General features: G+C 48.9%; 3 protein-coding genes across 11 annotated transcripts; all 3 read right to left on the reverse strand.

Moving 5' to 3' along the window:
* Window positions 1–531: 531 nt before the first annotated feature.
* CUEDC1 (CUE domain containing 1) lies at window positions 532–78617 on the reverse strand. Of its 4 annotated transcripts, none has more exons than XM_037037588.1 (11): window positions 78544–78617; window positions 20162–20799; window positions 15832–15955; window positions 10608–10735; window positions 9715–9907; window positions 8766–8849; window positions 6909–6980; window positions 5990–6083; window positions 5218–5276; window positions 4376–4446; window positions 532–2012 (listed from the first exon to the last, which is right to left on the reverse strand). In XM_037037588.1, exons 2-10 carry the CDS (start codon window positions 20516–20518, stop codon window positions 4379–4381), a joined length of 1179 nt encoding a protein of 392 aa, XP_036893483.1. In that variant the 5' UTR covers window positions 20519–20799; window positions 78544–78617; the 3' UTR covers window positions 532–2012; window positions 4376–4378. The 4 variants fall into 4 exon arrangements, with proteins under 4 accessions (XP_036893483.1, XP_036893456.1, XP_036893464.1 ...); XM_037037561.1 differs by having other exon boundaries at window positions 10608–10734; window positions 15828–15955; XM_037037569.1 differs by lacking the exon at window positions 532–2012 and adding an exon at window positions 3153–3260 and having other exon boundaries at window positions 10608–10734; window positions 15828–15955.
* A 13254-nt stretch (window positions 78618–91871) lies between these two features.
* Window positions 91872–107927, reverse strand: VEZF1 (vascular endothelial zinc finger 1). Of its 5 annotated transcripts, XM_037037630.1 has the most exons (7): window positions 107664–107927; window positions 104847–105067; window positions 102067–102761; window positions 101240–101303; window positions 99976–100177; window positions 98385–98522; window positions 91872–95197 (listed from the first exon to the last, which is right to left on the reverse strand). In XM_037037630.1, exons 2-7 carry the CDS (start codon window positions 104850–104852, stop codon window positions 94770–94772), a joined length of 1533 nt encoding a protein of 510 aa, XP_036893525.1. In that variant the 5' UTR covers window positions 104853–105067; window positions 107664–107927; the 3' UTR covers window positions 91872–94769. The 5 variants fall into 5 exon arrangements, with proteins under 5 accessions (XP_036893525.1, XP_036893496.1, XP_036893511.1 ...); XM_037037601.1 differs by lacking the exon at window positions 104847–105067 and having other exon boundaries at window positions 107664–107926; XM_037037616.1 differs by lacking the exon at window positions 104847–105067 and having other exon boundaries at window positions 99976–100159; window positions 107664–107921.
* A 15164-nt stretch (window positions 107928–123091) lies between these two features.
* Window positions 123092–127224, reverse strand: SRSF1 (serine and arginine rich splicing factor 1). Of its 2 annotated transcripts, none has more exons than XM_037037638.1 (4): window positions 126885–127224; window positions 126068–126252; window positions 125550–125722; window positions 123092–124792 (listed from the first exon to the last, which is right to left on the reverse strand). In XM_037037638.1, the coding sequence occupies exons 1-4, from the start codon at window positions 127076–127078 to the stop codon at window positions 124754–124756; spliced, it is 591 nt and encodes a 196-aa protein (XP_036893533.1). In that variant the 5' UTR covers window positions 127079–127224; the 3' UTR covers window positions 123092–124753. The 2 variants fall into 2 exon arrangements, with proteins under 2 accessions (XP_036893533.1, XP_036893526.1); XM_037037631.1 differs by lacking the exon at window positions 123092–124792 and adding an exon at window positions 125061–125356 and having other exon boundaries at window positions 126885–127219.
* Between the last annotated feature and the right edge of the window lie 15015 nt (window positions 127225–142239).

Consider the following 142239-nt stretch of genomic DNA (forward strand, 5'->3'; position numbering starts at 1 on the left):
AACTGCCCCGTCTGGAAAGGGCACCAGCATCCTCTCTCCGCAGTGAGTTTCCTGGGGCGGGAGGTAGCCCGGCCGAGCTGGAAAGCTGGAGAGCTGGGAAGCTGTCCGGGGAAAGCTAGAGATATTTGAACTGGAAGATGTCTGCAGGCCCTTTGAAGTCTGAGATTGAACACCCTTCCAGCGTCCACTCTGCCTTTTCTCCAGAGCTTTCTGTTTATTTAGGAAGGTGTCAAGCTGGAGCTTTTGCCAGAAGCTGGCTTTCCTATCAGTAAGCGATTTGCTTTCCCAGGGTAAACAGGAAGGCGACCTCGCAGAGCAAAGCCAGCAGGTCAGCAAAGAGGCAGCAGGTGTCACCTCGTAAGTGTGTTGCAGAGAAGTATGAGCCCTCTGGGCCTGACAGACACTGCGACTTAATGGGGGGTGGGGGTGGGAAGCGACGCAGGTGGCCCACGCAGTGACGCCGGGCTCCAGGGTCAAACCGTGCTGGGGCGGGAGAGAGAGGAGAGGGTTCAGCCCACGCTGCCGGCCACATCAGAGCACCAAGAGAACACCAAGTCTTTATTACAGGAATTCCTGTGAAACAGCCCCAAGAGAAAACCCACACAGAGAAGGGGTGGGGGGAAAGGAAGAAAAAGAAAAAAAAAAACACTTACAGCAACACACACACACACACACACTCACTGGGGGCTGGGGCTTCCCCGAGGTGCTCCGGATTCTAGAGCAGAGAGGAGCCGGGGCCACAACCAGGGGCAGCTCTCAGCCCCTCGGCGTCAGGCCGGGCTGTAGCGCGGGCTGAGGGCCACATCCCGGCCACTAGATGCAGTGGAGGGCGGGCGGCCCCTCCTGGGCAGGGCCGGCCCCGCGCGCTTCCAAACTTGGTCAAGCTGCTCGGGCGGAATGAGGTGCGCTGGCGGTGGCGCCTCCGCCTGCGGTCCTGAGCGCCCACCATGCCCTCATTTTCTCCGGGTGACTGGAGGCCACCGGAGGCCCTGCTAAGGCTTGGATCCTACTGCCAGCCCTGCGGGGGTTGGGCTGCTTCCACACTCGGTGGGTGGGGTGGCTGAAACCTCGGGCTGCCCAGGATTCCCGGGTCTCTGGAGAGGTCAGCGTGTTCCCATCCTGATGGTGGCACCAGGGAGCCAGGTGGTCTCCCTCCCATTGGCAGTGGTTGATGCCAGGTAAGGTTGGTAGAACCAGAGTTTTCATCCTCAGATCATTCACCTTCTCGCTCTTGGCAAGGGGCACCCAGCAAGCCCTCCTACCCCAGATGCGCCCACCCAGACTGACAACCTCTTCACCTGCTCCAGTCTACTCCTGCCTAACCAGAGTCCTCCAGCTCCGGGGTGGCCACCCTCCCCATCCCTGCTGGGGGCCGTGCCAGCCCCTAACAGAGGCACCGGGGCCTAGGCAGGGCAGTCGGCAGATACCCTCTTCCGTGTCCCATCACTCCTCCAGGGAGCCGAGTGGCTGCCCAGGGCGCTCTCACCTGGAGTTCTGTGCAGGGGCTGTCCCAGTGTGAGCGGCGCCCCCAGAAAGGCTGAGATGCAGAAGACAGTGGGAATAAAGGGCTCAAAGTGCCCAGGAGGGAGCAGGGGGTGGGACAGGGGATCAGGCATTCATTGTCCGTGGCCCAGAAGGCTGGGAAGAGTGAGAGGTAGAGGCTCCACCTTCAGGCCAAAGAGCCTCCAACCTTTGCCTGTTTCTGGATTTTTTTTTTCTTTAAAGAAGGGGTTTGGATCCTGCATTTCCATCATCGCCCAAAGAACAGCCAGGCTACAGAGGAGCCCTGGTTGGCCTGCGCACCCCCCTCCCCCAGATCCTTTCTCCAATCACAGCATGCAACTCCGAAGGTCTAAGTTCCATGGAGAGTGGCAGTGTCCGGGCTGGACGTTGGCCAGAGAATCACTGGGCCTCGCAGTCAGCACCATCTGTCCAGCTGCACTAGGCTCTTCGACGGGGGGCCGGTGCTGCTCTCTGGCCGCCTCAGATCGTCTCCAGCAAGGAGGAGCCATCTAGTGGGAGGGAACGGGAGGCAAGAGTGCTTTTCAATGAAGCATCACTGGTTCTTGGAGAGATGGTTTGAGGCAGAAGCTCCCAAGGACAAGGTCCCTCTCCTTCCTCCAGGGACTCTATGTCAACCTTGGAACTCCTCCTGGGATCACACACACACATACTCCAAGCTCCTAGACATAGTCCAACTTGCAGAACATCAGGGCCTCTGGCAGCTAGAGATGGAGAGGGCACTGCAGGTGTGGTGGAAGCCGCCACTCGGGAAGGGCTGAGGGGGAAGTGCCCGGCCCATTGTCATGCAGCGGTAGCTCCGACGAGCCAGACTAAGGGCACCTGTGGTGGCGGCAAAGTGAATTGGGGTCAGAATTTGGTGGGCCCCACGCCCAAACCAAAGGAGTTCATAAGCCTTCAGGACTCAGGAGACCCCCTCAGAGAACGAGGATGAATGGAAGTCGAGCGTTCTGGCGATGCAGTGGACAGAGCAGGGGCAGTGAAGAGACCAGTGGCTGCTGACTGGGTGACCAGAAGGAAAAAAGGAAGGAAGAGAAGTGAAATGGGGAAGTCAGGGGGAGAGAGTGGCCTTCGGGGAGTTATCTAGAGCTAGAAAGACGATTGTGGGCACGGCTGGGGTTGCGAAGCAGATTGGGCAGACAGACAGAGCTGGTATTGCTGATACTGTAAAAGAGGGCAGTGACCGGGGCCATGCTGTGGGAGCAAGATGATTTCAAGGGCAGAGCTACCAGGAGACCTGGGGTTGAGGAAATGGGAGGAGTAATGGGAGACCGAAAGGACCCTGAGAATAGAGCTGAGAGGAAGCAGGCCCAGGATTCTGGGGCCACAGGAGCCGAGGGAGGGCAGTTCCAAGAAAGACGATGGGCACGACGTGCGTAAGAGAGCACCAGAGGACACAGCACAGGACAAGGGGCTGAAAAGGGCAGGTGTCCACCCGGGGGTAGTGGGAGGGGCTGCTGGGCTGCCAGCCTTCGAGGAGCGAAGGGCAATGCCACTTGTTTTGCAAGTTGGGTGATTTATTTTTATTTTCAGAGGGAGGAGAAGGGAGAAAGAGAGGGAGAGAAACATCAATGTGTGGCTGCCTCTCGCCCACCCCAGGCAAGTGCCCTGATGGGAAATGGAACCAGCAACCTTTCTGTTTGCAGCCCGGCACTCAACCCACTCAGCCACACCAGTCAGGGCGCAAGTTGGGTGACTGTTATGATGGGGAAGAGGAGGATGTAGAATTGAGGAAGGAGCTGGAAAGGGGGAATCTGGAAGACTCAGGAGAGAAAGAAATGGTGGGCAAGGTCCTGGTGCGGGGGTGGCTTTGAATTAGACACGCTTTTCCCGGGGACCCACGGGAAGGAGACAGCAGCGACATCAAGTGCTTGGCCTTTCCGGTGGCTTTACATGTCCCTTCTGGAGAAGTGAGAAGTATGGGTGCGGCTCCACAAGTGAGAAAAGCCTAAGAGAACTAGCAGGTCTGAAAATGCGCCTCGGAGGACGGGGTGGGAAGGTGGGGCGTGAACTGGAGGCGACAAGAAGGTAGGCGCCACCCAGGCTGTGGGGAGAGGGCACTGGTCGGTGTTCCTGGCTGTGTCTTCTGTGCGCTGACAACCTCACCCTCACGACAGCTATCCTCAGGGCAGCAATACTTCTGCACAGCCTGAACCTGGGCCATGACTGCCACACCTTCAGCGCAAAAGAGTCTTGTAGCTGCTGGCCCCGGGGGATCAAAACAGCAGCAGGGGGAAGGGCAGGGAGGCAGCTTCCTGGTGGGGGGAAGGGCTGGAAGAGTGACAGGTGCTACTGAGTCCTGGAGGAGGTGTCGACACTGGGTGTTCTCCCCGAGGGGTGCACAGGAAGAGAGGGGGAAAGCAGCCTGAGGCCCGGGGCTCCAGCCAGAAACAGGGCAGCCCGGAGAGGGGCGGTGTCCTCACCTGGCTGCGTCGGATGCCAGGCACCCACCCCGAGCAGCCAGTGGGAGAGTTCTGTGTGAGGCCGCCCCCGATTTCCTTGCATGGTCCTCTCGGTGTGCCGTGTGTTGGGAACTGCTCTCTCCACTAGGCTGTAAACGAGTCGAGATCAACTAGTGTGGAGATCAAAGCTGAGTATTTTTTCCTGTTCCCAGCATCTGTCACCGGAGGAATGATTACCTTTCATCCAGTGAATACATAAGCAAGTAGAAGAAATGCAAAAGACTAGCTTTCAGGCAGAAGCCCACCACAATGAGGAGCACAGAAGTGCAGAGCCCGCACTGCCTGCTTTCCTGAGTCTGACGCCTCTGGACTCCTGGGAAGACACTTAAGATGTGGGCTGTGGCAGCCCTAGCCTTGGGCAGTCCCTGGGCAGTTGAGGCTCTAGGCCTTACCTCTTACTGTCCTTCCCTTAGGGCTTCCTCCACCTTGGGCACCTCCTGTCGCCTTCCCCGGAAGTCTTCATCTGAAAAGCAGAGGGAAGCCGCCTTATCCCCACCCAGCGGGTGCTTGCTGGGGCACGTTCCCAGACCAGGTAAGAGCACTCCCCCTGTTTTCTGGGGTGCATGCTGAGTCCTGGGGGAATGTGTGGGTCTGGTGAGAAGGCGGTGGGGCACAAAGCAGATTTGGACATCTGTCTGCTCGCCTGGCTCCCTCACTGAGCTCCAAGACCTTGGACAAGATTGTCCCTCAGTTTCCTCATTTATAAAGTGGGGCAGGGAAATTGGACTATCCAGATGACCTCCAAGGCCCTTCACACCCTTGTTTCTAGATGTTACCTGGCCACCAGTGGTCTCTCTCTCTCTGAAGCCCAGGGATCAGGGCTTGGCTGTGGGCCTAGTAGGGTCTGAGCCAGCATCTTCTGTCCCTGGGGCCTTTGGGAGGGGCTGTTGGAAGGCTGGAAAGCCTCTGGGCCCAGAGACTGAGCCTGCCCAGAGCTTGGTTCTCAAGTCGAAGCCTGTCTGTCCCTCACACCCCAAAGAATATTCCTGAGCAACAGCACCTGGCGCTTTGTGCTCCTGGTAGAGGTCTGAGTGGGGGTGTGGCTGGGGCTCCCATTCAGGGGTGGAAGGAAGGAAGAGGAAATATAGTTCAAGTGGGAGAACCCATTTCTTTGGGGCACCTGCCCACCAGTCCTCGATAGGTCACCAGGTTGGGTCTTGGGCCACTGATCACAGGCAAAGGAGAAGTCAAGCCCCGCCTCCACCCCCCCCCCCCCGCCCCCGCAGTGCCTTACCGTAGGCATGGCCCTCCACATCATCCAGGAGATTGGCTGTTGACGCAGCAGCCCCCAGCCTGCCCGGCCATTCAGGAAAACAGTCCCAGGGATGGGTGGGCACTGCCACAGCACCCCAGCTCTCTGCCCGGAGTCCTCCACCATCCACTCCCCGCTCAGGAGGCTTCCACCACACCAGCCCTGTCCCCGCAACCTCCCCAGTGCTTCCCCCAGGCTCCTTGGAGTCAGCTGAGCAGCCAAGCCCTGCGCCTCACCCAGCTCCCATCCTGGGAGTGGAGAAGCAACCTTCTCCCTGTTCCCTTTGGGCTGTTCAGCTTCTCATATCCTGGGCCTTGTTTGACAAGCAGGGATAGGAGCCTGGGTTAAAATGTGGGAAATCTTATCTTCACTTGAGGAATTGAAAGTGAGAGGGCAGGGCTGACATGCTTGAAATGAGGCGGAGAGAGCTGAGGACCAGTCAACTGGAGAAATCAGGAAAGGGCTGCCAATCTCAGGGGAAGAACCAAGTTCTCTCCCAAGATGGAGTTTGCTCCAGACAAAAGGTAAAAAAGCTGTAGGACAGCTTCTGAGCTTCCAGAAGGAAGGTGGGGGATGGGAGGGGCTGGCCTGTTTGTGGAAGCTGAGACTAGCACAGAGAGATAGGGCAGCAGGCTGGCGGGGGGCTTACGGAGAGGGTGGGGCCATACGCAGCCTCGGGAGCCCAGCCTGAAATCAGGGTCTCAGTGCCCTAAGAATCCACCCGCCCCACCCAGTGCCAGGCCAAAAAGGATATGACTGATGCTTCAACAAGTGTTTCCTCTTTGACTTCCTCATCTTGGTCTTCTCTGAGAAGGCCCTGGCCAGTTCAAACAGCTTCCTCTGAGTGGCTGGGAGCAGAGAGACCTGTGAGCCAGCAGCCAGATGACCAAGTGACTGCCCTCCAGGGCTGGGGGCAGATGGGCAGGGTGGCCCAGGAGCCCAGGGAGCTGGGGAAGTGATGCCCCAGGCGCGTGAGGCTGCCATCCTGGGATGGCCTGCAGGGGCAGCAGAGGCTACCAGTAGCTGGACCGGGGGCAGCTGGCAGCCCGAGATCTAGTACTCCTCCTCAGCTTGACAAACAGCAATGCATCTTGGCTTTCTCTCCCCCGACTACCCCCGCCCCTCGCCACCTCCAGAGTTGGTCTGGGATTTCCGTAACTAATCCCAGATTTTCCCTGAAATGGAGCCTGGAAGGATGGCAGCCTCATTCACACATGGTTGTGTGTCTGTGGGGCAGGGAGGGGAGGAGAGGGGCAGGGGAAGGCGAGTCTTGGCTGGCAGGGCTTTGTGGGAAGAGGTCACGAACCCCGAAGGCCTCCCACCTGCAGAAGGTGGGTTGAGCGAAGACCTCTCCCCACTCAGGCCCAGCTAAGCCCCCTCAAGCCACAGGGAATGTGAACACGAAAACTTTCTGGGGGAGGGGGGAACGAAGCACATTATTTTTCTGCAGACAGCTGGCTCAAGAGGATTTAAAACTTAATTTGTATCCAGACTCAGCGGCAAAGGGAAATGAGGCAAGAAGGCTAAGCGAGCCAGCCTGCGATTAAAATGTCACTTCGGTGCACTACGAGTCAGCTGCATTAAAAATTCCGAGGGGCTCCCTCCCTCCCATGAGGCCACAGGGCCTGTCCGGGAGGGAGAAGACCTGGGAGGGGGGCATGGGCTGGACTCACATTTGCCCATGTGTTTCAACTTGTCCCTGAATAAGGCATCTTCAGACACAGCAGGGTTGGCGTCACTGGTTCCTGGAAGGGGGAGACACCTCTGAGGGCCAGCTGGAGAGGGACAGTGGCTGCCCAAGGCCCCAGGGATGTGGGTGAGGGCTTCCCTGAAGGACAGGGGTTCAGCCCAACTCTGCTATTTGAGGAAGGAAACAAAGAGCAGGATGGACACTTGGGCTCTGAGGAGCACCTCCTTCCCCACCTGAGCGTTGCCTTCCCCCTCTGCAAGAAGAGGGACAGTGCCATGGTCTGCTGTGCATGTGGAGAAATGGCTCCCTTGGACTCCCAACCGCCTGCCTCTCTGACCAACCCCGTGTCTCTGAAGTCACGCTGGCAGCCTGAAACCAGCCACGGTAGGAGTTTTTTACACCATGCAGGTCACCATACACTGCCCACTTGGCCTTCCCCTGCACCCCAACTGGCAATTAAACATTCACCAGCATGTGGCTGGTCTGCCTGCACCCCACTGGGTGTGAGAACTAATGAGGTAACAGAAGAAGGATACCCCTGTCTCCTCCCCTCCAGGGTCAGCCCACTCTGTCACGCAGGCCCCCAGACATGGAGTCTCTGACTGGGGAGACGATGATGAGTGGGAATGAGAATGGGGCTGGTCCCAACGTCAGAGCCCAGTTGGCCAACCAGGGTCCCTCCCTTGCTCCGCACCCAGTTGGGTCTCTCGCTGCCCTTTTAAAGCCCCTGCTCTCTACCTTGCAACTCGGCTAATCCAAGTCACCTTGTTTGCTAAGTCCCCCATGAGCCATTCTGATCCATCTCAGCAGCCCTGGTGTCTATAGTTAATTCAGGATCAAGGACAGAGGCAGCCGTTAAAACCCTCGGATGCACATCTGGTGGGGCCTGAGCTCCCAGCCTGTTGCTTATGAATCGGTTCCACAGGATTTGCTTTTTGAAGCCAGGATCGATCGGCTGAGCTCCCGGTGCCTCGGTTCCCTGCCCCCACCCCACTGCACCTCGTAAGGTCTGCGGACTCCCTCTGAGGAGGGCAGCCTGCATGTAAGCGGAGGGCTATGGCTGGCGAGGGTTCACCATGCACATATATAGGCAAAGTCCAGGTGCTGAGTGTGGAACGGCCCCTCTCTGGGCCTCTTTGCCCCAGGTTCCCATCTTGACCTTCATCTGTGCATCCCCACAGGCTGCTGTCCACCCCTGGCCCTCCCTCCTCCAACCGCTTAAGGTTCCTGGGGGGAGCCGGCCCTTTTGAGGCAATTCTTGCTTCTTGCCACCTTTGGTTGTATGTGAAGCTCAAAATTTCTCCCTCCAGTATGAGAGCTGGGCCTGGCCCACAGCAGATGGTCCCCAACTACTGAACAGACGAATGCGTGACCCCTTCCCAGACTGATCCTACCTGTCGCCTCCCAATGCATTTGCTATAATCAGCAGCGTGTCCTCAGCTTTGCTGGTTTGCTCTATCCACTTCTTGGCTCTATCTCCGTAAGCTCCCCTCCCCCAGGGCAAAGACCAAGGCTTGTAAGTCTCTGCGTCCTTCTTGCCCCTCCTCCCCACCTGGGACGTTCTGTGGTGTGGCATGTCCGGTTCTTGCCCAAGTTCCAGACACCTTTGAGGGGTTCAGCCAGCCTGCCTGCCAGCCCCAGCAGTGGACTCCAGCAGCCGCTGGACTGTGAAAACTCAGGCTGCTAAGTGGAGGGGACATCTCATCCACAGTGAGTGCGGTAGGGGGACAGAACCCTCCCTGCCAGCCCACGTCCTCCCCTGAACTCCAAATATGCAAAGTGCGGCTGGGGTGGGAGTCCCTGTGCCCTCCATGTCTCTCTCCCAGGAAGGCAAGGTTACCTGGGGCAGGGGAGGGAAAGCCGAAGTCATTCCCCACGGCCGCGCTGCTGGACTTGGATTTCTGGGACTCGTATTTCAGTCGATCTGGAAAAGGACCACATTCCGATCAGGGAAGTTAGCACCTGGACAGAGACCTAGGCGGTGGTTGGAGCCCAAACCCCCAGACTCCCTCACAAGTACACACTACATAAGGGCACACACAACGTCTGCCAGCTGTCAAAGACCCGGCAGTATCCTAGAAACCGCTGCCCTGCCCAGCGCTGGGACAGCGAAACCTCAGGACCAGGAGGCCCCTGAGAGATCGTGCAGTCCAACTCCTTCACTTAAAATGCTCATAGACCCCCCGGCTCCGTTGCCTCAGCCCACCCTTCTCCCCAAACACCTCATTCTTCCCCTGTGACATGCTGTTAGTCACACAGGCTCTGTCACTATGACCCCCGCAGGACAGACCTCTCACACCCCTGTCTCTGCACTCCCCTCACAAACACACTCTCATCCTGAAGGGGAAAGGCAGCCAGGCTGGAGAGCAAGGTCCCCCGAGCCAAAGATAACGCAGATACCCCCAAAACTTGAGAAGCCCTGCTCTAACATCCTCCCCTGGGGGGGATCCTGCTTTGGCACCCATAGTCTGGTCGCTCTGTTCCCAGAGCTCCAAACACATCATGCCAAGGCCAGTGCCTGCACAGTGCAGGTGTGCGGATGGGAGGACAGGGCCTACGAGGGCACACCTCTCCTCTGCTGACCACAGAGGAGGGAAAGCGGGTAGCTGGTGACAGCTCCCCACCGGGCAAGGATTCTGGGGCTCCCACAAGGGTCATGAGGCCGGGCCCTGTCTCAACGTTTCGGATGCTACCCTTGGCCTCCAGCTCCCTGCCTCCCCTGAGCCCCAAGGCGGCCGTCAACATCAGCCACAGAGAGGCGGCCGCAGGGCCCCCACCCGGGGAACCACCTCTCTCCAGCGCCAGGAGGAAGTCTCTGTTGCGCTGTAGCTCCTTCATGAACTCCTCGTTCTGCAGGAAAAGCGCGATCCTCTCGTCCTCCAGGTACTGCTTCCACAGGCTCTCCTGGTCCCTCGTCCCAGGCCCAGCCGTAGGGGGCAGGCCTCCCTCTCTGCTCACGGGCTTGGAGCCCCCGGGGTTGCCCTGAGGAGGGGAGCGAGCACGTTGAATGCCTATTCATACGGGCGAATGTTGCACAGACATCCGTGCACATCTGGGTGCACACACCTGTCCTTTCCCAGGATCTTCCAGCCGCACCCTAGGGCCTGCACGCCCTTTCAGGGTCTAGTCACAGGCCTGACTCCACTGCATGGGCCAGAGTCCTCTCTGCCGAGGAAGCAGCAAGGACCAAAAAAGGACTTTTCCTCCCCCTTGGACCACTCCATCTCTATCTACAACCTGAATGGTCCCAAAAGTGATCTGCAAACTGCTCAGTAGCCTACGCTTGATTCCGACTCTCTCTGCACCAGCTGTGTTGGGGTGACACCCACTCCACCGGAGCCCCTCGGACATGCCAACCTCTAGGGAGAGGTGGCCTCTGGCCCCTTCCCAAGAGACGGAAGGGGGGTGCTCTGGTCCCCTGCTGTTGGCTGTCCCCATGACCACCTCCCTCACCCCTGGAGTGGCGGCTATAGTCAGAGTCTGCTGGGGGCTGTCACCTTCCCTGGGTGGAACAGGAAACCTCCAGGCCCAGACAGGAAATGAGGCTTTCATTCTCTCCCTGTAAACCCGGGGCAACAGAAATAGCTCAGCTGGGGCTGAAACGTCAGAAAGTGAAACTGGCTGGCCCGACCGTGTGGGCAGGCAGGGCCGCCACGAGGGCCGGCGGGGGCACCCCCTGTACCTGTACGCTGTCCAGCTGCTGGGGCAGGATGCGGAGAAAGTCGTCCGGGAGGTTGCCCAGCAGCGGTGGATTCCAGTTCCGGTAGTGCCTCTGGCTGGAGAGGGGCGCGGAGCCCAGCACATCGATGCTGGAGGGTGAGAGGTGACAACGAGGAAGGAAGAGTCAGGTCCAGACACAGGTGTCCTGGCCCATCACACCAGGACCCTGCGCAAAATGGCACACCGCTCCCCACGGCCTCTGCGGCTTCCTTCACAAGGCCCAGCGCTCTATGGCTTCTCAACCAGGCCTGGGCTGACCCCTGACCTCAGGCCCAGGCCTGGGTTCCTGCTGCTCTGAAGGTTCACTGCTCTCCGACCACAGTGCCTTCCAGGTCTCAGCCTGTGGAGCTCTCTGTTCTGGTGCTTGTGCTGGCCCTCGAGGGTTTAGATGGAGGTGTCTGTGAACATCCTCCAATGACAGCAGGTCATGGCCTTCTATGCTTCTACCACTGGCACCTGGCACAGTGTGAGTTTGTGGCTGCTGAGCAACAGGTGTGCTCCACGTGAACAGACAGATAAGCCACCAAGAGCCCAGCCACCTGAATGTCGGTGCACGGCGGCGGGGGCGGGGGGGGGGGCTTGGGGACCCCAGGGTCACTAGGGAGTAGAGCAAACCCCAGCTCCAGTTCTGGCACTGCCACAAGCCAGCAGCCTGGTGGAGGGGGACTGCTCCCTTCTGGGACTCACTTTACTCCTCTAGAAGCTGCCGCCTCCCTTCCAGAGCAGGCGGGAGCCCCTCACCAGACTGTTTGGAATGAGATCTGAAAAGGCACATTGAGACGGGGGAGCAGAAGGGTTCTTGTTCCAGGGTCCGCTCGGGGTGCTCTTCATGGGCAAGGGCCTGGCAGGAGGTCTGCGCCCTGGCAGAGGCCAGCTGCCAGGTGGGAAGGAGAGGAAGAAAGGCAGTAGCCTGTGCCCTCCCTGATCCCCAGGCTCCCGCCCCCGCCGCCCTGGGCCCCGAGGGCAGCCTGGGGCCCCGCCAGGCGCTCCCCACAGCTCCTTGGTGGCCAGCAGCGTGGCAACCGCAGGACACGTGTTCTGCTGGATCAGGGAAGTGACAGACACAGAAGGCAGCGCGGGCTGGGGCGGAGGGGGCCACTCTGGCTCTGGGGCCTGGCTTTGATTTGGTCTCCAGCTCCAGGAATCCCGAGGCCCCCTCCCTGGAGGGGAGCTTTTCCGGCTGGGCTGCCGCTGCCTGTGGAAATCACTTCCTTTCCTTTTCTATTCTGGGCGGGTGGCCGGGCGGGGGAATGAGGGAGGGCGGGGGCGGCAGCAGACGGGATAACAAGCTGCTAAGTGCGGGGTGGGAGCAGCACAGGCAGACCGGAGCCAAGGGGGAACCCCAGCGGGCCTCGCCCACCCCCTCGCTGCACAGATGCGGGGCTGGTCTGCAGACGAGTCTGCTTCACAGCCCTGGACTGATTCCTAGGCAGCTTCCTCTCTGCATCCCTCTGCCGCCTCCTGTCACTGTCGGAAGCTTCAATGTTCCCGAGGGCCTGAGAGGCAGCGGAGAGGATGTCCCACCGCCCAGGGATTTGAAGACCACCTTTGATCATTCCCAGCACATCCCCACCTTCTTCTGCAGGCTTCCCACCTTTCCTTTCCTTGGGCTTCACTGTCTTTAGCTGGGACATGGGTGCCCCTCCCAACTCGGCCACACCTGGAGTCCCCCAGGAAAACTGCAGAGGGGGAGCCCTGGGGTCACATTTGGCTCCTCTAGACATTTCACCGAGAACCCAAGACTGGAGGGTCATGGGGAGCAGTAGCCTGTCCTCAGCTGAGTCTCCTTGCTGCTGGGCCCGAGGCCCTGGAGGAAGGGCAGACCCAGCCCCCACGGGGCCCCTTTCCCTGGCACCAGAGGAGATGAGGTCAGCCTTCGCTATGAGAGACAGGGGGGCCCTGAGCCCAGGCAGCCCAGGCAACTTCATTGTGGTCAGAAAGGAATGTCAGAAATGAGCCGAGAGGCACATAAAAAACTTCCAAGGCTGTCATTTCAAGGGGAAAACAGCAGGTGGCCTGTGTGGAGAGGTGCCTCCGGGTTTCAGAGCCTGTCTTTTATTCACAAGCTGGAGGAAAGGACCAGCTGGGGGGAGGGGGAGGAGAGAGAAGGCTGGGGAGGCTCCCCTGGCCCTGAGCCTGCCCTTGGACCCCAAAGACCTCCTTGGCCTGCCCTTGGCCTGCCCTCAGACCTCCAGGTTTCCCCATGGAACAGCAGACCCCAGAAGGACACAGAGTCAAACCTTCTGGGCAGGGTTTTTGATGAAGCCTGGATGCTGAGGCCCAGATGGGTCAGCACCCACACACCCCCACCCCAGGGGACCCAGACCGCTCAGGCAGAGCTGGGCCCAGGGTCCTGGTATTCCAGGCACATGCCCCTGGCCTTCCCCGGCTTCCCTGCCCCAGCAGGACAAGCTCCCAAGCCCGGCCCCTCGCAGTCTCACAGTGACTCAGTGACTGTAGGTGACAGACATGTGCGGGGGGCCATTCTGCCCCCAACCTCCTACTCAAGTCTGACTTCCACCAGCAGCCAGAGGGAGAGTCTAATGCACGCACCTGAGCACGGCAACCTGAGCTTAAACTCGGTGGTTGCAGGATAAGGCACAGCCCCTCACAGGACCCACCAGCACCCCAAGACCTGCTGCCTCTTAAGCCTCAACCAGCCATCCCATACTCCCTAGAGTTCCCCCGATGGTCCCCTCCTTCCTGTCTCCAGGCCTCTGCACACACTGTTTCCTTTGCCTGGAATGCCCTTCTCTTCTCTGCTTCTCAAGGTTGCAGCTTGGACATCAGCTCCTCTAGGCAACCTTTGCTGCACCCCTGTCTCCCCCCCCACCGCCCCCCGTCTATTCCTCTCCCTTACTCTGATCTGTTTGGCAGGGTGGGGGGGGGCAAAGGGGAGGGAGTCGAGACAGCGCTGTATTCTTTGCTGCATCACACACCTGGTTCGCACCTACATTCCGCAGATGACTCAATAAATGCTGGAAATGGCCCTGGCTGGTATGACTCAGTGGACTGAGCACCACCAGCCTGAGAACTAAAGGGTTGCCCGTTGGATTCTCAGTTGGGGCACGTGCCTGGGTTGTGGGCCAGTTCCCAGCAGGGAACACACCAGAGGCAACCATACATTGATATTTCTTTCCCTCTCCCCTTCCCCTCTAAAGATAAATAAATAAAATCTTTAAAAAAAATTAATGTCCAGGATGGAGAGACTGGAAATGGCCTAGGCACAGGTCTGGGCCCAGCTGCGCCACCCCGGCGTTCTGGCACAAAGGGGCACAGGCTCAGAGGCTGGCCCTGCCTTTTCTGAGCACTGGCCTCTGAAGGAAGCCTCGCCACTCGACTGGGTGTCCCTGCTGAGGCAGGATTACCATTCCCATTTCACAGATGAGGCACACAAAGCTCTTACCCGATAAGTTGTAAGCCAAAGGCCACAAGCAAAGGCACCTGAAGATTCAGAGGCTAGCCAGCTGAAGAAGCGGGCAGAGAGAGCACTCTGCTTCTGGCCGAGGCCACAGCTCAAGTTCTCGTCCCTGTATCCATGCCGTTCCCTGTATCCATGCCCAGCCCAGTAAAGCCTCGACTTCTGGGTCAGAGACTTGTCCAAAGTCACAGGGTCAGAAGGAGAGCTCCTGAGTCTTGGTCTAGTGCTCAGGACCACGTGCCCCCAACTGGAGCTCCCATCATTGGGCAGCCCCACCCCTTCCGGGCCCGCTGCAGCTGAACACCCAGCCAGCGTAGGGGCAGGAGAGGACACAGCCAAGATGCCCACACCAGGTTTACACTGGGACCCCGTCTCTCACAGCCTCAGTTTTCCCTTCTGAAAAATGGGCAGAACCACTCTGCCTGACAGAAGCTGAATCATTTGCAAAAATATGTTACTTTAAAACTTTCTTAAAGTAAAAGAGAAATCATGTATCCCCATTGCAGGCTGAAAGTCATACCAAGGTCTCACCCAGACTCTCCTGCATACCCTGCCCCCCACCTCACTACAGCCTCCTCAGACCTCTGTGATGAAAGGAGCCGAGTATGCTCTTGTCCATCCCTCAAAACACTGCTCCCCGACCACCCACCCTGCCCCCATCCTCTTCTAGGCCTCTGTCTGCTCCCTGAGCGTCAACCACAGAGAATTTCCTCATCCTGGAGGTGACTGGACACGGCACTAGAGAGCAGAGGTTTGGGAGTTAAAATGACCTGGGTTCAAATCCCAGCTCTGGGGGCAGTTACGAAACCTCTCTTAGGCTCAGTCCCCTCATCTGTAAAACAGGGGTTACAACAGTGCCTACCTCAGAAGTTGCTAGAAAGTTTGACTGGTGTCCAGTGCTTTGTAAATGGTAGCTGTTTGTCTGTACCTGTACGGTAACAGAGTCCTCCACCATCTCTGAGGCTCCCATGATCCAGCAGAACAAGTCCCCTGCCCCATCCCTTCCCCCACCCTTCACCCCTCCAGGCCTCAGTCATTCCAAGGAACAGCAGCTTCAGGACAAAGAGACACCTGGGCTCCGGCAAGCCCTACCACAAACACGAGGCCCAGGAAAACAAGCACTTCAGAGACCCAGGGGACCCAGCTGGCAGCACGCTTAGTGTTAAATCTCCAAATTACAGAGTCCCTGACCTGGGAGAAGTCTCCAAGGACCAGCAGTCTATTCCCCTGCCTCCAGTTATTAAACAACCCCAGAAAAAGAGACATACTTGCTCCCATTACTTTATAAATTCCCCCCACATTCTTAGACCGGGCAGGGCAAATACATAGCCATCTCATCAATTACTGATGCCCGCCTGGGAGTGCTGTGTTGAGGAAGATCCTCAGGTTCTGTCTCAAAGGAGCAGGACAGAGCACAGCGATCAATCAGTAACGCTTGCCATGGGCGCGGGAGGGGAGCGTCAGTTCCCAGTCCACATGTTTGTCATTCCTGCTCTGCGTCCCCCTGGACTATTGGCTCCCAGAGAGCAGAGGCTGAGCTTGACTCGCGCCCCATGTCCCGTATGGTGTTCAGCATAGCACCTGGCCTAGAGTAGGGATTCAGTGAATGTTTGCTCTTGAACGTTCTCTTTGGTATCTAACTGAAATGTTCTTGCTACGATAGAAGCCTGTTCCTGCTGAGGGGTTCAGCCAAGATCCCCTCTGGGTTGGGACTCAGCCTCAACCTCCTGTTGCCCCCTTCCCCACTGCAGGGAGTCTCACCGGGGAGGTGGAGTGGGCGGGGCCAGCGGGTAAGGCCTGTCGAACACGTGCATGTGGTAGGCCGGTGGGGAGTACACAGGCGGGGGCTCTTCATCGGAGCTATCAGGTTCCAAAGTCCTTTCCAAGATCTATAGCGGGGAGGATAAAGAAAGAAATATTAACAACCCTTCCTCTTCCTTGAATTTGAATAACATTTTTGCAAAGTCCAGCGTGGGGGAGGATGTGTGCAGTCAGGGAACTCTGTTGCCCTGGCTGGTGGGAATGTAAAATGTTACAACCAGCATGTTGCAAAAACAGTCCGGCTTTATATACTGAAGGTACTAAACGCATGGCTACCCCTGACCCTCCAATTCCAATCCGCTCAACAGACAGGAAAGCGCGTGTGTCCACAGCACAAGGTTCACAGCAGCATTATCCACCCCAGTAAGGTTCAAAAGCAAGCCAAACACATGCCCGTGAGAGAAGTCAGAGTGGTGTGAACACTGTGAGGGTGGGGAGACCATGGAGGGGCAAGAGGGGGCCTCCAGGTCCCATTTACGGTCCTTATCTGGGTGCTTGAGAACATCGCTGAGCGGCTCACTTACGATTCATGGGCTCTTCTGGACACGTGTTATTGTCGATAACTAACTTCATCATTCACAGCCTCTCTCCAAGTACTTCCACATGGATTATCTCACCTTAACCTCACACAACGTAGCAAGGTCGGATATAGATTGCTACCCCATTTCACAGATGAGAAAACTGAGGCCCAGGCTGACTAAGTGACCTGGCAAAAGCCACATGGTGTTTTTAGAACTGAATCCCAACTTGGTCATGGTCTCCATAGCAAGGATCCCTCCTTCAGCCACGACGCCTGCACTCCTGGTATGGATTCTTGGGGTGGACAGGGGCAAGGGGGTGCCCGGGGTGCCTTTCCCTCTCAAACTCCTTACTTCATCCAGGCGCCAGAAAGAGGGACAGGGAGAGGGCAAGGGCGGGACAAAGGCCAGGGTTCCTGCTACATGGACTAACCTGGACCATTCCCTGAAGGTCCTCATGGGAGTCTGGGGCAGAAGGCAGCACAGCCAAGATCCCAGTTCACACAACCCCAACTGGCCTGTACCTTAGCCCCCCGCTCCCCTCTCCTCTCCTCCCCAGCTCTGTTCTCATCTCCTTGGAGTCCGAAGAACATGGGACGGGCTCCAAGGCCATCAGACTGCCCCAGAGTCCCCAGGCTGCACATTTTAACCTCAAGTAAATTTGCAGAACTCACTGCTAAACCGACTCCGCTCTGCCTCGGTAATCTGGGCTGGACCAGGCAACACCGGCCCATCCCTGCCCAAGCCCAGCCGTGCCCAGGCACTGGGAGTCTCTCGGGGACACCTGGCAGGTAGATGGGCAGGTGGTGAGTGAGCACTGAGTACACATGCACACCCACAGCCAGGCTCTGTGCACACACAGCCAGCCTGACCCAAGGAGGCCCCCACCTTGGAATGCACTAACGTTCTTTGTTTTGAGGCAGAAAGTATTTAAACAGATGCTTTTGCAGAAAAAGAAGAACGTTACTGTTCTGCAGGCCACTGCTCTGCCTGACTCAAATTTCCACAAGAAGTAAAACAGAGAAAGTGAGAGAGACCACCGAACTCCATTCCTGTCATGGGCGAACGTCTGGCTCTTGGCATAGGACAGCGGCTCGGCAATCACCTGGCACGCCCAGAGCCCGTGCCGCCACTGTCCCCCTGCCCACATTCCTTGTGCCCAGACCTCGCTCCTCTGAAGGACAGGGGGCCAGGAAGGGCCTGGAGGCCAACTTTTGGAGGCTGAGCCTCTCCTCCATCAGGGGCTGGCCTGGTCTGTCCCCACCGAGGTTGGTCTGCCTGAGATGGGTGAGGCAGGGAGAAATCAGTGGAAATTGTTCCTGGAAGGAAGCTGCTTGGGGTTTCCCATGGATGGCCTGGCAGCTGGCCCCCTGGACCGAGGAAGATCAGGCCCCCACAACTGCTCCAGGAGGATCCCCTCATTGCCCAGCTGCTCCTGCATCTCAAGGCAGTCCCCTGGGGCTTCAAGAACCAGACCTTTATCAGGGAAGCTCCTGGAGCAGAATGAAGGACCCCCAAAGAGGTGAGCACCAGGTCACCCCAGGAAAGCGGACCCCAGTCTCCAGGGATAGTCACCCCAGCCACATTTATGGCCTCCCTGGGTCTCTCTCCTCACAACCCCGCCAGCCACAATGAGTCTATTCTTCTGGCTCTAAAAGGTGTTGAAGTTTTCGGCTCTGTGGCCTCCTGGCTTAATTCAGTATGGGTGATGGATGCCTCCCAGGTGCTCCGATGGTCAGGATCTGGCCATTTGTCTGACAGAAGATGTTTCTCTGTGGCAAGGGTACCCCTCGGGCCAGCCAACCATCCATCACCCCCCAGAGAGGGGCTTTTTCCAGTCAGCAGTTATTGTCATTCCAGCTGCTGCTCATAAATTTTCCGAAGCACTTTCCGCTGGCTCAGGAACTGCCTGCCGATGGGCCCAGGCAGGGCTCCAAACGTGGGGGGTTGGGGAAAACAGCCCAGGAGGGGTGCTGAGAAGGGACTCAGTCTGGAAAGCAAGGTTCTTAGGAAAACAGAAGCACACCGAGTGCGGGCCTGTCCAGGGGACACCGAAGCCTCGAGGAGGCTCACTGGGCTGTGGGTGTGGTGGACACGGGAGGAAATAGCATCTTCCCCACTGGACCGTCAGAACAAATGGAACTGCAGAAGGGCCACAGCGTGCAGAGAACCTTCCTTCCGGCTCACGCTTGAAGGTGTATCTGCAGACACACACTCCCACATACGCTCACCCCTCTTTCTCACAAAGAAAACCTTGGTTTTCCGACGCTCCCTCCGCTCGCTCATCCAGGCAGGTCAGAGGAATGGTCTCCAGGGGGAAGAGACTGAAGAAAACTGTGCAAAGACAGTAGCAACATTTCGCCCTCTAACAATATTCCCTGAGTGCCTGCTATGTGCCAGGACCCTCCCAGGTGCTGCAGGTGACACGGGGATGAGCCAGATGTCATCACCCACAGAGTTCTCCGACCTGGAGAGAGAAACCCCAGGCAGCACTCAGGAAGGGGGAAGAGCAAGTGGGTGCTGCCCTGCAGCGTGACTCTGACTGATGGGCTGTGGGCTGAATAGGACCCCGAGGCCATATCTGGATCTAGGTTTTCTCATTGTAAACGAGGGTGATAATAACGCCACCTCGCAAAGTTGGGGGAGACTAGGAGAGACGATACATCGATACATCGAAAGCAGGAGGGGAGCACCTGGGACTCAAGGAAGAGCAAGGTTAAATCCTATCCGTTGAGTCCTTCAGTCCATGGCTGCATGTCCCAGGTGCCCCTGCAGACAGTGACCTTCCCACTGAAAGAACATGTGCCCGTCTGCACCCAGCGCTGCAGGTCCTGTAGAGACTTGGGGGGGGGGGGGGCCGGCGCGGCAAACGTACACTGAGCTCTTGGATGGGGCCAAAGAGAATTAGCCACACCCAGCAGGGAGGCCCTGACGCAGTGGGGTGGTCGCATCTCCCCAGTCCCGCTCCCTGGAGCGAGGAGAGGAGGGCTCGGGCATCACTCACTACCACCTCCATCGCGCCTGGGTCAGAAGATATCACTCCTCTTCTGTGGCTCCCTGTGCTCCTGGGACACAGCCCCACTCTCCTCGGCAACCTCCCGGTCCCCACGCATTCTGGGATCCTGCCAGATGGGCCAGCTCAGTTCCCCGGCAACTCATGCTCCATTTCACCTCTGAGCTGTTCCCTCTGCCTGCACACCTTTGCCCTCTTTTGGGTCTCAACTCGGCCATCCCCACATCTGGGAAGCCACGCCCTCCTCTCTCGCTTCCCTTTCTCCAGACAGAGCACTTACCACTCCCAGCGCACACAGTCATTGCCTGACTCTGGTCCCTATTCTCCACTGCACTGCGAACTCTGCGAGGGCAGAAACTTTCTCTGACTTGACCAACGTGGATACTCAGAGGTCCAAGGGTACCATTTCTTGAAAAATACAGACCAGAGGGCTCCAGCCTGGACTGACATTCACTGGGCTCATGGGTCCAGCTGTCTGCATTTTCACCCAGCTCCTCGATTCTGAGCACCCCTGACCCAGGGTCTAGTACCTTGCCTGGCATACCACTGAATAGGTGCTCGGTGCTTGTTGAATGACTGCATGATTTCTGCCCTTAAAACAAGGCGGCTGACTGACTTGGTGCAATTTCCCTACGAGAAATGAGGCTGCTTGCTAGTTAGAACCCAGGCAGGGGTATAACCCAAACCCTCTAAGGTTCAAACGGTGCTGGAGCTCCCCTACATTACCAGGGCCACGTCCCTACCTCCGGGGGGATGCTGTCCTCCGAGTCGGAGCTGTCTTCATAGATGCTGCCACCACCCCCGTCCAGGTTCATCTGCAGCAGTTGGTCGATGGTGGCGTCCACAGCCCCGCTGTTGGCGCGCAGCACGCACTCGATGATATCATAATCCATGTTGGGGAACATGGTCTTGAAGTCGTCCATGGCCTGGTTGAACTCAAGGCGGCGCACCTGCCGTGCAGGCCGGCTGTTGTTGAGCTCCTGCGAGGCGGCCGTGGCACTGCCCGCGGCTCCGCGCGCCCCGGCGGAGCCGCCCCCACCGCCACCTCCGCCCCCACCGCCACCTCCGCCACTGCTGCTCCTGCGGAACAGGCTGGTCATTTTGCCGAGCCGTTGAGTGAAGGTGCTGCCCTCTGGGGCCAAGTCCCTTCCTCCTGGGCCCTGCGCCGTGGCGCACGTGCTTGGCCGGGAAACTACTCCCGCGCCTTCCCTGGCCCCTGAGCAGCCAGGTGGGGACCGAATGGGCAGGGTCCCTGCGTCAGGAAACTAGGGCACGGGGCCACCGGCGGCCCTCAGGCAGCGACATCCGGACCTGGACCCTGGAACCAGCCGTCATCCACACCCCCGGGACATTCTGGGGCGGGCTCCAAAGATGGTCGCACCTGAAACAGAGGGGCACAGAGTCAAGAGCAGAATGCAACAAACTGTAGCTCGGGGTGATAACCCCCTTAGTGGGGTTAGGGAGACCCTTGCCACGCCCACAGGAGACCGCTGCCTTCCGCTTTCTCCAGCTGCAATAATGACACAGCCCCAGTTGCTCAGTAACACCGGAGGGCTATGCCAGTTGGCAAGGAAGGGCTTACTCTGTGCCGGGCCCCATCCTCAGTGCTCTGTGTTGGCTAACTCAAGTCACCACGCTGAGGCAGGCATTCATGTTCCCATTTCTGAGATGGGAAAACTGAGGCATGGACACTAAGAAAGCAGAGGAGCTAGGATTTGAACCCAGCACTCTGGCCTCTTAGGCCCTGCTCTCAACCACTACCCACACTGCCAGACACCCATGAGGATCTGAGTGGGGCAAGAGGGGTGTGGAGTGGTGATGTCCTGCCTCCCCATGCTCTACCCAGCCCTGCTTTCCTTATCTTCCCACACCAGGGCCCCACTGTCCTGGTTCCACATCACAGCGTCCAATCTGTGCAGACAGCTCCTCTAAACCTGTGACAGAGAACCATCCAGCCCCCCCAGACCCTGGCAGATAAACCACCGCCCTGGTCCCGTGTCTGCCAGTGCAGTCCCTCGAGAGTTGAACGTGCCTAAAATCATCAGGCTCTGACTTCCCCACACTTCTCCCAAGTTTTTACAGTGCTTTTGCTAATTGGAGAAACGTGGCAGCTTTATTTTAAGGGATTGTTCTATCGAAGGATATTCTTCAGTTTGATGAAACTTTAGGTGCAAACCTGCTTTTCCTTTTTTTAGGACTCGGGTCCTACTCTGAATAGCTGATACCAAAATGTTTGTGTGAGCAAATCAGTGTGACACTCTCCCTTAGCATGGTCTTGAGAGTCAGCGATGCAAGGAAGACGAGACCAGAGGGCTGGGGAAGGTTCCGCGTCCCTCCCTCACCCTGGGGTCAGCACCCCCGTCACGACTACTGATGTTCTTTGTCCCAACAGGTCGGTCACCTCACAGGTAAGATAAGACTTCATGCCTCCCAGAGCCACCATGCTGAGAGTCTAACCTCCACCTCCTTGGAAGGGCATGGAAATTGTCCAGAGCGCCTGTTCCAGGGCTTGCTGGGTGGGTGTCTGCCTAGTTCCAGGGAGGAGGGCTGGATTCAGGAATGGAAAACGAGAAGCACAGGGGCCCTATATGGCTCCCCCTCCCCGGGTTACAGCTCTGTGACGCCAGAGTTTTCTCCCACTTCTGGAGAAAACCAGTTAACATTCTTTCTTTTTTTAGATGATACCTTTTCTATACATATACTACCAAATATATAAATTTACTTTCCTGAAATGTGATCAAACCATAAATTCTACTTTGCAACTTGTATTTTCCACTTAATAATTTATTAGTCATCTGCCCATGTCAGGGCATGTTGATCTACTTCATCACTTTTTAAAAAATATTTTATTTATTTTTAGAGAGAGAGAGGAAGGAAAGAGAAAGAGTGGGAGAGAAACATCAATGTGTGGTTGCCTCTCATGTGCACCCGCTACTGGGGACCTGGCCCACAACCCAGGCATGTGCCCTGACTGGGAATCAAACAGGCAACCCTTTGGTTCACAGGCCCGCACTCAATCCACTGAGCTACACCAGCCAGGGCTACTTCATCACTTCTAATGCCCGCGTAGTATTCTGTTGACTGGGGGAGGGGTGGTTTATGTATTATTCAACCTCCTCCTCTCCATCACTTTCCAGAGGAGCAAGTCACAGCCCAGGGACACCCAGCCATTTCCTAAGGAGTCACAGAGGGAGGACCTCAAATGATCAGTCCCAGAGTTCTGTTATGAGAATGAACACAGGACAGTAGCGGAGGATGACCTGGCCTCCCACCGCTGCCTCTAGATACCAGGCCGCCCCACACACCTCGCTCCACCCCTAGCACACGGGACGTTGGAGGATGCACTCTGACTGCCGAATGAGTGCCCTCCACGACAGGGCTCCATCCTGGTGGCCGCCTCTGTCCTGGGCTCTGAAGCCTTCCCTGGGGCCTCTAACAAGGACGTCAGGGCCAGGAGACCCCGGAAACCAGTGCCCTGGGCTGTCACCTGCTGTCCTGACGTCATCACATTTGACACCCCTGCCTTAGAGAAAGAAGTCCAGGACCTCACCCACCCCTAGTGGAACGAAAAGGAAAATGATGGGGCCCCCACTGTCCCCATTAAGAATCCTCTGGACCTGCCCTCCTGGGCCTCACTGAGTGTCAGGCAGCCCCAGAGAGACATTCTCACAGGCCCACCACTAGCAGTCAGTGCACTGGTTCAGACCCAGGCTACAATTCCTGCTGTCTCTCACTCCCTGGCTGTGGCACCTCGCACAAGTCTCCTCTTCTCTCGGTGCCCCATGCCCTCCTCACCCAGGTTTCTGAGGCTTCAATGGGAGCTGAACAAGATAATCCTCAGCCCTGCGCCTGGAACACGGTTAGCTCTGTGATCGCTGTTGCCGCTGCCTCAGAAGGCTCTCGGAGAGCCAGGAGCAGTCAGTGCGCTGGCCACACTGCCACCCAAAGTAGATGAGGTGGGGCATTTTCAGGGCTGCTCCGCCCCCCCCCCTGCATCAGGATGTCAACCTCTGGAATTCCCTCCAGAAGGAGAAGCCGGTCCTCAGAGCCCCAGGGGAGGCTGGCTGGTGTGGACAGCTGCAGACAGGACAGGTTAAGACGCCTCATGCATTTCCTGCAAGTGCACAGCCTTGCAAAGGTATTTGGTGTGTGCCAAAACAGGTAAATGGCTGACAACTCTAAGCCAGCCCCACCCCCTGCTCCACGATGCGGATAAGAGACGAGACGCAAGACCAGGAGGGAGTTGCCCAAGGACGCAGAGCCAGCTGTGGCCAAGCCCAGACTTTTCCATCAAAGGGGGGCTCTGTGCGTGAGGAGAAAGTGGCTCAGACACAGTAATGGGAAACCAAGGGGAAAAGATCTGACGTGCAGAAATGCCATTTCCAAAGGGCTCTGCAAGGCCTCCCAGACTCCTAGCCAGGCTGCCTAAAATTAACACCAGGTGGGGCTGGAAGCCCCCCTCCCATCCCCCTGATTCTCAGAAGGCCATCCGCCTGCCCCTCTCAGGAAACTCAAGTGCAATCTGAGGCCAGGGCTGAGGTGAGGTATTGTGACTGGGAGAGACAGAAGGACTGTACTCAGGGTCAAGGTCATCTCTGTCCAGGCTGCCCTTTGCAGCCAGCACTGCCCAAATGAAAAGCCATTTAAACGCAGGGAAGAATTAAGGCAGGAGATTTAGGCTGATGAGCTGTGCTGGGTGCTTTCACATTTAATCCTTTTTACAACTCCAGAGATAGATCTCCATTGCATAGCTGTGGGGCCCAGGTCAGAGAAGTTAGGTAACTGGGGCAATGTCACACAGCCAGTGTATAGAGAGGCCAGAGTTAGGAACCCACTACCGAAAGTGCCTAGTCAGACTTGCAGGGCTAAGAGCCAAGGAGCCTCAGAAAGCCAGCCATGTGTGCCCCAGGCTTAAGAGCCGGGGCCCAGCCTGGCTGACATTCTAGCAGAGGAAATGTGACCCAGACGGCACTGAGGAAGGGAGGGGCGATGGGTGTCTCTTGGCTGTGCCCCAAAGCTGGCTCTGTGACCTTGGGGAAACCAATTCACCTCTCTGAACCTCAGGTGCTGGGCACTGGCAGGGAAGCAGATAACCCTCACTGGCTCCTGAAAAAGGAAGTGAGCTGAAGCCACTGAGCCCATTAGACACCTTGCAGGCTGACTCAAAGGTTCTCCTGAACTCACAGTTGTCGGTGACTCGGGGGCTGGAAAGCAGAAACCCCACACCTGTCCTCCCCCAGGCCCCAGGGAGCCAGGCCTTTCACTTCCCAGTACAGGAATCCAGGCCTGGCAGGTCGTGGCAAAGGGCCATGCTTCACTCCAAGCCTGAGTAGGCAGCCAAGGCCTGAGTCACTCCCTCCTGGCCAGGAGTGGAGGGCGAGCTGCCCCAGGGTTGTTCGTTTGACCTTGTCCAAAGTCATCCCGGCCAGTCTCCTGCAGGGCCAGTAGGGTCCACCAAGGGGAATGTGAGAGCCCTGGAGCCAGAGTCGTGGGTTCTACTCTGACTGAGCCTAATAAGATTATGTAACTTGGAGAAATTATTTCCCCTCTCTGAACCTTAGCTGCTTTGTTTGCAAAAATAGAGATAATACCTACCTGGCAGGGGTGTTGTGATAAAACGTAAAGGGGGCATGAGCACAGTAAGCACCCAGTGAGACAGGCTGGCCTGAGGTCACGCCAGCCTCGGGCCTTAGCCCTTGCCCTGGCCCACACTCACACCCTGAGCCCTGGTATCCCGTCTCCACCCTGAATGCCGGCGCCCAAACGCTCTGGCCTTGAGGCCTCTTGGAGCACACCATTCAACGCTGCCCTGAGCCCTGAGCCCTGCTGCCTCCACTCGGGTGTTCAGTTGCAGCTCCAGCAGAGCAGGCTGCCCACCGTCGTGGTTTCTTCCGCCCCAGCCTGCTCCTCCTGGCCTTCTCCACCTCCGTTCACGGCAACTGCAGGTAGTGCAGGCCAAACACTCGGGAGTGGTTCCTGAGTGCTCACATTCTCTTACCCCCGCCCCACCCCCACTCGGGCATCTGAAAGTGGATGGGTCTGCCGGAGGCCATCTGCGCCCCTACACCCCCTGGGCTTCCTTCTCTGAAAGTCCCCCAAGGGACAGGAACGAGGGACAGATAGGATCTAGTGATCCACCTGACATGGCTTTCATCACGGCCCACAGAGGGACTTGGTGACTCTTCTCTCAGAACTGGGCCCAGGCCAGTGCCACCACGCCAGGCCACCAGGTGGTGTCCCAGGGCACAGGCCATGGCCACTGCTAAGGAAGGGACCCACAGAGCCTTTTCTCTCTTGGAACCCAAGAACTTGCCCCGCCCCCACCCTTGGCCTGACTAAAAAGAAAGGAGCCACCCAACCTCCCCAGGGGTCTTAGAAACCAAGATTCCGGAGTTTCAAAATAGTCTGTTCCCAAGGTAGGACATACAAGGCACACATGCCATCGATTTCCACCCCGCGTCCTTGGCAGACATCACTAATCCATCCAGGTATTAATGTCCTCTGAGCTGTTTTATAGCAAAGGGCTCTGAGCAAGCCACCACCAAGTGGTTAGAACTGGCAAGAGAGACTCATCCTGCTCACCAGCCCCTTCGTTTCCCGTAGGAGAAGAGCAGGCCCCATCTAACTCTGTCTCATCAGAAATCCAGGCTGCAAATGCCAGCAGGGCCAGAATGAGGTCATATGACCCCGGGGACACTTGTGTAACCATGGTTAAGTTCTGGGGAAACCTCAAGTGGGTAATGGCGTCATTAACGGAGAGGCTGCTGGGCCTTTGCCCATGTGCCACCTCAGACGCCGTGGGAGTGGGGTACAGGGACATCTGCTGAGCTCCTTGGTTTCTGCGCTGGAGAGGCCCCAAAACGGGGAGAAAGGGACAGTGGGACAGAGACAGAGAGAGGCTCTCCGGGTCTGTGTGTGTCCATGTGTGTGTGTGAGTGTGTGTATGTGTGTGAGCGTCCAGTGGGGAGGAGGAGGGGACAGCCCTGACAGAGGCATCTTGTCCGCCTGCCCCTGCACAGGCTTGTTTTCTTCCCAAGCTATTAATGTCACTGCAGCTTCAAAAGCCGGGTGACCTTTAAATGCGGAGCCTCCTCCTCCTGCCCAAGGCGCGGAAATGGCTTAATGGGAACTCCACCAGCCACAGCTGCTGAGGCCGCCACAAAGCCACCCTCTTTCCCTAGGTGCCTGGAGCACCTGGGCAGCCACACCTGTGCCCACCTCCAGGGTGGGGCTGTGAGTCGGGAAGGGCAGAGCACCCTTGGCTACAGCATTTGGGGAAAGGAGGCCTGGCTGGACCTGAGAGGAGGGAGACAGGGACAGACAAGACTCAGCTCTGCCAGGCCCTGCTGTGTGATGTTGGATTAGCTATTGACCTCTCTGAGCCATCCCCCATCATTTAGTCTAAACTAAGGGACGGCGGCGAGGGGGCGGGGGGGAGGAGAAAATCTTCCTCCCCTGAAAAAAAATTCTTCAAAATTCTATAGAAGGAAAAAAGGGGAACACCCTGCTCAGGTGGCTCAGTTGGTTGGAGCGTCATCCCAGGAAGCAAAAGGATGCAGGTTCAATCCCAGGTTGGCGCATATAAGGGAGACAACCAATCAATGTTTCTCTCTCTCTTTCTTTTTATTTTTAAAGATTTTAGAATAAAATCTTTTTATTCTAAAGATTTTATTTTTAGAAAGAGGGGAAAGGAAGGAGAAAGAGAGAGAAACATGTGTGGTTGCCTCTCACATGCCCCCTACCAGGGACCTGGCCCACAACTCAGGGATGTGCCCTGACTGGGAATCGAACTGGTGACCCTTCGGTTTGCAGCCTGTGCTCAATCCACTGAGCCACACCAGCCAGGGAGTCTCTTACATCGACGTATCTCTCTCTCTCTCCCCCATATCCTCTCTCTCTAAAATCAGTAAACATATCCTTGGGCAAGGGTTAAAAAAAAACAGAAAAAGAAAAAAAAAGACATTTTCTCTCCTAATTTTTTTTCTCCCTTGCCCCAACTTCTGTGGCCAGCTCTGTAGCCCATGGGGGTAGTCTATAGCAAGAGGTGGCAAAGGAAGGTAATAAAATCCTTCAAATATGAAAGGACTGGCCCTGAAGCCTCAGTCTTAGGGACACCATCACTCACGTCTGTTCCCGGGGCCCGAATATCAGGCTTGGCTGCGTAAAAGGCACAATCAAGCATCCCAACTCTGCCTTCCAGTTGAAAAGACCCCATATGAAGCTCCTCAGGCCTGAGGACCATGTAGTTTGTTTGGCTCATCTTGGTAGCGAATGATGGTAATAATAATGATGATAATAATAATAATAATAACAATAACAACATAACCTACTTCCTGCTTCTTGATGTGCCAACCGCTATTCCAAGTGCATTCTGCATGTTACCTCTTTGCATCCTCCCTACAGCCCTGTGAGGTACTTATTACCACCATTTCCTCTTTACAGATAGAAAACGGAGGCACAGAAGAGTCGAGTAACTTAAGGTCACATAAGTTAAGTGCCAAGCTGACAACTGAGCCCAGAAGTCTGACTCCAGCCTCAGCATTCTTAATCTACGGGTTTGACCATCCCTCTGAGGTCCCTGGAGCGGAGTGGAGAACTGGGCACACGGCAAACACTCAGTAACTGTGAACTGAAGGGAGTCCCGAACTGGGCACAGTGGCCCCTGGAGAGGCCAGGGGAGTCTTCACACAAAGCCTCAGGAAGTAAGAACCCTGGTCATTTCCTTACAAATCTGTTTCCCACCCCACCAAGGTTATCAAGTTGTCGGGACTGTTTTCCACCTGCGCCTGAGACCTTGGGACCATTTCCATAACAATCCCTCGCTCCATTCACAAACACCACCAGCTCAGCCAAGACACTCAACCCGGATGCCTGGGAAGAGATCAAACCTCACTGCCTCACCCGGAAGCCCTAGGTCTGAGCAGGCCCTCTGGGCTAGCCCAGAGTGTGCATACCTGGTCTAACCTGGAGAAGGGGACCACTGGCAGCTCAGGTGCATGGCGGTGGGGCTGGGCTGGATCCAGGCAGGAGCTCATGCTGGCCCAGGTCCAGCCCCTTGGGAAAGGAGTCAGCTGCCCCTCCCCGGGCCTTTCCTTTAGGCAGTTAGGATGCATGCCCCCCTGCACAGGGGAGGCCTGCATGGTCTAGGGCTGAGCCCTGACTCTGGACAGCCCCAGGAGATGTCTCTGGGCCCCTGGGACAGGTGGTCAGTCGACAATCCCACGTTTAGTATTTATTGTAATTTAGCATCTGAGCATGCCCAGAGAACCCAGGCCAAGGAACTGAGATTAGGGATAGGCGCTCAGGGTGAGCAGGGGAGTGTCCTGGAAACAGAAGTCCCAGCTCCTGCTCCCTCCACACCACCACCCGCACTAACACATACTTCTTTGCTCCTGCCCACCAATCCTAATTCCATTTCCATGGAATTCAGATAATGTACGTAATGGAACACTGTACAACGGTAAACAAAAACGAGACATCTCAGTATGTCTCTATGCCCAAGACTCACTGCCAAGGGGAACGATGCAAGGCACAAACCCAAGTATAGTCCCTGCAGGCACACCTCCAAGCTACTTCGGGTTCGGTTCCAGACCGCTGTGATAAAGTGACTATCGTGATTAAGTGAGTGGTGATCTTTTTGCTGGTGGAGGGTCTTGCTTTCCATTTGTAAACAATGCAACATCCGTGAAGGGCAATAAAGCGACGCACAATGAAACAGACTCTGCCTGTGCACTACGGCGCATGCGGTATGTGTGTGTCTGTAGGTGTGCGGGGGGCAGGAGGTGAACGCTCTGAAAACGGCCATAAGAAGCCAGTAACACAGGCTGCTGCTGGGGAGCATTAGGTCGTGAGGGACAGATCAGGGAAACTTTTCTCTGTAAACCCTTGTATCTCTTTTAAATTTGTTTCATGTTTATTTATTAACTTTAAAAGAAAACCAGCAAATAACCTATAAAGAATATCAAAGTGACAGCCTTGCCAGTGGGGTTTTTTAAGTGCTCTTTTTGCATGATCTGCAATGGACATGAATTACTTTTTAACAGTAATTGTAGCAAATGTCTAGGAGCACGTGCTGTGTGGCATGTGCTTTCCAAGGACCTGGCAGGTATGATCTCATGACGGTCCCACAAGAAATGAACTGTTATACCCACTTCGCAGAATGGAAAACAGGCTCAGAGAATTTAAGTAACTCATGTAGGGTCACATAGTTAGGAACAGACAAAATTCGAATGCCAGAAGTCTCCCCCCAGACACCCATAGTCCACGCTCTTCCTAACCTCCACCTTATATTGTCTCTTTAATTAAAAAATAGAATAAAACAGCCCTGGCTGGTATAGCTCAGTGGATTGAGCACAGGCCTGTGAAGCAAAGGGTCGCTGGTTCGATTCCCAGTCAGGGCACATGCCTGGGTTGCAGGCCAGGTCCCCAGTGGGGGACCCATGAGAGGCAACCACACATTGATGTTTCTCGTCCACTCTTTCTCCTTCCCTTCCCCTCTCTCTAAAAATAAATAAATATTAAAAATAAAATAAAATAAAACCCCCCAAAACAAAAACCGAATGACTATAGAAAAATATCTTTAGAAAAAAGTGAACCATACAGCCTCCAGGGCTTTAAAACTTTCATAATCCTGAGAACCTCAACGCCATCCTTCCTGCCTGCCTATCACAGAAGGCCTCCTCCAGTCCTGGCCCAGTGGGAACCAGGCCCAGCTCCTCCTGCCCTGGCGCACCGCATCCTGCATCCTGCATCCCACATCCCTCCCCATCAGAGACCCATCCACTTCCGGCAGGGGCTGCCAGGGAGAATAAGGCCCAGTGGACAAGATGAGGGCTGGGGCCACAGCTCTTTCAGAGGTCAGACTACAGCATGGAGGGCTCACAGGGCAGAGCGGGGCTGGGTCTTGGCCAGGAAGCGCCTCGTGGAAGCGCCACGAGGCGCTTTTTTACTGAGGCGAGTAAAGCCTCATTTTTACTGAGGCTGAGTCTGGGGTAAGAGGCCACAGAGCATAGTGGTTAAGGTGGGGCCAAGCTCAGCTTACATCCTGAAGCCCACTCCTGGGGGTGTGGGGGTGGGGGGTGGGGGTTGGCGAGAGATCTTCGGCAAGTGAGCTGTCATCTGTAGAATGGGATCTGCACTCCTCAGAGGGCTCCTGCGGGGGAGCTCAAGTGATGGGCACACCCAGGCTCCACACCTGGGTGCAGGACCTAAGGCCACGTGTGGGCCCTAAGGCTACAGGGCCTGGGGTTACCTCCTGACTCCAGCCCTGCCCGAAGGGGGGCATGTGCAGCACAAAGGCCTCTCCTCAGGGGACTCCGGGACCGCAGGCTGCGGAGCTCTGGGGCTCCGGAGTGCAGCAGGGAGCTAGCCCAATTCTTGCCTCTACCCTGCCCCTAGAGAAGCTTCCCAGGGAAAGAGAACTGAAGCGACTGGAATATTCCACAGGCCCTGGGTTGCCCGGGCCTCCCACTCCTGCTGAGGCTGGAGCATAGGGGGTGGCCTGATAGGGCCTGACCCCTTAAGGGACAGGCTCCCCATGCCCTGGGCAGCAGGGGTACAGGTACAAGGCACACAGGCAGAGTAACCTCAGAAGTGCTGCCTGGGGCAACTGAGGAATGCAAGCCCACAGCTGGGAGCAGGGGCTTGGGGAGCGGGTGGTCAGGCCCGAGCTTCAAAACAGCAGGGGGTGCCCTGAGCAGCGCGGCTCAGTTGGTTGGGCATCATCCCGCAAAGCAAAACGTTGCAGGTGCAGTTCCCGGTCATAGGAGAGGAAACCAATTGACATTTCCCTCCCTCCCTTCCTCTCCTTCTAAAAATAAATAAATAAAGTCTTTAAACAAACTTAAAAAAATTAAAAAGAAAAAGGAGCAAGAGGCAGCTGCGGTTGGGAGGGCCATCACCCCCCACGCAGGTGGCCAGGACACCGTCAGAAATTCCACCCCAGAGAGAAGGTCCCAGAGGGCCCAGCCCAGACGGCCGATGAGGTTGTTTAGAGCCGCTTACCAGGCCGGCTTCTTCCTCCAACCACAGACCACAGACTGCTCCCTCCTCCTCGCCACTGCCCCTCTGCCCCTGCTCCACCTGTGCAGCAGCAAAGCTCCCCCTCCGCAGCCGCCGCAGAAGTACCCGGAGGCCAGCTGCCAGCCTCGGCTACCCACCTGAAGCCCTCCCTCATCCACATGGCCTCGCCTCTACATACCCACGCGCCCACACATGCCCTCTGGAGAGGCCGTGGTTAGGAAGGCAGGAAGGAACCGCATGTTCTCACTTCCAGGTGGTACATGTTGCCAGAGGTCACAGAACTCAAATAGACACAGAACCGGGATTTGAACCCCGCTCTCGAGACTCCCAGGCCAGTGCTCTCTCCCTGTGTGGGTGCACACACCTGCCCGCTCCAAACCAGCGCAGGGGCCTGTGGGTGTCTCATGCACCAGTTCACTCAAACCCATTTACATATACACAGTGCCACATGCTGGACTCAGGCCTTCAGTCACGGGACACAGGCACCCGCTTGAGATTTTTCCTGAACTCTCCCATCCAGCCCAGGCACTGAATCCACTTCTCTCTCTACCCAACTCTGAAGCCGTGTTTTTAAAATTACAGCCAGTCTCCTAAACCCACATTATTGTGCACTAACAGCACCCTCACCCTGCCCACAGCCCACCCTGCAAGCCACTCTCTTCTCTCTGCTGATGGCAGGGCCAGATGTGCCCGCGGATCCCTGTCTCTTCCCCCTCTTTGCCCAGAGTACTTTTCACAGCATCTGGTACAGCAACAGTGAGGTTGGGCTGAGCAGACCTGCAGCAAAACTGGCCAGAACTGGGAAGTGGCGCACCCCAGCCAAGGCATCGGCTTCCTGGTTGCCTGCAGGACCAGCTTGTGGAAGGGAGTGCAGGGAAGGGCCTCCAGCCCGCGGGACTGGGGCTGGTGGGCCTAGCCCTCCAGTCTGACAGTCACAGGGAGGGGGCAGGCGCTCCTAGGGGTCCCATAATCTGCCTTCTTTACCTCCAGGGGGCCTCAGTCTCCACCTCTAGAAAATGGAGAGATACAGTCCCTACCCAGACTGACCTTTCCCATCACTGAAACCTCTCTCCCAGGGATGCAGGGACATGGGTGGGGGTGGGAAGACGCATCAGGGTCAGAGATAGGCACCACTGCACTAGGTACAAACCATGGTGACGCCTCTGCTGAAGGAGGGGGCTGCGTCCCAGTCCCCCACAGCTGGAAGGCCCTGTGCCCTTCGTTTAGCTACAGAGCCAGAGCCCTTTTTTTCTGAAATGAAACCCTCAGCAGAAGCCTGCCCTCACCCCTTCCTCCAGCAATTATGTGTAATCAGAGAACCTGCCATTTACTAAGTGCCAGTCAGTGTTCCCGGTGCATGACATCAGTTAATGCTCAGGATAACCCAGTACTTAAGACTACTGCCTACTATCTTTATCCGAGCCATTTCACAGGTAGGGACACTGAGTTTTGTGTGACCTGGAGGTTGTCCAGGATTGTGCCACATCCAAAGTGCATGGCTGTGCAGGGCAGAGACCAGGACACCTGTCGAGTCTCCTGACACAGCAAGTACTTGCAAGTGTGCTAAAGCCTGGGTTTAGCCCCATATGCTCTCATCTCCCCACTGCTACCACACTGCTCTTCTGGAGATGAATGTGCACTTCCCTAGTAGTCTCAGAAGCAAATGCTCTTTGCACTGTAGCGCTGCACCTCAGAGGGTGGTGAGACTTCATCGGACTCCCCTCAACTGTTTGCTAAGAACACATGTTCTCCAGCCCACTATTAAATCAGAATCTCTGGGAGTGAGGCCTGGGAACCTGCATGTTACCAAGCTCCCAAGGTTTGTCTGACGCCCAGAAAAGTGTGAGGACCATTACCTTACAGGGCGAAGCAGTTCAGAGCCCTGGGTTCTGGTTTTAGCTCTATCACAAACCAGCCAACTGACCTTAGGCAAGTCATTTTTCCTCCTGGAGGCACCTCCAGGTGCCCATCCAAAAAAATGGGCAGGGAGCAGAGTACAATCTCCAAGACCCCGTTCACCCCTGATATCCTCTGGATCTGACCTGATCCCCAGATGGCCCGTAGCTGTATGAACTGAGATTCACGGACTATTCAGGACTGCCGCAGCCAATGCATGCTGTAGGCACACATTGAAAACGAGTTCCTAGCTGTTTGATTTAGGAAGATCTGCAAAAACACCTTGCCCCTGGCTGCAAGCCCTAAACAAATGCCTTTTGGATTACCCATGACACCTCCCTGCTCCCATGAATATCTATTTTCTCCATTCCAGACTGAGCCAGCCGAATTCTGTAAACATTGGGTCCCACACCTGAGCTTAGTCAACAGCCATCAAACAAAGGCACTGCCAAGTCACCCTACAAGCCCAAACTCATCCAGCTCTGTCACGGGGAAGCAGCAGCCTGGGACGCGTGGACCCTGTCCCTTCCACCCACCACAGAATGGGAGTGAGGGGCAGGTCAGAGAGAGGGTGTGGCCAAAACAGCTCCAGCCTAGAAAAAGGTTACTAGGTTATCCAGACTTAAAGAGTATGAGGTGACAGCATGGGAAGTACCCAGCAGTAAACACGACCTTCCAAAAGCAGCTAAACAGCCTTCATTTCCTTGGCTCCTTCATAGCACCATTAAAACATGCGTTCAGTCCTGGCTGGTGTAGCTCAGTGGATTGAGTGCAGACCTGTGAACCAAAAGGTTGCCAGTTCAATTCCCAGACAGGGCACATGCCTGAGTTGTGGGCCAGGTCCCCAGGAGGGACACATGAGAGGCAAAAAACTGACATATCTCTCACACATTGATGTTCTCTCCCTCTCTTTCTCCTTCCCTGCCCCTCCGCTCTCTCTAATAAATAAGTAAGTTTCAAAACATGTGTTTAGCTAGTGCTTAAGCATCGCTTGGTAGTGGCAAATATATGGCCCCCTCATCCTTTAAGCTCTATGAATCCTTGGGTCTGATAACCCATAGCCCATGGACCCGGGGTGAATTCTGATTTGTGCTACCTTTGTGTGTGGTCAACCTGTGGGTGCTCATGCCCATGCACAAAACAACCAAAGGGGAGGGCGGACAGTGGGAAACATCTGTGAATTGTACCCAGGGTCTGCTGGTCCCGGTTAAAGAATCCTGCAGTAGGTCGTTCTCTCACCGTGAGCATGCCGACTGCCCCAGGTGACTGTGTTTTATGTGTGTACAGCACTGCACAGTTCACAATGCTGGGGAACTGTCCACAAGCCCTTTCCATTCATTCAGCCGGGCTCCGGCCTGGGCACACGCCCCATTCAGCAGGGCGCTCACGCTGACACCGTGTGAAGATCATTACTATGTGGAACCCTCACAACAGAACTGCAAGGAAGGAAGTGCTCTTTTGCAATGAGGAAATTGAGGCACAGAGGAACTTAAATAACTTGCCCAAAGTCGCAGCCAGGAAGTGGTGGAGCCGGGATTCCACCCCAAAGCCCACACTCCCAACCACTCACCGCACTGTCACCCTGTTTACAGCGGCGAGCCTCTACAGCTCTGCCTGGGGCCAAGAGAGAAACCGAGGCTCCAGAGGGGCGGGGAACACAGGGGCAGCCTGGCAACGGTCCTGCCTCCAGGCAGCCTGGAGCAGGAGAGAAGCCGCTGTGTGAAGTAGGCCCAGCAGCAGGGAGATGGAAAAAATGTGGGTGCACCCAGCTGAGAGCTGGGCAGGCCAGTCCCACCACATGCCTCCTCAGCACCACAGCTGCCCCAGGCCAGGAGGAGACTGCTCCGGGCTGCCCCTCTCACCCCAGTAGGGCCTCCCTGTCCCAGTCTGGGCTCTGGTCAAGTTATGTTTCCATCCCAACCACATCGGCAACAGCCTGAGTGAGTCAAGGCCTGGCAGGAGGAAGTGGCCACACTTGAAAATCATTAACATGCGGGCTGAGTTTGGGGCCTTTGTTCCTGAGCACGGACTGCAGCGTTTCACTTTCAGGAAGGAGCTGGGAGGGTGGGGCGGGCTCAGAATTGCACAACCAAAGGCACCGGCTCAGACACTAGCAGGTCCCACTTGGAAATCATGGACATCAGCTTAAAGGGCCCCTGAGGGAAAACACCCGCAGATTCGTGGCCCTCACACCCAGGGGTCCACACAGAGAGAATGCCGGCCGGCCAAGCTCGCTCCAACTGCTTCTCAAGTCAGAGAGGCGGTCAGGCCAAGTCAGGGAAGCCAGGCAAGGGAAGGAAGCAGAAAGGCACCAGAGGAAGAGTGGGGAAAGCTCAGGCCCCGTACCACAAGCATGGTGGGAGCCCCAGGTCCCAGAGATGAATGACGCCCCATCTGGCTGGGAGGTGCAACCCCAGCTCTGGGAAGACTGCCTTCCTGCACGACCCCCCTTCTCAAAACACGGGGTCCCTCTCCCAATCACGTAGGTGTCACGTGTCCCCAGTGTCTCCCAGGTGCAGGCAAGAACAGCGAACAACGCTCACAGGCACCCCCTGCGGCCCAGAAACACTGTCCAGGGCAACGTATTTGAGGAACAGGTCAGTCATCAAGGAAAAAGTCTGTTTTTAAAAAATGTTTGATTCTTGAACAAGAATCAAACAGGCTTTGAGCTCGTCCCACAGGCCCTAGGAAGCATCCTGGGGGATGAGCCCTGCCCCACTCCCGGACTCACAGGGGTCAGTACCAGGCTAAGGTTTCACTCTGCCCCCTCCTGCTCCTCATTAGAGCTTAACCTCCAGGCCCTTGAGGAAATTGGGAGAAATGGGACTCTTGTCGTTTGTCAATTACAAAGTAAACAGCTCTCTGTGGGACTGACCTCTTTTGGGGGGGGGGCGTCTTCTCACAGTCTCAGACCCCCTCCTTTCCCCCTCCCCTAGGCGCAGTGCTGTATGAGGCAGCCTGCTTAGGGAAGCTGCTGCCCTTTCTGTCCATGTTGTGGGACCTCTGCCTGGAGGGGGCAGGCCACCCACCAGGTCCCACGCACCCCCCTCAAAGCCTCTCTGTCTGTAAAGGGCTTTCAGGGACAGGAAGCAATAAACAGAGTCAGGTGGCCAAGATGCAGCGGCTGATTATGCAGTTTGTGGATTTTCCAGGCCTCTGTGTACTCTCCCAGCAGCTGCCCGGGGCTCTGGGAAGAAAGGTGCTGGCGGCAGAAGACAGGCTGGTCTTTGGCTTGAAAGGTGGTCTTTTGACAGGACCAAGCTGGGTCTTTCCCAGCATACGTGAGGGGCCTGCAGGCCTCGATGGCTCCACACGTACCTTCTCAGAGCCTCAAAGAGAAGAGGAACCCCCGTAACCAGCCTACAACTTTCTCTCTCCAGCCCCTGCTCACCTCTCTACTCAGCTCTGAATTACTTCCCTACTTCCGAGGAGACTCCCAGAGGGGAGGGTGTGCCTGGCCAAGCTGCCAGCTTGCTCAGGCCAGGTGGGTGGCCCACCTTGACACAAAAGCCCACAGCTCAGCTTAGTTTAGCTGCCCTGGGAGTGGAGAGCAACCTGGGAAACGCTGAGCGTGGTAGGGAAGGTGCTGCTGGGCAGCCCGGCCTTCTCAGTGCCAAGCTTGGCTCACATTCCCCAAAGGGGCTGCAAGCGGGGGAAACAGTGGCCCACATGTGCAAAGCCGTGAATATACATTGCCCTGTCGCAGCAATAAAATAGGAACGTTCCTTCTTGTCCCTCAATAGCCAGTAACCAGTAAATAACACAGGGCACATCCATGAAATGGAAAGAAAAGGCATGCAGCTAAGACCTTGGCACGTAGAGCCCACCTGGAATGACGTGAAAAACCAAGCTGCAGAGCCACATGTACCCGGCAATTTGGTTCAATGTCCTTGTGTATTTGGATACGCACAGGAAGCGAGGACCTTTGCATGGAAACACCCCCAAATACGAAGCAGCATTTATCTAAGGAGTAGGGCTGCGGGCTGTTTACTCCCTGCACCCCCCGCATCCTTTGAAGTTTCTACAACAAACAGGCATTACAGTTCTGTAGCTTAAAATTAAGAATGAAAAAAAGAAGTTATGCTGCTGGTGGGGATGTGAGATGGTACAGCTGCCGTGGAAACGTCGGGTGGTTCCTCAAAAACGTTAAGCCTAGAATTAGCCCCTGATCCAGCAATTCCACGCCCGGATCTGTAGCCAGAAGAACTGAATGCCGGGCTTCAAACAGATACTTGTGCACTCACGCTCGTAGCAGCATTCCTGAACACAGCCCAAGCATCAGTCGACAGGTGAGCGGATAAGCCAAGTGTGGTATGGACCTGTGACAGAATATTATTCACCCATAAAAAGGGACTACAATTCTGGTATACGCTCCAGCATGGTAGAACCGTGAAAATGTGCTAAATGATACAAGTTGGACACAGAAGGACAGATGCTGCATGAGTCCACTTTTATAAAGCACCCACAACAGGCAAATTCATAGAGGGAGAAACTGGAAGAGAGGTGGGCAGGGGCTGAGGGGATGGGGGCACGGATGGGGGCCCGTTTTGTTTAACGGGCACAGGCTTTCGGTTTGGGATGATGGGCAAGTTCTAGAAATGGATAGGGGTGACAGCTGTACAACATTGTAAGTATAACAACGCTACTGACCTGCCATTTAAAAATGGTTCAAACAGTCAGTTTTGCGTTACAGCTATTTTATCACAATAAAAATAAAGGCAGAGGCGTCAGGCAGGACGAGGCCCTGGGCTGCAGGAAGGACTGTGAATCCCTGGGCAGAAGGGGGCACACAGGAAATCCTGCCCGCACAGAGCAGCTCTGTCCCCATCTGCATGGAGTGGGCCAGGGGACAATGGCATCCCTGTTGATGAGGACTGTTCACGTGGTCGGCAGAGTCACCCGGGCCACAAGGCTGGGGGCAGATGGAGGTGCAGGGATTCTTTCTGAGACATTCGGCATTGCTGGGCTATGATACGTTAGAACAGGTTAGTGCTAGGACCTGAGGTCTGCCCTGGAGAGCCCTGGGCAGGAGGGGATGGACGGTCTGCTTGTACTTCCGGGGGATAGGAAGGGAAGGTCAGGAGAGAGCAAGGGAGAATAAGCAGAGGTCCGCCCTAGAGGGTACCCTGGCAGGCAGAAATCTCACTCGTTCATCAATCACTCAATAAACATCACAGGGCACTCCCAGGTGCTAGGCAGTGGGAAAGTGGGGGTGGGGGGGAATAGGAGGACCCATTCGCCTTGTAAGTACCTGAGCGTACTTTCAGTCCCACCACCCACCTTGCTCAAAAAGAAATACACATATAAAGAGAAACCAAAAGCAGCGCCCGCCTCCACATTCTCACAGAAAGTAAATACCCCTCTTACTGAAGGCCAAGCATTTCCACCCAGAATAGGAAATACGATCAAAACTGCCAGCGTGGGCTGGCCTCCCTGGTAACTGGACCTTATCCACACAGGCGTGGCCTGTCCACCAGTTACCAGGCATCAACGGATACGCCAGGTTCTTTCTTCCCAAAGGAGAAGAGCAAAGGGAGGGGCGTGGGCACGCAGGGCTGACACCCCAGGTTTGGAGGCTGGGACCGCAGAACGCAGAGTTCTCGGGTCCATGGTCTCCTGAGTTCACCCTGCTTATCTCCAGTTGCACAAGGACGGAGGAGCTGTGGGGGGCGGGGGGGGCACACCTGTGGTTAGTAGCAGCTCTGCCTCACTGGAGATAAGACTGTGTAAACAGAAGGCTTCATTGTGAAAGGGCACCGCATCCAGGGCCTTCCTGGCACGTGCGATGTGTGATGTGTGTGTGTGTGTGTGTGTGCGCACACTGGCAAAGGAGGCGGGCAGCTCAGAAATGTCTCCACTCAGCATCCACTTAGGGCCTTTCACAGGGACCGACTCAGAGAACTGCACTGTCCACTAAGGCAGCTGCTAGTTACACGTGGCGATATATGTTGAAATTGTAGCGGGTGAAAAGTAAATCAATGTGCAACTCCGATCCTCAATCGCATCAACACATTTCAAGTGCTCAGCAGCCACCCAGGCTCACGGCCACCCCGCTGCCAGTCCATTTCCCACATCGAAGGAAACTCGAGCGCTGTTCCAGAGCCCAAAGGGGAGCCCCTCCTCCTGAACAGTATGGCGGTTGGAGGGCTTTATTACAATCATTTGGGGGGCTCCAAGGGCTGTGGACTCCAACCTGCAAAAGAGGAGCCCTTTTACGTCCTTCTGGGAAGGGTGGGTAAGCACAAAGACCCCTTCTCCGGGGCAGGCAGAGCTTGGGCGGGCACTAGGTCCTCCTCATCCACGGCCGAGGCTTTGGCCTGGTTCCTGTGAAACCTGACACACACCCCAGGCAGAAGAAGCAGAGGTCCTGTTAGGAGCCCAAGTTCTGGTTGCAACATGCGCAGGACTCAAGGTCCTCCCATGTGCTTTGCCAGGAAGAAGGGGCTGCTGAGCCTTGTCAGGGCTCATCCACTGTCCCCACTCCAGGGTGTGCCCCATGGTGGCCCTGGCACTGCTTCCTTGGGCCTCTCCAGAATGACAGGAAGGAGTCAGAGGAAAAGGGCAGCTGAGGCAGGGGTGTATGTAGGTGGTGGGGCAGGGGGTAGGATCTCAAGTGGGCAGTGATTATTAAAGAAAAAAACATCATTTCAAGGAACCTGACAGGTCAGTCTAAGGAAATGAATGGGAAGGGGTTCTGAGAATGCAAATGATGGCTCTGTGTTTGCACCGGAATCTCTGAACTGACTGGAGAGAGAAAAATTGGTCAAGCACCCCTGTAACACCCACCAACAAGGTGATATGAAATGGCTGAGACACCTTCACTCTTAGCAAATCTCCCAAAGAGTTTCCCCATTTGAGTCAAAGGGGGCATCACCATTCCTCTCTTTTAGTTGTCTCAGCTTAGCCCTGAAGGTCAACCAAAAGGAGGTATAAATCTGCAGTGTTTCCGGCCAACCCCAGATCCGGGGCTGGAGGCTGGGCAGGGAGTGAGCCGACTGCCCACCAGGTGCGGGAACGCTGGGAAACGCAAACGGAGGGGAGAAATGGGGAACCTGGGCTCTGGTCCTGCTCTGCCACAGGGAGCCAGTTCCTTTTTCCTTTTAACCTCTTTAGAGATAATAATAAAAAAGTAAAACAGATACAGAAAACTGCACAAAACAAATGTCAGTGTAATGAATGAATGTAATGAGTAAGCCAAACACCTTTGTAGCCACTCATGTCTGAAAACGGAATCCTGGCCGGCCACTCCAAAGCCCTCTCCACATGCCACCGGCTAATTTTTGTAGTCGTCACTCCCTTGCACTTTTTTTATCACTCAAATGTATATCCCTGGACACGACAGTCGATTTTCATCTACAGATTCTCCCTTTATCCCTTTTTTCCCTTATAATTTATGAGTTGAACAACCCAGGCCATTTGACTACAGACTTCCCAGCTGCCTGAAGTTCATAGGTTCCTTTTCTCTCGGACCCTCAGTTACTTCCTCTCAACCAGCGCTGTCCTGCCCAGGTTCTGGGGCTCCTGTGACAATAAAAGAGACAGCCTGGAAGCTCATCAGGAAACGCGTAGTTTTGTTAAGCAAAGAATGCAGGATGCAAACGCATATGTACGATGCGCTTTCAACCTCATGAAGAAAAAATGCAGAGGAAAAAGGAGGCGGGTGAACGTACGTACCAATAGTTGTACTGATGGAATTCTGTGTGCTGGCCTTTTTCCTTTCTTAAATTTTTCCATAATTGGCATATAACAGTGTGATAGGGGATAGGCCATTTTTAAACATTTTAAAGAAAACAGTGCTCTTAAAAGTGTGGCATGAGGTCAAATGTGCCACCAAGCTTGTCCACTCTCCCTTCACAGGACCCTCTGGCCTTGCTCCCCGTCCCCACGGCCGCCACCCATCCAGCTGACCCCCTCAGCACCCCAGGGCCTGCTTCTTTGGATGCCTCCTAGCTTGTCTCCCCATCTCCCTCCTGTCTCCCATCCGAGGTACCAGTGGACACTTAAAACAAGCCAGGTCATCTGCAGCGCCCCCCCCCCCCCCCCCCCNTGCGCTTTCAACCTCATGAAGAAAAAATGCAGAGGAAAAAGGAGGCGGGTGAACGTACGTACCAATAGTTGTACTGACGGTGGAATTCTGTGTGCTGGCCTTTTTCCTTTCTTAAATTTTTCCATAATTGGCATATAACAGTGTGATAGGGGATAGGCCATTTTTAAATATTTTAAAGAAAACAGTGCTCTTAAAAGTGTGGCATGAGGTCAAATGTGCCACCAAGCTTGTCCACTCTCCCTTCACAGGACCCTCTGGCCTTGCTCCCCCTCCCCACGGCCGCCACCCATCCAGCTGACCCCCTCAGCACCCCAGGGCCTGGTTCTTTGGATGCCTCCTAGCTTGTCTCCCCATCTCCCTCCTGTCTCCCATCCGAGGTACCAGTGGGCACTTAAAACAAGCCAGGTCATCTGCAGTGCCCCCCCCCCCCCCCCCCGTCTCTTGCAGAAGAATCAGACCCCTTTCTTTTCCTGCATCAGCGGTCACCACACTCCAGGAGCATCAGGGTGACTTGCAGGGCTCATCAGACACACATTGTGGGGCTCCACCCCCAAAGTTCCTAGCTCCCTAGGTCTGGGATGGGACCCCAACTTTTGCACATCCAGCTGGTTCTCGGGTGATGCTGATGCCTCTCATTCAGGGGCCACACCAGAACACCAACTCACACCGCTCCTCTGTCCCCCCGAGCCAGCCCCATCCAGCTTTCAAGACCGGGCTGAGTCCCTCCTCTCCATGAGGGGGTCTCTGGAAACCTCAGCTGGTGTTGATCTTTCTCTGCTCATCCAGACCACCTCTAGCACTGAAAGTGTTCTGGTGGTCTGAAAGAGGGGACAGGGCACTCAGCGCCTTCACGAGGGCCAATGCGGCACTTCACTGCCTTCTGTCTCCCTCCATCACACCAGGCCTTAAAGGCAGAGGCACGTGTCAGGGGCCCCACAGTACCCAGGGGGCATTCTGCATGTCCCAGGTGAACCGAATCGGCTTCTTCCGAGGGCATCCCAGTGATACCCACTCCTTCATTCATTGTCAGTCAGAACCACTTAGTGAGCATGTACTGTATGCCAGAATGCACATGATAAACATCTCTTTTCTTCACAGAGACTAAGAGTGAGTTACGCAGAAGCGTGCAGAAGGGACTCTGGGAGGGACCCTTCCAACTGCAGCCAAGCATGGCCCCCTCTCCAGCCCCAGAGACTGCTGCCTTGCATGTGCACACACGCACAACTTTGCTGAAGCTCAGGGGTCAGTGCCCGCCAGCAAGCACACTCAGTTGTGGTCACACCCTGGTGTAGCCATGGTGACAGCTTGGCTGCCAGTCGCAGACTTCATTGTTCCCAGGGAAGCCACCCTGTACTCGGGGACAGGATTTATGGGCAGATATTGTCAGAAGAACAGATGTCCAGGCAAGAAATCAGAGCAGCAGGAACAGTGGTTTCGACTGTGCAGGCCTGGACCCCCTGGAGGAAGACAAAAGACACCGCCTCCTCATGACTAGGCGGTGAGTGTGAGGAGCAGACCCCCTGCCCCATCCCTCAAACCTGTGGGGCTTTGAACACTCAGGCCTCTGCAGGACATTTGCAGCCAGCTTCTCTGGGACTCAGGGCCACTTTTACTTTTATGTGTCCCAGTTCCACTGTCCAAGCCGAAGAATAAGGTGATAGAGACCCCTTTAGGCAGAACACAAGGTGAGAAGAAAGAACACTCGTGCCAATTAAAAAAACTAAGCAATAATGCCACTCTGCAAAAGTAAAGGGAAGGAACTGCAAAGAGCCAGGTAGGGAAGACCCATCTGCTCCTGCTGGGGAAGCCCAAGAGGTGCACAGGCTCCCAGGAGCAGGGACCTCAGCTGGAGGACACAGCAGGGTCTCTGGGGTGCTTTGGAAAGACAAAGGCCCAGGGCCCCTCCTGAATCAGCATCCCTGGGGCACACGATCCCCATCCTCCAAGCCCAAGCAAGTGGAAGAGGTTCGAGTATTCTGGGTCACTCCCACTTAAGAGACACTACCCCAGCGGTGCGTAGCCAGTCACCATCTGAGAGGGGAGGAGGGTGAGGCAGTGGACACAGGGGCTGTAAAGTGCCACTGGTGCCCAGAGACCAGGTGGGGAGGGGAAGGGCGTCCACAGGGACGGTTCCATCCCGGAGGGCTCCTCCCTGTGTCCACCACCCCAGCACATCTCCCTGGGCCTGCACCCTAATGCCTTGGCCCCAGCAGCTGCTCCCTGACCGACGGTAGCTCTTTCTTTCAGGGTTCAGTCTTCAGACCTCCTCCTCCAGGAAGTCTTGCCAGATTCACTCCCTGGCTCACCGGCACATGGCCTCAGCCTGTTAGATTCTCACCCCTCCTGCACAACCAACATGGCAGCCCTAAGCACATAATATTACAATCACTAGGGTGCCAGTTAGTGGCCCCAGCGGACAGAACCCACCTGGAGGGCAGGGGTTTTATTTTATTTTATTTTTCATCCATTGAACTCTCTGTCCCCAACACCTCGCTCAGAGCCCAGCATAGAGGAAGCACAGAGCAGGTCAGTACTGTGTAGATTTATGCTGATCAGGAGAAAGGAAGAGGAGGAGATTTTAAACCAAACAGCTCCACCAGGCCACCTCTTCAGAACGCTAAGGGAATTACAGCAAACATTTTCCTAAGGGCCACAGAGTGAGACACGGGGAGGCAAGTGTGCCCACAGAGGCAGGGCTGGGCAAGGGCTGGGCAAGAGCCGGGCAGGTCGGCTCCACGGTCCTTGTGCTCGACCACTAGGCTCTGGTATCTGTGGTTCAAGGAGGGAAAGATTTTTTTAGTCTGGGAAAAAAGGCTACCTCTGAAGTCCTTGCTTTCTGTGGCTTTGGAGTCACAGCAGCTCCATCCTTTACCCTTGGGACAAAGCGCCAACCCAGGTGGCTGCCCACAGGGGCAAGAGCAGGTTGTCTCCGCCACAGGTTCCTCTCGCCGAGGTACCACAGACACTGATGCACCCATCTGGGAGAGCCAGGGAGTCTGTGGTCCCCGGGCAAGAATTCTTGGAGGCCAATCTAGAAAAAGGGACACGATAAATGCCCTCCAGGACGTTGGCTGAAAAGGCCTTTCACTTCCATGCCCAAGTCTCTTGGCCCGCTGGTTAGGGAGCAGCAGAGGGGTACAGCTCGCATCTCCCCCACCTGACCTCTCTGGGCCCAGGAACAGGCCAGTGAGGAGGATGTCCCTCCGGCCCAAGGGGCTTTACTAAGCAGAGGCTGTGAAGAAAAGCAGAGCCCTGGCTGGTGTAGCTCAGTGGATTGAGCACGGGTCTTCGAACTACATGATTGCGGTTCGATTCCCAGTCAGGGCACATGCCTGGGTTGTAGGCCAGCTCCCAGCGAGAGGACACATGAGAGGCAACCATACATTGATGTTTCTCTCTTTCTCTCCTTCCCTTCCTCTCTAAAGATAAATAAATAAAATTAAAAAAAAAAAGAAAAGCAGAAACCCAGAGTAGTGCAAAAGTAGGCAGGACATAAAATGTATTCTGAGTCAACTAGAGTAATTGAAAATGAGCCATATGCCAGGCGCTTGGCAAGGTACATCCCCACAGTCTTTATTTAATTTTCACACCAGCCAGTGAGGCAGCTACTCTTCTCCTCGTCTTACCATCAGGAAAGTTGGGCACTGTTCTGCTGGAAGCAGAGAAAGGGAGGAGGTAACCTCAAAGACTGGAAGTGTCTGGCCAAGGCGGAGGAGAGAGTTCAGGGCTTCTGAGTCAAGCCTTAAAGATAATTTGCTCTTTGTCCTCCTCCTTAAAGACAGACCAAACAAAACGGGATTTAGGTTGGATTCCAGAACAAACTTCTTGACTGTGAAGAGGCGTCACAGCGCTCACTTCCTGGGATAGATGCCCCGGAAAGGGCAGCTCCATCTACTGCCGGTTCTGCAGGCGGAAGACCAGACAACTTGACCTTTACCACCTCGAGAGCGTCACCTAACACGCGCTGAGGTCTCCTCCGGCAGCCCCGCTTCGGCTCTGGCTCCAGTCTCGAGGAAGGCTTTTAATGCAAAATCTGAGGCTAAACACATCCTTTGCTAAATTTAACAGGCAGATGGGCCCAGAGAGTTCAGATATCAAAATGAAGAGTTCAGATACTCAAATGAAGTGTGGAGTTCGTGGATTTAATCTATGAGGTTAACATGACTGCGTCAGAAGTTAGCAGGAGCGCGGTGTTGCTGAAAGTGTACTGTTTCCCTGCCGGATGACGCAGTGTTCGAGCCAGCAGCGACAGAGACGGCCCTGGGAAGGGCGGCAGGCAAACAGCCCAGGCAGAAAACTGCAGTCTGGGCTCGGGAAACCCCATCCTGCATGGGGCGCCCTTGCCCACTTGCTGCTGAAACACTGGGAGGCCAGTGAGGATGCAGGGAAGATCTGAGCTGCCCTGCACCAGAGCACAAGGCCAACACTTGTGCTCTGACCTGGAACAGAAGGCTCCCCAAATAGGCTGTGGTTAGCGTGGAATGTAAAACACCCAGGCAGAAGGTGGGGGGACCTGTGGGGGCCAGAGTATGGGTGAGATGCTTAGTCTAAAGAGAAGTTCCCGTTTCTGGCTGTTTCACTTCAAACCAGGCTTCGCTGGTCTGAATCAGACGCAGGACTGACTATGCATCGTAAAACAATCGCACGCCCGACAACTTGACCCATGCATTGACCCAGATGTGGGGTTTCCTTAAGGTAAAAGGAGCTGTGTTATCACTGAAGTTCAAAGCCTCTCACCTCCACAGGAGAAACCAAGGCCCGGAAAGGTTAAAGGCCTCACCCTCAAGGTCCCACCGAAAAATCAGAGCTGGAGCCCAGCTCTCCCACCCGGCGTCCCACCGCAGGTGGCCAGCAGTCACCCTAATGAGGAGAGCCCAGGGGGACGAAGAATGTCTACCAACCACTGCGCACTTTGCTCCATCTGATGGCCTCATGAGGCACACCAGGTGTGACCACATAGGGTAGGCCAGGCCAGGTGCCACACCACAGGGTCCCTGGCTGGAGCTGACCACAGCTCCCCACCCAGGGTGTTCCAGGCCACTCCATGGCCTCCTGTCAATCCCTGCACTGCCCCCACCTCCTCCTTTGATCCCCAAAAGGGGAGCGGGGCTGGAGAATAAAGAATAACCTTCACTGGGCATCGATTTGCCCAGAGCAAAGGCAACACAAAAGCTGCACCTGTTTCCATGGAGACGCGATTGGCTAAGCAGTGGAACAGGGAGAAACACAAGCCTGTCACCACCTTCCGGGCCAGAGTGATGGATGTTGTGGGCCAGAGGCCTGACAGGAAGACAGTGGGAAGATTAAAGGTAATCAGAAGATCTAGAAGCCTTACCAGGAGTCCTTTCAGTTAGTAGAAGGGGTGGCCCCCATTCTCAAGAAAGATCCTGAACGACAACAACAAAAAAATCCCAAAGAGAAATCCAAAGTGAGTGATTTATTCACCTTACAAATGGATTCGTTGCTTGACAAAGGGATTCCTTGAAACACCAAAACTTCTCAGAGCCTCAGAAGGCTTGTTTTGTTTCACTGTTTGCTCCTCGGAGACTGAGGAGGACAAGCCAGTAACTTCCAGTTGGCAGTTTGTAAGAGAAGACGACAAAATTCCTAAGGGGGAGGGAGGAGAGGTGGGGGCGAAACATCTGTTTATAAGACATCGGTTGGGAGCGCCCCACACGAAACTGAGACGGGGCGGCTTCAGAACAGAAGGGGGCCCGAGCAGAGCTCCTGGGTCCAGTTACACGGAGGGCACGGGGGCCTAGAGTATGCCGAGGAGGCTGGGTAGCCCCAGGTTTCCAACAGGCCCCCTAAAGCACGGCACTCTCAAAGCCATATGGTAGGAGCAAGCGTGGGGAGCAGCAGCGGGCAGCCCTCCTCCCTCCATGGCATCAAGAAGGCCAGAGGCTGGACACGCTCCTGGATGAAGGCCTGAGGAAACCGCCAGCAGCAGGCTCAGCAGACGGCTGGGGCTCAGGGGCGGTGACGGGAGCCTCCTGGCTTGTTCTCGCCATTCAACGAGGGACACGTATGAAGCGCCTCTCTGCACATGTTGTCATCCTGGGAACAATGCCACACACCTGCACGGCCCTGCCCTCGGGGAGTCTACCCAGGCCTGCACTCCACTCTGTCTTTTTCTGACTATAACTCCTACGGAGGACAAAAAACAAGTGTGACAACAACACTGGGCACTGCGCATGTCGTGTGGGTCAGACACTAAACAGTGACTGTCTCATGTATCCTCTCAACCACCCCCCTGAGAGAGAGAGACGATTCTCATCGCCACTTACCGACGGGGGAGACAGGCACGGAGAGGTAAGTCCTTTGCCCAAAGTCCAGCAGCTGGTACACAAACACAGCGGCCCAACCTCAAAGCCCATGGACACCGGGCTCCACGCCTGCCACGTCAGCCCACTTAACAGAGAGAGACGCGGAGGACGACGGAATGCAAACAACTTGCACTGAGAGGCTGGGGCCTGACTCTGAAGACCTGCTCTCCTGACCCACCCAAGGCGTTTTTGCCTTGGATGCCTCCCCTGGGAAGGCCAGCCAGCTTTCTTGGTGGGAACGTGAACTACTCTGTGGCCATGAAGTCGCGCTCCTGCTCTGGACTCTTTGTTCTGTAACAAGGAGGCATTATTACAGTGCGAGCCCCCACCATCCCACTGAGGAAGAGGAGCTGGGGAGACACATAGAGCATGCGTCCAAGGTGTCACCAGGGAGCCCACGGGAGAAACAGGCTCAGTGCTAGTTCTAGAAAAACATCCCCAAAGCTCCACAAGTTCTGGAGTGAGCCACGGCAAAAGTGAGCATCATCTCCTGGGGGTCTCGGGTTCAATGGTCTCCCCATCGGGGCACACGTGCGAAACCTGGGGGCTCCCTGGGGGGCGTCTGACACAGCTGGCTTTCAGGAACTGTTTCTAAAATCTCCACTTCCGGGTGAAGTCCTTCTTCAAACGGAGGTACTGGGAACCACCTGGCCTACGTGTTCTCCTTCCATAATGGGTCTCCCAAATCCTTCCCAAAGGAAAGGAAAGGAATCACCCCTCGCCATCCCAAATGCCCCCTCGTGATCTTCCCTGGGGCATAAAAGCCACCAAACAAAGAGACACCTGGAGAATGCAGCACTCCTGGGAGGAGGGCAGAGCCTTATCTATCTTATCTCCCCATCTGTTTATTTTAGGATTAAAGTAGGAAGTAAGGAAGCTGCCACAGGGACACCTGTTTAACTCATTTATTGGAATCCAAAAGAGGAGTTTGGCTTTTTCAGACCGAAAACATGATCTGGCTGACGGCTCTAACAATGAGGTCCAGCCTGGCCGACTGAGAGTGATGGCCGGCAACTCCCATAACCCCATGGGCTGAGTTTGACATCCTAAGGCTATGACAAATATATTCTAAGCAAGTATGTGACACGCAATAAGCCTGGATGTGCACTCGAGTTAAAGTTAGGATAAAAAATTTTATATGTGAGTTTTTAAATGTGTTAGGGAATAAATTTTTTTCAAAATCCTTTTAACAGGAATGGAAGCAAAAAAAGTTTGAAGTCTGTTAAGTCACTTCCCTGGGGCCACATTCCAAAGCAGTAACTTCCATGCCATCGACAGACCCACTGGGCCAGGGAGGCAGGAGGTTCTCAGGAGGAGGCGCCACGGTGCCCGTGACCAGCACTAGACCTGGAACCTGGGTGTAAGTGTGTTTCTGCTGCTTCTCAGCTGTGTGGGTCTGGTTAAGTCACCAAACTCTGTGAGCTTCAGTTTCCCCCCAAATAAATGAAAATAATACCATAGAAAGCATATTAAAAATCTCGAAGATGGCCCTGGCTGGTGTAGCTCAGTGGACTGAGCATGGACCTGTGAGGCTAAAGGGTCACTGGTTCAATTCCCAGTCAGGGCACATGCCTGGGTTGCAGCCCAGGTCCTCAGTTGGGGACACATGAAAAGCGACCACATACTGGTGTTTCTCTCCCTCTCTTTCTCCTTCCCTTCCCTTCTCTCTAAAAATAAATAAATAAAATCTTTTTTAGAAATCATGATGATGATGATGATGATATTAAATGAATAATGGAGAAGTGCATCACTGTAAACAGCCCCAAACAGTAAGTAGCTAACCAGCACGCGTCTTCTGTTGGGCTTGAACAACTTCATGGTAGTTTTTCTAGATGACGCTAATGCCTGATATTTATTGAGCACTCACTAGGTGCCAGGCACAGGTCTAAGTGCTTCACAGGCCCCCACTCACTTGTTCTCATGACAATCCTATGGGTGTGGTGTCATTCTTATCCCCGATTTATAAGGACAGAAAACTTACATGCCTGCCCAGCTCAGCTAGTAACAAAAAGCCCAGGGGTCTGTTTGATTCCTGGGTCTGTGCTCTAAACCCTTCCTCCTCCAAGGATGGCCTGCAACCAGCCGCATCTGCAGCACCTGGGACCTTCTTAGAAATGCAGGGTCATGGACCTGCCCGGGCAGCACAGTTGGTTAGAGCACTGTCCCCATACACCAAAGTCGTGGGTTTGATCCTTGGTCAGGGCACATGCAAGAATCTGCCAATGAATGCATAAATAAGTGGAACAACAAATGGATGTCTCTCTCTTTATCTCAAAAATCAATTCTTAAAAAAGGAAATGCAGGGTTCTAGGATCCATTTCAAACCTACTGACTCAGAGTCTGCATTTTCATTTATGGTGAGTTCTATGCACCTCCAAGCTGGGAGAGTCACTACTCCGACCCACCAGTCTGGCGGATTTACCACCCTGGTGTCATCTCGCTGAAGGGAACATTAGAATGTTTGCTTTCTCCTCACAAACACACAGCTGGCAATTAAAGCTAGCAAGATGGCTGGGGATTAGGATAACCCATCACTCACACACACACACACACAAAAAGCATTTCGTTAAAAGGCTGGGGAGATCCATATCAAACTGTCATCAGAGGTTCCCTCTGAGGAGTGGGATGGGATTGGGAGAGAAGGTAGTCAAACGGGCTTTCTATTTGTATTGCTTGAAATGTTTACTAGAAATAAAGTAGTTGTCTGTTGGTTGTGTAATTAAAAAGGAAAGCATGTTTTAAAATACAAGTGCAGGTCACTGGAAATTGACTGTGCATTATGAGCTGCATCTGTCCCAGGCTACTGAAGATCCGCAGCTCTGGGCCCTGCGAGGTCAGGTCAGGACAGGGAGTCAGCAGGGAAGTGTTGACCAAACAAAAAGAGCAAGAGCAAGAGCCCTGTGCCTGGAGGCAGAGACCCAGGTTGAAGCTCTGGCTCTAATCCTCTGAGAGACCTCAAGGCTCTCCCTTAGCAGGTGTGGCCTGTGTCTCCTCCGATGTAAAATGGGGGTCACTGTGCATTTCACTGTATGAAAGAGTGTATGACCCCCTTCCAGCCCCCCAGATTTGGTACAGGGCCTAATCATACAGTGAAATGTAGTAAAGGCCCCTATGAAGTGCAAGGTGCTGAGCAACGCACGGGCCAAGTGTTTTCTTAAAAAGAAAAGCGATGAAAAAAAGCAGTGAAACATTCACTCACTCATTCCATTCCCTAAGCACAGATAGTCCATGACTTTATAAGGAAGCTATACAGAGCAACCTGGATTTAGATTCTGCGAGCCTCAGTCTGACTTTCAAATCCTTATTCGAACTTAAAAGTTCAGTTTGGACGTGGTTCAAACAGGAGAAGAAAGGGCTATTTTTCTGTCTGGCCCATTTTCTCTGCGCTTGTCACCGGCTTTCTCTGCGGGCTCCCAGCTCCCTGGAGGTTCCTCTGCGCAGGGGCCTGTGGACTTCCTGTTTGGGCACAGCGGCTGCACTCTCCTGCGCTGTGACTCACGGGCAACCACCCCCAGCGGGCAACCACCCCCAGCATGGCCTCCCAGCAGCTCTCAGCGCAAAAGACTTGTGGTTCACCATTTGGCTCACATCTTGCCAGTGCCTTAGGTTTCCCCCGATTGTATCTTCCAGCTCGGATTTGCAGAACTGGAAAGAGCGGCAAGAGTCACCCTTCTCTCCTCTGGGGAGTGTGGGGCGTGGGTACAGAGTGATATAAAGTGACTTGCTCAAACTCATGTAGTTACTTCCAAATAAACAGGGCTGGGTCAGGTCTCTATGACCTTTGGAAATACGGCCTTTCCTTAAGATTCCTCTGTCATTCGTTTGCAACTTGTCTGTCAACTGACCTTGCCTTCTGTGTCTTCATTCTAGGACACAGAGGAACCCAAGGACTAAAAGCCACTGTGATTTCCGTCACGCTGAATGATCCTAAAACCACACAATCTGAAAGTATCCTTGAAACGGAGCCAGAAAAGAATCCCCTAAAAAAGTTTTAAAATTTGCAAAGACAGGCAGGTCGTTCTAAACATTATGAGCTTCAGTTACAGCAAAATAATGGTGAAAGTCGCCCCAGGGCAGACAGGTCCAGCCCCATTGCTTGCGGGTAAAATAGGGAAAGCCCTACCACCTGTCAGGCTTGGAAAGAAGATTTCAGAGAAGAACAAAGCCCTGCATGCAGAGTCAGAGCTCAGACAGCAACTGTTACCAACATGATCGTCCTCCCAAAGACAGGAGTCTAAATCTACGTTAAAATCACCTAGGAAAGTGTTTCCTTTGTCTGATGCTAATGCCCAGATTTATCCTCAGGGATTCTGATTCAGTGGTCTGGGGTGAGTCCTAAGAAATCAGTACTTTTTTTTCCGTTTAAGATACTGTTTTATTGGGATGAAATTCACATACCATATAATTCAGTCATTTAAAGTATATAATTCAGCCCTAGCTGGTATAGCTCAGTGGATTGAGCACAGGCCTGCCAACCAAATGGTCACTGGTTCAATCCCCAGTCAGGGCACATGCCTGGGTTGCAGGCCAGGTCCCCAGTAGGGGACGCATGAGAGGCAACCACACATCGATGTTTCTCTCCCTCTCTTTCTCCCTCTCTTCCCTTATCTCTAAAAATACATAAATAAAATCTTTTTTTAAAAAGTATATAATTCAATGGTTTTTAGTACATTCACAGATATGTGTGACCATCGCCACAATCAATTTTATAATATTTTCATGAAAGGAAGGAAGGAAGGAAAGGAGGGAGGGAGAAAGGAAGATCTATTAGCTATCACCCATCTTGCTGTGGTTTATCTTTTAAAATCCTACCAATTCTTTTTTTTTTTTCAATATTTTATTTTCAGAGAGAGGGGAAGGGAAGGGGAGAGAGAGAAATATCAATGTGTGGTTGCCTCTCATGTGTCCCCCACTGGGAACTGGCCCGCAACCCAGGCATGTGCCCTGACGGGGAATCGAACCGCGATCCTTTGCTTCACAGGCCCGTGCTCAATCCACTGAGCTACACCAGCCAGGGCAAAATCCTACCAATTCTTAATGTATGATATTTTTATCATGCTATCAGTGTTTTATCTTTCTAATTCTATTCACATGCTATGGTTCTTTTAACCTATAGAGATGGGAAATGATGCTGACAAATTTTTATACTACTGGATAAACACAGTTCAGGTATGAAGTTCTATTATATACAAGCCGGATGTGATTTATTAAATACTTTATTTCAGACTGCATCCACCTTCACGAGCAAACAGGTAAGGTGCCTACTGGGTGTCAGGCAGTGCTCAGGCACTCGGGATGATCAGGGACGAAGCAACGAACCTGCTCCTGCAGCTGCATTCTGCTCTGCATTCTGCTTTCTGCACACTGTCCCTGCCTGGCTGTGGTTTCAAGTATATTTTTAATAGCTCTCTAGGTGATTCTAATGTGAGCCTCTGGCTGAGAACTGTGCTCTAAATCAATGCTTCCCGTCCTGATGGGACGGGACACTTAGTTGGCTGGGCATCATCCCACAAAACAAAAGGTTGCCAGTTCGATTCCTGGTCAGGGCACATACCCAGGTTGTGGGTTCAGTGGCCAGTTGGGACAGGAGTAAGAGGCAACCGATCAATGTTTCTCTCTCACATCAATGTTTCTCTCCCTTTCTTTCTCCCTCTTTTCCCTTCTCTCTAAAAATAAATAAATAAAATCTTTAAATCAGTGCTTCTTGACCTTTAGCATGCATACAAGTCTCCTAAGGATCTTGCTAAAATCCAAGTTCTGACTCAGTAGGTTTGGTGTGAGGTCCGAGATCCTGCATTTTCAATTAGTTCCCAGGGGAGGAGGCCAGTGCAGCTGGTCCATGGCCTCAGGAGGAATGGCACCCATAACTCAAGGTTTTGGGGCCGATGTCTGGAAAGTTTATAAGATTCTTGTAAAGTCAGTCTCAAAGGCCAGCTCTGTCTGGCCAAGCTAGAGTCCACTGCCTCCTGGAAGCAGACAGCCAACGGTATGACCTCAGACCAGGGCACCAGGACCCAGAACCAAAGCCTATCCTCAGATGACTCTCTCTTTGGCTTCCTGTTGGCTTTCTGCATTCTAGCAAGAGCCTGCAGACAAGTGCAGCTACAAAGACTCACTAGCAAATTAATCACGACACCACACCCTGCATTCACAGGGAGCTGCCTTCTCAACAGCATCCAAGGGAAAAGCCAGAAGGAAAGGGCCCTAGTTACTTTCACTTGGATGAGCGGGGTGTAGGAGAACATGGCCTGACTTGGCAGGATGTCCCAGCCAGAAGGAGCTGCAAACAATAGCAACTCTCATCAGCCAGACTCCTGTGATCAGCCAAGCACGAAAGCTTCCTGCCTGGAGCTGGCTGGGTAAGTGCACAGTTGAAGGGACTCCAGGAAACACGAGCAGGGAAGGGGCTGGCGGGCAAGTCCCTTCTGGCTTCGAGATTGGTGCATTCTGTGACCCTGCACAATATCACGAAACAGCACTGACTGGGCACCGACTATGTACCAGGGAATTTTACGGAAATATTTTCATGGGATCCTCACAGCAACTTTGTAACCCAGGCAGTGATGCTTTTGTTGGATAGAAGAGAAAACTGAGGCTCAACACTTAAGTGACAAGAGAACTTACAGAGAACAGAGGCAGGACTGGAACCCGCACCCGGCCAACCCTTCCCGCTTCCTTACACGCTGCTCGAAATGCTCACAGGCCTCCACGTCCCCTCTCACCAGGACAGGAAAGAAAGGAAAGAGGACAGACATCAACAGAACTGAAAAAAGGCTTTGGGTCTCCAAGAAGAAAGGAAAATGCTGTTTATCATTATAGTAATTATTAATCATTATCGTCATTAGAAGTGTAAATTTTTTAAAAGATTTTGTTTATTTATCTTTAGAGGGGAAGGGAAGGAGAGAGGGAGAGAAATATCAATGTATGGTTGCCTCTCATGCGTCCCCGGCCGGGAACCGGGAACTGACCTGCAACCCAGGCATGTGCCCTGACTGGGAATCGAACCTCGGTCGTGTGGTTCACAGGCCCGCGCTCAATCCACTGAGCTACACCCGCCAGGGCTAAAAGTATAATTTTAAAGAGACACTGGGAGAAAAGCTTGCTGTCTCTCCTGACATTTAGAGTGGCTCAGCAAGGTGCTGGCCCCAGGCAGTTTCTAGCAGTCCAGGTCGCTGCAGTCCCCAGTCCCTCTGAGAGAGGGTGAATAGCACCTGCTGACTCCAGGTGAGTGGCTGGAGCGTNTGACCTGCAACCCAGGCATGTGCCCTGACTGGGAATCGAAACTCGGTCGTGTGGTTCACAGGCCCGCGCTCAATCCACTGAGCTACACCCGCCAGGGCTAAAGGTATAATTTTAAAGAGACACTGGGAGAAAAGCTTGCTGTCTCTCCTGACATTTAGAGTGGCTCAGCAAGGTGCTGGCCCCAGGCAGTTTCTAGCAGTCCAGGTCGCTGCAGTCCCCAGTCCCTCTGAGAGAGGGTGAATAGCACCTGCTGACTCCAGGTGAGTGGCTGGAGCATTGGTGAATACCCAGGAGTCTTTGGGTGAAGGCTCTGTCTGTGGGAGAGAATGACTCCAAAAACCCAACGCTCAAGGAAGGAGACCAAGCTGGGTCATGGCAGCACGTTCCTGGCACCTGGGTCAGCATGCCAGACCCAAGGCTGAAACTGAGATTCAACCAATGCATCAATGAGCCCTGAGGGCGAACCTGAACCTGAGCATCCCAATGGCTCACCCCTGCAGGAGCCACAAGAAGCTTCTTGAAGCAACCAAAGGCCACTCCAAATGAGCGTTGCACTCTCATTTGGAGAGTGAAGACACCACACCAAGAGCCCCAGACCTATAGCCCAGCCAGGTAAGGTAAGCAATGGTGGAGCCAATACCTCACTGGACGAAAGAGCAGACAGCCACTTAAAGTGGTTTAAAACCAAACCATTTCATTAAAAATGCTCATTAGGTAGCATTACATGAAACGCTATATACAAAAGGACATAATCAGTAAGAACACAGCTATGTTTTAAAAATCTGTGCACATAAAAAAAGGACAGAAGGAAATACAACCCAATGTTACCCGTGGCGATTTTTAAATGATCAGAATAATCACTTTGCGTTGGAAGTGAAGCATCTTCCTTTTTCTGCAATGAACATGTAAATTACACAGGGGCAAGAGGAACATGGAGACAAGACTCCGTGTGTGGGGCAGGTGGGGTGAGGACCTGCTCTGACAGCACACACCTCACCCCACACCAGGCAGCCCAGCCGAGATCAGAACAGACACAGCTACAATCCAGGGGCCTTAGGACAAGTAAGCCAATGGGGTACCCTTTCCAAAGGCCTGAAATTCTCCAGGGAACATAACAAAAAGCCCATTAGCCCTTAAAGTGCTCTTAAGGATTTGGGGGAAAGACGCCAAAGTGCAACTCTCTGCCTGGGGCAGGTGCTCTGCCCCAGGCAAAGAGACAGAAGACAGCTGCGACTATGGGGGCCGATATCCCTCTGAGACCCCAAGCAGATGAGGATTCCTGCTCACTATACCTCCCCCCACGCCCACACAAGGGATATAAAATAGACAAACGTCACCATATGGGGCTCAGGGGCCTCTTGGGAATGTCAGTGGGAGAGAGAATGGCAGGTCCCTAAGCCGTTTGCAAATATGAGTAAGGGGGGGCGGGCGTTTAAAGAGCAGGAACTGCACCAGCTGTCTCTAAAAGAAACTAATTGCTGGGGTTGCTCTGCCTGAACAAGACCTGGTACTGAGGCAAAGATCCTCCCAGGGGCCCAGCAGCCACCCAGCCACCTGTGCACGGCGGCTGGCCCAGAGGCTGCTGCAGGAATCCAGTTGGGACTAAAGGCCTGCCACCGCCCCTGGCTGGACAGGGAAGCCCAGGTCCACAAAGCAGCCTCCTGAGAAGTCTGCAGCATAAGGTCATGGGGCCTGTGCCCTGGGAGACTAGACTAGAAATTTCCTTCTCTGGAAATTCTAAAGGCCAGCCCTGGCTGGTGTAGCTCAGTGGATTGAGCTCGAGCCTGCGAACCAGAGGATGGTGGTTCGATTCCCAGTCAGGGCACACGCCTGGGTTGCAGGCCAGTTCCCAGCAGGGGATGCATGAGAGGCAACCACACATTGATATTTCTCTCCCTCTCTCTTTCCCTTCCCCTCTAAAGATAAATAAATAAAATCTTTTTAGAAAATTCTAAAGGCCAAAGCATCTGGAATAGTTCAACATTGAAAAGCAGAGAGTGATGTCCTCATTTCTTGAAGCTGGGGAGGGGGCCGAGTCAAATAAGAGACATTAAAAATGCAAGTTCTCAGGGGTCCCTCACTCAGGGCTCAGGGCAAGGAGCTCAAGTTCACCATCACTGACAGGGCAGGGCCCTCTTGGATGTCCTCCTGCTGCGAGCATCTCTGCTGAGACCCTGGGGAGAAGTGAAAAGGCCCACACCCAAGAAGCCAGGGAGGCAGGGTATCAGACGGGGTCTTGTGCCTGTTTGCCTGTTTTGCAGTTTCCTAGCTGGGGAGTTGGGGGCAAGTCCCTCACTCCCCTGAATGAGGTGCAACTGATACCCATCCCAGCTGCTGCATGAAAGACATTTGCAGAGAAAATGTATGGGATAGTCCCTCTAAAAACTATGCAACTCTAAACAAATGGAAGGTGTCATTATGATTAGTGGGGTGTCATTATGATTAGTAGGGTGTCATTATAAAGTGGGAGCACTTTTGCTTCCCTTTCATGACAACATTGCAAATGAGAAGCAAAATCAGACGAGCACATTAATTTTTTTCAGACCATTCACTGATCTGCTCTAAAACAGGATCGGAGAGGGCTGCCGAGGAAACACAGGAAACAGGGCTCAGAGGCTGCTACGGGCCACACGGGGCCTCGGGAACCAGCGGGAGCGGAATGGCTCAGGGAGAAAGGGGGGGAAAAAGGAGTAAACAAAACCAAAGAAACGGGGGAAGAAGTAAAAAGGTCAGAACGGAGATTCCTCCCTCCTGGGAATGAGCTTCATCCCTGAGAAAGAAGCCCAGATGAAAGGGAGGCGCAGCTGGGGGAAATAGGCTGTGAGAACAGAAGGACGATTGTTCCCCAGGACAGACCGGGCCCTGCACCGGAGCAGCCAGCCTGCACTGCTGCTTTGTGCCCTAATGTAATTAAGGGCCCAGTGGGGGCCAATGTTTGGAATCCTTTAACTCCTCGTCATTCTCACACAACAGCTGAGCCAGAGCGTGCAGGGGTAACTGCAGGCGGCTCTGGGTTTCTGAGCAGCTCAGCTAAAAGGGGGCATCACGGGGCAGGCCGGCCAGGGCAGCAGGAGGCGAAGCCCTCATTCAGGGCTCGTGAGGTACTTCCTCCTCCTCAGCACTGTCCCCAGGAGTTCCCTGGAGCCCTGCCACTGCCCTGACCCCAGTTAACACGCCCACTAATTGCCGAGGTTGCAGAGAATCTGAAAGCTGGAGGAGCAAAAGAGTCAGAGTTAATTAAGGAGAGCAAAAAAAGCCCACTTCTCAGTTTTTCATTTCCCTCCTCCCCACACGCTCTGCGCTCTGCATTGGGCATCTAGTTTCAGGGAAGCTCCAGAGGCAGGGATCTCCACACAGGGAGCCAAAACCAACAGCAAATGGAAATTATTGAGCAGGAGCAGCTGCAATTAGAGGGCTCCTAGGACCCTTGCTCCACAGCTCTCCAACCCTGCAAATTTCCCAGAGGTATGGTCAAGGGGTCCACTCCCCTCCCATCCAAAGGAAAGCCTCCCATTCCCAGAGGGCAATGGGACGTTCTGTAGGCTAAACCACAATAATGCAACATAAGCATCTGACCAATGTTACCCTGTCTAATCTCACAGCTACCCTTTGAGGTAGTTTACTATTCTTATCCCCACTTTACAGACAGGGAGACTGAGGCTTACATGCGACAAGTGGTTACCCAAGGTTAGCAAGCTAGCAAGTAGCAGACTGATTCCACCGTGGCCTGGCACCCTGACTCCAAAGCCTGTGCATTTAACCGTTACCATGCTGAGGGTCACTCAGATATTCCAGTACACCAGAAGCAAGCCTTAGGGAGCTTACTACCTAATAGGAGGTTCTTAGCCAAGGGTTCTTTGGGTTTGGATGAGACTCCTGGACCCTCCCTCCCCTGAGATCAAACGCACAATCGAAGGTGTTGGTGTGTGCATGCACTTCTCAGGTTGGAAGAGGGATGTCAAAGTTTTCTTTAGGTTATCCAAAAAGAGGCCTGGGACCCCAAAAGAGGTTAAGAACCATGGCCAACAGGGTTTGCCAAGTTGACTCTAGAACACAGAACTTCTGATTTGAGTCCTCTACTATCTCACTTCACCTCTTTGCTTTGAAGACCAGCCAAGAGGGCAGCCCAAACATCTCCAGAGAGGGAAGAAAGGCCGGTCAGAATTTGGCAACTTGGCACTGAAAACTCACCCAGCCTGCTTGGGAGAGGGAACTGGGAGACACACTGCGGGGGAGGGGAGGAAAAGGGTGACAGCTGGGCCCTACAGGATAAAAGGGATTTCCTACAAGGTGTTTATTATTTCTTTCCATCAACTTACAAACAATTTCCATCATGGTCCCAATTCGGATCCTGGATTTTGTTGGATCTACATAAAGGAAAATTCATTACCGGAAGCCCAAAACCACCAGAAATTAGCAGGGGGGGAATTTTCTATTCCAAATTAATTTGTTACAGTTTTAGGACCACTGACTGTCTTGAAAGGAAAGTATCCCTTAACTGAGGCCACTGCCCTCCTTTTCAGATGTTCTGAGACAGCAAACAATAGCAACACTGCTGCTGCTGCCCACTCGTGACAGCCAGCATCGGTGAGGGCGCACTCTGTGTGCTGGCTCTACGCTTTCCCCACATTTATCTCATTTAATCCTCACCTCAGCCCTAGGAGGCAGGGCCATTATCATCTCTGACTTCCAGAGGACAAAATTAAGGCTCAGAGAAGTTAAACAGCTGCCCAAGAACACACAGCAAGTAAGCAACAGAGCCAGGATTCAAGCCCAGGTTGACCTGACCTGAACAGACGGGGCTCTAGACCAGGGCCACTGAGAGTGAGACCACAGACTATCTGCACACTACTAGTTATGGGTCCTTTAAGTACAAGGAGAAAAAAAGTAAGGATTTAGAGGCATTTCTAGCTATTAGACATCGCGAGAGCCTCTGAGCACGTGACCATGGACTTCCTCTTCAAACGGGATGCACGCAGACCAGTCACTGTCGCCCTCGTGCAGACTGCTCGAGCTCACTGGGACCCCGTGTGAGAATGCGTGCCGGAATGAATGAAAACAACCACCTGTCTTCCACTTCGGGTAGTTTGAAAAGCGCTGCTCCGATGAATGCTGCAAAGGCAGGGGTGTGTAGGGCACCCACTCACACGAGGCCCCAGCATGTAAAGGTTTCCAGCACAGCGCTTCTCAGACCTGAATGTGCACACAAACCACCCGGGGATCATGTTAGAACACAGACTGCCTTCAGCCTGACACCCTCCATTTCTAACCCGGTGGGGCTGGTATGGCAGGTCCGGGACCCGACTTTGAGCAGCAAAGCTCTGATGACTGGACAGGCGCACTGGGGCCAGTGAGGCTGGTGCCCGAAACTCCGCTGGGCTCAGCGCACAGACAGCCCTTCCCACACACCTTTTCCCACTGCGGCCTGAGACCAGGATGCCCAAGGGCCCTTTCTGCCTGAGCTGAAGAAACTGAAAGCCTGTCAGTCCTAAGGGCTCGATAGAAGGCGGAGAAAAGCAGCTCAGGAGCATCTGCAAACATTCAGAGGAATCCACCTGTAACGGTACCCGAGGAGAGGTGCTCCGAGAAAACTGTTCCAGCTTGACCCTGCCCGTGCCGGACCACAGTGGGGTCTGAGACAGCGATGCCCCGAGAGGATCACTCCCCACATGTGTTGGGACAGCACACTTCACTTCTTAAGAGACGTGAGTGCCAAGACACCTAACTAAGAGCTGGAAACCTCTGAAGAAGGGGTGCAATGTGGGTCACTCCAGGAGGGCAAAAATGGCCCCTTGGTGGCCCCTCCTGCAGCCAAAAAGGACCATGAGCAGATTACCTCCAAAAGGGGACAGTCCCTACTTCCCCCAGGTAACCTTCAGGTTGCCTGTCCTGTTTCCTGGAAATTCTTGGCAGGAGAGGAGACCTCCCTCCTTATTAGCAATCTCAGTTTCTCCTAATTCAACTTTTCAGTACAAGGACTAAAGGACTGTGGACTCATTAAAGAGGCAAATATTGGTAAAAGCCCCAGATCTCCTTTTCATTCAGGGGGTTCACTCATCCATTCACATGGGGAGCAACAGCCACATGCCAGGCACCATCAGGAAGTGGGCATACAGCGTGGATTCAGAAGCCCAGGGCCCTCTTCCCCGCTTCCCTAAGAATCGGGGAATCCGTGACAGAAGGGGCCGCAGCGTGTTAACTAAAGCAAAGGGCACCACCTGCTCCCGGAGCCAAAGGGAAAGTGAGCTCACAAACCCACCGCCTGAGGAAAACTCGGCCTGCGGGTGGGACTGGGCATTTGAAGTTGCTGGCGCTAGATGGGGCTCCGGCACTTGACTCACACAAGGCGAAGAAAGGCCCGAGGGTCACTGACATACACAGCAACCAGTTAGAGGGGCTTGATGCCCCAACCAAAAATGTCTGCACGAGATGCCAGCCCAACTCCAGAGAGCATCAGGCTGAAAACCTCCTCTGGATCTCAGGTGGCTCCCACGAAACCTTCGCAAACACCACTCACACTCTCCTAGTTCCCAACTCTGCCGTGGGCTAGTTCCCTACCTGACAACCCCATCCAGCTCCTCTCCACCCAAACACGCCCTTTAATTCCCTCTCTCAGAATTAAAACCAACCTCCAGGCACTAAAAGAGGGTTTCTCAACCTCGGGCACTATCGACATTTGGCACCAGGTAATTCTCTGTTTGGGGGATAGTCCTGTCTATCGGAAAATGTGTAGCACCATCATCCCTGGCCTGTACCCACAAACGCCAGTAGCACCACCACCCCCAGCTGTGACAACCAGAAAGATCTCCAGACAGGACTGGTGTCTCCTGGGGGACGAAACCATATCCCAGGTGCACCTGAGAAACACCTGGGAAGCTTATGAAACTCACCCAGTGCCTGCGCCTCACCCACACACATTCTGGTTCTGGTCCCAACTCCACAAGTAAACAAGAATGCCTGTCACTTGAGAAGTCCTTAATGTTCTTTTAGGGTGCTGGCTGGGTCATCCAGAATCTCTCCAGAAGCACGATCTAGATCTTCTTTCTTTCCTCTCTCCACCAAGTTCTGGACAGTGCTCCTCGAGGCTCCTCCTATTTTATGCTAATCAGAAAACTTTGGGAAGTTATTGAGCCTCCTTCACCCCTACTTCAGATGAAGAAGCCACTGTAAGTAGCCCAAGTTCAACAGCATGCGACAAGGAAGAGTTTACAAACTTCCCGATTTCAAAGGGCAGGAGGGTGGTGACAGAAGAGACAGGGGACCATGAGAATCGAGGCACCTGATTTGGTTCTGGTGTCCAGCCTCTGAATGAGGAGGCCCCTTCAGGCTCGCTCTTGGGTGCAACTGCTGCATGGCCAGGGTGCCGGCTGCCTACTTTTAAGTTCACTGAGCCCCACCCCTCCTGACCAGAATGGAAGGCATGAGGCTGGGGGTCAGCAACCGTGGATGAACCCCAGTCTACCAGGCGGGACACAGCTGGTTTCCGGATGCGAGAATACATGCGCGCAGACCCGGAATCCGCTCCCTCCTGCCCCCGAAGTCCAGGATCTTTCCCCACACCTCCCTTGAGCATCCCCAGGAGGATCTGGAGAGTTGACCCAGAGGGGCCTGGCCAGCGTGAACAGATGGAGTCAGGTCTGGGTCCCGCCTCCCCTCTTCCCCACACCTGAGGCAGCCCCCACTTGCCACCTCTTCAGACAAAGACAAAGAGGAATGCAGTGTTAGTAACCCCTCTTCCCTAAGAACTGGAAATGCATTCACACTCACTCATTCAGTGACTGATATGGAGAGAATACCTTGTAAGTGACCTAAGAGCTTAGAGAGCAGACATGCATCCTTCCTGACCTTTCTACTTGAGTCAGAGAAAGACAAACGGAGGTGGGGGGTGGAGTTCAGGGACCCAGCTCCCTCCCTTGAAGACAGCAAAGGCTGTCAAGCTCTCACGTCAGCTTTCTTGCCACAATTCGCTGGCTAAAACATGAGAATGCACACGGACAATGAGGTTACACTACATTTAATGAATGATTTACAGTTTTTTCTGAGATTATACTTGTTTGATCTTCATTGCCAACAGGATGAGCCAGCCTTCATGGTCTGCTCCAGGTGGCCCTGGCTGGCCAGCTTGGTGAATCAGTCGAGGTGCCCAGTGGGACGGCGACTTTTTTCAAGCTTCCGCGTCCCTCCCTCAGTTACCCACACACACACACACTGTTGCCTAGAGACAAAACACATTCCTGATGCTTACGCTTCTTTTCATTCCCCAGAAGCTGGAGCTTTGGAAACAGGGCCTCCAGGAAACATGCCCGAAGCAGAAGCAGGGGTGAGGAGGAGAACCCGGAGCAACATTTCCCCACAACAGGCCCACCCCCTCCCGCCACGGCCCTCCCTTTTCTCCCCAGGGTTGAAAGCCCCAGCAGGCTGGCACTGAAGGGCTCCCACAAGGAACAAGGCCCCTTTTGAGAGCTGTGTTTACCCCAGCCCGGGGCTAGGGTTGCCATGGCCACCAGCCACCTTGGAAGCCCAGAGCGGGCCTCAGGCCAGGAACTAGCCCTGACCTCCTTCTAGGGGACACTACTGCCCCCCAACACCCCTCTCCTGAGCCCTGGCAACTGCTGGAAACGCTGATTTTCTTTTCTTTCTTTCCTATTTCATTTCCTTTATTTTAAACATTTATTTGTTGAATGTACTGGGCTGACATTAATAAAATGATAAAGGTTTCAGGTGTATAGTCTATAATACATCATCTCATCTGTACACTGTCTTGTTGGAAACACTGATGTTCATCAAGTACTCTCGCTGAAAACATAATCCTGGAGGGAATCAACGAGGATTAAAGCTCCTCCCAGAGCCATCCTCACAGGCTCCCCAGAGAAAGGCCAGCGACTTGACCTGCCTGCTGCCTGCTAAGGGCAGAGACCTGGGGGCCGGGCTGAGAGAGGTGGCTGGCCAGCGACACCAGCCTCCCCCTCGGCCCTGCCTCCTTGCCCCAACCCCTGCGGCTGCTAATGGCGATGACTTATTTATGTAATTCATTATCGCCGTGCCCAGGAGCCAGGCAGGGGCCCAGTGAGACCTGAGCAGCAGAGGGAGGGCAAGGTGCAGGACCAGGCCTGTGTCTCCCAGGCCCAGGAATTCAGCCCTCGCTGGCCCCTCACTCCTCCCTCGTCCTTTTCCCCAGGAGGAGCCAGAGGGAGCCGAGCCTCTAAATAATTCAGCCCTCAAATTGCTCTGTGGTCAGGAGGGTTCCTTCATTTATTTTTTAACTCTCCGGGCTCTGCAGTTTCACAGCAGGAAGCACTTGAATCCCAAACCTGGACCTGGCTTTCGAGCCAGGACTGAGGTGAAGGAGCCACTCAGCTTCTAAGTTTCTCCAGGCATCTGGAATTCAACAAATGGCTGGGCCCCAGCCACAGGGGCTGGGAAGCAGATGGGGCGGTGGGAGGAGGGGCCGTGGGCACCGGGGGCTGTGTCTGCACCGCACTGCGAGGTGCAGCCGGCAGCCTGCTAGGGGCTGGCCTCCCTGTCAGCAGTCTCCCCGACCTCCAGCTTCCGAGCCTCTCTCGGGCTTCCTCCTGCACCCCCTTCCCAACAACCACTATCCAGCTCTCATGTGTGCTCCAAGTCCGACAGGGCAGGGGCACAGTATCGCCGCACAGCTGTAGGGCCCTAGAACTGGCCAGCTTGGCCTTTTATTAGTAATCTGATTGTTAATTAGCTGCTATTAATTGAACACACATGCCATGTAATCCCCACAGTAACCATACGAGGTAGGACTGCGAATATCCTCATTTCACAAGTGCGTAAACCGAGACGAAAGGAAGTTAAGAAATACCCCCAGGCCATTCCGATAGCAGAGGAAGAACAAGAATTCAGGCCCAGCTGTCGAATTCCAGACCCCAGGCCTTCATCCCCACATTACACAGACACTGCAGATGTGCACACGCAGAATCTGCAAAGAGCAGACCTAAGCCCAGAGAGGCGAAGTAACTTGCCCATAGTCACACAGCCAGTTGGGGCGGCTGGTTGGACCAGTGCCATAATCAGGGCAAACATCTCTCCACATCCTGGTTTCAACTACAGAAGCACCCATATTTATCCAAGTGACAGCGGACTCCAGGGCTCCCTCTTTTACCATGTAATGGTCTAGCAGCCTGTAAACCTAGCTCGACCACTGGCCGTACCCTGGGCTAGTGCTGCCTGCTCCACCACCCTCCATCAAACAGCTGCCCTGCCTCCACCAAGAGTTTTCAATTCTCTCACAGAGCGTTACAATCTCTCCCACCTCCCTGTAGGAAAGTGCAACGACTTCCAAGATTCCTAAGAAGAAACCCCACACCACCATGCCAGCGTGCATTTATGCAGTTTTCTTACAGATATTATCTAACCAATGTGAGGTGAGCTTGAGTACCTTTTTGAGGATTGCCCCTGGCCCCATTCACAGGGGAAGGCCCCCCGAAGCCCTGGTGGTGCTATAGGCCGTGGCCTCCAGGCTATAGTGGATTGGGCCAATGGGAGACAGCTGACACAGATGGACCAATCAGATTCTTTCCCTGGGAATTTGAATCAAGGCTCTGAGATTCTGTTCTGTCCAGGATGAGGTGGGTGTCATTAGGAGCTGGCCGCCGTGACGTCTGGCGCACAGCTGTAACAGCGGTGGCACCCTGTGGCTCCAGGCCCTTGGGAGGTCAGTCACAGTTCCTGCCTTGGTTCTTCCATTCCCCTGTGGCTTCCCATAGCTCAGGCTGGTTTCTGTTACTTGCAGTCAGCAGAGCCAGAACTAAAAGATGGGCTGGATTTATTGTCCGCCTTTTATAGATGAGGAAAGAGGCTCACGGAGGCGAAGGGACTAAATGAGTGTCACATGACCAACATGTCATACAGGGGAGCTTCAGGCCCTGCCTGCTATGTGACTTTCCTTCAGTGCCGTCCCATGCCTGTTTCCCCAGATTAAAGGAAGTGACAGGTGTTCCCTTCGGGTAAGTGTGAAAACAGGCTGAGGATGAGTGATTAGCCAGAGACACTCCAGAGATGAAAGCCAGGGACGAGAAATACAAAATCCTCTCCTTGAAACCATCAAGACGGCCCTTTGCCGCTCCACACCTCCCAGTGTCCCGGCAGGCAGCTAGGTTGGAGTGCAGTGACTAGTTCCGGCCCACGAAACAGAGACGGAAGAAAGAGGTACCAGTTCCTCGCCGAGGCAGTCCAAAGCCAGGGGCTGCCTCCGTCTCCCTCGTCCCCTCCCGTGGTGTAACCTTGAAGACCTCATATTTCACAAGGCGCAGCTCCAGGGGGAAGAGGACGACCCTCGCCCACATGGGACTTCCCGTGAGCACAGAGTTAATCTAGACTGTGTCAAGCCCCTGGGATGTCCAGACCTGATTTATTAACACAGCGCAGTCCAGCCTCTCCTGGCTGAAGTGGACCAATGACTCACCCTGGGCCCTTCAGCACACTGCTCTGGTCTGCAGGATGCTACGTTTGTTCGTTTAACACCACTCGTTGAACAATATTTCTAGAGCACCAATGCCGGATGGTGTAATGCGTACCCCTTCCCTGTAAGACCCCTATCTGACGACACCCAGGCCCAACTTTGGGTCTAAAAGGAACAGTTGTATAGGCGCGAGAGCAGGACCTCCCACCCTGCCCCTGGCTACATTGAGCCTGCAGAAAAGGTAAGCTGCCAGGAGACAAAGACAGCTTGTCCCAGCCACTCTAGGGGGGTGGCAGCCAAGAGTGAATTCATACCAGGCTTTCACACCCTGGGCTCTACCGGCTCACCTCCTGCCAGCCTCATGGCCACACACAGTGTTTCCCTCACCCAGGGCCCAGAACAGAGGAGAGCGGGCGTCCAGCAGGAGTCATCAAGAGAGCAGGTGGTGGGTGGGCAGAAAACAGAAGTAGTGAAAGGCACAGCTCAGCTGACCTCACCCTTGTCTACAACACAAGTCTCTCCTCTGGGACTCATCCCCCTGCTTAATTTATTTTAGCCCCCAAGCTCCCAAGGACTGAGCTTTTCTCCCCTTACCCCACATAGTTAAGGACCAATCAGAGAAATCATCACCCTGTCAGGAACTACCATCGCACGCCACTCTCTTTTACACCAAACGCTAGATGCAAGTGAAGCTGGCAGGGTTGCCATGTACAGTTGGGTGGGCTGTTCCCTGCACAAGGTGCCCGTGCAAAGGGGACAGTGGGGCTGGAATCCGGCCTGTGTTCTGCTTACCCAGCTACATACCAGGGGAAGGGGTCCCTCCTAGTTCCCAAAAGCTGTCTGCTACAAGCCACAGCCATACAAGCACCAGAGCTGGGGGTCTTCCCCAGGAGTGACGAGGGGCTCTCCCATAAGGAGTGAAGTTTGGGGGTGGGTGAATGGAAATTCACTACACTAGTCTCTCTACTTTTGTGCCTATTTGAAAATTTCACAACAAAAGGTTAAAACAAAAAATGACCAAAACATCTCACCCAGGAAGTGGCTGTGTTATTCAGACAAGTTATAGGTGGTCCTCCAATAACATGGGCGTTTTGTTCAAGGTCATTTCGTTACAAGGTTGACGAGATGCTGGAGGAACTTACCTCTTGTTTATATCCACTGGTCTAGTTCTCTGTTATTTTGCCACAGTTCCAAGAACCTGTGGATGATGTTAAGTGAAGACTTACTGTACTTTACCCCTTAGCCCTCGGGCTCACCTCCCATATCTCAAAGGACCACAATTCCAGGCTCACAGTGTTGGTATAAAGACTCAATTAAATTAAGTGAAATGCTTGACACAGAGTCCGTCCTCTTACAAGTGGGAGCTGTTGACAGTAGCTGCTGCTGATGACTTGGGGCAGGAAGGAAACTGAGGCAGAAGCGGGGCACAGGGGCATTGCTGAGAAGAGCAAACGCCCTGAGAAATGTGTGCCAAGAAGCCAGCAAGAGTCTGAAAACACAGCCACCCTATTAACATGCCTACGTCAGGCTTCCAGGGGGCTGGTGAGATGGAGTTTTCTCGCCACCCCTTCCTCTGAGGAAACCTTAACATTTCTGAGGGGACCCCAGCCTCAGCTCGGAATCCAAATCAAGGTCCGCAGAAAGGTCGGAAAGAGGAGCTCAGAAAAGGATGTGCTCCCCAGCTTCCCGGCAAACTCAGAGAACAGAGCAACTGGTGGGTGGGGCTTGGTGGGCAGGAAGCCCTTGCTCCTGGAAGGCTCCTTTCCGGAGTCCCAGAAGAGAACCAGAGGTCCCCAAAATGTCCCAGGGGTCAAGCACCAGCCACAGGGAGGGCCCCTACCAACTTCACTGGTCGGAGCATGAGTAGCCAGCCATTCGCATCTCTGAAGGTCAAAGGCTACTTTTGAATTGTCTATTTTTTTGTAATACATTTTTGCATCAGTGTCTTCCAAATTATCACTGCTGTGTGTGAATTTCCCCAGGGGTTTGTTAGTAGAAAATGACACACTGCTATCCATTTTCCCTGAAGGTTCATGCCCCAAACCTCACAGGGATGGAGAGGGCTGAGGGTGGCGGTGGCAGCGACAGGAAGCTGGGACTCCTTCCCAAAGGCCCTGGAGGGACCTCACCCTGGGCTCCAGTCGCCAAGGGCCTGTGTGTCGGCCTGGACTCTGCCCCCGGGAGGCCGACGCCGGAGGCTTCTGGTTTCGGTCAAATGCCATCCCGCTCGCTCACTGTCTCCTTTCTTTTTTTCTTTTCCAGCATGAAAGCTAATAGGGTGATTCATTCTCTTATTAAGTCAAACTCATGAGAAAAAGGGAAGTTACCCAAGTTCCCAGTCCTCTCTCTGTTGAGCACAGGCCTCTGGTGGCTCATCCCCACGTGCCCTCCATAGAAATGCAACGACAGAAATTCCACTAGAAAAGCCCACCCTTCACCTCTCCTTTCATGTCCCAAGAATTCACTGCACTTGGTGCGTTTCTAAGTTTCTAAATCTGTCACAGCTGAGGGCTGCGTGGGGATTTAAAGACAGGCTTCCAGATAAAATGGGATGGGAGAGGAAAGAGACGCGTGGCCCTCGCAATGACTGATGTGCACACATGCAGATGTGCACAATGCTAGGCAACAGACAGAGCAGTCCCTCGCAGCAGACACAGCAAAAACCCTCCCAAGAAGACGTCCTTCTCTGTCCCCGCTGGCTCTCTTCAGTTGGTCCCAAACTTAGAAACAGCTGTTTCCCTAGAACTCCAAAAAAAGCTCTCATATGCTCCATCTCCTCATTCTTTCCAACACTGTGATCTGTACACTTAATCTACCTCCAGCCTCGGCTTCTCCTCCCTCAGCTTGAGTAAGAGGAGGAGCAGTCACAGAATAGGCAGCACAGTCTGCAACGTTGGAAACACCTCCCGTAAGCACCCCGTCCGGGCTCAGCAGCCTGGCTGTCTGAGTTTTCCAATCGCAGCTCCACCACTCATAGCTGTGTGGCCTCGGTGTCCTCATACGTAAAGTGTTGACACTATCTTTGTAGGTTTGAGTAAGTTAATACTCTCAAAATCCTTAGAAAGGTTCCTAGCATGCAGCATGCGTGTAATAAGTGCTAGTTATTATCATTAGACGTTCACCACCGTCCTGTGCGCAGGGGGTGATCATTACCAGCTCTGTTTAACTGATATGTTCAATAGCCACTTCTTACTATGCATATAATAATAGATTAAGCACAAGAAAAGTACAAATTAAGAAGTTGCGCCCTGGCTGGTGGAGTTCAGTAGATTGAGCTTGGGCTGTGAACCAGAAGGTTGCTGGTTCGATTCTCAGTCAGGGCACATGCCTGGGTTGCAGGCTGGGTCCCTGGTGGGGGGCACATGACAGTCAACCACACATTGATGTTTCTCTCCCTCTCTTTCTCCCTCCTTTCCCCTCTCTCTGAAAATTAATAAATGATTTTTTAAAAGAAAGGAGTTAAGTAATCTGTTCAGAATGACAGTCCACACATTTCTGAGCTGAGACAGGATCTCTGGTCTTTTATTTTAAATGTTTTTAAATTTATTGATGGGTTTTTAGAGAGAGGAAGGGAGACAGAGAGAAATATGAATTTGCTGTTCCATTTATTTATGCATGTATTGATTCTTGTATGTGCTCTGACCTGGGATCGAACCCACAATTTTGGTGTATTGGGATGATGCGCTAACCACCCGAGCTACCCAGCCGGGGCTTGGATCTCTGCTCTTGAACTCCAACATTGCACACACACAAATTTCACGCTTTAAAACTCCCCCTCCCTCAGGCAGGGACATTCGAGAAGTCCGGTGAATCGGTATCAAAAACAGATTTCAATTCTGTAACGCCCAAAGAGTGGCAGTATCTCAGCAGAGTGCTGCAGGGTTTGCCAAACAAAATTAATTTCCATTTGTTTTCAGGTCCCGTTTACAGGAGTGGGTGCCACCCACCCAAGGTGTCCAAAGTCCCCACGAGGCTAAGAATCACAGTGGCCTCCACAATGTTTCAGACTCAAAGGGCTCCCCCCAGGGGGCTCCTACTCCCTAGGCTGTCAACGATTTGCAAAAAAAAGGTCAGTGCAAACCGTTTGGGAGTGCATTATACAGGCACGGCCTAAGACATGTGGACTTCTGCCAGCCCATATTTTTTAAAAAACATGCACTGTCTTCACCCTTGATAAATAGCAGCCAGGCTACAGAAATATTTCCATTATATCCAAAAGCCTGCGTGCCACAACAACTCACTGAAGTGGATGTTTCCAATTCGAACAGAACTCCTCAATCAAAACATCTCAGATCACACCAGCCTTTCCAGCAGAGGTAACACGCTGAAAGTTCTAAACATTCAAAAAATGACATTTGTCGAAATAAATTATGTAAACACACATGACCTCTGATAGAGGGAACTAATAGATGGAATTAAGCTCACCGTCTAGCTCTATCATGAACATTCATTAGATTTCTACACAAGCACCTCTCGTAAATATTCTTCATGTATTTCAAGGCTGTGATGAAATCACCTCATGGCCACGCTGGAGAGAACTAGGAATAAAAAGAGTCTGGCACTGCAGCCCTGGCTGTCCCACTGACTAGCCATATGATGACCTGAAATGACAATAATAACAACGACATGGCAGCACTAATAATAACAGCAGCACTTAACATTTATTGAGGACTTAACAATACGCCAAACCTTGTGCTCAGGGCTTTGTAAGTATTGAATCCTCAGTAGCAACCACTAGGGACTATTATTCGTCCCACTGCGTGGGTCAGGGAAGTCAGACTCAGAGAGACTGAGTAATTTGCCCCAAGAACACAGCAGTGACCAGCAGACACTGGGTTTAGAGAAGGGTGGTCTGACTTGGTGTCTTAACCACATAGCATCGGTCTTTTCAAGGTGCTTAACAACCCGGGACCACAAATTCCTCTAGAGGCCATCTGGATGAGCTTCGAAATCCTCTCCAGCTTTAAGATTCAATGATTCTCTCTTTTAGAAATCAAATGAATTTACGACTGTGAGGAATAAAACTCAGAGATGCTCTCGCACTGCTGAAGTGGAATGCAATGTCTGTGTGTGCCCCACCCAGACCCAGTCGGCTGCTTTTCCAGGATAATGATGCCCTGTGAAACCACTGGACTCACCCCAGACCACTCCTGGAAAACGACAGCTTGAGGCTCTCACAGGATGCACCAAGTGCAAAGGTCTGCAAGTTCTCAACTATCATCAGCTCTCAAACTTTAATTGGACCTTTTTTCCCCCTTTAAGGAAAGTCAAATGCAAGAAAATACTGCACAGTAGGAGTGAGTATAGTTCTTGTGGCATACTTAATTAACCCTTTGCTTGCCTCTCAGGTCTACACCCACCCATGGAAAACCTACCTCATCCAGGTAATCTGTGTTTTATGGCTTCCCCCTGTTCTCCTAGGCCTGTAATTGCACAGGGCTTTGTCCCATGCACACCTGCTGATATCCTTATACATTCCCTCCCTCTCCACCCAGCCCAGTCTGCGGACACATGCTCAGTGGGCAGCCTTCCCGAGTCCACCTCTGATTGATCTTCTTCCTCTCCCTGCCCAGCACCGGAGTTCCCTGCCCGCCCACCAAGCCAGGAGTTGGCACAGCCAATGGTGAAACACTCTCCCAGCTCACCCGCCTCTCGCTCTCCACAGCTCACTCTCTCAGCTCCTGGTACAGCCTGAAACCAAATCAAATCTCAAATCTGAACGGAATGAAATCATCTCCTACGCCTGATCATCTGATGTGACCACAGAGAATCTTCTCCTCAAAAGAGCTCCAAACCCAGCTTGCTGGTCACCCAAAGAAACTGAGCTCTGCAGGCGCCCCCCAAGAACCCAATGCTTCCTTAACAGGGGTTGGCAGGGTTAGGGGAGAAAGCACGAGTCCGTGCCGTGGTGTTTTCTGCTGCTGCGTCCCTTTGCACAGGTCGATGTAAATGCCCCCCAGGAACTGCAGTTCACCTCCCGGTTTGTTAAACTCATTGTCCAGCATCAGTTCGTATTCGGCGCATGCTTAGTAAGATTCTCCTCTGAGAGCAGGTCTCGTTCTTTGCGAAGTGGCGCTCCACAGCCACGTTGCTGAGTGCAGCTTAGGTTGCTATCCCATGTTTTCCTCAATTTGAAAAATGCCACCTTTACTTCTGTGCAAGGAACAACAACAACAAAACTAAAACAAATAAGGCAAGTCAGCATAAATGAACATGAACGTCAGCCCATGACGATCCTTCAAAGAACTCGACATTCGGGGAGAGATCCTAAACTAGGTTTTGTTGGTTACCCTTGCCTGCAGCCCAACGTCGGGCGCCTTTCTCTGCTGCTGGGAGCTTGTTACATAATGATAATACTTTTGGCTGAAGCAAAACAGAATTGGAAGGCTAAACGTACACGCCCTACAAGTACTGGCGGGTAAAAGAGTAATAGCTTTTGGATTGTCTGCTCTTTTATTCTTCATTCAACAGAGGTTCCAGAGAGCCCCGTATAGGTGCCTGAAGCTCTTCTAGGTGTTGGGCCAGGAGGGTGAATGAGGTGGCCTGCTAGCCCCAACTGGGCACGCCATACTCAGGAGCATCTGAGTAGGAGCTGATGCTGTCTCTAGTTTCAACAGCCAGACCAATGGTCAACAGAGGCTGTCTACAGCCCTCTCCACAAGGCTTGGTTGGGCTCCATCCCCTAGGGTGCCAGGCACTCCCAGGAAGCATCATCCCCTCTGACAGGTTCAGTGCAGGCCAACCCTCTGTCCCTTCTTGGGCAGATAAGGTTTGGGGCTTGGCTCACTAATGAATGGGTGAGCCCCCTCAATGGGACTGGGCAATCTCCAGTCACTTCAATGGTAAAATGAGGGGTTAGGCCAGATATCAGCAACCTTCTAGCTTGAAAATTCCAGCTCCTTTCACCCTCCTATCACTGAGCTGACACAGACCTCTCTGGACGTTTATTTCATCCTCCTGTCTCCAGATGAAACCTTTAAACCACAAAGACAAGTTGAACTGGTTCCCATTTCTAAAGGCCTCTGGGGGAGGGCCATTCCCCTCCACTCCCATGAGTCACTTGCTCTCATATCCTCTCTGGAACCTTGTCCTCACACCTCAATGGAGTCCTTCCTCCACAGCTTGCATTTGTTTGCCTCTGGTTATCCTTCTACGTACGTAGACAAGAGTGAATCACTGTTCTGAGCAGTAACTCTAACGAGATTTTTATTTCTTCAGCATATTCACAGGAATTACAGGCAGTGACTATTAAAAACCACCAAGACATCAAGGAAGCCAACCACACTTCCCAGTTCCTGCCTTATCCAGAAAATGTGACCTTAGATTACACTCTGAGTTCAGAGTAGGAGAATAATGTCACTGCCCCCTGAGCAGATCAAAAGCCCTGGAAATAGCAGCCACTTTGACCCTCACTCAGCCCAAGTACCCCTCTTCCAGGAAGACTTCCCTGCTCCAACTCCTCACCCTCTCCTCAGTGCTCGCCTCACTGCAGCACTTGCCACAGTGACTCCTAGACCGTAAGCATCATGCAGGCAGAGGCCATGTCCCCATGACCTCTGCTCTCAGGGACAGGTTCCAATAGAGTGTCTGGCACTCGGCCAGGGACTCCCAGCAGACTGTGCTAGCCTGATCCCTCCAGACAAGGTCCCATGATGCCTGAACACTGACGGCCCTTCCGGCCGAGCACCAAACTCCCCCACACCCTCCACCCCCCAGCTCAGTAGGGGTCTCTCTGAGAATTTCTCTGAGGATGTAAACTCTGCAGCCCGGGCCTCTTGGGTTCAAACCCTGGCTCTGCTGCTTTCTAGCCATGTGATCTTGGGCAGGTTATTTCACCTCTTTAGGTCTCTTTGTTTCTTCACTGAAAAACAGAGGTAATAAATACCTCTTAGGGTCTCGTGAGGATGAAATGAGCTGACCCATGAGGAGCAGTTGGAACGGGGTCTGACCCATAGCATGTGCTCAGTGAGAGCTGGAGTTATTATTTCCCGGGCCTATGACATCACGGAACCCCCACCACCACCCCCCGCAGCTCCCACTCTTGTCTACACAGTGCCACACCCCTCCCCCACCTCCAGGACCCTTTGCCCTGTTCCTCCAGCACGCCGATGGCAGCAGCAACACAAAAAGCCATTCACCCCTCCTCACTGATTATGATCTTCTCCCCACCCCACCTCTACCAGCTTATAAGGCACATTCTCCAGAGAGAAGGGAGAAGGGCTGGTTCCCCAGCCGGGCTATAAATGCTGAGTCACTCTTTCCCCATATGCCTCTCTATCCATCACTCTTGACGTTTCAGGCTCCCCAGCGTCCCACTGCGCTGTCCCCTCTGCTCATAACTTAAGAGCGAGCCTCACCCCACCCCAACCCACCCCTACCCACCCCTCCAAAAGCCAGGCTGAGCCTCTACAGTTTTTACCAATGATTTTTCTTAACAAGGAGCTTCAGAACCTTCGCACCATGGGCAGAAAGAAAAATAACGGTGTCTGCTCCAAAAGTGTTTACTGATGGTTGCCAGACAAGAGGGGTTTGGAGGGGCTGGGTGGAAAAGGTGAAAGGATGATTGAAAAGTACAGATTGGCAGTTATAAACTAGTCGCAGGGATGTAAAGTGCAGCAAAGGGAACGCAGTCAGTAATATTGTAATAACCGTGTAGTGCCAGGTGGGTGCAGGATTTATCAGGGTGGTCGCTCCGTGAGTAACACAGATGTCTAACACTATGTTGTAGCTAAAATTAATGTAATATTGTATGTCAACTGCAACCGAAAAATAAATACAATCTAAAAAAAGAAATGCCTGCTCTCTGTGTGGCATACACGCTAGATCCCCTTTAACTCTCCCTAGAGCTGAGAAAACGAGGCACGAAGTCAAAGTAGGGAAGGAGGCGGGGTTCTAACCGGGGACAGGCAACCTCAGAGCCCAGACTCCACGCAGAGAAGCTTTGTCCCCATGGGTCCAGAGTGGCAGGTTTGCCTCCAGGGGTGGAGGTTCAGTCAATGGAACCGGAACTTTTGTCTCCCACTCATCATTCCTCAAAGACACATGGTGCCACCATAACGAAAATGAAAGGGTCCCATTTTATGAAGGGGGAGTTTACCTTTGCAGGCATTGCTGCCATATTTATCACTACAACCTGTGCTAAAGATAAGAGCAATGGCCCCATTCTGAGGAGTCCACCTATTGCTCTGACACATCGGGGGCACTTACTGGGAGGCTGGAAGCGGAGCGGGTCAGAGCAGCGCTGAGAAAGCAGACACAAACCGGTGTCCTAAGCTCACCAACCTGTGGCAGCCAGGGCACCAGCAGACAGACAAGTCCTGGCCACTGAGGAAATGTGAATCGCGAGTCACTGCCACAGTACCCGGACACCCCACTCAGACAACTTCCACATCACGAGGCGGCGATCGCTGGATCACAGCCTCTCCAAGGCCCTTTTTGGTTCATCCTTCCCATAAGTGTTAAGAGCCAACAAAACAGAGGCATTGCCTCCTTCGGGCCACCCAAATAGTCAGAGGCAATCCCTATCTGACTCCCAGCTTCCTGCATCCACGGCTCCAGAATACTCCTACCTGTGTTGCTTACTGCCAGGGTGGGAATAATCCACCAGAGTAAAGGGAGGAAGCTCTGAAGGAAGAAAAAACGTGAGCGCTCCTACATGCCAAACACTGTGCTTGCTATTTAAACAAGGAAAATCCCCCATGAGCTACCTCGGTCTGGAGGCCCTGGAGCCTAAGAAGGGCTTCTCATCACCAAGGCAAAGAAGTTGCAGATGGCAGACTCCACCAAAGGCTCTTTCAGATCCCTAGTGAGGGTAGATGTCACAAACACCTGAGCGGCAGCCAGGGCACAGTGAGCTTTGGCTGAGAAACAGAAGGCAGGCCAGGCCTCCTCGGATGTCCTGGGGATGGTGACGGCCATCTTCTCTGGCCCCCACTTGCCTTTTAAAGTCCAGAGGGATCTAAGGAACCTATAGCATGTAGACCCTGGTCTTGAACAGCTCTACCCCAAGACCTCCTCAGGAGGAGGTGCATCTTTCATGTTGAAACTTTCCACCAAAGTACCTTCTCCCTTCTTCCCCACCCAACAGTGACTGAAGCTCTTCAAGCACCTGGATCCCATACTCAGCTGAAACACCAGAATACCCATCCCTGACCTTATCCCCATATTTACCTCTAATTCAACAGCCCTGTGGCCCCAGCCCGGTGCTGGGCCTGAGCCTTCCCACCACAAAGATAGCAGAACAGCCCCTGGAGAAGTGTTCCCCTCCTGTCCCATCCTCTGGCTAACTGCAGGAGCCTGGAATCTAGTCCAGAGTTTACAGGTCTCTATGGCCACAAGCCCAAAGTGGCATCAGAAGGCCATGAGAAAAGACCTCCTGAGATGTCTAGTCTTCACACTCTGGGGTTACTCACTGACCAGCCACAAAAGAGGGAACTGTTCTGAATGGCTCAGGCTGGACCGCAGACTCTAGATCAGGGGTCTTTCTAGGGTCCCAGTTCCAAAGAGTACGGTAACCCTCTGATACTGCATACAGAACGTGTCCCTGCATTGTATGCATGTTTGGGGGGGTGGGGAGGAGTTAGAGTTTTCATCTGATTCTCAAAGGGATGCATGATCCCAACCCCTGGCCCCAAGTTCCCCCCAACTCACCTTATCATCTCTAGGCCCTCCCTAGCTCTCCAAGGTCTCTCTCCCATTCAAGGACGCATGGGGGCCTGAAGCACCACTACCGTTCCCTTGCCTCCTGCCCCTTCCACCGGCAGAAGGTGGACAGGGGCTTTCAAACCCAACCCTCCTCCACACAGCCTCCAGCTTCCTGGTGACCTGAACCAGGTTTCTCTCTCTGTTCTAGAGAAGCCACCCTCCATTCAAACTGAGGTCTCAACATCATCCACCGCCACCAGTGGAGAGGTCAGGATTTCACCCTTTATCGCACAGGGGCCAAATCTCCTGGTGAGATGACTTCCACCAGGAGACAACTCCTGGTGTCCCTGACCTCCTTCCACCACACCAAGCTATAGCTGACTCCGCCCAGGCTGTAAAGATGAGAGTGCTTGGCCAAGAAGAGTGATGAAAGGCCAGAACATCCTCCTGAGTCCTTTCTCTTGTGGCAGGATAACCGACAGGAGGGCTTGTTCCCCATGTCCCATCACCCAGAATCTTTGGTGATGCTCCTGCCTGAGGGTCAAGTGAGGAGTGACATTGTCTGTCTGTAGTTTGCGTCACCTCTAGTACAACTTATTTCGAAACTCCTAGTCATTCCCCTCACCCTCCACCCTGGGGGAGTGGGGTAGAAGAAAGAAAGAAAAGAAGAAAAGAAAAATCAAAACCTCTCTCCCCCTAAAATAAACTCCTCTCCAGGAATTTAATTTTAGTATAAATGTCTTGGAGCTAGAACTTCTTATAAGGTGGAAAGAAATGGGCAAGCCATTCCTAGGTGTAAGGCAACGATGCAAGGAGGAAATGAGGAGGAAAGAATGAATTAACGTAAAGGTCCCCCCACCCCCTAGAGCTTAGAGCCCCGGGCACAGACAGCGGGAGGGGCGAGGGAGCAGGGGCGGGGACAGCGCTTTCCGAACTTTCCCTAGCCAAGACGCCGGGAGATGCAGCTCCCAGGGGACCGGGTGGGACCAGGGCAGGCTGAGACCTGTGACTTCGGCGGGGGCAGGAAGCGAACCTCCCATCCTCCTAAAAGGAGCTCTGCCCAGCAAGCGCCCCAGCCAGCCGTCGCCAACCAGCTAGGGCCCCCAGGCCGGGCAAAGCGGGGAGGGGCGCCAACACAAAAGGGGGAGAGGCTGCATAAGGGACTCCGGGCGGCGCCCACGGTGGGAGGCCGCGCTACCCAGCCCGGCGCCGCCCGCCCGCGCCCACCCTTTAATCCTGCGCCTGGCTCCCAGTCCCCAGAAGCCCGCACGCCCCGCGCGCCCACGGCCGGGAACGAGGAGGGGTCTCGGGAGGGAAGCGAGCCCGGGACCCGCCGCACGCGGCTGGACTCCCGGGAAGCCGCGGCGGCAGCACCGGGAATCAAACTCGTGCCGGCCCGGCCCGCCCGGCGGTGCCTCGGCGATCGGTACCGAGAAGGTGGGGCCGCCGGGCCGGAGCCAGGATGGCGCGCCGGGCGGCCGACTGGGGCCGCGGCCGGGGACGAAAGGGAGGTCTTACCGAGTAGCCGCCACGCGCGTCCGCGCCCCGCGGGCCGGTGGGGCCGGCGGGCTGGGGGAGGGGCGGCGATCCCGCGGCGGCGGCGGGCCCGGCGCGGCGGCGCGGCTGGGGCGCGGGAGGCGGGGAAAGCGAGGCGAGGCCGGCTTCCTAGCGGCGGGCGCCTGGAAGTGCAGCCGTCCGCGCGCGCCTGCTGGCGGGGCCGCAAGTGGGGCCGCGCGGGGAGGAGCGGGGCTGCGGGCGGGGCGGGGGCCCGGCGGCGGCGCCCCCAGACCCTTGCGGACGCCGGACGCCTTTCGAGCAGGAAAGCAGCGCGGTGGCGGGGTTGGGAGGTCGCCGGATGAAGACAGGAAAATCCCAACCGCGTCGTCCCTCCCCGGCTGGCGGGCAGGAGGGCGTGAGCGAGGAGCCTCGGTATCCCGAGCAGAGCCGGGTGCCTGGCGTCTTGCCCTACGGGCTCGCAGAGCGGCGCTGGGACGGCGCACCTCGGAGAGAGCGGGGCTGGAAGACCTCGACTCCGAGGGGAACCGAAAAGCAGGGCTGCCCCGAGAAGGTTGGGAATGTGGACCCACATATGGGGCCTGGGACAGCCGAGGGGTGGGGGAGAGGCGGCCCCAGGGAGTTAGGACTCAGGAAAGGAAACAAAATAAAATGCCGCGGCCCGAGGAGATGGTAGGCAGGAGGTCAGGACGTCCCAGATTATTACCCATTCCCACCATCAGCTACCACCTGCCATCTCCCCGTCGCCTCCCCAGCACCCCTGGCCGTTTCGGCGGCTTCTGAGACCTGAGAAGATTTTCAAAAAAGAGTGTTCAATAAATGGAAAATCAACTTTGACTCTTCTTTTTCCACTGCTTTGGTTTAAAATGCCACTTTCGGGGAGGGTAGGATGGGGCAGGGGGCGATCACCAAGCACCTGCCCGGAAGAGGAGCTACATAGGGGATCTGAGGAGGATGAAGGCCAGAAGGCAGTTCCAGCCCTGCCTCCAGACCTCTTGCAAAGGAGTCTCCTGGATAAGCCTGCCTCGGGGACCCACTTGCTCACCTGGGCCCAAATCTCAGGGAGGAGCCCCTCTCCCCTCTGCTTCCGAGGACTTGCAGTCCCCTAGCTCTGCTGAGACAAATCGATGTGCTCAGCCACAAAGACATCTGATGGTGAAAACCACAAACCAAAGCACCCAGACACCATGTGTTTCCATCATTGACATGTCAAGAGTAAGTTCCTTAAGCAAACTGGGAACTTGGGATGGGGAGAAACCTCAGAACCACACCCCGGTTGGGGAGGCCCCACATTAGGCTAGCATGTTGAGTGGGTCCCAGACCCCTCAGGACATCGCCCCTCTCCCATCCCCTCTCTCCTGCTCCTTCACCTGTTGGTACATTTCACTGGGGGACGAGGGGATGGACACCCCCAGGAGGTGATCCCATCAACCCCAGATAAATATATTTAATCTGGAGACTGACCCATGCCTCCAATGCTAACTCCTGGCTCCCGTCCCAAAATTGCGACTGAGGGCTTGGGTTTCATCTTCCTTCCTGGTCGTCTAGATCACGTTTTCCTGTGTGTGTTCCCTCACACTTGCCCACAGGGCAGTCCATCAGCCTCTTTTCTGCTGACTTGCAAGACCTTCCCTGTCACCTTGGGATTTGGGGAGCCAGGAGAAAGCATCTGCGAACAGGGAGCTGTCCTTGTTTGTACTCCACTCTGAGTGCTCATTAAAGCATTTAATATATTATTAATATAGTTATCAAGTGAAATTAGGCACTGTAATGGAGGCTCTTCCTTAAAGAATTCCTTTCAGAGCTGTCTCCCCGGAAGTCTTCCTCTGGGCCCTTTCTGGCCTTTCTGACACCCGGGGAACCTCCCTAACGCCCACCACTGCCTCTGAGCTGAGAGTTCTCCAGGGTCCCAGGCCAGACCTCCCTCCTGCGCTCCAGCCCATCATGCACAGCTGCCCCCAGAGGCTCTCCACCTGCAGGCCCCTCAGACACCTCACCACACAGAGGCTAGAAGCAAACTCAAACTCAGAGTCCTTTTCCCCCCAAGCCTCCTCCTCATCCTCTGGTTTAGCAACTGGAAATCAGTCTTCATGTGCCTTCCCCTGAATTCTATTGGTTGTTAGGTTCTATTCGTTCCTCCTTCCCTTCACCCCCTTATTCCTCCAGCTTCTGCCCTGGTTCAGCACCCCACCCCCACCCCCAAGTGTCTCTGCCCATCTGGGAGAATGAAATGTCCCCTTTGCTTTCAAGCCCAACCCTCCTGACTGCTTCAGGAGACTGTCAGCTCTTCCCCCGCCTTCTCTGCTCAAACCCTACAAACACTACAGGATGCCCCCTTCTAAGAAACTCTACCCCAACTCTGCCCCGCCCTCAGGCCACTGCCCTAGTTCTCTCTTGCCCATTCATCTACTTCCTCTAAGAAACCACACATACTCTCTCGGCTTCTTCAATTCCCACTTAATCCTCCGTCTTCTACAATCTGGCTTCCCTCCCTGTCATGCCGGTGGCACCCAGTCTTTTCAACCCGTGGGCCCCCTCCCTCCTCTATTCCTTGGCCCCCTTGTAGCCCTGGATGAAGACAACACCTCCTTGGAATGACTCCTACCCCCACAGCTTGGCTTCCAACCCTCTTGGTTCCTGATTCCATTGCTTCAGCTCTGCCCGCCCAATGGGCTTCCTCAGGGTGAAGTCCTCTTGACTTTTCCATAAATCTCACAGTTCTCAGGATGCTCCCACAGAGGGAACAGAGGGGAGCGGGTACCAACCCCTGCATGCTCCACTTGCCTGCAGCATAACTTTGGGCCAGTTACCTAACTCTCTCTGTGCCTCACTTTCGTCTCCTGTATTTGGGGCTCACAGCAGTGGCCCCACCCCAAAAGCCTGTGGTGAAAACTAAACAAACCCACACATGTGAAGTGCCCAGAGCAGTGCCTGGCACATGAACTGTTCAGTAAGCGCTAGTATTGCTACTGATAACATTATGGCCTCTGCTGTCAGGTGGAGTGTTTTGAGGACTGATTCCTGCACGTGTTCCCTCCCCCTGGCTCCAGACTGGAATGCGTGACCGCCACTGGACAGGTTGTCCTACATTCACCTCCCCGTCAGCATGACAAGCCTGGAATCCATCATCTCCGCATCCTCCTTCTCGAGAAATCTCTGTCCGGGAGAAGTGCACCTCCCACTCACCCCCGCTATGACTTTCACATGGCACCACCCTTCTCTCCCACATTCAAACCCCTACGGAAACTCAGGGCTTTCTACAGCCTGAATTTCTCTGGACTCCGTTCTATCTCCATTCATTCCTGGTTCAGGCCACCAGGCCCCTGCCTTTCAATCCGTCCTCCTCAATGCCAGCAGCTTTTTCTAAAGCACAGACTGGAGATGCATGTCACCCTCCTGTTGAAAAATGGTTAACTCCCCACTGCTTGGAGAATGAAATTTTAAACAGTTTGGAGAGGCCCTTCCCAGCCCTCTCCTAACCTATGACCCAGCCCCTCTCCTCTCCTGTGCTCTCCCCACCTGCCCACCCCCAGGCTAGAACAGCTAAAGCCACTTGTCCTTCCCACTCAGTACAGGGGAAGCCGAGGAAAGCCTCTTGCTAAGCCTCTGGGCACATTAAGCACAAATAGCTGGAGCCGAATCTGCCTTGTCTCCCCCACATTCTGAGGACAAGGCTGATAGGGAGCTGCGGGGCTCAGGCTTGGAAAGAGTGGGTTCCAGCCAGATCACAGGGGAAAGAAGACATTTCCCTGCTGGGATTTCCCCAGCCCAGGACGAAAGCAGGGGTTCACACGGTGGGCAACAGAACAGTAACCAACCACGTTGTCCCAGTCCCCAGGGGACCTCTCCCCTCCTCCAACCACAACAGACAGCAACAAGACCCAAGATGGAAAAGAAAGTGGTGGAAACATCCAGATAATTTGGGTAATCCTCCCTCCATCTTCACCAATTTGACTAAGAAACTCAGAGGAAACTTTGAAAGAATTGGTGGTAGCCCATGGGGTTTGGAATGAAAACATGGGTGAAAGGTGGAGGCAGCAGTGCCCCCAGAAGTGAGCAAATGACCCCCTTTCTGGGAGAACAAGTAGAGGGCTGCCTGTGGGACTGCCAATCTCAATCCCAGTTTAGAGAGGGCTTTCGGGGGGGGGGCCCTCCGTCCCCCGCAGTGGGCCAGCACCAATGTCATGCCAGTGGCACTGTTTCTGGACCTTTCTTCCCTTCCATAACAAACTGCTCCCTCGCAGCCCCTTTGTCCATTCTGCCAGCCTGACTGCAGCACGTGGTATTGTAGCTCTGTGCCTTCCAGGGGGCCAGGGCCTGCCTTCTGTCTCAGTGGCTGAACGTCCCAGCCAGAGGTCTGGCAGGCCCAGGAGTGAGTAAATATTTGCAGAAGGGCTGACTTCTGGCAGGTGGGTGCGATCTGCCTGGTCTGCCCTCCCCACAACCATGTGTCTTCCCTGGTAACAGTTAGTGAGGCTCCAGGGGTCCTCCCCGAGGTGCAGAGGCTGCCAGCTCGTCCTGTACAAGGTGGTGAGGTGGAAAGGAAGCATAAATAAATGGAATTCCATGTAACCATAAAAATTGCTTTTAAAGAATATTTAATGCCTGTTAAATATGTTACAGGAAAGGGAGACTACAAACCAGTATATGCAATATGAGCCAATTTATTTTTATTCCGTTATAAACATAGAAGAAAATATACCAACATGTTAACAATTGTTAGATGAGAGTTTTATAGGTAACTTTTACTTTGTTATTAATATTTTCTCCAGATTTCCCAAATTTCTTTCATTGAACATGCATTCCTTTAATATATATATATTAAATACCCACTTTCAAGCTGGGTGACTTTGGGTGAGTTACTGAACCTCTCTGAGTTTCCATTTCCTCATCTCTAAAATGATGATAAAAACATCACCTTTCTCCTAATTACATAAAAAATAATAATGGTAAGTGATAAAGTTACTATTTAGCCTGTATTTAGCCTTCAAGATCAGTGTGATTGGAAGGAAGAAAGTCAAACACAGCTAACTTTCCTCCATAACGATGCATAACTTAGGCTATTTTACTCCAGTTCCACAACCATCCCCCAAGATGAGCAATGGGTACCCCTCTCCGTCCCCCAGGTCTAAGGGGAAGGGAGATGCAGAGCAGCCAGCAAGTAACACAAGCCAGAGTGTGACACTCGCTAAAATGAAGGTGTGAGCAGAGGGCTTTGGAGCTGCCCGAGGAAGGAGTGATTAATCTCATGGGGAAGGGGTCAGAGAGGGCATCTTTGAACAGCTGGCTTTTGAGCTGGGCATTGAGAGTTGAACCCCTTTAACTGGGGTTAAGGGCATTCATCTGGGCCACAGCACCAGCTAAGGCACATTGGGATGTGGGTGAACGCCCACGGTGGCCAGGGTGCAGGGGGGATGGCAACAGTGGGGGTGGGAGGTAGCGAGATGAGGCCAGAAAGCTGAGGGGACTGTGACAGTGATTGAATGGCCTGCAACACCAAACTAAGGAATCTATAGAGAAGGAGTGTGTTACAGGCTCCGACCTGAATTTCCAAACAGAATATCAACATTGACTTTGACTTTCCTGACAACACCAAGAGTTGAGGCAGTCAGGTCTTCCACTCCTGCACCTGACCAGCTCCTGGGAAAAGCCAGGCTGGATGGCATTCAGCATTTGCTACAAATAATTCACAGAGGCTTAGAGACTCAAATCCCATCTTGGATCAGCAGAGTTTAGTCCCTCCTAAACACCCTCTCAGCCTGATAAGTATAGTGTAGTGGCTAAGTACTGGTCAGACCAGGGGACATCTAAATCCCTGCTGTACCCACTTTCACGCTGGTTGACTTTGGGTGAGTTACTGAACCTCTCTGAGTTGCCATTTCCTCATCTCTAAAATGATGATAAAAACATCACCTTTCTCCTAATTAGATACAAAATAATAATAGTAAGTGATAAAGTGTCTTGAACACTGACAATGTACCTCTCCCTGTTTTAAGTACTTTTGCACATGTTATTTCATGTCATTTTCAGAAAAGCCTTAAGAGGCAAGCACTATTACCATTTCTCTTTTGCAGACGTGGAAACTGAGACACAGAGAGGTCACAAATCTTGCCCGTGTTCCAACAATAAGTGGTAGGAACAAGATGCCAACCCAGCCATGATGCCAGAGCCCACCACTTCATTACACCCCTGGAGATCACAATTACAGTAGCTACAAAAGCACATACACAGTGCTTACGATATGCCAGTTGAGGTTTACATTGTAAACTCCTTTACTCCTCAGTGGCCCTGTGGTAGGTACCACCACAGGCCCTGTCTACAAATTAGGAAACTGAGGCACAGAGAGAGTAAATAACTTGCTCAAGTGTCTTCGCAGAGTCCGGATAGGAGCTCAGGGTTTTTGGCTGCATTGCTGTTCCTCCTCATTCTAATACACTCAATAAGCTATGCTTCTTTTTTTTTAAGATTTTATTTATTTATTTTTAAATAAAGGAGGGAGGGAGAAAGACAGGGAGAGAAACATCAATGTGTGGTTGCCTCTTGGGCTCCCCACACTGGGGAGGAGCCTGGCCTGCAATTTAGGCATGTGCCCTGACTGGGAATCGAACCAGCGACCCTCTGCTTTGCAGTCCGGGGCTCAATCCACTGAGCCACACCAGCCAAGCCCAATGCCTCTTTTACTTATTGTCATTTTTATAATTCCAAGGAGGCCTACCTGTAGTTAATGTAGTCCAGATGTTCAGATCTGTTTCTTTTCAGGGATGAAGATCCATGGAGGGGGTTGGGGGTAGGGCAGGGTAGATATTCCTCAGTGGGACTTGGGGAGCAAGGGTACAGGTGGAGGAACCCGTGAGCTTACGGGTACTGGGTGGGTTCCTTCCTGCTTCGGGGGAAGGGAGGAGAGGAAGTTGGCATGACCTCATTGGTCTAGCCCCTGAGCAGGGCCCAGGGCACTATTGGAAATGGCAAAAACATCTTATTCTTTGGCAGAAGAATATCCCTGGGATTGCACCATAGCCAGTTCCAGGGTGGGGGTGGTGGGCAGAGGACCCTAGAGGATTGAGTGATGTCTCTGAGGGAGATTTCACATTCTTGGTGTGTCTTTAATAGAGAAAACAGAAACCTGTCCCTGAAGGGGGACCAGGAGACAAGAGAGACAAGAGGATGCTGAGGCCATGACAAGACTAGGTTCCCAGGGTCCAAACCCTCATCTCCAGGTATCACACTTGAGCCTGCATTTGGGGCTGGGTGGAGGTATGGTCAAGGCTCAGTTCAGCCTGATCCCTAGTCAGGGAAGTGTCACGTGACAGGCTGGTCAGAGTTGCCTCACAGCCAGTATCTTAATACAGAGGGGGGCCGGCTACCACTGCAGGGTGTTTCGCAGGAAGGCTGACCTGAGATTTAAAGGAGCTGGAAAACACAGTAATTCATTTATTTATGTATTCATGGATTATTACCTTCCTTCAATAGCTTATAATTTCTCATTAGCATGATTTCTTTTGATGCTTAGATTGTTCCAGACTTGGCCACTTGCTAGCCCCTGTGTTCTTTTGACACACTTTCATCTTCTTTGATACATTCCCACCCTTAATTTCGTATACAAAGAGACCTTTTCACTGTCATGGTAAAGATTGCATCAGACCTCCGATGCATGCTCAATCTATGGGGAAATTTTGATGAGTAGGATATTTGAGTAGTTTAAAGTGTTTCCCCACAGACTTCTTACTAGTTGCAAGGGGAATGGGGGCAGAAAAATTATACAATAGGGAAACTGGGCAACACCTAGACTGGGTGATCTAAATTAGCATCAGTTACAAGGGATAAGGAGAGATCCTGTGCCTCCAACTGCGATATCCTGCAAACACATGCCTCAGCAGTTTGCCAGCTGAGAATGCATAATCTCAGTTTAATCATGGAGAAACATCAAACACAAAATGAGGACTACTCTATTTTTTAAAGATGGGGGTCTGTACTTTTAATTTTTAAAAAGCCAGCTATGTGAATGTTTCAGGAGACCAAAGAGACTCGTCAACTAAATGCAATACTAGACCATGTAGTAGAGGGGAGAAAATGCTATCAAGGACATACTTAGATCAATTCACAAAATTAGGGTATGCATGGTAGATTAAGTAAAAGTGTTACTATCATACAAATGTAAATGTAGAAAGTTAAAAACAGGCCTGTGATTTAAGAACAGAATAGGTGAATTTGGATAAAGAGTATATACGTGTTTCTTGTATGATTTTCATTTTTTGCAACTTTTTGTGAGCTTGCAATTATTTCCAAATAAAAAGTTTTCCAAAAATATTCCGGGCTCATTTTGTGTTTTTTCCTGCTCAGAGCTTGCAATCAGCTTATTCTCCGGAGGATCCTCCAGAGCAGGAGTATTTAACCACACTGAAAAAATAAAATGAAATAAAGCATTCCTAGCATGTGAAAGAGTATGACCAAAGGCAGGGGAATGTGAAATGTAAGTGTAGATGATAGAAAGGACAGGTTCTAGCAAAAGTGGGTCTTCTGAAAGGCAACCGAGGATAAACTGTGGCCTCCCCCGGGGATGCAAAGCGCGGCCCCCAACAGCTTCCCGCAAGCCTCTTCCCATTCACTCGCACATCTGTGATTTGTGTGTAGGACACAATACGCGGACAGATTCGCCTGCTTCCTTTAGAGAGCCAACACTGTATTCGGGGGCACGTCAACTGTGGAAACCACAGAATTGAATTTTCTCTATTTACATAGAACGCGTACAAATACTGTTCAGAGTCTAGAAAGGGAAGCCGCATTGGCGGTGGAAACTCCAGCAGAATACTACCCTACCAATCAGAACTCAGGAGATATCAACCAATCACAGCTCGGCAGCGCTCTAGGGGCGGGGCCGACACGTCCAGAGTTACTGGTGTGCCTCCGCTCAGTGCCAGCCCAGCTCTGTCTCTAGACTACCTTGGGGAAAATTGCGGAGAGGAGGCCCGCAAAGTACACTAGATTAGGTTAAAGGGCCTCGGGCCTCGGATGCTAGGCCTGGTAGTAGTGATGCTAGGGTACCACAAGATGTTGACTGATCCAGCCCTGGCACAACCCACGTTTGCCACGCGCTCTGCGGAGCCCCTCTCTCAGGTGCTGGAGTCCAGGGTGCTGTCGGGAGAGCAAGTGGAGCTGATGAGAGCTGACTTCAGAGCAAGGCGGTCGGAGAAAGATGTCAGGCTTCTCTTCCCCCTTTCGGCCTGGGTAGGTGGTGGCGCTCCCTGTTCTCTTGGGAAGGCAGGAGATAAGGCCTGTGCCATTCTTGCAGCTAGCTCTAAGAACAAACGTTCTGACTGGATGGTGTGATTGAACAGCGAAGCAGTGCAGGTGCCTTTCTGGATATGGCGCATGGTGGGGGAATGAAGCTGGATGGAGCGACTTGTCTGAAGCAGGGTGCATCATTCCCAGACAGGCACATATTAGAGCACCTTTTTCCAGGTCTCCCAGGCTGGCCATTCTTCCCTGGGTCTAATCAGAACCCTTCCTGCCACATCTCTGGCCGGCTGCTTTTGAGATGTCTTCCATCTCACTCTCATTCCTGGGATACGGCTCTGGTTCCCACGCTGGACACCCATCTTCAAAATCTCAGTCTGAAGTGGGGAAGCCATGCAGGAAGGCATTGGGTTCCTTTGCAGCTCTTTGAGAGAATGGGGTTGGTGCCTGTGGGCCAAGTGACTCTGTCCTTACAGGAAATAGGAAGACCAGGTGGAGGTAGGGTACATTGCATCTGTGGCTCCTTTCTCCATAGTAGGCTCTGTACGAAGCACTTTATATGAATTAGATCCTCAAAAACTTTACTAGGTTGGAACTATCATCCTTATTTTACAGCCAAGGAAATAGGCCAGAGAGGTTATTTATCTTGCTCCAAGTGACCCAGCCTGGATTTACACCCAGGCCTGGTGGATTCCAAGCTTCTGCTCTTGATTACAACCCTGTCTCACAACACCTACTGGTTGGCTGGCCTTTCTCCCAGGTCCTGCTCTGCTTTGGGTCCTCTGGGGGCCTGGCTGACCTGTTGTTGCTATTTCTGGCCTTGGTGCTTGGTTCCTCCTTGTATTTCAGGGTTCTGGAAGGAAAGTCAGTAAAAACCACAGGCTGCCATGGCCCCATTCATTTGGAACCAGAGATTTAGAGGATGTGGCAAAACATTTGGAAATAGTATAGTCAAACTTAGGAACCAGCTTTCCTTCTGGGGGTGGCACTGGATTACCTCTACTGTATTTGTACACCGAGAAGGTATCAACTAACTGCCTAAGGTTACAGGGAAAGTTTCAGAGGGATCAACATTTATTTATTTATTTTTAAGGATTTTATTTATTTATTTTTAGAGAGAGGGGAAGGGAGGGAGGAAGAGAGGGAGAGAAACATCAAGGTGAGAGAGGAACATGGATCAGTTGCCTCTCACACACACCCTGACTGGGGACTGAATCTGCACCCAGGCATGTGCCCTGACCAGGAATTGAACTGGTGACCTTTTGCTTTGTGGGATGATGCTCCAACCAACTGAGCCACACTGGTCAGGGCGTAAAGGATCAACATTTAAGTTGGGCTTTGCGGGACATCTAGGGGTTCACAATGGAGAAAACATTGGAGGATTTCTTGTAGGGAGGCCATTCTAGGCACAGGAAACAGCATATACAGAGGTCCTGTTGTCTCCTTTCTCTTTCCCCAACTTGCCCCTTGACCCATTTGTCTCCCTCAGAGATCCTTGCCAGCCACACAGCTTCTGGGGTTCCCAACATGACAGGACATCCCTTGTGTTAGACAGGCCACCCTGGAGTCAGGGCCTACTTTCTCGGGATAAAGTTCTGAGAATCCAAGAGAGGGGAGCCTACTTCTCCAGCTGGAAGGGGCTCATGGGTCCCCACTGCAGGGGCCATTCTCTGATAACCACTTGAATCTTACCTGTTTCTTCAGCCACTGATTTTGTTCTTTTCCTGGCTAGAAAAAGAAGGACACATCTTTTCTCCTGCCCATTGACTGAAGCTGAAATAATTACAGCTGGATTGGACTAGCAGCCTAGAGTCCTCGGAGCAATCATGCCCAGCCCAGGGTGGATGCGTGGAGAGGGAAGGGCCTCGGCATGGGGTTACACCACAGGTAGCACAAGGACATTTTTTCCAAAACCTCTTCCTTTCCAGGGTCTCTTCCCGACTTCCAAGTTCCCCCTCCCCTCCTCCTCCTCCCTCCATAAACAAAGTTGATTTCTCTCTGACTCTTTACCTACCATTTACAAAGCTAGGAGCTTCTTGGCTCATGAGCAGGGGACCTTGGGGATCCGGGCTTCTTCAAGTCAGTTCTGAGTGGATTTAGACTGACACTGTAGGGACTGTGGTTTTGGTGGCCCCCAATTGTCCCTAAGACTGACAAAAGACTTGGCTTCCAGGCCCATCTCTCAGGCTGCCTCCCCTCGCTACGAGCAGCCTCTAGAAATGACACATCTGCTCCCGATGTTGGACCTGGGTACTCACTGCCAGACCCAGCTCCTGGACCACTCACTGGAAGGGCATGTCCCTTCCATTCCCTTGGTCTCCTCATCCTTTTCAGCTGCCATGACAAAGGAATAGCTACTTGCAGGAGAAAACGTGGTCCTCAAATGCCTATCTTTAGCCTAATAGTTCTTTCAGACTCTTTACAGATGCCTTTAGGAAAAAGTGATACCCAGGTAATGGCTGATGCAGGTAGACCTTGCCTTGAGAAAACTCCATGAACAGTGTGAATTTACCAAAACACCCCAGGGAATTCTTCCTGTGTGGTTGGCAGTTACATACGTCAGAAAGAATTGACTCCAATAAGAATAGTGATTTTCTCATTTATGCACTCTTCAAAGAGATATTTAGGTGTTGGGAGGGGAGTGGAATGCCGACATAAAGAAGATAATCGGGGATGAAGACATTTCTGAAAATATGATGCAAGTCAGTGGTGACAGAGAATCTGAAGTGAACATCCATTCCTTTACCATGATAAGGCAGTTTTTGTAAAGTGAAGTATACTTGACCCTCATGATCCAAGGCCAAGATCTGGGTCAAGTGCCTGTCTTGGGAAGAGGAAAGCTAACTCGCTAGCCCCTGAAGAGCTGGCCCAAGGAGAGGGTTAGATTACAGAGATCCAAAGCAAAGCCCCTGACCTTCCCTCCATTCCTTTCTTGGGAATTACGTGGGCTTTAGATTGCCCTGAAGTGGGCAGCCAAGAAAAGCTGGAGTCCAGATCGATGCAAAATCTGTTACTGTTCAGCCCTGAACCTGCCTGCCCCCGTACTTTTAGAGGACCCAGGGAGATTATCCAGTAATCTGCCAGGGTCAGAGCAGCTGTGGGGAAGATTTGTAGATCCAAATGGGGTCAGTCAAATGGTCTTCTTTCAGGCTACCAGTTCTTCAAGAAGGAAATGGAGAAAGTGCAGGACCGAGGGCCAGATTTATTATGGCAGGGAGGGGAAAGTGATTACCATCCCATGAACACAGTGGACTGTCTTTTAGCCCAATGATCTTTGAGGCTCAATGATCCACGATTTTTACAGAAAAAACCTCCACTATCCCATCTACATCCCAAACCCTGGTCTCTCCAGAGAGGACCAGACTACAGGGTCCTTTGAGAAGGGCAGGGGCACCTGGACAGCCAGGACTGAAAAGATTAACTAGCAACTCAGTGAAGTAACACATCTGTTCCCAGACAAAAGCAACACCAGGAACTCTTTTTCTCCAGCTGTTTTCACCGAGTCAATAGAGACCAAAGCAATTACCAAAAGTTTGGGAAGCCTCAATTCTGTGTAAAACAGATGTAGGTATCCACAGCTTTTTCATGAAATGAAGTGTCAGATGCATCTTGATTTGCTGTGTAGTGATACCCTCACTTGGGTACTTGTCATCTCTTAAGAGCCTTTGTCTTCATGACCTTCATATGTCTGTCAGTACTTAACGGTGCCTGATACAGGTGGTAATCAAATGAATCTAGTTGAATGTAAGTGGATTTGGAATCTGGCCTAAAGCCCCTTTCAAACAAAGAAACTGAGTTCTGGAGCATGAGAAGTTTTAAGCCCACCTCTTTTGGGTAGAACTGGGGGCTAAGCTTGTGGCCACTCCCAAGATCTGGCTTCCCGGGCTTTTATTCCAGCTGATTGGCAAGGGTACGTCTGAAGTCAGTCTGGTGCATCTCCTCCCTCCCATAGTATCTCAATACCAACCGGCCTGACAGTTCCTCCCTTGCTCTCCAGCCCAGCACCGACGTGTGCACCTGGAGAAGCAGTGCTTCAACAATCTCTTATTAGAGTGAGTTGGTGAAGCTTCTGAGGTATGAAGCAATCAATCATAACATTTGTGACCGGTTAACTTTAATTTGTCAAAATAAATCTGCAGTATTTTGCATGTTAGTAATACAGTGCTGGTATTGACAGGAAAAATCATCTGCTTACATAGAAACCTTCATTTAGGAGCACACCTTGGGAGGGAAATGAATACACAATGAAAGGCGAATGCAGGCCAAGCAGCAAGCCCTAGAGCATAACAGGCTGATGTCAGATTTGAGGGTTATCTAATACAACTGTTTAGCTGCTAATCTGATAAAGGGGTCGTTCTCATCCAGGTTACAACCGGAAGGAGAAAACAAAATCTCTGCTTTTTCGTAGAGCGGTGGCCGTTGTGCCTTCAACACTTGGTTGAATCAGTTCATCAGCATCAAAACTCAATTCCAGTTCCAAGACACAGGAGAGTTTCACCACACAACCTACTAGGTGGCCCCCTTCAGCGGTCCACCGCCACCCCCATCCTGCTAACTCTCTTCCTCCCAAAAGAAGACACAACGTGGCTTTATTATTGCAGACAAGCTTCTTAAGTGAATAAAGAATGCATACAAAATAGTATTTTAACTGAAGTCATACAATGAAGTCTCACTCCTGTTTATTATACAATGAGTTGATAAAACAATCATTTCTAGTATATATCTTTTTTTTTAAGAACTAATAGTTTCAGGGTTCTTACAACCACACTCTAGCCTAGGGCTACGGTCCACACCTGCCCCCACTGAGTACTGCTCCTTGGGCCACTGTGGAGGAGGCTGGGGCTGTCTGAATCACGGGTACGGTGATTACCAGCCTAGTCAGAGGTGACAGGTCCCAGCACGCAGAGCCAGAACCCAGTTCTGGGGCTGCATGCCAGGAAGTGTGGGCTTCCTCCAAACGTGGCCACCACCTGCCCAATCCAAGCCTCAGCAGGGACACACATGGGCCTTCCCTACATGAGTCCTTCCAGTAGTCCACACATAATGCTCTACATATTAAAAACAAACCATCTTTGTACTGTGGATAGGAACAGTTGTAACAAAGTCATAGCTACATATTTTTCTCTACATTTTGTTTATTGAGACAAACTAATTAAAAGGCACAAACATAGGGTATGTTTACATGGACATTATAACAAACATATACATTAAAAGTGTAGGAATGTGGTGCCTTCCTGCTAAACAGAAAGTTCCTAAGCTTTTATATATACAAAAGTTGTACAATTTAATGTCCTAAAGTACAAAAGATCATTTATAAAATTATTTTACACTAAGTACTATTTATTTCATTTTTTACTATGTAGTTCAACCCCCTCGAACTGTTTGTATAATGACACACAGATACCTATCCCTGATGTAGGAAGTCTGACTCAGATACAAGGTATTTTGATGCCTGAACTGACACAGTGGGGTATAAATGGAAGTCATCCAGTTTGATAGTCAGTCCTGCAAACATTCTGCAAGATTACCATAACTCATTTCCATTTCTCTTAACTGTAAGATTAGAGGAAAAAACCAAAAACATATTGTAACTAAAAAAAAAATAAATCACAGCATCTTGGTTTTAGTAACTATTTTTTAAAACACAATGCTTTAAAAACATTAATGTGTGGCATGATGGTGTAAAGGGTATCTGTTTCCCTAGCTTTTGGTTTCTACTTTATGTACAGAGATAAAATATCCTGCTAATAAAAAGCACATGTCTTAACGTGCACAATCATTGCTGGTTTCTTCAGGGAGAACAGACAAATCGCTGTCGCCCTGAAAACACCACAAAGCCGATACAAGTGTTTTCTCAAAGAAAAAAAAGTGATATCCATATTTACAAAGTTGAACAAATCTGCACAATACTTGATTATGAAAGGAGAAATGAAAAAATACACTCTGCTTGTTCTGAAGGGGCATACTACCTAGTTAGTGGTTAGAATAAAAACTGTATACAATTTAATATAAGACATAAACTCTAGTGAGCAACTAACTTATCTTTCCCTGTTGTAACATCAACAGGCTCTGATTGGGAGAGAGGGGCGTATCACATCCCAGTGCCTCCAGCGTCTTCCAATTTAAAGCAATAATTTTAAGTGTTCCAAAGCATTCCTTGGCTCCTGAACAGGAGTCCCATTAGCCTCCATTTGTTAGGAGTCTGCCTGTCCACACACTTGACTTCTCCTGTCAGTTGCAGCCTTTTCTTACCAAAACACAATTTATATATTTTGTTTTTTTAAATTTTTTAAAAAAGTCAACTACAGTGCTATATTCCATCAGGATTAATATGCTGAGCAATATTTACATCTCCAAATATCAGGTCACAATCCCTATTATATGTTGAAGTTAGAATGATAAATTATCATATGCTTTGCATATCAGAGCTGGTATCACCTTTCCCATAGGGAATTCTGCCTGAAATTAACATATTCCCAAAGGTAAAATGCATATTCTCTGAAATGCATTTTATTATGACAATGCATGTATTTCATAAAAACAATAAACACAGATAATTCTACACTAGCTCTCAATTTGTGGATTTAGAACTTCAGGTTAAAATCAGCCATCCACTTGTACTGAGAGAAGAGTTCTGCTAGTGTTCAGAATAAAATGATTTCTTGGGATTAGAAACTAATGCTGCTTTTTAAAATTTTGAAATGGGTTTTGCTTTTCATGATTGGTTTTAATTCTGGCATTTCATCTTACCAACTACTATCCTGTTTAAGCAATGGTGTAAGCTAAAAGGAATTTCTCATTAAACTAAAGTGGTCCAGTGATAAGTTACACACACACCCTACTTTGAACAATCCCAGCCAAATTGGAGAAAAATGCTACTACACTATTATTAACTAATGTAATAAAACCTCCCAATTTCATGGTTTACTTTTTGCTTCACTAAAAATTGCTGGTAAATATTTACTTTAACCCATATTTTGATTTTATAATACTGTTTACCAAGGTGGCGATGTAGGCAAAGCTTGGGGTAAGAAAGGCATGCTCTCTACAGGCCTCATTGCTATATTGAGAGGGGCGGCTAAAGTCATAGGTGTGGGCAGGTTCATTGGAGATGTGATTGTGACAGGGTGTGCTATATTCACTGGAGCAGTGACAGGAGTGGGCAGATTGACTGGGGTAGTGAGCGTTAAAGGAGAAGTCATGGATAGTGGACTGGTTATAGTTACAGGGTGCCCTATGTTCATTGGGCTGGTTATATTAACTGCACTTGAAACATTTACTGGGCTTCTCATGCTCATTGCAGCTGCCACTGTGACTGGGTTTGACATAGTCCCAGATGACACAGAGGATGTTATATTGAATGGAGTAGTGAGAGTCACAGGCGTCGTAGCAGCCGTGGAGGTTTGGCACAGGTTAGCAGCTTCTAAAATAAGAACACAAAAGGGCCTTTAGATTCTCAAAACAGTGAACAAAATTCACAAACAGCTTCTGCCTCGATCTCTTTTAATTAAAAAGAACAAACATTTCATGAATTAAATGAGTTTTCTATCAAACAGTCAACAGGAAGGGAGTATTCTGAGCATAAGACTGGAGACCAGGAATCCCAGCATGTGCAAATCTCTCTTCTGATGCTGTATCTCCCTCAAGGACTTAGGCAACTTACTTAGCCCTGGCACATTTGGTTTCAAGTTTAGATTTACTCATTTCCCTCACAGTGATACTGGGAAGATGACTTAATTTCTGCAAGACACTTTGGGGGTAGGGGGAGAGATCAAGAAGGGCTCAAGTATTCTCATTACCACTTCAGGCAGTTTCTCTGAGTTCTACAGAATTTCCTGGGAAGAGCCAACCATGGCAGGCCAGGCAACAAGAGCTTGTTTATTACAAAGAGCTGGGCTGATGGTCACACAGTAATAGATAATTTAAAAAATCTTGTCATAATAAGGTACCTTGTACCTAGCAGAGGGAAGTGAAGTGTGTATCTTCAATGCTTTATTTACTCTTTTTTAAATTTTGTTTATTTATTTTTAGAGAAGGGAAGGGAGGGAGAAAAGAGAGGGAGAGAAACATCAATGTGTGGTTGCCTCTCATGAACCCCCCACTGGGGATCTGGCCTGTAGCCCACATGGTTCGACTGGTAATCAAACCATGACCTATTGGTTCACAGGCTGGCACTCAATCCACTGAGCCACACCAGCCAGGGCTGTATTTACTCTTAAGCCTTCACAAACCTGCTAAGGTTTTTAAAATCCTAAAGTAGAGGTATTAAATAAGCAAGCTATTGTAATATTATTTATTTCAGTTTTAGAAAAATAATTTTTGTTAAATAATCCCAGTGTTTCTGGTTATGTGTCCCTAACTGTTTTAAGAAAGAAAAATGATCCCTCAGCAGGTTTATGTTCTGGTCCCACTACCATTTCCTCTATTTCTGATGCTACTACCACAGTCACCTAACTTTACGCCTAGAGTTACTTAACTACACATACTATACATACCACCAACCATACCAAGGAAGACTAACCAAACCAAGCCAGAAGACCTTGCAGTGAGTTGAGGGGACCCTGGGCCTTGTTATCCAGAAAAACCTTCTTAAAAGAAAACTTCCTTCGGAGGTGAGACCCCCCACCCCTCAACAAAATTCAGCACCACTTGCTGGTGTATCACCAAACACAAGTAAGAAGACCTATGGGTGGGCTGGCTGTGAGTTGACTGTCAAATTAAAAAAAGGATTTGAGGCTAAAGATGGAGGTCTGCACACTTTCCGTATGTGGGTCATATCACTTCAGGTAGACCCCTGGGTCAGTAAGAAGCCCTTCCCTGGTCATTGTGATGGAACTTTGGCATACTCCGTATTCCACATCAAAGATTCCCAAATCTGGCTAATGATCAAAACCATTTAGTGAGCTTTTTAAAAAATGGCTTCCCAGGAAATCCCATAGTGAGGGTTAGATGGAACCTGGAAAATGTACGTTTTTTAAAAAGCTGCAAAGATGATGACTTGATTGTCTTCCAAGTTTGGGAACTTATATTAAGCCCAATAATATTCAAAAGGAATATGCTGATTCAAATTTAGGCTTTCAGGTCAGGAGTCTCTTCTCCCCCAAAATGTGACATTGACTAATACGAATACAGAAGTTTCTAACATCAATTGGTCATTTCCAGAGAGATTCATGATACAAATGGGAATACAATAACATTTTGTTTCATGGAGGTCATGAACCAAACAATTGGGTCTTATTGTGCAAGCCAACTAAAACACAATACCAAATAGAAGAATGCAGAAAGGAACAGAATGACAGAAGTCAACTCACTTTTGAGATGATGGTGTCCAGTTTTCACCAAAGAAGTTTTCACTCTGCCATCCACCACCTCCCCACACCTTCCTCACTTTCAAAACATCTGACAGAGTCCTTTTCTGGGTCTTAAACTTTTCACTCTCACTCCTTCTCTAAGTCAAACATTCTTAATGGCATGTTTCCAACTTACTTTGCAATTATCACCACACACACACACACACACTTTTCTGCCCCTTCTCCCACCATTCTCCACCCACTTTCCTACCACAGTACATTTTATCAAAGTAACGACAAATCTTCACTCGGAAAACAGGAACAAGCAGCACCTGAGGAGGGCGAAAAGCCTATCTGGACCGCTGCATTCTTTCCCTCCAATGCCAGTAGACGTACGAAAAAGGATGCTATTCCTGTTATGTTTATTGAAGTATGGAGTGTTTACAAGGGATCTGAAGAAGGGAACAGCCACACCATGTGAAAGCAAAGGATGGAAGAAACTACACAGCAAAGGAATTACAGAGGAGCCTACATCCAGAAGCTTCCACACGAGTTTAAAATGAAACAGTAAGACATGGTAGGGGTAGGGGGAGAAAAAAAGAAATTTAGGAATCTGTTCTGTGGTTGATGTTATACTGACAAAATGATTTACTTGAAATGGCTGCACAATAGTCCAGAAGCCAAACCTACAACTATTAAGTTAAATAACTGTTGAAAACTGATACTCACTGATTCTTAGATACATGAGAGAAAAGCAGACCATTTTCAATGATAACAATATCTCTAAAAACTGAAGTATATACATGTTAAGCTAATGCAAGCCCCAGTGACAGACTGAGTGACATTAAGAGACCAAGAGAAAAGACATAGTATAATAAATATGTAATAAATAAAACAATACAGAAAGGACACTAAACAGCAGAAAATAGCACAGCTGTAAGAAAATGAATTTATATACACAAAAGGGTATTTCAGCCACCTCTAAAAGTGCTAATATATTAAGATGGAAAAAACGAGCCCCTAACGCACAGAGGTTCACATAAAAATGGATTCTGAGCATATATAGCAAAGAACCAAATTTGGCTCTAAATTTGTTAGAAAAAGTAAATCAAAAGAAAGAACTTAAAAAATACTAGTTAAAAAAATTCTATTTGGGGAAAAAAACAACAACAACTGTAACTGGAAGCTGGAAAGCGTCGTTGCCAACAACTTCTATTTCCCAGCGTGTAGCACTTCCATGCTTCCATAAAGCTGGATCCCCTAAACTGCAAATACTTCTCCAGCCATACCTGGAGCACCAGCACGCCTCCTCTTTCTTACCTTTCTTTCTTGCTTTGACAGCTTCTTCCCACAGTCTCAGTGTCTCTACCTGCTTCCCTGGCCAGCTTGTCACATGTTGCTGTTGCTGCTGCTGCTGCTGCTGCTTCTGGTTGCTGGTCTCATCATTCATGCACGCTGCTCCAAAGACAAACCAGAAACACTACATTTACCTGGAAAAAGTATGGCTATTTTTTCAAAAACTAAAACTTTGATACTTTGACTCTTTGTGCCTCTATGGTCTTTATCATTTGACTTAAGAGTTTTTACTACAATGCATCTTTTTTTTGCTGTTCATGTCTATATTGGTCAAAATGGATAAATTAATAAAATACTAGAGAGCTAGAGAAAACCAATATAAAAGAGAAAAGAATTCTTTGCTATATTAAAAAGCAAGCTTTAGAATGGACCTTGGGGAATATTAGCATGGACTAATTAATGCTCATTAGAATATCTAAAAATACTTGATTACTTGACCATAATGATGTACACTAAAAGTAAATTTTTATAAAGTTACAAAGAATAACATACTAGGTACTTACATCTATTTACAAATAAGCAAAAATGGATGAGATTAAAACACATTAAACATTATTTACTTCTGTCCGCCTATTTTGAAAATTTTATGTTTCTGCTGCATAAAATACATACATAATAGAATATATAAAGTAGTAGAATATGTAATAGACTAGAATTAGGAAAACACTTTATTCTGGTGGTTTGGGATATCTTAAAGAAAAAGCCTGGGTAAATGAAAATATTAAATTTCATTTGTAAGTCCCCGGAATATTCTATCTTCAACTCTGAATTTAAGGTAAGCAAAGAATTTCAATCCTAAAATGGATTTGATATCTTATTTCTCTATGGATAGATTTGGGTTTGAAAAGCAAATTAATTAACATTGCTTTCATCTTCAAGGTTATTAAGGACATATTAATAAAAACCAGGAGTTAGCAGACACTGATGCTTAAGAATCTTCCTACCATTAAATAAAAACAATTAAAATTGCCTGGATATGATGCAACTTCCTAATGTGGCTTTTGCTGCCACAATTCTAACACACTAGATCTTTCTATTCAAACCCCAAAGAAAGGACACACTGAAAAACAGCTATGGGGAAATTCTGCTCTACTAACATGGCCGTTATTAGACAAGCACAGGATTGAAAGCAAAATCAGTGCTGTTTGTACATATGCATATAGTACATTTCTTTTATTTATTTATGTATTTATTTTTTTAAAGATTTTATTTATTTATCTTTAGAGGGGAAGGGAAGGAGAGAAAGAGAGAAATATCAATGTATGGTTGCCTCTCATGAGTCCCCCTCTGGGAACTGGCCTGCAACCCAGGCATGTGCCCTGACTGGGAATTGAACCGTGATTGTGTGGTTTGCAGGCCCGCGCTCAATCCACTGAGCTACACCAGCCAGGGCTGAAGTACATTTCTAATAATAACACATACTCTCCCTTACTGCATGTTTGCAGACTTCAGTAACAGCAGGAAACATGTAAGATGAACAATGATAAACAGTAAAAATATCTTTAATACGTTATAAAAACAATGCAAAAGAAATACAATTTGCAGCTTCACTTACTTTTACTGATGCCTTGTTTACATGTATTACAGTTGATACTTTGGCTCTGCCCATGTGTCTTTAGGTGGCTGGTGATGTAGGCGGCGCTCAGGAGCTTCCCACAGATGTTGCAGGACACCTTGCCTTCGTGGCGCACCATGTGTGTCCGCAGTCTGTCTTTGGTGGCAAAGGCAGCAGTGCACGTCTGCATGAGGGAGGAAAACTTTTTTTAAATATAGACTATCCTGTTCTACTCATTTTAAAGTACGTTATATTCTAGGCATTACCCTACCCATTAACAGCAAGCCGATTGAGTTAGCTGAATTTTAATTGTATGTGTTACCCAGAATCATAATCATAATAAAACACTTGGTAAATTTTAGACCCTTACATTTTAAGGGAAGAAAAAATATCAACACAGGGTAGTGAGAAGATGGGAGCTTTAGAGTCAAACCTAGATTTAAATCCAGCTCCCCAGTTCACCAAACAGTGGAACACTGAGCCTATCTGAATTTGTCTCCTTATCTGTAAAATAATAATACCTACCTCACAAAACTACTGCTGGATTAAGAGCCTGACCCAAGGCCTCACACATAGAAGGCACTCACTCAAAATGACACTACCTTTCTTTGTCCAATTGGGGTTTTCTTAGAATTCAAAATTGACTCAATAAAATCAGTCATTAACAAATTTAACAAAAGGGAACACAAAAAGACAACCAGCAACAAATTAGAATTACTGATACCTAAAACAGTAACTTGATTTAGCAAGATTCTTACATCTTTTCATTATCACAATTATGCTAAATAAAATTGTTAACATGATAACATTTGTTAACAACTAGAAAATGCTCCAATTTGGCAATAGCTGACAAAAATCCAGTAAGTGATAACTTTTGCAAGAAAATTTGTATTTTCTTCTATTACAATTAATACAACTTAAACCATCAACCCAGAAATTAATTTAAAGCACTTCATCCATTTATTTATTTCAATACACAACCTTTGCAAGACTATAATTATTTTCTCATAACAATAAATTGCTGTTGCCCAAGGAAAGGGAAATGCAGTTCAACAAAAACAACACATTTACATTTTAGATGATCTTGCCCCACAGAAATAGAAGCTGTCATTTATATTTTATAAAACTAGAATTCAAATGGATCACATTTACTCAAGTCAGTGATTTTTAACACTATTCAAGAATGGTGAGACGCGGTTGGCTCAGACCTTCGGGACAATGTGCATCAAGCGCTACACTAAGGATAAGTCATTTTAACTCTTACTTGGCATTTGAAGGGTCTTTCTGTTGAATGGACATGTTTTACGTGACAGCTTAAATGGTCAGGCCTGTGAAAGAGAGAGTTTCAACAGAAGATATAATGGAACACACATAGAGAAATGCTACTTACTGTGATGTACATGCTTGGCAGATTTGGGTCGGGGACATTTTAAAGAAAGCTAGCAGAATTACCAAATCCCCCTCCACCCACGTGCAAGCCTCCTTACCTCTCCTATCATAAACAAAAATTTTACCTGTTTTCTCTCCTAGTCAACATCAAATCATATTAAGTCTTGATTCTTTACAATTACAAAATACCCAAAGTTTTAGTTAATACTTGCCAGAAACAGCTAGTACTATATATACTTTATATTTAAAAAACCTTTTAAAATGAAAATTAGTGAAATGTTAGTAACCACACAAAAAAGGAAAAACATTCTCCTGAAAATTTTTATTAAGAGTATCCAAGGTCATCCCAACTTCAAAAAATAAGTTTCTTTGATTTATGCAGTGAACTTCATGTCTAGTCACCCAACTGAACTGGCATCTGGTGGTTAAGCAGTGATAAGAAGTATCCGTGTGCCAAATGAAGGCCTGAATCCACCAAGGGACTTCTTAAATGAAACAGTAAGGTAATCGCTATGTCACCACTTGTCAACCACATCAAACTGAAATTAGACCTGGAGACGAAATACTTTATCTATCACCAATCTCCTCTAATAACACAGGCCTGCCCGAATCTATTCTCACGTAAACCTTCTAGAGCACACAGAAACAAGACTGAAGTTCACCGAATACCATAATGAAAAAAAGCAAAGCAAAATGCAGTACCTCGAGAAGCCTTTCCCACAAACACTGCAAGTATAGGGTTTGGTGATGCCTCCTTCATGAGACCTCACATGGTAAGTCATCCGGTCCTTCCTCTTGAAGCGCTGGTTACAAATAGGACACTCGAAGGGCTTCTCGTCCGAGTGGGAGAGCTTGTGCCGATTGAGGTGGTACACATCTCGGAAGGCCTTCCCACACATCTCGCAAGCATGGTTCTTCTTGACAGGCTTACTGGGTTTCTTGACAGACTGGGTCACAGGCATAGCTGTGGTGCTGGCACTGCTGCTGGGGTTGGTGCCCGAGGAAGATGTAGTGACTGTTGACAAGATGCCTGCAATGGTTGAGACCAGCGAAGTTCGGCTGCTGTCCCCAGCGATGGTGGAGATAAGAGGAACCACTGTAGTGGGGGTTTTCTTTGCCCGGGACACCAACTTGATCCCTGTATGGCAGGACTCATGGCGCCTCAGGTGATAGCTGTCCCTGAAAGCTTTACTGCAGTAAGTGCACACAAATGAAGTTTTGGGTTTTTCTTTTTTAATCCCAATGGCATCCTTTAATGTTTCTGGTGCAGCCTGAGGTTTCTGAGTTATTGGTATTGGAAGTAATGGTTTCTGATCAGGGGGCTCCACAGCAGAGCTCAGGAGGGGCAGCAGGCTGTTTTGTGCTGCCTGCTGTTGGTGATGAGAGCCTTCATGGGTCTAAAACCAAACATTTACACTTCAGAAACTCAGCCTCTCACAATGACCTTCAAAATTCAACATGCTCCAAACAATAGAGACCAGAGACCAGAAGAAACAATCAAAGAGCCTGTAAGCAACTCTCTACAACAAAGACCCAGCAATCACCTAGCTCCTCTGAAGAGCTCCCAATATAAAGCATTAAAATCACTGTGCGGAGCCAAAACTTGCTCAACTAAGTTGCTGACAGTGATCTTGTTTTCAAACAGCTGACTAAACTACACTCCACCCTGGTTCATAAGGGACATAGCAGCTGATGAAATCAGTTTGCATTAGTCTGTCAGTGTTGAAACCAAGTTTAAATAACTTGTCAAAAAAATTACACTCCAGACTTATTTAACAGTACCTTACTACAGTAGTGCACGAAACACACAATCATCTACTTGTCTATTACCTAGGAAAAGAAAGGTATTATGTCTCTCCCTTTCCACAAGCAAACTTAGTGATTGAGGAGGGAGTCTGTTGCTAAGTGATAAAAGAAATCTAATTCTCTGAGCACATAGGCTATTTAAGTTTACTTTTAAATTTGTTCCCTTAACTCTACTAAAAGATTTGGTTGAAGTGAAACCGGCTATTGAATGCCTGGAAGGCATCTGTGAAGGTAGCCCACAGCAAAACACCAGCCAGTTGTCTCTCAGTTCATAGAAGTCTGCATTCTTTAGAAACACTAGTTATTCACACCCTACACTCTCAAATATAGACCAAGAGAAAACAAACTATAAATAATGAAAATTCCTTTTATTTTCTTCTCCATCCAAGAGTTGTAGGTTCTGTTAAAGTGTTAAGACATTTAGCCCTGACCGGTGTGGCTCAGTTGGTTGGGCATCACCCTACAAGTGTAAGGTCACCGGTTTGATTCTGGGTCAGGGCATATGCCTGGGTTGTGGGCGCATGCAAGAGGCAACCGACTGATGTTTCTCTCATACATCAAATGTTTCTCTCCTTCTCTTTTCTTCCTCCCTCCACCCTCCCTAAAAATAAATAAATAAAGTCTTTTAAAAAACGTTTAAAAAAAGTATTAGACATTTGCTGTTATAATGTGCTTCTACATTTCAAAACTGGGGGCTGGACATTGTCTGGAAATGTACTTAATTGCACTGAAACAAAAATTTCATCATCGGTTAGGTTCGTGTTATTTATGAGTATTCTCTTGGTTTTGATTCTTTCAAAATCTCCATACCTCCATACTGATACACATTTAGGAAATGATGGGGAAAAACTTCTGAAAGAGTTCTTCCTAATATGTTGTACTTTACCAACATTATCTTTGAAACTCTTTTAACAGTGAGCCCAAACCCCTATGCTTGAGTTTTGTAATCCTAAAAGGATACATGCACTCAGAGGTTAAGAGTTTCAAATACTTTAAGAACACATTGTTCTAGGAAGACCCCATCCTACCATCTTAGACACTCTAGACATTTATTTACCCTTCTCACTCTATAACCAAGAGTCCAACAGTTAACTTAGGGAGAAAAAAAGGAGAAAGACACACACACTCACACAGAGCTCCTCCCCTGATGGGTAAGAACATCTGTCATTGCTCCATGTTTACTTTCCTGATGGCAGCACAACAGCTAAACCTGGAATTAGGCTCTCCCAAAGCAGGAGATATAGTGCCCAGAGTTACCAGTTTCAGTTTAATAATTTTGATCGAATCTCCCTTGAGTCCTGGAAGTACTCATAGGAATTTTGTGCTTACTTATGAGTATCTTTCTGTACTTAGCAATCATACTGAATTACAGTCCACTTTTAATTTATGGAGCTCTTGTAAATGTCAGTGTCTACCCAGATGACATTAGTAGAAGGAACTACAGAATCTGGACTCTAATCTTACCCTCTTTCCAACCTGACTGTAGGATATGCAAGTTTCCATACAGTACATAAACAGTTAATAGCTGAAGATAGCTTAAGATATACAGTTTCAAAGGCAACAGATCAGATAATAGGGAATGCAAATCTTCTGGACAAAGTTCAGACTTACAGTGTTTAGAGGTATTTTTCAATTCTAAACAACCATTAGTTTGATGTAGTACTAAAAGCACTTACTGCCATTTTACCAATTCAGATGTCTGTGGCAACATAAAGTATTTTTACAGCATTGCTGAAGCTCACTCTCACAGGAGGGTCACACCAGGTCCCTGCTTCTTGGGTGAAATGCTGTAGAATGCCTTGACCACTATGGAAATCTCTCTCTGAGGATTCCTAGGATCCCCATACTGCTACATGAAGCCTTCTAAGAGGGGAAGTGGGTTTCCCCAACTTGTTCTCTGGGGGAGAGACAGAGTAAAATAACAACCACAGCCTGCCTTCAGTCAGGTGATTTAAAATATATACATAACTTATGGGTAGACTTTTATTTGACTAGCATCATCAAACGAAAATTTTAACTTTATCTCCCATCTCTTTCAAGGCTTTTAAAACCCTCCCAAGCTTTCCTTTTTGTGGGGCTGGCAAAAAAAAACAAAACAGAAATGTTATTTCATCACCCAGGGTGGTAGGATATGGCACCATGAAATCTCCAGTGCCAGAGGGTAAAAGATTTTGTACTGAAACAAATTAGCATCAGTGAGTCATATCTTGAATGTCCTGTTAGGAGAATCATCCATCAAACATTTTAACAACTATGGCTTTCACTTTCCACCAGGTTATCTGGAAAGCAAGCATGTCTTAAATTGTTTTAAAATATAAATTCAGTAGGATGCTCCAGGAAACAAAATGATAATGTTTAAGCCTCCATTTCCCCAGAGAAAATTACTTAACACTGGAACTAAGTCTACTCATACTCATTCTTTTCCACAGAAAATTCTGAAATACTCTCTTTACCCATTCAACTGTCCTCAGCTCTAAATTCTAAGTTTCCAACAATTTTCACTGCACACATTGCCAAGCCCAGGGTCAACTATGACCTTTCACACTCCTCCATCAGGTGGGGAAAAAGATTTTAATAGCTGAAAAAATTAAATAATATAAAATCTAATTAAACAAGTGATCAATAAATGCTTCACATTTGCTTCATCTAGGAAAATAATAATAAGAATATTTCAAAAGATTTTTCAACTAGCTTTCCAAAAATTAGTTATGGGTTTTTCCTTTACATAAAGAACTCCTGCTTTTTTCAACTTCCATTAAATATATAGACAGCAGGTTTACTATGATCAATCTAATTCATTGTTCATGTGAAAATCACTTCAATGGCCTAATAATCCCATATTTTAAAGTGACCATTTGAAAGTTTTTTTCTGGAGATGGTATTTACCACCTTTACACCAACCTGGATGCCAGGTAGTTATATATCAATTACTTTCCAATGCATCTTTAAGTTCACTTATCACAATTAAGTTCATCAAAGCCGGATAAAACAATACTAGCTAAGAATGAGAAAGTGGGGACGTTTGTGAGTTCCATAAATTTTAAGAAGCCTGAATAAAACTCAACACCTCTTAAAAATTAAATTACTCACATTTAAAATATATTTCTTCTTAAAGTAATCAACCAACTCTACACAATAGGTAAGTAATGTTTGAATTATTCAATTCCCTGTATTAACTCCACTGGGATGGGTCCAGTGGCTCGGAGAAGTTTCTGAAAACTTTGCATCCGTTCCTGGTTAGTTCCAAAAGGTCTCGAAAGCCCAAGATACGAGTTTGGGATTTCACTAAGTTATTCAAAGTAGGAAAATAACTCCGAGAGGCGGGAAGAACGCACTTAAAGTGATGAGCTTCCCAACCTCCGGTTTCGAAGTTTCTTCGTGAGCTCATCACCACTGCCCACTAAGTGCTTCGTTTGCAAACAGAAACCAAGCAGGAAAAATATACGTTCCAGCCCAGGTCTTCCAAATAGGGGTCCCCCACCCAAAGCGGGCTGGCCAGAGAGGACTGCCAACGTGTTGGCTATAGTCACTTTGAAGTTTCCTGCAAAAAGTGAAGACCAACACCCCAACGAATGACTCATCTGGGGGCTTTGTAAGCGGACTGTTTGCTCTCCCCACTTTCTGTCTCCCCCACTTGGTTGGAGGAAACGTCGAGGTGGGAAGGAGAGAGAAAGGCGCCCCGGGAGGAGGTCGGGCCCCCGGAGTCCCGGCCCCCGCCGCTCCCAGCCCCGGCCCGGCGGGGGGAATCCCCCGGCTGAATGGGCCGGCGGAAGAGCTGGACAGAGGGAGAGGGTGTCAGCTGCCAAGACTTGGGCAGGGGCTTGGGAAAGAAAAAATGTAAATCCAGTGAAAAAGTTTGCGGGAGGAAATACAACACCCCCAACTGGATAAACACGAGGTGGGGCGGCGGGAAGGGGGAGTGGCGGGGATACCCGCTATTCACGGGGATGGGGGGGTCAGAAAGTCACCATACGCAAAAACAGAGGGAGATGAAAAAGGAGAGCGAGCGAAAGTGCGTGTGTGAGTGTTTGTGTGTGTGTGTGTGTGCGTGCGCGCGCGCGGGGGGTCTGAGAGTAGGACCTGGGGACCGCCCTCACCCCACGGTGCGGGCCGGGCCCGGCGCGCCGTGACCGAGCGGCCCGCGCTATCCAGCGGCCCGGCGCCCTCCTTTCTCTGGGCCGCGGGTGGTGACAGCGACCGGCCTCCTCCCTTCCCTTTCAGGGCGGGAGGGAAGGGTGTGTGCGTGTGCGTGAGTGTGCAGGGGGGGCCAGGGTTCACCCCGAGGCCTGCTCTCTCCCCCGCACCCCGTGAGGCCGCCTTCTTTCACCTCAGCAGCCCCGCTCCGCCGGGGCGGGCGGGCGGAAAAACAAAGGGGGATTAAGGCCGGGCCGGAGAGCGGAGCCGGGAGGGAGGGAGGAGCGCCCGCCCGCCCGCCAGCCCGGGGCCCGGCCCCCCTGTCCCCCCCGTACCCCCCCCGGGGGGGCCCCCACTACCTGGAACAGGAACGTGGTCCAGTTGGCCTCCATGGCTGCGGCGGCCGACCCCCCTCCTCCCCACTCCCCCCGCTCGGGGAGCCTCCTCAGCCGGAGGAGGCGACAACAAAGCGGCGGCGGCGGCGGCGGCGGCAGCGGCAGCGGCGGCTCCTCAACATGGCAGCGCCGAGCGCGGCCACTTCCGGTAACCTCCGGGACGCACCACCGCCGCGGCGAGCGCGGGCGGGGGGGGAGCCCCGACCCGGCCGCCGCCGCCCCCAGTTGCCCGGACCCCTCCTGGGCGTCCCCGCTGTCGGCTCGCCGCCTCGGAGCTCAGCCAGTGCCTGCGGGCGGTGGGGTCAGGGCCCCAGCGGGGGGGCTGGGGTGGGGCCGGGGGCGGGGATGGGGCGCGGCGTCCCCCCCCGCGGGGGTGTGTGGTGCTGCGGTCCGTGGCTCAGGCAGCTGGAGCAGGGGGAGCTCAGGAGGGAAGATGGAGGACGCCAGGGTCTGGCGCTGGCTCGCTGGGCACCTCTGAGCCATCGCCGGTGCCTCGGACACTACCCAGCAGTGTCGCATCCCTATCATACAATCAGCGGAAGGCACGGGCCACCACGGTCACCCCGCTCTCCAGTCCCTTAGGTGCAGCACCCCATCTCCAAGCTGGGGAAGCCCCTTCCACACCGAGTCTCTGCCCTCTGGTATTTCACTCTCAGCTAGCTAATCCTCCGCACTGTCGCTCTGATATGCATCGAGCTCTGAGTGGCCTTCCAACTCAAGCAGGGAATCCCACTGGGGTGCAGCCTCAGATCCTCCCAGTGCCTAGGGAAACACTTCCCACGCGAAGAGATGTCATAACTGGGTTATTCTTGGGTGAAGGGCTGAGCTTCCCCAACCTCCCCTTAACTCCAGATAGGATGTGAAATTCTACCCCACCACCACCTCTCCCGCCAAAAAAAATAAAAACAAGTGAGAAACTATAGTCAAGAAAGTATTTTAATCCTTTAATACAGTCAGCTTCCTCACTCCCCCAAACAAAAATCGAACTTCTGGTTGGACAGCGTCAGATGTCACTGAGGTGACCCCAGCCTCTTTGCAGTTCCAAGTCTTCCGTGTAGGCGTCACTGCTACTGGTACTTTACATGATGTCTGAACGTTTTCTCTCCTTTACTCACATAGAGGTAGCTACTGGGAATATCAGAGACAAGCTATGATTAAACGAGTGTCTCCAGTATAAGTCTCCTGTCACAGGGATGGAGGGGGCAGGCTGTATCAGGGATACTTTTATAAACTGTGGTTTAAAAAAATTTTCACGATGGTCACATTATTTCAAGACTTCAACATCTTTCATAACCAACTGTTTCTTATCTCAGCTACTCCATTTATTCCTCTCCAGACACATTCTAATCAAGGTCATCATCTCCAACTTTTCCTGTACACACAATTGGATACTGCCTGGAGGCCTTGGGGAGGGAGGCAGAAGTTCCGCCCTTTGGATTGGCAGCAGAGGCAGGTAGCACAGCAAGGAACGCGTCAGCCTAACAGGAGGGGACAGAAAATGAAGTTTCTGAGCCATCCCCTCAGCGAAACGGCTGCCGTGGCCCGTCTCCTATAAATGTCCATTACTCTTGTTTGAAAGAAAAATAAAAATGGTTCAGGAAGCCTACGCTTATGTATACATGCAAGATAGGGAGGGAACTATGATGTAAACCTAAGGAATTAACTAAAACCTTTTTGCTCTGATCTTGGACATTGCATGTTCTTTCATTTTCCTTCTGTGATTTCACTTCAAGTTCTCTTTCATCTCAGTTTTCCTCCTTCCCTGTATGGCCTCACCTACTTTGTGGCCTTTCAGAGTGTGAAAATGAAGCTTCGGAATTATGGAAATCAGTACTTAATGAAGATTATAATGCTAATGACAATATTGCTGGACTCAAACTTCTTACTCCTGAATCTAGGAACCTTTCTTCAGCAATGTGTTTCACAGTGCCTCCGGAGAGGGGTTTTCCCACATGAAGTAGAGGTCAAGTGAAAACAGCCCAGTTCTCATTATTGAAGAGCTGGGATTCAGAAGCATCACTTTTCTTAAGGAAAATGGCTAATTTTATCTCTATCCATGAGATGAAGCCAGAATTCTTTATTGTTCCCCAAACCCTCTCTTTTCAGATGAGGTTTTTTTTTGTTTGTTTGTTTTAAAGATTTACTTTTAGAAAAGAGGGGAAAGGAGGGAGAGAAATGTTGATCGTTGCTTTTCCTATGCATCTGACCGGACCCAGCCAAAACCAGGCATGTGCCTGACTGGGTATTGAACCTGTAATTTTTTGCTTTGCAGGACAATACCCAACCAACTGAGCCGGCTAGGTCTGGGCTCAGATGAAGTTTTAAACCTAAGAACGACTATTCAAAAACAATCACCCCCAAACTGTTTTTTGAGGAATGTAATGAAATCAGTAAGATCAAAGACTCCTTTTTTTTTTCTTGAAGTGAGACGGGAAGGGAGAGAGAGGAAAACATCCATGTGAAAAACATCAATTGGTTGTCTCTCCTATGCTCCCCCAGCAGGGACTGAGACTGCAATCCAGGCAGGTTCCCTGAACAGGAATCAAATTTACAACCTAAGACTCCATTTTTAGAGGGGGCATTTCTACCTACCCTTTGGTAGAAATAAATACCCTTAACCACAAACATGAGCCCCTCCACAGACCATATGGGGTTCAGTCAAAAGACTAGCAATATCTAAAGACAGTCATTTCATCTCAATTATTGTAAACAACTTTAAGTAAGTGAGTAAATGGTATTATCCTCAGGTATGATGAATAAGTGAAATGTTTGACATCTAAGCAAAAAATTTACTGTGCCTACATTCACCCAAATAAACTCAAGATTCCCTCCCTTTCTTCTTTCCCACCCACCCTGCCCCAGCTTGTATAACCTGTTAACCTTTTAGGGCCCAAGTTTCCTCACCTGGAAAATGAGGAGGACAAGTAAATACCTATTTCATAGGGGTGACTTGTGAATTAAAAAAGAAATGTATCTAAAATGCTTAGAGTATTGCCTAAAATGTAACAGGGGCTAAATAAATATTTTTATTGGTGTTATTGAGTGGTTCTCCTTTAACTTCAGCAGTGGGAACTCTGCATCATAGCCGTGTAAGAGCCAATTAATTATTCCTATTCCTTTTACTTTCAAAATGACAAGTTTTTCCTCATGCCCTATCCCTCTCTCTTTCAAAGAGTCCTAAGGTAAACAGCCAAAAGTTTAATGACACATGACAAAGAAAGATGCCTATTAAGGTTAGCTTTTCTAAAGACAATTTTTAGCAAATATTAAAAAGCAACAAGATATTTCCTTCCTATTTTGGAGAGGATTTTAAAATCCTGTGAGTACATTAAGGATTAGGATTAGATTTAGAATCCTAGGAATAGAAAGCATCTCTGCTTCATTATTTGTCCTAATGTAAGACCACTCGACAAACCAAAAACAAATTAAATCCGAAACTTTCAGTAGAGTCCATCTAGTTAGAAGTTTTAAATTGGCAGGTTAATGAACTAACATTTAACGCAAAAGAGCTAGGACTAACGATTCACAAATCTAGTAAAAACCAAGCCTGCGATATTTAGAAATACCAAAAAACACTGGTCAGAGAGAAATGGAAGCACACTCTACACCAGACCAAAGGGAGCACCCCCCCAACCCCTCAAACAAAAACAAGCAAAGCTCCCCAGAAGAAAGCATAAGTAATCTCCCTACCCTCCTCCACTCCAAGCTAAGCTCCATAAACACCGAGGGTTTACAGCTTAAGTCAACTGCCTGTGGTCCCTGTGGTCAGAAACTGGGTTGTTTCAATTGTACCACCTGAAGTGTAATCACTAGTTACTTTTGTTTTAACTGGGAAGGAGAGGAGGGGGAATCAATAAAGAATTTTTTTTCCTGAATACCTATATATGTTCCTTGACAACTGGGAAACAGTCACAGAGAACAAACAGGGGACAAATCTACCCACTCTCCTAAGTAGACATTCAGTTCAATTAGTAGTTCAGGGTTCTTAAATACTCTATTGTTTCTAGGAAGGGTCACACACCCAATGTGCCAAAACAAATCCAAAGCCATGGAAACACATTTATCACCTCAACACTTCTTGAAAGAGGCTGCCAGAAATCAATGCTAAACCTATCAGTTTCACCCACAAAGCATTCGAACAGAACTACTAACTTCCACATTACAACTCCTGAACAACTAACTGAGAGAGGGCATCCAATAAATAGCCAGCAAAACAACGTAGTACGCAAGAAGGAAAGAAACTAAGGTCAAAAATACACCAAGTAAGAAATTGAATACAACTGAAAAACACACTCTCCGGCACCAACGTTTCTCCTTTGGACACCTGTTTCCCTGCCCTCAGATGCCCCAAGCCCAGGGAAAAGGCTGAACTTGGAAGAAAAAAAAAAGTGATACTTAAAAGGTCATGCAAACTCAGTGGGTCTGAACCAAACTACAAAGCTTAGCCCAGTTATTACGCTAATTGTGAGAAATTAAATCCTTACACAGAGTCATCCTGGCGCAGAAGTAAAGCTCTTTACAGTGGCTACAGTCTCCAACCCAAATACATCCACTGGTTAGCAGGGGTGTGACGGCAGCAAACATCATCGTGCTACCATCTCCACTACCAGAAAAACGCTACTGATTTGCATGCACAAAAAAACTCACAACTTGAAAATGTTGTAAAATCACAGATACATCAAGTGAATACCCTTTACCCCAACTTCACTAGGAACATCTATTCATTGTCTTCTTCATAGTAAATTTGGGGAAAGTTCAGCGTTTGGGAAGGATATTGTTTCTCAGAAATCTCCAAAAATATTAGCATACTAATACATACAGATTTTACAGCTCCCTCTGAGTGTTCCTTCCTCTCTTTTTCATTGTCCTAGAACCTGATCTTTGACTGAGGACCCCTCCATTCCTGGTAGTGAAGGGAACTAGAACTGATGAAACCGGTGTTGAGGAACCTATGCAGTATGTTCCCTGGGTGAGAGAAGCGAGCAGTGGTGACCGAAGACACTGACGTGATATCACAAGACTAGCCAGACTAAGCTTTAGGACGGCTGCTCCATTCTAGAAAGCAATGCCAAGGGACGGTGACACAAGACCAAGACAGTGTAACATCTGGCTAAGGCTCCAGGAGACAGAATTAACTCCTTTAAAGACGTTTCAAGACCCTGAGAAGCCTTTGAATTAAGAGCTGTCTAAAGCTCTACAGTCATTGGGTCCCGGCACAGAAGCAGGTGCTGGGGCCTGGTAAGCTGGTTGTTAAAGCTCTCCACAGGGACAACAGCTGTATTTAGCATTTCCTCCTCGGGCTGTGAACAAAAAACACCAAGCGTAGCCACAAATACTGCCTGAAGCATTTCACCCTTGATTGCCGGAGCAGTGGCAGCATGCTCTTTGCTATACCTAGAGGCCCAGGATAGCGGACAGGACAGATTTTGACTTAGTAAAAAATTCACAGGGGTACACAGGGAAGACAGATTCACAGCATCTGGATTTTTCCTTTGAAGTAACTTTAGTATCTTTAACAAAGCTCACAAGGATCTAGTTAGTCCATAGTTAGCCCTCTACCTGTCTCTCCGCTAACTTTGTTTTACTGAATGTATATAAGCACCCTGCCGCCCACCCGTCCTCCCCACTCCCTGCAGTTCCCCAGCTGTTTCCTTTCGTTTTTCTAGCTTCCCCCCTCTCACATCTCCCTTTACTTTCTCTCATCTTTGATTTGGCAGTGAATGCTTAAAAAGCAGATGGCAAATAGCCATCCCAAGACACTGAAAATGCTTCCTGAATATCAGGTATAAAGTAACCCCAGAAACAGGCATTCTGGAAGTCGGGACACCTATCATTCCTGCCTTTTGCCTGAGGATCCCCACATATGTTCCACACACAAGGTTATTGCGCTAAGGCAGCTACTCTGATCACCTAAGCAACGCACATGGAAGGATCCAAGTTGGTATTATCAATCTGCAATCAGCCCCCTCACCACAGATGAGCTGAGAAAATTGAAAGAGAAGCTTGACTACTAAAGGTAGGTTTGCGATTTACTCCACAGTAATCTTAAAACCAAAATTCTGGGATGGAGACTCACCTGGAAAAAAACAGGGTGGGAGAAGGGAAAAGGGCAAGAGTCCAACATCTCCAATCAATGTTTACTCCAATTTACCTAGTTTCTCCTGGTGGCTCACCTGGTTGTAGAGATACAGCATGGGTGACATCTAAAGAGAATCCAGCCCAGACAAAGCCCCAAATTCAGGCTGTGCTAACTGCAGCCTAGAATGACGTTAAGACTTTCAAACACCAGCCAGGACACCCCAAAGCCCAACTTCCCAGTTCACAATGGATTATAATCAGCTTGAAGACAAAACAAAGACCTCCTCAACGGGGACTCTCTCCTTAGAAAAATAGCTGACGTGTAGAACCATTCTGTAACTATTATGGAGGCTTTGCTATTTCAGAAAACAAGTATTTGTCACACATCTATTAAATGACAGGAACTGTACCAGTCACTGGAACTACTTTTAAGGATCTCCTCCAGTAGGCAAAATTTGAACACTCATATACACCAGTTAGACATTTGCACAAAGTGCTTAAAGGGCACTGGGAAGGAAGCACATTTTTAAAGGGGTTCCTTTTTAATGCTAAATCTGAGATTTCATTGGTTCTTATGTTAAATATTAGCTCTGACATTGAAAATTGCCATCTAGGGTTACAGAATATCAAAACTGATACCCAAAAGGCTATATAGTCAGGACTAAGTATGATGTAAACTTTCACTGTAAATTAGAATGTGGCAAGTTACCACACACAGGCTTTTAAAAACCCATCTAACCTATAGTGGTAAAGCAATTCAATCTTTTTATTGTGGATCTATTTTACTAATACAAAGTTGTGTAAGTGGATACTCGAGTTACCAAAACAAATGCAAATGTTGGTTGACATTTACCCATTCAGTCTTTTCTATGCTACATTTCTTTGTGGGGCTGCTGCCTAGATAAGGGTGGCTAGCCAGGCCCTGGCCACTGTAAGCCCTGTTGTCCTTTTATGGTCCCACACCGATGTTCTTCCACGGGTGTCAAAAAGAAGGTAAGGGCCTCTTTGATGCTGGCTGGGCACTGTGCACTGGAAAGCCAGGAACCTAAACACCTCACTTTCTTGCTGCTGGGTTCTGGGCTGTGGCCACTATGACTAGATGAACTCTTGCTTTGGAACTGCCCCCAGCAATCAGGGTATGAATATGAATCAAAGATGGCACCATGGGACACCCTAGTGGCACCAGATGGATATTACAAGCTGCATTCAAAGACAGCCTCCTACTAACCCCAAGGGAACTGGCAGGCTGGCTTAGAGAGCAATATATAACAAACTTGTCACGACGACACGGAAGTCAAGTTCCGGCCAATCACTTTAACATCTCTGAGCCTATTTCTCCAAACTACAAAATGAGGCTAATACTATTTGAGGACTAAAATAAATTGAGGTACTTGATACAATGATCAGCTGCTTTCAGTAATGTGTTTTGTCCTATGTCCTTGCATTTTCCCCTGGAAATTTCCCATAAAAATAAAAAGGTAGCAAACTCACTACTTTGGGAATAAGCCCAATGTGATTGGAGGACCACACTGCACATCAGATCCAAGCTATGGGATATATCTGCCTAGAATTTTGTGACCCTATTTACTTACTCATAAAAATTTATTAAGGCATGTACTAGCATACTGGGCACCTTGGAAGTGTAATTCACAGCCCTTGCTCTGAAAGTTTATCACATAGCTGAGGGAAATAAAACATGTACGTGAACCTGAACAGCTGAAAGCAACATTAAGTGTATGAACGTCATTACCTACACATGCTGAAGAAAGCTAAACCAATATAGGGTAAATAGTCCAATGCTGCTTAATTTTTTAGCTGATCATGAAGGGGCAGGAGAATTTTTAACAGCCAAAGGGGGATACGTGTAGGGTGTGTGTGTTGTGTGTGTTAAATGTGCCAAGTCTCTAGGCTCTGAGAATTGCTTAGGCTAGTTCATTCTCTACAAACATGAAGACCAGGGTCAGGAGCCTGGAATAATGTTAAGACTTTCCCAAACCAAGGAAATAACATACCATGTTTTCTTCACTCTAAATCCTTCTGTACCTGAATCCCTTTACGGAATAATAAAAAAGAACCAAAATGATGAAATCCCATTTAGAAATCCTCAGTGAAACAGGACCACTAAATTTAGAAATGATTTAAGACATTTTCTGTAATGATCAAGCTTAAGAAAGAATTATGGAAAAAGGAGACCCAAGAGGAAACATCGTGAGGGGTAACTGTTCTACTCTTTTAGGAGACATTGACATCAGTTTTTAATTTATACTGAGAGAAGTGTACGCAGCTTGCAACCAACTTTTTTTGACTTTGCAAGACTGACTTTTGGGGAAGCATTTACTCTTCCAATTACAGGAGGCTTAAGGCTAGCATTTCAATGTGCATTTTTTTGGTTAAGAAATTATTTAATGCAATGTTAGGACATTACTTTCTCCAATAATCCATCCAGTTAACCAATAGTCTGTGAAGTAGGCTTCTATACACTGCTTTGCTTTTTTAAGAAGTACTACGCTCTTTCCATCTCATTCAATCAACATTTATTAAACTGTCAGCATTGCATTTGGCTCATTGGGAAATACAAGTATCACAAAAATTCCATAGGGTATGAAAAATTAACAAAACATTCTACAATAAATTTTGAAGCTAAATGCATCATAAAGAGAGCTATTACTTGGGTTTAGTAGCTTTTTTATAGCTGCAGAAATGAAGTTTAACTTGAGGATGATGAAGATTTAAAGTTGCAGGGTGACTGCTAAGGTGGGGGGAAGGAGTCTGAAAACACAAATACACATAAGCAAAACCAGGCAAAGTCAGTGGAGTATTACCAGATCAACCAGAGCAGAAGGTGTGATTGAGAACTGGTTCATATTAGGTGAGGTGACATTTTAGAAAGTTCAATCCAGATGGCCAGGATGGAGACTGGAGTCAGTGACACAAGCTAAAACATTTTAGTAATGAAGTTCTGGATGTACAGATAAGGATGCTGGTATGGCAAGTGGAGATGGAGGACAAAGCTAAACAGAATTTTAAGAAACTGTTTGACACAAAAAAAAAAACAAAAAAAACCCCAAAACAAAACACATCTCTATAATCTAAAGTCATAGATACAAATGGCACTGTGGCTCAAAGAACTGGTTATATTAAGTCACAGAACTTGACTATCACCCATGGACTAAGGAGCCACTTTTAGTTTCCTTTGTTGTACTGTGCTGACTGCTAACCAACGTTTAACTACATGTGTAGTGCTAAGATGAAACTCATTCTTGGTTTACTTTGTAACTTAATTTTTAAAAAAGTCTCTGAAAAGAATTAGAACACTCCAGGTCACAAAACAAAAAGTTTTAATGTTAAATACAAAGGTATCTTCTACTGCACAGTGACTATAAATTGAATTGGGATTTAGTCCCAACTTAGGAGAAACTGAGACTTATATTCACTTGTTATTTATTCAAGATATTCAGAAAGTGGAATAATTCAATTTTCTAGGTTTCGCTTCCAAAGCATTTGAGTTGAATAATTCATCTTTTGAAAGCCTACTCAGGACAAAAACATTGTGCTATATACCTGGGAGGAAAGGGTAAGAGAGGTTATGACCTATTAGAAATGACAGGCATTATGAACAACTTTCTGCTATCAAGAAGTAATGACTTAACTTTTAAAATATAGTATTAATTCTATGTGAGAATGAGAAGAAAGGCCCAACAGTGCTTTTCCAATTATTTATTGTGCCAAGTACTATCTTGGTTCCTTAGGAAATAAAAATCATGAACCAGGGAAGTTGAGGTAGATGCAGAGAGCAAGCAAACCAGGGGACCTTTGCTATACCAGAGGCACAGATCCAAGAGTCTGTGTCAACGGACAAGGGAGTGATTCTAATGAGTATGCCAGTTTTCAGAGGTGATTTCTGAAGTACTGCTCAAGGTAACGTAACTTCTCTAAAGGCATGGTAGGTACTGCAGGACAAAAACACACCCAAATGCAAAAAATGCTCCAAAATGCCAAATCCTGGAGGCCACATTACTAAGAGTTGAATCTACACAAGGAGTGTCCCCTCCAGATGTTGCTTCAAATATTTTAGCAGTAGTGACGAATTCTTCACTTTATAAAGTTATTTCTAGCAAGTGGCTGGTATAGTTGGACCTGGGGTAAGGATGCCAACGGACTTGTCAGTTTGGCATTCACTGACTAGAGATTTATCTAATTCCTAGGCATGCCACTTGAAGGGTGAGATTCACCCAGCCCAGGACTTTTAGAGTCCCATTTAAAGGCTCTTCTGTCTGACATAGCAGTCTATCTCTAAGTATTAAATGTTACTGTTGAAACTTCAAAGCTTATCCCAAACTTACTAAAACACGTAAGACCCCCTTAACACCCAGCACCCTGTATAGGGTACGATTCATCCACACCTTTCGGNTGAAGGGTGAGATTCACCCAGCCCAGGACTTTTAGAGTCCCATTTAAAGGCTCTAGGTTAAATGGGAGGTTCAAGTCCCATTTAAAGGCTCTTCTGTCTGACATAGCAGTCTATCTCTAAGTATTAAATGTTACTGTTGAAACTTCAAAGCTTATCCCAAACTTACTAAAACACGTAAGACCCCCTTAACACCCAGCACCCTGTATAGGGTACGATTCATCCACACCTTTCGGCCCTTTAACACCCAAAAATTTAGCTTTTCTTTCTCAGAACCTGGATTCTCTTTTGTACATTTTTGGTTTCTGTACATTTGGGAAGAGTGCCTCCTCACAAATTAAATGAGACATCAGAGCTAACACTATTAGGATTAAGGACAGGCACAATTAATCTAGTGTAGCTTCGGTGCTCGATCCAATTTGTAGCACTGCGGCTAACCAGCGACCATCTTCTGCAGTCAGCAGGCAGGGCAATCTCTATCGCGTAACCTTATTTCTCTCCTGGAAAAATATCTTTATTTGTCCTCTTCTGCATATTATCCTTCAAGAAAGAAGTTTCTAACATTAATAGTTAGAGAAAGGTAAGTGTTCCCATGCTCATCTTCTTGACTAAGTGATCACTCCAGAAACTGTTTCACACCATAAAAACTAAAGGTTTGTAAAAGTGTATTTTTTTGTAGTATATGACCAGTTTTATGCCAAGACTTTGTGTTTGTTTTGTTTTTGCAGCACAGCTACTCCTGCTTACTTACTACCCAATTCTTACACGTTCGGCCTTATTATTCCATACCTCAAGATGCACAAGGTTGGCAGAAAACATGCAGATTCACATCTTCAGTATTTTCTCACAAGATCTAGAAATATTTTTCTGGTTTACATAAGCTCAGTACTCAAGCTCTATTCAAAACCTGAAAGGATCCACAGGTTGAAAAGGGTTTTGCTAAACATATGAGAAGGCAGATGTAAAGTTACAGCAAGAAAAGTCACCAATTCCCCCCTTTAGAGCTGCTATACACATTCAGGTAGTTGGCTTCCTTCCACCTTGCAGTATGGACCCTTTCCAGTAGGGATTTCCTGGTTGATTTTGCATCATAGCTCCCTCTAGTGGCTTGGTGATTTCCCCTAGCATTTACTTAAGTGAAAATTTAAAAAAAGCATCTTAAGACATCTGGCATCCCTGTAAACCTGACATTTTGTTCAAAAGGCTCAACTTCCACTATCTTCACATTGATAGTTCCATCAATAGTTGATAGAGAACATCTGTAAAGTTGTATGGTGACAGGAGTTAAGACACTTTTTAACCTAGTGGTTGAAGGGTTAACTCCCTTAATACTTTTAAAGGAATGAAGACAAAACACTCAGGACCTGCTCTTTTAAGTGTTGTTTCATCTATGTTCCATATCTACTTAAATGGTAACCTCCTAAACAAGCAAAGGCACAAATGACTTCTCTCCCTGATAGCCTGCTGTTATTTATTTCTGCCTAAATTAACTTCTAATTTATTTTCCATGTATTCCAGAAGCAGTTATTTTTGTAAAAACAAAACAAAAACCCTTTCCTTGATTACTAAAAATCACCTTCAGGGTTGTGGGGCATAGCTTTTAAAGCTAAAAAGAACCACCCTTGAAAGTTCTCAATCACAAGAGCAAATGCTGATTTAAGCACACTCTTATACTGGGCTATTATTTAAAATAAGTGTTTGCCAAAATCACTTTGTTGAATTGACAAAATAAACACATTTCCTTATAAACTTTTTATTTCATGCCAATCTCAGCTTTTCCTTCTGGATCAGGACAAATGTTCCTATCAAGTATGTATTGGGGTGAAAAAACTACCCTAAAAGAATGCAGTACTCCACTGTATAATGCTAGGATAGCAAAATACTCCCTTCAGTGGAGTACAAATGTTTTGAGTCCCCTATGCGCAACAGAATATTGAAAAAAAAATGTGAGCCATATATTTTCTTTACCTTGTTGCTGTTTCAGCTTTAAAAAGATGGCAAACTTACATCTCAATTACCATATTTTGCTGTGCATAACATCCATTTGCCCAAAGAATTTTTAAAAGATTTTATTTATCTTTAGAAGGGAAGGAGAAAGAGAGAGAAACATCAATATATGGTTGCCTCTTGTGCGTCCCCTGCTGGGAACTGGCCTGCAACCCAGGCATGTGCCCTGACTGGGAATTGAACCGCGATCCTTTGGTTCACAGGCCCACGCTCAATCCACTGAGCTACACCAGCCAGGGCTATTTTGCCCGAATTTTTGAGGGAAATGTAAGGGTGGGAATTACACATGGGTAGTACTAATTCTTTTATGCTTATGTGTTAAAAGTATAACTCTAGAAAGCAATGTGTGTAAAATAATATTCTGCCAATACAATCATTGGTTTTGTTTCTAAATATAAGTGAAAAATTGAATTAAAAAATTAAAACAAGATTTTTCCCCATGAAAGTTTGGGCCCAAAACGTGAGTTGCATTATACATGGCAAAATACAGGTAATACAAGATCCACAATAACAGGCTTTTTTACTCACACCCAAGTTATACAAGCTTTAACCCCACATACTCTATTATAGTTTACAATCCCTTCCCAACTCTTGGGGACAGATGTGCTCGAAATTCATAGCTGTTTACACTTTACAAAGGTATGGTATATAGACCCTATATAAAACATAACACCTTCAGTAAAGCCTGAGGCTACTGTATAATGAAACACATCAGTATTTCTGCAGGACAAGTAGTCACATTAAGTACAAAACAAGGTATCATTTATCAGGTTTTACATTAGTTTGACATTGCTTTCAGTATTTTTTGGATAAGAGATCGTGAACCCATATTCTGCCTTTCCACTGTTTATACTATAATAGAATTAAGTTAAACCAAAGAATAGTTGTTACAATAGAACCTGTCTGTTTCTCTCCTTTTAATACTATTTCTGGTAAATACATACATAAAACATGTTTCGTTACAACTTCGTATACAAAGCAAAAAGGCATATATAAATTCATCTTCATAAAAACTTGAAAAAATACCAGCCCTAATGGGCAAGATGTTTCAAAAAAAGATGAAATTCTAGAATCATATTGCACTTAAGTATGAGTGGATATATGCACTCGAAATTTACCATTTAAGTATAAAACTTAGGAACACATTCTAAATTAGGGAAATCTACTCATATTTCAAACATGAAGAAATAAAACATAACTTAAAAATTCAGATTCCAAACAACAGTAATCAAAAAATGGGTTTCTTACCTTTTGTTTCCAGGATGTGGGCTGAACAGCAAGATGGGTTATTCAAGCTGATGTTATGAAAAATAGGTGCTTCTTAGACTTACATTTTTCCTTGATTAGAAAATAACAAACTAATTATAGGCTCCCTACAATACTCTAAGGGGAAACAAATAGGGAGTAAAGGTAAAATTCAAGCCAGTCTTTTTAGTTCCACGAGGGTGGCTTTCTTCTAACAGTTCCCAATTCGGGTATAGGTTTAAGGGCCATCTCCTTAGACTGGAAAAAGGTCTGCGTCCCCTCGCAGCTTCTAGCTGTCTTGGTGTTAACTGCAAAACCTGTGCCCCTCTCTCTACCTTTGGCACACACACATTAAGTCCTCTCTGATCTTTAAACAGCTCATATACCAGACAAGAAATATATTCTGTCTCATTTTAATCTGGGGGTAGAACTATTAAAACTTAGTAGACCTCATTTTTCAACTTAGCTTCAATGTACTCAACCTTGACTGAAGGCAATTTTCATTTTGGTTTTGTTAACAAAACGTTCATAGAACACAAATGAACCCAGGCTTACTTAAATCTACCCCACATTTACCTTTGCAGAATTAAATGTCATTTTAAAAACTAGGTTTAAAAAATACTCTTCACACAAAACACAACTTGTCTACAGCCATGCCACCCTGAAAACACCTGATCTCATAAGCTAAGCCGGATCAGGCCTAATACCTGAATGCAAAACATAATTTCTTTAATAAACTTTTTTTTTACTTTACATTACTTTATTTAGTCTATACCAACTGCTTTATTTAAATACTTTACGGGGAATCCTAACTTTGAAATTTAATCCCCGTCCTTCCTCCTGACATTCCATGAGATTCATTCACATGTATTGGTTTAGGTGACTTTATGCAAGTCTTAGGGCCAATTTCCTCCACCACAGAACTTTTAGTTTTTCATAGGTGTGAAATTATGTCACCTGCACAGCTGTCTTAAATTCAGCTTCCAATATCATCAGCACCCAAAGGAAATATTAAGATTTAGTTGTTGGGTGCAGAAAAAAAGGGACTTGATGTCTGTGACTAGCTATCAAGAATTGAAACCATTAGAGATTTTAGGTAAAAATCCCCTCCGATTCAAGCAAACTGAAAATTTAAAACCAAGGATGGTCAAGTAATAAGATATAAAAATTAGCAGACTACAAGAAAGATACAATCACTGCTTTGATATGTTCTGAATGATGAATAATAACCTTATAATTGAGAAAAGTTTACAAGGCAACATTTTAAAGAACGCCCAGCTTTTTATTAGCAATAATACACTCTAATAAGCAGTTACTCTTCTAGTGTTCTAGTCACATCTCAAAAAGTAAAGTGTCAATTGTGTTGAAAACTGATCTGTGCTGAATTTAAACATTACGTAACAATTTTTAGATGAATTTCACTGACAATATCAAAAGCTATCTTCAAGTTAACATTTACTAGTCATCACTCAATTTTGCACAAGCCTGTTACCTGGGTGATCACAAAAAATAAGCAGCATCTGTTAAGTCGTACTAACTTTTAAAAATCAAAGTATGGGAGGCTTATTTTTCAGATACTAGATCACCCTTCATTTACCATATCACATACACAATTGCCTTTCTCTCCTTTTCTCATCTTCTCAAATAGTTTTACAATTAACAAGAACTGATTAATACCATTAGAGATTACCTTTAAAGAACCTTTAATTTACTAACACACAAATGCAAGTCAGAATCTTATCACCAATTTAAAATATTAACTGATAGCCACCCAGTTAAAAGCTTACAAGAGGAAAAAGACAACCATGCAGTTTTTTAAAAAATGTTTATTTCTCAAAGAAAAACGGCAACAGCCAATTGGAAACCTACTTATTCTTCAACACCAATTTTGTTTTCTTTAAATTTAGAAATGACTTACTGATTTACTATTTTAAACAAACCCCCCTTTCCCCTTTAAATGTTTACCATCTACTCGTGCTGAATCCTTCCAAGGAGATTGCTCCAGCGTATATCTCCAGGTCCTCGCTTTGCTCCTTTTACCAAAAATGCAAAACACAATTCCATCGTGCATCTTAAGGGCTCCAATCGTCAAAAATAGAGAAAAAAGAATCTTTGGAATAGCCAATTAAGTTGAATAAAAAAAGAAAAAATCCACACGAATGCGGTTTGGTTGGGGCAGGAATCCACTCCTATGTTCCTGGTAATCTGATCCCGCTCCATGAATCCTTGTAATTGATCCTCCCTATCCTATCCACATTATGATTTGAATCCAATGATCCAGCTCCAAGGATTGGGATCCAGTGAGCCCTCTCCAATCCAAACCTTTATAACCAGCAAAACCAAAAAAGAGGAGGCAAAATGTTAGATACTGTAATCAAAAAAGGTTTCTGGGGAATGATGAGTTATGTCTGTCATCAGTTTAACAGATGTACATCAATAACTATCAAATTCCCCAAAACAAGTTTCTGAATGGTGTTCAGATAAATTTTAGAAACTTAATTATCATAGAGACTAATTGGAAGAAGCATTTTATATTTACAGTTCAACTGATAATGCCAACACTTGTTACTGTACAGCGTATTACAGGTTTTGTGGTTGCAAAAATTATGTAGTTGAAGTTTACTGGTATTGTTACCAATCCTAAGCCTAAACTAAATCTAATGCTCCCATTTGCAATTTAATTTGTAAATTAAAGTATTTTAAACATGAGTCAATTATGAATATTAGTTTAAGGAGAAGGTGAGACTTAGAAGTATTCCCATCTAGATTATCTACACCAATACGTTGGAATTCGATAATTTGCTTTCATTTTGTCTTAAAAAAATGAAATAGCAACGCTATATCAGTCACACAGAGGACATGCAGATTTAGCAGTATTGATATTATACTCTATCTGGTTGGAATTAAAGACACCCTGTACCCACATGTACACCAACAGCAGGTCACACATTAACAGTTGTAACTAAATCACTGTGACAAATTAGCCAGCTCTTCCCACATTAGTCCCTATTAAAACAAAAGGGGAGGGAGCAAAATAAACTGTTACAAAATGGGCACTGTAATTTTGCCACAATTGCAAAGGTTTAAAGAGCAAAGCAATTGTAGCTAAGATAACTGCATAATATGTTTGCAAGTGTTTTAAGATGGGTGCATATAATCATTTTTTTAACCCTTGCTTTTTAGTATAAGGTCAATACTGCCAATTTCATCTGTGACAATAGCACTTGGAGTCATACCATTGCCTCCATTATTGATCTGATCCTCCTCAATCCTCCTTTTGACAATCCTAAAATGATTGAAATGTGCTCCACAATCCTTAATCCAAAGCATTCTTAATCCATCTCTTCAGATATGTCTACAGAAAGACACATGAAAAGCAAGATAAACATAAGAACTTCCCCAGGTAAGATAGCCACAAACACCCCCAACATCCCAGTTCACACAAACCAGAGCAGGATAGACATTTACACAGTATCACAGTCTGAAGAGCATGGAGAATTAACTAAATTTAAACAATCCTGTCTATGACATCACTTAAAATACAATTTACCAGACATGAGGGGAATGTAGATGTTAGGAGCAAGGGGATATTACACAAGAATGCAATTCAACACTTTAGCCCATTCTGAACAAAACAGTTTGAATTAAAAAAATGAAAAGATTGTACTGAGTAAAGGAAAACTGTATACAACATGGGGTTCTACAAAAAGTGTCACCAATCATCTTATGTACGAGAGCGAGATCTGCTATGACGGGGAGAATAGCGTGGTGATCCTCTGCTTCTCCTTGGGGAGTAACTGCGACTCCTGCTGTTGCTTCTGCTACGGCTTCTGCTACGACTACGGCTTCGAGATCGAGATCTTCCATAACTTGGACTTCTGGGCCCATCAACTTTAACCCGGATGTAGGCAGTTTCTCCCTATTGAATAGACAGAACTTTCGATTGAAACTCTTTTACCTGTCTTCAGGCATGCTGAATGAGTACAAAGTAGCTAAAACCCAGAAATCTGGCACTTTACTTGGACACGCTTGCCTGAATCTTACCTGCAAATTCCACGGTTAAGACCATGTATCCAATTCTGGCCAAAGAAAAGAATAAGCGTATAACCTACCTCATGAGATCTAAACTTAGTGTTATCCAGTTTTCGAACTGCATAGGTCATATCTTCTTTCCGTACAAACTCCACGACACCAGTGCCATCTCGGTAAACATCAGCATAACATACATCACCTGCTTCACGCATGTGATCCTTCAAATCCTGCCAGCTTCCACTTGGAGGCAGTCCTGAAAAAGTGACTTTTCTTCAATACCAATCACCCTAAATTCCGTAACTTTAAAATTTACATTAGAACAAAGGCTACCTTTAAATTAACGATTTAAGATCTTAGTAAAGAGCTAAAATCTGGAATCCGGAGTCCAAAATTGTTTCTAAATTAAGGATCTTCATCTACTAGGTACTGCAAGCTAGTTTGGTAAATCTCCATTACAACAATGCCTGTTCTCTAAATTCACTCAAAAAGACTACTTCAAGACCTGGCATAAAAATTTGTCAAACTGGCAACCCAAGGAGAATTTCAAGTCGTTTCTGTTCCTTTTCTCTTCATCAATCCACGTTAACGGCCCACTCACCAGAGACAACCACTCTGTTTTCCGATCGCCTGGAAGGGGGGCCATAGCGGCCTCGGGGAGCTCCGCCACCTCCACCCCCGCCGCCGCCTCGGCCTGTACCACGGCCGCTTCGAGGAAACTCCACCCGCAGACGGTATCCATCGTAATCATAGCCGTCGCGACCGTACACCGCGTCTTCCGCATCTCTGTGTGATCACAAAAAGCAGAATGGCTAAGAAAAAGAACCCGGAGGGGTTACTAACTCAGCCAGACTCCGCGGCCCCCCGCACATGCGCAGCCGGTGCGAAGAGCCCACATGCGCCGCATAATAGGAACGGCCCCTCCCCCACTCAGAAACACGCCAGGCTCGCGACCACTACACCGGCCCTCAACGCATGCTTCCCGCTCCTGGCCTGAGTCGGCTCTGGGGACGTCCACGGGGGCCCGGCCACCAGAACAGCCAAACCGACTCAGGTCCTCCTCGACTCCTGCAGGAGCGATGTCATCTTGCCCCTTATCNGGTCCGAGGAGCCCACATGCGCCGCATAATAGGAACGGCCCCTCCCCCACTCAGAAACACGCCAGGCTCGCGACCACTACACCGGCCCTCAACGCATGCTTCCCGCTCCTGGCCTGAGTCGGCTCTGGGGACGTCCACGGGGGCCCGGCCACCAGAACAGCCAAACCGACTCAGGTCCTCCTCGACTCCTGCAGGAGCGATGTCATCTTGCCCCTTATCTATGAGCCCACCTCCCCATTCTCTACTATTAAGGTCTTGGAGCGTTCCCCAACTACTCAAACTGATTTCCTCAGGGCCGCAAGCTCCAGGCCGCCTCACCGCGGGTCCTCGAACTCAACGAAGGCGAAGGGCGGTCCTCCGCGGCGATTCTTGAGGTCGATGTCGCGGATAGCACCGTATTTGTAGAATACGTCCTCAATGTCCTTGGTTCGGATGTCTGGAGGTAAGTTACCGACGTAGATGCGACAATCGTTGTTCCCGGCCGGGCCACGAATCACACCACCTCCCGACATGGCGACGAAGAAAAGCGCGGACTCGAGGATAGGCCTTCCCACCAAGCTTAGCGCACAGGAGAGCGAACCGGCAGCGACACCACGTCTCCCGCGGCCTCTCCAAAATGGCGCCTTTATCAGCTTGGCGCACGGATATGGGGGGGAGGGAAAGAAGAGAAGCGGAAGGAAGCAGCTACTCGACCTCAATACGCACGCGCAAGAGCCTAACGGGCTCGCGAACCTACGCTCACGCATACGCGACGTCACCCTCCGCGCGAAAGGAAAAAAGTTCCTTGCGTTCTCTATTTACGAGTGGTTTCCTAATAGAGTGACCAGCTGTTTGGTAAAAAAATACGGAGCCCTTGTTAAAGGGGTTATTAATCCAGGTCGAGTCTTAAGAGATATTTTCCTCAGGAATGAGCCTTTTAAAGCACCTAGGCGCCTTGAAAGGAGTTGGTCAAACCTACCCTAGAGCCTATGCCTCCGTGCTTAACGGCCTTTGGCGGGAAAGACTCCCGGGGGCGGAGTCGAGGGGGGAGGTACCCAGGGGTTGTTCCGGAAACCTTGGCTTTCTCCTAGAGTGGGCTTCCGCCGCTGCGTTGCCCCTGATTTAATCAGGAGCCAAGGCCAGACTGTTCCCAATTCCGATCCCGAACTAGCGTTGGCCCCTGATTTAATCAGGAGCCAAGGCCAGACTGTTCCCAATTCCGATCCCGAACTAGCGTTGGATTGCATCGACGAGTGTCTAAAGGAACTAGTTTAGATTCCTTAGTGTGTATTCTACACTAAGTATTGTTTCACCATCGGTTCAGAATTTAACTTTGTAGCTCAGTTCATCATTCCTTGTGCTAAGGTGAACCGTGATTCTTGCCTTGATCAATCACTGATGGTACCTGCCAGCCAGGACTCAGACCTCTGTTTCTTCCTGTCTTTAATCGCCTGTCATTAGGCCTAGCAGAGGCGAGGTTCAGTGAAAGTTTACAGAATGAATTGTGCTTGTTATTTCTCCAAAGTATGAAAAAAAGTATGTAAGTAAGTGTGTGTGTGTGTTTATAGAATCCTGAAGTTTGTTCCTTTTTCAAAAGTCATTACCGAGCCTTTCAGGTACTATAAATAAGCAAAATGGATACGTGAGAGTTGTGCGTGAGACCACAGTTCAAGACTGATGCTGGTTGCAAATGCTGTCCTAGGGAGATCAGAACTTTTTACATTTTTTCTAAAATTTGAATTTTTATATGAAATGTTGGAATTTTTAAATATTAGTAATGAGTTTAAAATTTTGAGAAACCCTGCAGTGATAAATACACCAGAATAGATCTGCAACCTGACTGAGGATGATTTTCTTTTTTTTTTCCTGCCTCAGGTTTATCTGTACAAATACCACAGGAGGATACCAGCTCCATGCAGACAGCGGCCCAGAGGTCACACCAGGCCTTCATTCTCATTGGCAGATAAGAGGCCTCTACTGTGAAGCCTTCCTAGGGGCCTGGGCCCCTTTGGGAGCCTGAGCTGGAGCTGCTACATCCATAGCTGCAGCCTGGGGCTTGGTTTGAGCCTTAGCTTGCACTTTGGGGTCTCAGAACCTGAGGCCCTTGGTGATGGGGCCAGGAGCTTGGAGTGAGCAAGGTTGACAAGTCAATTAAGCTTGCAGCTACTGCTGTTTAGGATCTTGGACTGGACTTCCTTGGGCTTTACCAGAGCCTTGATAGCCTTGGCATTGTTAGCCTGCATCTTCTTCGGACCCTTCCTGTACTTCTCAGAGAAGTGCATGTTCCTTAGGACCTTGGGGTCTACCCCTTTAAGAGATTCATATCTTTGTGATTGAGGTTTCTTGATGCTGTTTCTGTGCCATTTTCTGTGCCATTTTTTTCGTATGCCATTTTCGGGGCTGGCTGTAGGTGGTGTCATTCTTGGACTTGGCATTGAAGTCTGCACTGAAGCCCATGGCTCCCAAAGTGCCTGGGACTGGAAGAGAGAAAGCAAGGATGATTTTCTTAATATTATAAATTTATCTACAACAATCCCTCTCCCTAGAGAAGTGAGGCTGTTTGTAGAGATGCCACCAAACATTATTAAAACTAGATGAAGAAATCAGGAGGATTGGGAAAATAAGGAAAGATTAAGATGAAGTCATGGATAAGGTTAGTTTTGTGTACTAACCTTATCGTACATATAATAGCCTGTTGAGTTCCTAGAGATGGACTGCAAATTTGACTGATCATCCCAGAAGTCACAGTAAAGAAAGCAATACAAGTATATTCAAAATCCAAAGTACCTTTGAGGTTAAAAAACAACCCCCAAGAAACCCCAAAACAAAAAACCCCAAAATGATTGTTTAGGAGAAGGGCGTTATTTCTTAGTTCTAAAAGTTGATTGAACGTACGTTAAAGTGTTTGGTAGTCCTTGAACTCTCTGTGATGGTTTCCAAAATCATGTATATATGTGCATGTACTCTTTTCTGCAAAGAGGATTTGACATTTTAATCAGGCTCTTAAAGGATCCTGTAGATCCCAAAAGAGAAAAGAACTTGAAAATTTTAGAGGGCAGGACAGATTTTCTATGCTTTGACTATCCTTCAATGATATTTTTTTGAAACTGAGCTTTTTAAAAAAAAATTTTTTTTTAGAGAGAAGGGAAGGAGAAAGAGAGGGAAAGAAACATCAATCAGTTGCCCCTCGTAAGCCCCCCAACCATGGACCTGGCCCACAACCCAGGCATGTACCCTGACCAGGGATCGAACCAGTGATCTTTTGGTTTGTGGTATGACACACAACCCACTGAGCCATACCATCAGGGTGAAACTAAGCTTTTAGTGAAAAGACATGAACTTGATAATTTTTAAAATGAGAAGCTGGCCAAAAAGAACACTATTTTAATAAATATACTCAGTTTCTAGCATCGCCCTATTTGGTTAGTAGCAGAAGAGATGAAAGTTATTTTTTAAATTGCAGACATTTCGTGTATTGATTATTTTCATTCAATAGTTATTTACTGAGCACATTTTTCTTTATGTTCAAACTTTCACCCATCAATTTAGATTTATTCAGGTGCATCTTCTGTTGATTAATGTTAAGTCAGTGATAAGCGATTTAAACAGGTGCTTTTAATTTCATTTCAGAAAAATTGAATTTGCTTTGATTTATTCTTGCCGTTTAAATTAATGCAATCATTTCTGATTTTGCTCAGTCAGAGACGAGTATACAAGGCAGACTTTGATGTAGAGTGAATAGGACATTCTTTTCTCTTTTGGCCTCCTTTATTGTATTTGAATGGAACCAAGTTACAGGTTTTAGGTCCATGATGAGGACAGAATATAGCAGGAAAGGTCTGGATGACTGTATCAAGATCTCTCGGGATGACACTGGCTTCCTGATTATTACAGTTAAGTGTATGATCTTAATATTATCAGTGTGCCAGAGTTGATCAACAAGAAACAAGTAAACCAAACCAATCTTAGTCCACAAGAAACAAGTAAACCAAATCATTTGTTCACTTGTTGGGTGGTGGGGCAGATTCATTTTTGGTAACCAGGATACTCAGATCATACATGCCAAGGTAACTGTTTTGGCAGGTCTGGAAGGCACATCAGGCAGCTGCTTAGTAAATGAGGAACCAAAACTAAATGAGTTTAGTCATTTTGAGAGATGCTTCATTCAGATCATGCTGAGACCTGATAAACGACCCCTGCCCCGCAACACTACATCTCTTCAACGACAGGAAGATTCATGCCCCCGGATTGTGTGCCTGTTCCTGGACGGGGCTGGGCAGCATCAGCAGTTCTCTCTACAGGCTGCCTTTCACGCCAGCTTTCTCTACCAGCAGGCCAGACAATTGATTAGATTTCTGCTGACCGAATTACAACCACTTCCAGTGTTGCCTCCTGAGATTACATCCACGTCTTAATTAGGGGTTTAGAATGTTTTTAAACTCATCGGTTCCAAAGGCGCAGGCAGTGTTTTTTTTTTTAATTTTTTAAGAGGTACTCCTCTTTTTTTTTTAAGATTTTATTTATTTATCTTTAGAGAGGAAGGGAAGGAGAGAAGGAGAGAAATATCCATGTATGGCTGCCTCTAGTGAGTCCCTTGCTGGGAACTGGCCCGCAACCCAGGCATGTGCCCTGACTGGGAATTGAACCTCGACTGTGTGGTTTGCAGGCCCGTGCTCAATCCACTGAGCTACACCAGCCAGGGCTTTTTTAAAATTTTATTTACTTATCTTTAGAAAGGAAGGGAAGGAGAGAGGGAGAGAAATATCAATGTATGGTTGCTTCTCATGTGTCCCCTGCTGGGAACTGGCCTGCAACCCAGGCATGTGCCCTGACTGGGAATCAAACCGGGATCTTTTGGTTCGCAGGCCCGCGCTCAATCCACTGAGCTACACCAGCCAGGGCAGTTTTTATGGATTGCTCCACAATTAGCTAATTTACTGAGTATGGATTTTACCAGTTTAATTCCAGAAGCTGCTTTATTTTCAACACTTGATGTTTATGAGAAGTTGCTTTCTCAAAAAAAGAAACTTTTAACATGCTTTTGATTCAGTTCAGTGAATATATACCAGTGTCAGCACTATACCCTGGAAATAATTACTTAGGAGGGAAAAAGAAATATTGAAAAGGTGATTACTGTTAGGGTTGAAATTAGAAGACAGTTTTTCAGTGATTTGCTGAACACTTAAAACTCGGTACCTGTGATGATTGTTATACAACTCTGTAAATAACACTAAAACCCACTGAATTATATAACTTACAGTAAGTGAATTGTAAATATGTAAATTACAACTCAATAAAGCTTTTCAAAAATGATGGGAAAAAATATCTCCATAATCAGAAAAATCACTCTCTAGTATCATTCCTCTAAACGCTTTACAGGGGGCAGGGGGGTGCGTAATAATTTGCACTGAAATATGGCTTCCCTACTCTGGAAACACTGTTTTTAATACTCACGTGTCAATGCCCACTGTCCTCCCTGGCACTAATATTTTTATTAAGGAAAGAGACACAAAGGTTAGGAATATTTGATTGTACTGCATAGAGGAGTTATGTCCAGGAACAGTCCACTTGCATAATTCTCTATTTCATTGTTCCCCTTGTTTTTGTTGTAGAATATTCTCTGAAAAGGGGTAGAAATAGTATACATCTCTTCATTTAGTATATGTATATTTGTCTTCCCTAGTAAACTGTATTGAGTGCAGATTTCTGCTGTAACTCCCTTTATCATCGGTAAATTCTCTGTTCAAACAAATCCTATTGACGATTTACTGACTGCTCTTGGAAAAAGGTGGGATGTTAGATGAGCAGAATGTTGTTTCTATGGAAACTTCATCATGCTGCTGTCAGTGGAGAGACACAATGGGCACAAAGATTGTTTTTCATTTCACTGTGCAATCAGTATGGCCAGTTTTCAACCCAAAGGTGTCTGTCATCTAGTAACATATTCCTGGTAACCTTTCTTTAGGACTGGCCTCCCTCACTCTTTGATTCTTCTTGTTTTGTCTTTGGCTACTTCTTCCCTTCTTTATTGCCCCATTATTGGTAACAATAGGATGTGATTTTGCCAGAAAACAGCTCTTAAAATGATCTGTTACAGTACAAAGAGGTGTATTTTCACCATGTCTTCCTCTTTCTAATTATTGTTTCCTCCCTCTCTCCTTTTGCTCAGTTCTCTTAAAAATTAAAACTCCACTTTATGTTGTACATTTCCTAATGGGGTGAGTAATGACTCTTTAAGGAATTATATTTAAAATATAGCAGCTATGCTTTCTTTGCTGAAAATGCTACTTTTTTGCAATTTAATCTTATATTAACTACAATTATTAGTTATATGTTAATACTGCTGCCGAGGGTTTTAGAAATAATTTCGATAAAAATTTTTAATTTGAAAATTTGAGTGTGATTATTTTTTTCTCTTTATTTTTTTAGAAGATGCCCCAGATTAGCTGAAAACTCTCAGAATTACTTTTCTAAATCTGTTGGCAGAATTGAGCAATTTGCCACAAACCTAAAATATGGGGTGGGGCAAAAGGTTTACAGTTGTTCATATGGAAAACAATACAGTAATTGATAATAGAAGAATAAGCTCTGTTTCGCATACTCACAACAGTAAACCTACTGTGCTCCACCCTGTTCTTACTATCTGACCCTTAAAGAAAAAGCTTGCCGGTCTGATTAAATGGAAAATAACCTGCTTTTGTCATTTTTTGCTTAAACCTAAATCAAAAATTCAGTTTTGTCATATTCTTTCAGAGGTGTTTTTGTCATGGTAAGCTCTTACATTGTTAATAGTTGCAAACGTAAGTTATACACTTTTTCAAGTGGTGTGTTGCTTTCACCTGGTTCATCGTCCATTACTGCAGTTTGGTGATAAGGTGCCAGAGTCTAGGTGCCTTGAAATACTCAGCAAAAGTGCGGGTTTCTATAACTGTTCTTGCATTGGAGATTTGTTATGTGCAAAGACTCCAGAACATATTTTGGTATAAGTAAATATCTATTAATGTCTACTCACTATGGAATTTGCAGATGACATTTATAAAATTTGCAGACTCTCTTCTGTGATTCTGGGATCCCACCAGTTTTCAGACTAGTGTTGGTACCACCATGCTGGCCCCATGGGCCACAGTCTGGACCTATGGGGTCCTTCCTTGTCCGCCTGCAATTCCTTCTAAGTTACTATCTACCAGGGGAGGAAAAATTCTTTCCCTTGGCTCGTTGGGATCTATCTTCATATAAGGTGATTCAGAATGAGAATGTTTGCCTTTATAGGAGTTTCCTGTCCCTTATGCAGGAACATAACCTCTCCCTTTGCCTCAAGTAAAAATGTGCCAACACCGATACATTTTCCACAGTTTGGTTTGTTCACTGTTAACACCACAGTGAACAGTACATCGACAAGGTTGAATCTTGCCAGCCAAACATGGTCCATTACGTTTTTCCTTTTCCAGTTCTAGTTCCTCTAGTAAGTGGTGAAAAACAAGTCTGAATGTCCTTTATGTGGTCTTCTGGATCTCATTTTCTGATGCAGTGCAAGCCACAACTTAAACAAGAACACACACATTCCTCCTCCACTAGGCAGCTCAGTTGGTTAAATACACCAAGGCTGTGGGTTAGATCCCCAGTCAGGGCACATACAAGAATCAACCAATAAATGTTACGTAAGTGGAACAACAAAATCTATGTTTCTCTCTCTCATTAATAAATAAAAACTTAAAAAATTTATTTAAAAAACACACATTCCCACAAAACATATCTACATCTATACAGAGATAGGAAATATTTCTATCTATATAGTCATGATCCCTCATAATTTTCCAGTGGCATAGTGTGTCTTCGCCCAGAACAATATATGCCCAAGTAATATATTCAGCTTTTCAGTCTAAAATATCTGCATTCAGAAAAAAAGCTTTTAAAATAATTTTCCCAAGATGGGCAAATGGGTGCTGCTTTAAATTTGTGCAACTAGAGAGCCCCTAACACAAAGACAGTCTAAGGGATTATCCATATCTTCCACCTTAATATGTACAGTAACTGCTTACCACCTTAAAATGTGTTTTCTTTCCTAGCTTCACCTAACTCCAAGTTTTTAAAAAATGGACATTTCTGTTAACATTTTATGAAGTTACAATTCTAGAGTTTCGTATAAATTCTTAGTTTACAAGTATGCATTGAAATCTCTGGGGGCTGTAATTACTTTTCCCACCTGACAATGTAGTCTTAAAATTGTAATTGCCCTTAAGAAAATATACTTCTCTAGATGTTTATGCAACAATTTGTATGCAACTATTAGAATGCCAAAGCCAAGCCCCAACAGATTCACAGTCTTCTATGCAGTGTTTCAATCATTTTTGAGGCTTTGCCTTAAATAACAGCAAGTGCTTGCTTAGGGATGGTAAAAAGTAATAGAGGCTCTTACTAAGAATGGCTTGCACTGTCCCAAGCTGCACCATAAAAGTTTACACCATTACAAACAGTAAATAGTTAAAAATGCCTATACTGTTTTTGTGGAGAACTTTACAAAATGCCTATAGTAACCAACTCTTCTTAGGTAAGGCTGTAATAATAAACAGCCCTCCCCACCCCCAAATCTCAGTGACCTAATGTAACCAAGGCATGTCGCCAACCTCACGGCTGCAGAGGCAGCACTCTGCACGGCTTGTCATCTGGGATCTGGAGATCTGGTGCAGAGGAAAGGCGAGCTTTGAACGAGATGGCTTTGGGGTTAAATCCCCTGCACCATCTACTAGATGTGTGATCCTGCACACCTCCCTTAACCTGCTCAATCCTCTGTTCTTCATCCTTAAAATGGGAACAGTAACCGTTGTAGAGAGTAAGTGAAATAATACATGGGAATTAACTGGTAGTAGAGGGGCCTGCTCGTGGAGGGTCCTTTTAAAAAAAAGATTTTATTTATTTATTTTTAGAGAGAGAGGAAGAGAGGGATAGAAAAATTGGCAACCCTGGGCACGTGCCCCTTGGGGACTCTTGCCAGCGACCTTTTGATCTGCAGGAGAGCACTCAAGCCGCTGGGCTACACCAGTCAGGGCCATGGAGGTTCTTAATAATTAACAGTGGTTCTTATTTAGGGCCTGATCCCCTATGCCCTTGGATTTTCAACATTTAAGGTTCAAATGTTGGTCCACTGTACTCTTCTTTGGAGGAGGAAATAAGAAGTGAAAGTCAAGTTGGTCTGTCTTGTGACTTACTTGATATTGTGGGTAGATAGTTTAGTAGAAAAGAATGTTGAAACTCTTGCCTAAATTAAGTTGTTTTGTTTTTTTTTCTTGGTTGAGGAAAGATGGCCTATGCTGAAAAGGAGTTGAGAGACAAAAGTGCCCTTGGCCGCACAGCCTTTAATGCTACCCAAATATGTATCCGGAGGATATGGGTTAGCTCTTTTGCCTTTCTTAAGAATGTTCCTGGCCCTGGCTGGTGTAACTCAATGGATTGAGCGCGGGCCTGCGAACCAGACGATCGTGGTTCGATTCCCAGTCAGGGCACATGCTTGGGTTGCAGGCCAGATTCCGGCAGGGGCCAGTTCCCTGCAGGGGATGCACGAGAAGCAACCATACATTGATGTTTCCTTCCTCTTTCCTTCCCTTCCCCTCTAAAGATAAATAAATAAAATGTTTTAAAAAAAAACTTTAAAAAAAAAAAAAGAATGTTCCTGAAGAATGTTTCCCCTATGGGAAAGCTGACGGGATGATACAAACCTCCTAATTAGTGTAATGCTTTTTTCTCTGTTGCTTGGGCTTATCTCTGTGTGTGTTTTTTTAACAACCAACGAGTTGGGAAAACATCTCAGGTTCCCCTTGCTAGTCTGTTTGTTGTGCTGAGCAGCAGCTTATTCTTGGAAAAGTACAGACTTTGGCATTAAGCAGATCTGAATTTGAATTCTGACAATTCCATCTACTGGCTATATTACAGTAGATATCTAAATTAACATCATTTTATTCATCTGTTTGTGTATTCATTCTAATTCAGAAGATTTATTGAGCATTCTCACCATGCCAGGCCCTAGGCTGGACATCAGGGTACATAGTTAAAGGAACATGACACAAGTCCAGGACAATCAGACCTTGGTCTGCCATAGTAGTCCACAAACTTTCCTGACCATTCGTACCATTAATAAAACATTTGAGCACAACCCCCTCATATATATACATTTTAAAAGGCATATGACTTATAAACTATTATGTACATAATAAGACATTTGATTTAAAAATATATAGCATTGGCCCCGGCTCGTGTGGCTCAGTGGATTGAGTGCCAGTCTGTGAACTGAAAGGTTGCTGGTTCGATTTCCAGTCAGGGCACATTCCTGGGTTGCAGGCCAGGTCCCCAGTTGGGGGCATTCGAGGGGCAACCAATCAATGTATCTCTAGAACACTGATATTTCTCTCCCTTTCTTTCTCCCTCCTTTCACCTCTCTCTATAAACAAACAAACAAACAAATTAATCTTTAAAAAATATATGTATGGTATTATATCACATACCATGTGGTGCATGCATCCAATTTTAGAGACAAGTGTCCTAGTGGTAAGCTTTTCTGAACGTCACTTTTCTCATCATTATAATTTTAGTGGTGAAATCTTTCTCATGGTGTATTTTTTAATAAACAGCAATTTTGATGCATTGGCTTTGGTCGATTACCATAATCTTCCATCTCCAGCTCAGTTGCCAGTGTGCCGACCATAGACAACTGGGCCTGCACAGGAAGCACTACTGAAATGGGAAAGAACTGGACCACTTCCACTGTGCTACCCTCGCACTGCCCTGGCAACTGAAATCACAGGCATCTGCTGTGGACATTATTGTGTAGCTATAATGCTGCTGGCAGCAGGTGTGTGGTCATAGTTGTCTACAATGGGAAGTTTTACATACAGTCTGTTGTATTAGGGCACCAGTGCATCCAATGAGTGTAGCTTCACAGACACCCAGAGCCCGAGCTGCACAAACGTGTTGGGAATGGTCACCATGCAAACCTAATGTAAAGAGTTACAAAACTTCTAAATGTAATGCTATTTATCAACCCAATACTTAAAAAATTCTATTTAGAAAATTAACTAAATTCTTTCCATTTTTCAGATTAAAATCACAAATATCAATCAAACCTTTCCAGACATAACTCTGGTAGACTTCTTGTTTTTGAGGTGGTAGAATATCGATACTTCTGTCCCATTCTCGTCTCAAAAAACACAAGAACAAAACCCAGAAATACAAACTCAATCTTTGATTAAACTAAAAGTGGCTTTAAACCACACAGGAAAGTGGAAGCAGAAATAGAGGGGTGACTTGGCAGATTGGCAGAGTTGCAGGAGGGCAAACTGGGGTACCCCAGACAACAATCTGAATCCCCTCACAAAGCCCATGGAAGGCTCAGAAACGGGGGTTGTAGGTTCCTGGGTGGGTGAGGCTAACCGAGGAGATGGACTCTCTGGAAAAGTTCAATTTGACTAAAAAGTAAAAGAATTGTAACCAGATTTCCATGTAGTAGAGTCCTGCTCATGTATATGGTGCTTTCAGTCCATGTTTTAGTTCCTTACTCACAAATATGAACGGCCAGTCAAGGACTGCCAGATGTTTAAGGACGTGTCCAAACAAGGAAGAGAGAAACTAAAGCAAATAAATGGGAAAGAAAGGGATCGGGCATGTGTATGTGGTATATACGTAAAACAATCAGAAATAAAGAAGCACTCTTGACAACCAAAAATATTAAAGTAAAAATAAAAGAAAAATGAAACAGAAGAGTTAGAAGATACTATTAAGAAGACCTCTCAGAAAGCAGAACAGAAAAATGAATGGATGACAATAAGGAGAGAAAAGATAAGAAAATTAGAGGAGTAACTCAAGAAGTTTAAATACTACTAATGAGTGTTCCCAAAAAGCAGAGTGGTAGAATACCATCAAAGAGGTAGTATAAAAGTGTTTTCTGGAACTAAAGGATATGAGCCTTCAAAGTAAATTACCCTAGTCACATCATGAGAAAAACATTTAAAAAATCTCAGTTGAGGGTACTTCTAAAACATATCTGGCTAGTAATCCTCAAAACTGTCACAATCACAAAAGCCAGGAGAATCTGAAAAACTATCAGAACTAAGAGGAGTCTAAGGTCACAGGATCCTGGAGGAGAAAATGGACATTAGGGGAAAATTGAGGGAATCTAAATAAAATATTGGCTGTAATTACTAATAATGCATCACACTTCATTCATTGTGATAAATATAGCCCACTAATAAAAGACGGTAATACTGAGGGAAACTGGATCTGGGGTATATGAGATCTCTCAGCTCTGTTGGGATCTCTCTGTTTTACCTTTGCAATAGTTCTAAAACTGTTCTAAAATGCAATAGTTTATTTTAAAACTGAGCCAATTATTGGTAACTAAAATATAAAATATGGATTCAAGCTAAAATTGTTAGATAGCTATATTTAGAAGTAGGATGGGGGATGTAAGAATCTGCAATTAATGAATCAAAAGAGAACAGTATACCATAGAAATATATGGAGGTCATTACTGGAAGAGCTAAAAGAACTCAGAGTTCCTACTACTGGAATTGACTGGGAACTTTGTTGCTGTTGTTGTAAGCTTAAATCATTATTTTACATTTAAACTGTGATTAAGAACATGATTTGCCCTGGCTGGTGTAGCTTAGTGAATTGAGCGTGGGCCCGTGAACCAGAGTATTGCGGTTCAATTCCCAGTCAGGGCACGTGCCTGGGTTGCAGGCCAGTTCCTGGTTCCCAGCAGGGGATGCACGAGAGGCAACCATACATTGATATTTCTCTCTCTCTCCTTCCCTCCCCCTCTAAGATAAGGAAGTAAAATCTTTTAAAAAAAAAAAGAACATGATTTACACAGCCAAGATAGAGGCATAGGTGGAAACACTGTGCCTCCTTGCACAACCAAAATTAAGATCAACAAAGATTTAGAAATAAAAACACAACCAGAACAGACAGAAAATTGAACTATACCTAAGTCCGACAACCATTCAACCAGACCAGTAAGAGGAGTGAAGTTGGAGACTGGCAGAGAGGAATTGAAGCAGGAAAAGGCGGTGGCTGCCAGACTTGGGAGCGCAGGCAACTTGGGGCTAGTAGACTCCCTGTGCGGGGAGGAAACAAGCAGAGTACACAAGGTGGTTGGCTAACTACGGTCACACCTTCATGCACAAATAAACCAGGCAAAAAAACGGGCAGCAAGACAGACCACACAACCCAGGGCCCCAGCAGTGGGAAATAAAACCTAAAAGCACCAACTGAAAAGGTGCCAGGAGAGACTCCCAGCCTCACAGGAGAGTTCGTTAGAGAGACCCACAGGGTCCTAGAATGTACACAAGCCCACCCAACAGGGAACCAGCAGCAGAAGGACCCAATTTGCTCGTGGGAAGTGGCAGAGGGGACCAAAATCTGAGAGAGAGCAGAACAAGCACCATTGTTCCCTCTCTGACCCCACTCCCACATACAGTGTCACAACCCAGCAACTGGGTTGCCCCACCCTGGTGAACACCTAAGGCTCCACCACTCATACATAACAGGCGTGACCTGACCAAAAATGGCTCAAACAGAAGAACAAATCAAAGGCCCAGAGCCAATACTTTTATGTGACCAAGAGACAGCCAATCTATCAGACGCCCAGTTCAAAATACTGGTGATCAGGATGCTCACAGAACTGGTTGATTTTGGCCACAAATTAGATGAAAAAATGAAAGCTACACCAAGTGAAATGAAGGAACATGCACAGGGAAGCAATAGTGATGAAAAGAAAACTGGGACTCACATCAAGGGAGTGGACCAGAAGGAAGAGAGAAACAACCAGAAAAGAATGAAGAAACAAGAATTCCAAAAAAAAAAAAAAAAGAGGAGAGGCTTAGGAACCTCCAAGACATCTTTAAACGTTTCAACATCTGAATCATAGGAGTACCAGAAGGGGAAGAGGAAGAGCAACAAACGGAAAACTTACTTAAACAAATAATAAAGAACTTCCCCAAACTGGCAAAGGAAATAGACTTCCAGGAAATACAGGAAGCTCAGAGAGTCCCAAAGAAGGGGGACCCAAAGAGGAACACATGAAGGCACATCATAATTACATTAGCCAAGATTAAAATGAAGGAGAGGATCCTAGAAGCAGCAAGAAATAAGGGGACAGTCACCTACAAAGGAGTTCCTATTAGACTGTCAGCTGATTTCTCAAAACAGACCTTACAGGCAAGAAAGGGCTGGAAAAAAATATCCAAGTCCTGAAAGGCAAGGACCTACATCCAAGATTATCCAGCAAAACTTTCATTTAGAATGGAAGGGAAGATAAAGTGCTTCTCAGATAAGGGCAAGTTAAAGGAGTTCCTCACCACCAAGCCCTTATTATATGAAATGTTAAAGGGACTTATCTAAGAAAAAGAAGATAAAAAATAAGAACAGTGAAAGGACAGCAAACTCACAGTTATTAACAACCACACCTAAAACAAAAGCAAACTAAGTGGACACCTAAAACAGGAGTGGAGCCACAGAAATGGAGATCACATGGAGGGTTAGCAACAGGGGAGTGGGAAGAGGAGAAGGGGGGACAAGGTACAGAGAATAAGTAGCATAGACGGTGAGGGGAAAATAGACAGGGGGAGGGCAAGAATAGTGTGGGAAATATAGAAGCTAAAGAATTTATGACACATGGACATGAACTAAAGGGGAGGCAATGTGGGTGGGAGGGGTTGTGCAGGATGGAGGGGAATGAAGGGGGGAAATGGGACAACTGTACTGGCATAATCAATAAAATATATTTTAAAAAAGAGAAAAACATGGCTCAAAGCACACAAAAAAAGAACATGGCTTACATTGCAAAGCATGGAGTACATTGATAGACATTTACAATATCATGTCTAATGACATTAGACATTTCAAATTAAAATCACAAATTTGATATATTAAATTGTCCAGCATTGTATGCTGGGTTTCCTTAAACATTTCAAATGTGTACTTCGTTATCTACACCTTTTTGGGATGGCAAAATCTCTTATCTAAGAGAAGCCAACCAACTAGACTTATTTAGTTTAAGAGTCAGGACCACAGGGTAGTTAAATGTTTGCGTTAGAGTAAGAAACTCTGTGTCGAGACATTGGTTCTTAGCTCCTATACTTTCAAGGAGTATAGTTTAGGATTCTGCCTAAACAGGTTTTCATGCCAATTCCTTCCTGCAGTCCCAGAAATACCACCTGTAGATGCAGGCAGGAGCAACCCTTGCTCTGGTTTCAACACATATCACAAAACACACGTATTTTAAAAACATAGGTGCCTCTTTCACTCTGGATTCTATGCTAACCAGAGAAACAGCATGTCCTATCGTCCTAAATCCCCACTGTGGTGATGAACACTCTCCAGGCCCCAGGGCAGCGCTGCTTCACGGCTTGTGTCCAGTGTCTGTGAAACAGGCTGGGCTGTGCGGCTGCCTGTGCTGGAGACAGAGTGCTTTGGACTGGGTGGCAGAGGGGCTCAGGGAGAGAAAAGACAAATTAACTTGTCAAATCCTCCCTCTCAGCATAAAAGCAAAAGATTCTTGCATGAAGACGTGTTTCCCAGTAGTGCCAAGCATTCATTTCCTTTCTTCTCTCTTAAAAAATATTTTATGTATTTATTTTTAGAGAGGGGGGAAGGGAAGGAGAAAGAGAGGGAGAGAAATATCAATGTTTGGTCGCCTCTTGCT

Source organism: Sturnira hondurensis, unplaced genomic scaffold (genome assembly GCF_014824575.4).
Source record: "Sturnira hondurensis isolate 20B ecotype Veracruz unplaced genomic scaffold, ASM1482457v3 Scaffold0001911, whole genome shotgun sequence".
Taxonomy (NCBI): Eukaryota; Metazoa; Chordata; class Mammalia; order Chiroptera; family Phyllostomidae; genus Sturnira; species Sturnira hondurensis.

Excerpts from the sequence above, each read along its gene's own strand:
- CUEDC1 (XM_037037561.1), bottom strand. The coding sequence starts at position 20,518 with ATGACCAGCCTGTTCCGCAGGAGCAGCAGTGGCGGAGGTGGCGGTGGG. Across the intron at positions 10,735-15,827 it reads CCGCCCACTCCACCTCCCCG|CATCGATGTGCTGGGCTCCG; the intron begins GTGAGACTCCCT and ends CTCACCCTCCAG. Across the intron at positions 4,447-5,217 it reads TGTGGAGGGCCATGCCTACG|ATGAAGACTTCCGGGGAAGG; the intron begins GTAAGGCACTGC and ends TCTGCTTTTCAG.
- VEZF1 (XM_037037601.1), bottom strand. The coding sequence starts at position 107,696 with ATGGAGGCCAACTGGACCACGTTCCTGTTCCAG. Across the intron at positions 102,762-107,663 it reads GGACCACGTTCCTGTTCCAG|ACCCATGAAGGCTCTCATCA; the intron begins GTAGTGGGGGCC and ends GTTTGGTTTTAG. Across the intron at positions 98,523-99,975 it reads TAAACAAGGCATCAGTAAAA|CAGCGTGCATGAATGATGAG; the intron begins GTAAGTGAAGCT and ends TTGTCTTTGGAG.
- SRSF1 (XM_037037631.1), bottom strand. The coding sequence starts at position 127,078 with ATGTCGGGAGGTGGTGTGATTCGTGGCCCGGCCGGGAACAACGATTGT. Across the intron at positions 126,253-126,884 it reads GTTGAGTTCGAGGACCCGCG|AGATGCGGAAGACGCGGTGT; the intron begins GTGAGGCGGCCT and ends GTGATCACACAG. Across the intron at positions 125,723-126,067 it reads AAACAGAGTGGTTGTCTCTG|GACTGCCTCCAAGTGGAAGC; the intron begins GTGAGTGGGCCG and ends TCACTTTTTCAG.